This window comes from Ylistrum balloti, unplaced genomic scaffold (assembly GCF_031769215.1).
Source record: "Ylistrum balloti isolate Yb309-2 unplaced genomic scaffold, AGI_CSIRO_Ybal_v1 Utg370288, whole genome shotgun sequence".
Lineage (NCBI taxonomy): Eukaryota > Metazoa > Mollusca > Bivalvia > Pectinida > Pectinidae > Ylistrum > Ylistrum balloti.
The window spans coordinates 407,628-535,003 of record NW_026782219.1 but is presented as its reverse complement, the minus strand read 5'-3'; the positions used below and the strand labels follow the sequence as shown (position 1 = coordinate 535,003).

At 34.4% G+C, this 127,376-nt stretch overlaps 8 protein-coding genes across 10 annotated transcripts in view; 5 read left to right on the top strand and 3 right to left on the bottom strand.

Moving 5' to 3' along the window:
- Positions 1 to 2,494, top strand: part of LOC132552941 (carbohydrate sulfotransferase 11-like) — a 4,040-nt gene extending 1,546 nt beyond the window's left edge. The window contains exon 2 of the mRNA XM_060217140.1: positions 2,282 to 2,494. Within this exon, the coding sequence (XP_060073123.1) occupies positions 2,282 to 2,494 (213 nt within the window). The remainder of the gene's footprint in view (positions 1 to 2,281) is intronic.
- A 4,868-nt stretch (positions 2,495 to 7,362) lies between these two features.
- LOC132552940 (uncharacterized) lies at positions 7,363 to 8,814 on the top strand. The gene has a single exon (XM_060217139.1). The coding sequence runs from the start codon at positions 7,363 to 7,365 to the stop codon at positions 8,812 to 8,814; it is 1,452 nt and encodes a 483-aa protein (XP_060073122.1).
- Positions 8,815 to 12,860: 4,046 nt separating this feature from the next.
- LOC132552939 (acetylcholine receptor subunit beta-type lev-1-like) lies at positions 12,861 to 14,102 on the bottom strand. The gene has a single exon (XM_060217138.1). It carries the CDS (start codon positions 14,100 to 14,102, stop codon positions 12,861 to 12,863), a length of 1,242 nt encoding a protein of 413 aa, XP_060073121.1.
- Positions 14,103 to 17,531: 3,429 nt separating this feature from the next.
- Positions 17,532 to 30,785, bottom strand: LOC132552915 (uncharacterized). 2 transcript variants are annotated; one of them, XM_060217114.1, is made up of 9 exons: positions 30,703 to 30,785; positions 27,436 to 27,756; positions 25,860 to 25,920; positions 25,377 to 25,422; positions 23,920 to 23,942; positions 23,314 to 23,382; positions 22,750 to 22,879; positions 22,038 to 22,208; positions 17,532 to 18,804 (listed from the first exon to the last, which is right to left on the bottom strand). In XM_060217114.1, the coding sequence occupies exons 2-9, from the start codon at positions 27,744 to 27,746 to the stop codon at positions 17,597 to 17,599; spliced, it is 2,019 nt and encodes a 672-aa protein (XP_060073097.1). In that variant the 5' UTR covers positions 27,747 to 27,756; positions 30,703 to 30,785; the 3' UTR covers positions 17,532 to 17,596. The 2 variants fall into 2 exon arrangements, with proteins under 2 accessions (XP_060073097.1, XP_060073098.1); XM_060217115.1 differs by having other exon boundaries at positions 27,436 to 27,752; positions 30,703 to 30,771.
- Positions 30,786 to 30,970: 185 nt separating this feature from the next.
- Positions 30,971 to 51,133, top strand: LOC132552954 (glycogen synthase kinase-3 beta-like). Of its 2 annotated transcripts, none has more exons than XM_060217154.1 (9): positions 30,971 to 31,340; positions 36,340 to 36,530; positions 36,961 to 37,044; positions 41,311 to 41,421; positions 42,492 to 42,622; positions 42,991 to 43,097; positions 43,596 to 43,789; positions 46,045 to 46,231; positions 46,709 to 51,133. In XM_060217154.1, exons 1-9 carry the CDS (start codon positions 31,253 to 31,255, stop codon positions 46,864 to 46,866), a joined length of 1,251 nt encoding a protein of 416 aa, XP_060073137.1. In that variant the 5' UTR covers positions 30,971 to 31,252; the 3' UTR covers positions 46,867 to 51,133. The 2 variants fall into 2 exon arrangements, with proteins under 2 accessions (XP_060073137.1, XP_060073136.1); XM_060217153.1 differs by having other exon boundaries at positions 43,596 to 43,798.
- Positions 51,134 to 53,107: 1,974 nt separating this feature from the next.
- Positions 53,108 to 62,037, bottom strand: LOC132552909 (leucine-rich repeat-containing protein 58-like). Its single transcript, XM_060217109.1, has 3 exons — positions 61,462 to 62,037; positions 57,454 to 57,857; positions 53,108 to 56,660 (listed from the first exon to the last, which is right to left on the bottom strand). The coding sequence occupies exons 1-3, from the start codon at positions 61,929 to 61,931 to the stop codon at positions 56,467 to 56,469; spliced, it is 1,068 nt and encodes a 355-aa protein (XP_060073092.1). The 5' UTR covers positions 61,932 to 62,037; the 3' UTR covers positions 53,108 to 56,466.
- Positions 62,038 to 62,440: 403 nt separating this feature from the next.
- LOC132552924 (peroxisomal biogenesis factor 19-like) lies at positions 62,441 to 70,813 on the top strand. Its single transcript, XM_060217125.1, has 8 exons — positions 62,441 to 62,588; positions 65,783 to 65,868; positions 66,499 to 66,667; positions 67,328 to 67,413; positions 68,266 to 68,418; positions 69,257 to 69,433; positions 69,716 to 69,760; positions 70,078 to 70,813. Exons 1-8 carry the CDS (start codon positions 62,441 to 62,443, stop codon positions 70,153 to 70,155), a joined length of 942 nt encoding a protein of 313 aa, XP_060073108.1. The 3' UTR covers positions 70,156 to 70,813.
- A 38,567-nt stretch (positions 70,814 to 109,380) lies between these two features.
- On the top strand, positions 109,381 to 111,753 carry LOC132552938 (uncharacterized). Its single transcript, XM_060217137.1, has 4 exons — positions 109,381 to 109,780; positions 109,817 to 109,879; positions 110,519 to 110,599; positions 110,825 to 111,753. The coding sequence occupies exons 1-4, from the start codon at positions 109,381 to 109,383 to the stop codon at positions 111,751 to 111,753; spliced, it is 1,473 nt and encodes a 490-aa protein (XP_060073120.1).
- Positions 111,754 to 127,376: the final 15,623 nt, after the last annotated feature.

Here is a 127,376-nt window from a genome sequence, read left to right as displayed (position 1 = left end):
TCATCAATGTATTTAAGAATGGGGATCGTGTTTGTTTTGAGCATGTGCTGAAAATAAGATAATGAGTTTTGGTTTTAAACTCAAAACAAGCTTTCTATCCCCTAAGTATTTTTTTGTGACTACGCCTACACTCAGGTGAATATACCGGTGCGTAAAAAAATCCGCTAAAACGCACGTAAGAGTAATAAACAGATAGAAAAGTCTAGAATGTGGTATTACGTGGGATATCCCTGTCTGATCTGCGAGAAAATGAAATATCATCCCGTCAAAATCACAGTATACTTGTCCCGTGCAGGATAATCACATTTCCATTTATGGTTCTTTATCGTTTGTCATTTATAAGGAGTTGTCTACTCTTGTTTATCCTATGATTCACTTTATCGTTCAATTGAAGCATTCTATTGAGGTCAACAAAATTACATCAAAAACATTTAACGAGGTCAAAGTCAAATTTCATAAAATGTTAGCTTATGAGGTATTACCGAGTGGAATTGTGGTTGGGTTCAAAAGGTCAACTACCAAGGTCACTGTTACTAAAAATAGACTTTTATCAACATATTTTGGTTTTCAGATGATAATTTGTGATAGGGTTGAACGATTGTATTGAAACTTGATTCAATCTGATACTATTAGAAAATACGCCAGTAGTAAACTGACCAATGTTCAAGGTCAGTGTGTCTAAAGGTCAAGGTCAAATTTCACATTTTGTTTAGTTTAAAGTTTAAACATATTTTATTGACAAAGAAAAGTCAATTTTGTAATGTGTATACTGACATTGTAACTAGAATGGCTAAATTTACCCTAAAGGTCAGACAATAACCCGGTCCTAGTTTTTAGTTTTGGTTTGTTTTCCAGATAATCACTTAAATGAACTAGAGATGACAAACTTGATTCAAACTTCATACAGTATTAAGCACAAGGGAGTGCATATAAAGTTTTTTGTCGCGTTATTTTAATTAAAAGCACACGGATTTAAAAGATATATCTATTATTATAGTGAAGTGATATTAAGAGTATAGAATTAATTAAGGTTCAAACATTTCGTGCATATTTTAAGTATTTAGGAACATCAGAGAGTTAATTGTTTTAAAAATTCACATATTTGTAATTTGGTCGTGTGGTGATTTTTCAACGGGGGGCATGTTATATGGTATTGCCTTGTTTGTCCGTCCGTTCTCCGTAAACGTTTAAGTGTCCGGATATCTCCTCTCCCAGTTTTCAACCGACATTTTTGTACTTGATAATAAAATCGTAGAACAAAAAAGCACCATATTATGTCTTTATCTAAGGAGTGTATAATATGGATTTGTGAAATAATGTACAAATGGACAGGCTTTCTTTGTCAAGGATTCGCGATATCTTTTCAGTAGAGCACCGGATTTCGGAACTCTGGTGAAGATCGCGTATGTGTGTGGTTGGAAACTAGAGTGAAATGGAGAAATTTAGAGAAGTTTGTGTGTTATATTCCTGTCATAACATGATATATGAAATACTACTCACCTATTTACAATTCCTGTTGGTCTTTTAAGATATTGAATCGTTTCTCCACTTTGTAGAACCAATTTATGATGGAATCCCTAGTCGTATGGTTGTACGATCAGCAACTTGTCTTTACATGTGTACTCTATATACAGGTATAACAGGCATATGTTCGTGATTTACTGAAACCAAAAGGAATTTGAATACATTGTCCGTTTAATTCTGGCCAAAACACACACCTATCATACGTAATAAACAGTTTTCAATTGAGCGGAGAGGTGTCATTCACTGCCATGCCTCGTAGAGTGCGATATTCATTTTGTTGAATGTTATTGTTTTTATTGTAATTTTCAAATTGTTCTTTTTTTCACTTTTGTAAATCATCCAATGACTGGAAATAACAATTTTGAAAAGTGGAAATGTTTAGCAAATGTCATATAATTAAACGGGAATTTACCTGTTCTCAAGGGATGATATATCAAAATTGGCTGTTATGTGCCTTCTGCCTTCGGAAATGTCATGATAAAACTGTTTTTCGGTGAATACGATGATTTATCAACACTAGAAATTACATTCCACGGAGTCTTCGGCAGTGTCGTATGTTAAAACAGTTATTAACTTGCTTTGCGGTGAATATGGTGTTTTATCAACACTCGAAAATTGTGTTATCCGTGGCCGAAGCCCCCGTGAAACATTAAGTTGATAAATCGTCATATTTAAATGAAAACAGTTCTATATACCTTTGTGACATTCAATTCAGCTGTATATATCTTCAAATATATATTTCTTTTTATTTTCACAGCTCAAGGAAACGCTTCAAGCACAGGACTTGGTGACAAACATTATGAGATTGATCAAACCTAGACAAATTTCAAAATCGCAGAGTTCGATGCAGAAAAAACGTATATTAGCAGAAGCATACGGCAAGATCAAACCAGAAACATTAGCCAGGATACAAAGAGTGTATGCCCAGGATTTTCATCTCTTTGGTTACGATACCGGCGTCCCTGTATAAAAAAAAACATATCAAGATGTCAACAGATTAAAATGTTATTAGTTAAGAAAAATATTTTTTAAAAAGTTGAGAACTGATATTAGTAATTTAAAAAATTGTCAATATCTGACTAGTTAATTCTATGAAGTTTGTATAGTAGCTGTAGATAAGACTACCACAAATCGAACAAACGGATCAAATAACACGATGTTTTGTCATAAGGTGTATTTGCTGTATTTTTGCTAGGTTTTATACTCCCGTCAAAAATTTGGATGGCACATATTATGGTATGGCGTTATCCGTCCGAACGTCCAACCGACCGTCCGTCGTAAACATTTATTTGTTCAGAGATCTCATATCGGTCTTTTTCAGACAAGAAAGTATGTAGATGCACCAATTCCAAGGATACATAATCCACTAAAGAACATATTACATGTAATCTTTAAAAGCAGATTAATAAATCAGTTTCCCAATTTTTTATTCTCGGAATTTATCTCCATGCTTCCAAGAGTATTCATAGCAATCCACGTTAAGATCCATATATAAAACAGTACAGAAGTATGGAAGCGCATTTAGGACACCATAGAACATATCTGAATAGTTTGTCCCAAATGAACTTCCGTAGATGTATTTTACATGTACATGCAAACTAGAAGTCCTACTCCGTTCTCCAAAGAGGGTTATTTTAGACTGTTACGGGAAATTTATAAATCTGTTAAAGTATTTTTATATTTAAATTTTGCAATTTTTGAAGTACGTGTTACTACATTTAGTATATTTTAGTAAATATTTTTTGTGTAATGACTTAAGTTAATAATTTTTTTTTCCCTAAAGGTATATCATAATGTTATTTTTTAAAATCTATTTCATTTCTGATTTTATAAAAGTATACAATGTGTGGATGTAGATGAGTGACACTATCAGATGTGCATTCGGTATGTTTATTTATATTGCGAAGTGAATAGATTTTTGCATTCAAGGTACGTTGAACTTTCCTTTTAAGTCCCGGCTCTCGGTTTACCCTATCTCAAACCTTTCCCTACCCCTTCTTAATAATTACATTGAGATGTTTCAGTCATGACCGCTTTTTACTTAAACTGCTTGGCACTAAAACACGCTAACTAGAACTGGATTTCAGGAACGTGTTGTACCTCAAGAATCGTGATCGTTACATACGAGTTAAGCTAGCAAACACTATGTACTCATTATAGAATTGGAAGGTCTTCTTTTATATTGATCTTTCATTCACTTCCTTCGTCTTTCTCTTTATTTTTCCCTCCATGTGTTTTTCTGGGTTTTTTTTATATTTAAGTGTATATAAAGACTGATTGACGCTTTTTACGTTGTTGTGTGTTTATTTATGAAAAGGTTGCAATAGTTTGATGCAGTTTGTATCCAGTTCTCTTGATCAATCATGGAAGCAAAATGTAAAATTTGTTTTAAACAAAACACGACATTGAAAAATATACATTATGATATATTTGAATGGACATTGTATATACATATATATATATATAAACAAACAAAAAAACAACAACGTTAATTTCATTACAGGTAACGAAAATAACTTAAATGGATGATAATGCTTACCTCAATCTAGAAATGTTAACTAAAATATGTACACTGTACCGTGATGATATATAGATATTTTTACGGATTGTATCAAAATACAAACAACAAAGAAACACATTTGAAAAAAATCACTTTCTCTGATTAGCTTCCTAAGAAACACCAACCGGCATTAGGAGGGACCCAGATTTAATAGTTTAAAACTATTTGACGATGTTTCAAAATTTCAGATATATGGAAATTAAGACATTTATTGAATTATGGGCCCAGCGCGACTCTCAATCTAGCTTTTGACTTTTATTTAGAATTTTCCTCAGTCGCCTTTAGCCTTCGAAGGTAGTGTCCTTAGCGTCACTTAAAGGACAAAACAGCTGTGCGATGCAGCTTAATTCATCGGCTCTACTGTATATATCTTTAGATCTGTATTAAAATCTCGCTTCCTGTATCTATAGGTCGACAGAGCGAAGGAGCGAGATCACGACGGTGAGGAGGCGAGGGAACGAGAACCGATGGCGAGATAGCGAAATCACGAAAGCGAGGGAACGAGGCTAGTCCCGATCACTCCATGTTGTGGTTTCTCTCTCTCTCTCTCTCTCTCTCTCTCTCTCTCTCTCTCTCTCTCTCTCTCTCTCTCTCTCTCTCTCTCTCTCTCTCTCTCTCTCTCTCTCTCTCTCTCTCTCTCTCTCTCTCTCAACTCTCGCTGTCACCCAATAGCTCCAGGATACAAAAAAATTTTTCCTTTTTTACTTTTTTTTACACTCAAATGCCATGTAAAGCCTGTCGTGAATAGTGTCATAGTTCTGAATATGTTAAACATAGATATAACATATATGACGTTATGATGTTTTTTGTGAACTCATCCAATCTTGTTGGAGATTTTCATTCCAAGCAATGGCAGGATTAAAAGCAGATGGCATTTGCAAGGTCTCAAGTATATATCAGAACATGGAAAATAATTATGTTCTGTTAAAAAACACATAATGACATTATCAATTCATAATTCGCAAATCTGGAGCAAATGTGGTTACTTTTATTTAACGTTTAATATCAAACATGTGTATGGATTCTCAACACTAGGGTATATCCTTACGCCCAGATCAATGTTACCTGGTCAAATACATAGACAAATGATACCGACTAAATTTAACACGGGTAGAAATTGAAATATTAAAATTTAAATGATGACCCGCTTGTCTTATTAATCAATCACTGATGTAATTAAAAAACAAAATAAAAATCGCAAGTAAAGACAAATTAATTACAAACCATTTTTTTCTTCGCAAGATGAAACGTAGAACCTCCAACTTACAAGTCCTCATTTTGCTTGTTTTTTTAAAAGGCTGTACATTATTGTTAATGTGATCAATTTTTCTTTGTCTATTTTAAATATTTGAAGCATTAAAGACTTGATACAGGAAACAACACCACCGAAAAACAAAGCTTTACATTTTTTTTCAAAGTATAATCAGCGGTTCGAGAGGGGATACCGTCAATGTTTTGTTCAGTAAAACTGGGTTTTGTAGACACTCCTGCTATTTTTAACTTCAATGGGAACATAAACCACGCCCTCGTTACATAAACATGAAAGTTTACTCATAAATGTAGATTTGTAATTATGTGGGCTCCCGGATATACACACTATGGATGAATCACCCGTAAAATCTATTTTGCGAGTCAGCAGTTCATGTTAAGATTTTAATATTTTATAAATATATAAATAGATTGAAGGGTATAGATACTTCAATACATTATCAACAGCTAAGACGTAGTGGCATTATAAGTCGAACTTCGTTATTTCGAAGTCGGTAGGACCGTTGGAAAACTTCGAGTTATACGAGTGAAAAGTTTGGCCGGGATTGACGAAATATTTCGAATTAAACGGGGACTTCGAGTTATGCGAATTCGACATAACGAGTTTCAACTGTATATATGCTGTGCATGATGGAGACCTTGTTGTGCCATAAGAGACAAGACATGTATATTGGTCAGTGCTTGGTTTGTAAAATTATACAAACAATAGTTTTCTTTCCGTACCAAAGCCTAGATGTATAATTGAGAAATGTTTCTCGACTTGGTATTTGTCGTTGGACGGAAATTCGTGGCAGTAGATGATTATTTCCTTAAAACTTTTGTGAAACTGAAGTCAAAGGATGGATAATATATAGAAAGTCTTTTTAACATTTAAACATAATATTGATATAGTATTATACTGGGGTTTTTGGTTCAGTGTAAATCAGTGCTGCTACCATGGGAGTTGAGTATATCCACAGATGGCATTGGTACCTGGCTATACAAGAGAGCATCTCAGTGATCATGATGAAGATGATGATAAATGATGATGATGATGATGATGATGATGATAAATGATGATGATGATGATGATGATGATGATGATGATGATGATGATAAATGATGATGATGATGATGATGATGATGATGATGATGATGATGATGATGATGATGATGATGATGATGATGATGATAAATGATGATGATGATGATGATGATGAAATGATGATGATGATGATGATGATGATGATGATGATGAAAATGATGATGATGATGATGATGATGATGATGATGGTGATGATTGTGATGGTGATGATGATGATGATGATGTTGATGATGATGATGATGATGATGATTACATGTCACTGTCAACATGTTTGCATTTAATATTAATTTAATTATGATATTAAGATTTTTTTCTGAAAGCTACATCCTTGCTTTACGCACATGGTTTGAGTTTAACGAGTATTATCCAGTGTAGAATCCAAATAAGTAGTCATATTTGATTTTTGTGTTATTTATTTATTGAGTAAGGGAGTTCAGAGAAAGGTTGGTGAATCTGTTCATTTCCATATTTTGGTATTGATATCGGTCAATTTTGATTTCCCTTAGTCTTCTACATCGAACAATTTACGTGATATCCTACAAGAAAACAATCCGGAAGGTACCGTTTAATTCCTTATTGTGTAGATATTGTACATCGTACATACAGTTTAATTCATAATTTGTCGATATTTCACAAGCGTACATACTTATTAACCTTTGTTTAACACTTAGATATTCACCTATCTACGATAACGTATTTTTTAGTTAAGATAAACAACAGATCTGTATACAGACACTACAGAGAACATGTCAAGTGTAGCGCCATATCATCGGCGAGGGACTTTGGAGTTTGATGACGTCACATAGACCAACACAAATCCACGTGGATCTAGACGCCTATAGATGATGAAGGATGGCAGGTTGACAGTGCACGGGTAGTTTTTAACAGATTGACTCTAAGACAAAAACAAGTTTAATACCGCGTCATGGCTTTTGCTCCTACAGAGGAAGATTGTGAAAGTATTCCGCTGAAAATTCAATGTAGCCTCCACGATGAATTTAGCACAATTGCTGCGTGCGAGACTTGTGATGACAGACTCGTTTGTATTCAATGTATCAATTCCTCATGTTTCAAACATACTCTATGCAATTTAGACGAAATCGCCGAACGTCGGAGACAAAATATCTCTTGTCTTTTAAAGGACGCTGAGTCGATTGCAGTTCCAACATTGGAAGTAAGTTTAAACCAGGTGAAGAGAAAGCGGGCCTTACTTTTGGCACAATGTGACGACGTCTCTCAAAGAATTCGGACACATGCAAATGAACTGAAGGAAATTATTGATACTATCTGTGAAAAACGTTTGGATGAGTGTGCTGAATTTCAAAAAAGAAAGGATGAAATTATGAAAGTATATGAGGAGAGGATCTCAAAAGATCATGACGAATTACTTAATTCGATTTCCAAAGTGAGGGACCTCATCTCCTCTCGTAAATCTATAGCCATGTTACAAAACGAAGAAGCGATTTCTGCTCTTTCCCAACCTAAATCAACCACATGCGTTCCGGTGGTGGCTGCTATCTGGTTTGTGCCGGAGGAAGTAAACATGTCTGAGATGTACCAGCTCTTTGGCACAATGCAACGTTCGGTTACGATATGCGAATTCGAACACATATCCCATGAAGTGAGAAGTATATGTCTGGTTGGCGATCAAGCTTGGATTAGTTGCGAGGGCGGCAATGAACTGTATCTAACAAACAAAACGGAAAATTCTGTTCGCAGTATCAATGTACGCAATTACTTCATGAATCAAATAATGGATATCTGCGCCGGAGCAGACGACAGTATTTGGGTGGCGTGTCGTGACGGAGTTGTGTCACAGATAATGTCACATGAAGTCAAAGTTGATCGATTTTTCATCGGAGTGCACGCGACGGTCTACAGTTTGTTTGTGTTTAAGGACGGAGACATTGCCGTAGGCTTGGTCGAGGGCGTCTTCCGTATGAAAGGAAAGCTGGTACGCTACAGCCAGAAAGGGGAAGTTCTTGATCGTGCAGTTCATGATAGTGATGGAAACCTTCTATTTTCTATCCCCAGTAAAGTTCGAGGATGTGACAAATCACGCGAAATAGCAGTCATCAGTTTGGACAACAAGGGAGACCACTCCGTTGTGATTTTGGACGCCGATATGAAATTTAAACTTAACTTCAAAGGTAAAAAACCATTTCATCCCTCAGACGTCAGCTTTGATTCAGGACAAAACATTTTAATTTCTGACCGTGCTAATATGTCAATTATGATGCTTGATTCACACGGTGGAATATGCCGTAACATAGTTTCTGCCTCGCTTGTTCCCTCCGCCATTTGTATACAAGGAAATGGAGATCTTTGGACGGGTTTCGAGAATGGCATGGTTCGGGTTTACAAATATGCGCCCTAAGTCGAACTATATATCACAACATTTTTTTTGTAAATGACTGAACAGAATGCTTTCAGTATTTGAAAATTGCAAAGGAACTGTTCGGTTCAAGTGAAAATTTATGTGAAAAAATGTTTAGATTTATTACAGCCGATTAAAAAAAGAAAACAAACAAACAAACAAAAAAGAAAAAAAAGAAAGAAACGATCTGATATCAAAATAGAAACTGAGTGAACGGAATAGATTCTCATCAATATGATAAATTCACGATTGACAAATGATAAATTCTCGATTGACAAGCATTTCTGTTTACGATAACTACATATACTTTTATGAACACGGGTTTTTGCTGCATGGTATAGATGAACGATAAACTGCAACAATGTAACCAGATTTTATTCATTTTTTTTCATCGGGTATAACCTATTTGGATTTATAAAATTTAATAGTATATCGTCATGTCACAAAACCTTTATTATTTTTCAAAGTATTTTACTGTAATAATCAATTTTAACGGTTGATTTATTTTCGTTGATTTTCCGGATAGTATCAATCCACGAATTTATAAGACCACGAAATGTTAAAATGATTATAAGCAGATTATCATGAAATTAAGTGTCCACAAAAAATACCAAAAACAAAACACGAAAATTGAGCACCGCAAAAATATATGATTTTACAGCCAAAATGGATAAACCAACAAAAATTTACGGACACAATAACTAACCATAATTCCATCTATTTTCAAAATGATTACACGATGACAAAATATTGATAAAAGAAAGATTTACACGCAGAGATTTTCGAAAAATTACAGACCATGTGTTCCAGGTGCCTATATGTCTTCTGTTTCCTCGATGACACAAGTCAAATCGTATATCTAGGTCAACTTTTTTATGTCCTGATTCCAATTTGATCAATACCAACGAAATAACGTAAATTATATGATGCATCAGACAAATCATATATTTTTTTTTCTTAAAATCCAGTGTTGTATGGTTTTTTCCTTCAGCTGCGCCGGTATCAGTTCTGTTAATCGTTATATTGTGACCAAGACTGCAGATACTTTGGGTCGGTAAAGCAGGCATGTTCATGTCCGGAAATGGCAAGTTCGGTTGGTTAGACTGTCATTATGTCAGTGGAATCATTGATACCAATTCATTGATGGTATAAAGATAAGCAACATATATTATCATATGCAGATATATTCTATGTTAACAACAGTTGATTGTGTCGATTTCTGCCTGAAGGCACGGTCATACCTGTTTTATTTATCTGTTTATATTTTGAGGTTAAGGTGGGCGGAGGAGAAATGTTTATTTTTGGATATTTTGCAAGAGTGAAATAAATTTAAACTGATAGAGTTAACCTACGACAAAAGTACGTATGATTTGCTCAAGCTTTTGGTAAAACCGCCAGAAAGTTTAAACCATCAAAATAAACAAAAATTGATGAAATGCCTCGGTGTTTTGAATGTTTAAACAATGTCTTACAATCCATGATGTAAAGAAAATTAGAAAAATTTACTATAAACCAAACTAGCATTATCATATCCATTTCTAGAATAAACTTTTCTGGCAAATTAAAGATTTTTTTTCCTTTTCAAAATGACGTCATAATTGCACCGACAGCGTATCCATTTGACTTTCCTATGTATAAAACCACGACGGGAAGGCATTTTTTTCGGACGAAAGTATTTGGAAATTAAGAGGTCCGTGCTTACCTCTACACAAAGTTTACACGTCCATTTACAGGAACCTGTAACCTGCATTTGTTCGAAATTTGACAGCATCAGTAAAAGTTGAATACACGCACTACAACAACTGATTAAACCGTGCGAAACCAGAACAACGGGGGAGGGGTGGCATGAAATGATATAAAGAAAGTCAAATATGTAAGTATATTTTTTATAGAAAAACAAATTTTAAATTAAACACAGAATTAAATTCAATAGATACGTAGAATTGCACAGTGTAGTAGATTATGAAAGAATTTCCATCCACAATGTTTGAGGACGGATTTATTAAAATAATGACGTATACACCGATTAACACATGCTGTCTTAAGGTACTTAACAGCGGGTAGGAGCATTTGTTTATTGAAAAAGGAAAATACTTTTACTTTTATTTGTGTTTTGGTTAAGCCGTTGAGTGTAATAAACAATATTAGCATACATTAAATTAATTTTTTTAATCGTTATTATCAAAAATACGGTCCGTCGGAATAAACTATGACACACAGTTGTTTTATATTTAACTATGATCTACCTGTTAAACAATTACACTTTGTCACAAACATATTACAGATAAATCATGTAAGACATCAGATAATATAGACATCTTCACGTATAATGTAGACCTGTTCTTTTGTGTACACCCTCTGATAAATGGAGTTTCAAGTTTTAGATGATGTTTGGTTTAGGTTTCAAATTACCTGAAGTGCTATCGACGTTTATTGTAAATTGGGTATGGCTTGTGCAAATATAGATAAATAGATTTTGATGTCAACGTGAGATATGTGTAAATGAACAGGATTCCATGAAGTATTAACTAGTATATTGTTACATTTATAGTAGCCATAAATGCCATTACAAGACAGTCCAGGGCTTGTATATACATTTTCTACCTATATTGCTGTCTTTTACCAATTATAACTGGTTTTGAAATAAAACAGATCATTTACTAACCGATCGAATGATTTTGAATACACCAGCAGTTTAAGTATCGATAGTGTAATCAGTGGAACAGAAGCGAACCATAGCCATTTCTGTGCACATAATATGCTGACGTCATAATGTTTTATAATTTAAATACGCAATAATCTGGATAGATTATAACAATGGAGTGAGACTGAAGTGCAAATGATTTAATATATGTAAAAAGTTATAATCTTTCTTCAACTTCTTGCATCTGGATAATAATTTTCTTTATCAGTGCTAATAAGAGAATTTATAGAACAGTGTTTTTAGTTTTAATGCTTTCATCCCGCTAGATAAAATGCCAATGCTTTCATCTCGCTTGATAAAATTTCATTTTTTTCATCAAGAATTATATAGGAACAATGAGAAAAACATCAAACGTCAACACAATCATAATTCAAACTCAAATTCAATAAAACTAGGGCAAAATATGAACAATAGAAAGATTTACACGGAGACGTTTGAAAAAGTACAAGGAGAAAAAGACCAGGTGCTCCGAACGAGTAAGCGTCTGCAGCTTCATCGCCGACAGCCGACCTGATCAGTCTACGTGAATAATGTCTCAAATGAGAACTAAGTATACAACCAAAACGGTTATATTTAATCACGGACTACAGAATTAAGAACAAGATTAAAAATTACTTAAAAATGTAAACCTATTTATCGAAAGTAATTTTTTTTCAACCCTTATGCTGATATAAAGGCTTATCTGAATACAGTCAGGTATAACCTGAAGCCCACAACTACATCATGTATTATTTCAGTAGCTTTTATTACACAACATCCGCCCCTGCAGTACTTTCAGTACTTTGATTACGACGACAGCTTTGCTTATCGGTAAACCTTGTAATATTTATCTCAGCCATTGAAATACTTAGTGACTTTGAAATTTGGTTCTAAATAAATACTCTTATATAAAATAGCGTTTCATTTTTAGTTTTATAAAATGTTTTATGTGATATTTTGTTTTCGATCCCCGGCGTAGACACAATGCTCCTTTCCTGTTAACCAGGTAATCAGTTCACCAGAGGCTTAGGGTTCGATCCCCGGCGTAGACACAATGCTCCTTTCCTGTTAACCAGGTGATCAGTTCACCAGAGGCTTAGGGTTCGATCCCCAGCAGACACACTGCTCCTTTCCTGTTAACCAGGTAATCAGTTCACCAGAGGCTTAGGGTTCGTTCCGCGGCAAACATACTACTCCTTTCCAGTTACAGTATAAAACGTATTACTATAGATAAAATATTACAACAGCTATCATACCAATGTGAGTTTGATGTAAAGATACCAAGAAAACAATCAAAGAGTGAAAATGTGCACGTTTCATCCACTGTAAGGGATTCACTCAGTATGACCAACCGTTCTAACTGTCAAGAAGATATAGATGCCCAAAAAGCCGTGTTGTATATTACTGACGTCATCAGAAAGAACACACAACAGACATTATCGAAGGCGTTCCCGACACGTTGCCAAGTAACCACATCACCAGATAGGGCAGTGCTGGCCTCTTCATCGGTCTCCACCCCGTCGCGGCTTTCTGATTCCGGATACACGTTGCAGGTGGTCGGTTTTGCGCAGCCGCAAGCTAAACGTGTCAGCCCAGACATCCATTTCGGTACAGGATCTTTCTGGGGTCGTAAGTAAAACCGGAGTCCAAATATCGTACACAGCATTATCAAAAGACTTTGTCCAATATGAGCGACTAGTAAGTAGCAGAGAAGAGCCATATTAGGCGTGGATGTCTGGGGGAGGACATTGGCGATTGTGGACAAGAAAACTGCAAAAGCTAGTAACACGGTAATAGAAAAGCCGACACGTTCTCCCGATTGCGGCGGGAGGATGAACACCATCATGTTGATAAAGCCCACGAAAATTGTGGGCAGGATAAAATTTATCATGCAAAACAGCGGTTTTCGTTTAAAAACCGCGTCGATTTTGAAGCCTAACTTTGGTGATAAATGGGCAAATTGCGACGCTTCGACTAGATCCCATGTTGGACTCTCTTCATATTCATTCTTGTCGACTTGCTGGCTTGTCACGACCAGTTGGATCTGTTCTCCTGAGTATCCCCAAGGCATGAAGTTCAAACTGCAGGTTTGTACGTCGTTGGGATAAAACCTCACGTCGGCGTTACAAGACGAGGAAAGTTTCAATGGAAGAAACCAGTTCACTTCTCCAGTATACAGTACCGTGACAGGCATATCGCTGTTACCGATTAAATCAATGTTGTTGTAACTGTTTGACAGCACAAATGGTGGTGTCCAAATTTCCTTCTGTTTGAAATTTGTAGTGGTCAAATTGTTGTAGTTTTTTGGAACCCATATTAACCGTTCGTCATACCATGAAACACTTATGATTCCAGTTACAGTCAGCACGCTTTCCAACTCGTCAAATGTTTGGATATTTTTTAAACCAAAACCGACGTTGATATTCAGAATTTGTGTACTGTAGTGTCGCCCTGGGTTAACGCTGGGATTGTAACCATCGAGAAGGACAGCATTCAGTGCTGTCTTGTACGTAGAGTTACCGCCCCTGACTCCACTAACTGCCCAGTTTACAACTGTTATCACAAATAACACCAGCCCACCACAAGAATTTCTGAGATATTCCATCTTGTCCACAAATTACCAACTTATTTCAGTCTTATTCGGACGTACAGATAATTGTGTGATACAAGCGCAGCCACGTGGTCCGTCTATAATACATGATGTTGATAAGTATTGATGCAGACCACTTTATCGTTCAATATGGCTCCTTGGATACATCGAATCTGCATTGATGCAGATTTAATTACGGTTCAAAATGAAAAATATTCTATTGATTTTGGTTTGGTTCTATTGAATATGACAATGCCAGTACATTGAAATTTGTAAAATGTTTGAACAGAAAATACTGAGTTGAGTAACAAATCAGACTAAGAGAGAAAAGAGAGACCTGTGATCATGTATTGTTGATTAACAACAAACAACCTCAAGTGCCATTAACCTATGGGAAAATATGAACAGAAGAAAAGAATAATGCGGAGATTCCTGAAAAATTACAAGGAGAAACAGAGCATGCATTGTGGAAGGGTAGGAGTCTTCGGCTTCACCAACGATACTTTCGAAAGATTCGATATTCGAAAATAATGAATTGAATCTACATTTAAATATCGACAGTTCTTAAGACCACCCCCTTGTTCGTCTCCTAGGTTTCTAAACCTCCAGGTTTTTAGCAGCACTGACGACGAGTCCTAGAAAGACGAAATAGCTGTATGGTGCGATTCAATTAATTATCTGACAATCCGGTTCTTTTGTAGTTAATTATTCTGTGTTATTCGTACTATCATTTTCTGTCATACGTGCTCTCGCACAGTTATAACATTGTTTTGATTGGTAACACTGATATGCCTGTAAAGATTGTCTATAATGAAGACTTGTCGTGTGACGTGAACTCTTGACGCCGACTTTTCCTCACGGTCCCGCCAACTCTGAACTAACGAGGATGACTGTATATTGCGCATATCTACTCATGTACCTCCTGCAAGATCTCAATATCAAACAATTTATGATTTATGAAGAAAAATTCTATTTGGCAGGGAACTTATCCTATAATTATTACAGATGTTGACTATATATATATAGTCTGATTTATCACATTCTACAGTGAAATGTCTTTAACTCTTTAAAAATTTATCTTATTTTTGATAGTTCTAATTTTTTTCAATGAATGTCCTCGATTTCGTTTAGAAATGGATTTTGACAATATTTCGCCATTTTGTAAACTAATATCCATATTTTTTTCTCATGATATTAATTTAATTTTTCATTGTTTATTTCACGAGTACAACACGAAATACATATTTATCATCCTTGAGGATTTTTTTTAAGGAAATACAAGAGTGCCGAGTTGAGATATATAAGTCAGTATCTCAATGTAAAACTAAGATGTATGCTTGATAATGTACGAAAATATAACCCTCAGGAATTTAATGTTTACGAAACAAGATAATAAAGTTCCAGATATTGGATTACACCAGTTGTATGAAAGTTTTAAAACCAAATCCAGGAAACAGTGATAAACATCCTCGATACTCCCGAGGTTATGGAACATGTAATGTTAAAATTGAAGGCACAAACAAAGTAATTCGATTGGTTCCGGGAGGAACAAATTTGACAAATTACAGACTAATACACTCTTTTTGAAGATCATGTTACAGCATTCTGGTAGCATTTTGACCTTCCAGAGTTACTGCCCTTTGTTTCACTCTGTCAGTACTGATCGTATAGTGATGAGCTTGACAGGCGATGAGGGACGAAATTAACTAGTAGTATAACAGAAGAAAGTGGTGATATAAGGTAGGATGGAATTGAAACCAATACAACTGAAGATGGAAATAATTATTCAATCGGTAAATTCAACAGAGGTAAGGCTTATTAATCTTGATAGAATCTTAAATGACTTCTTATTTGGATGAAAAAATCCATGTTCTTATGTTGACTAAACTATTTAATCATATTTAATTAATCTGGTTTCTTGTCCGATGTGACTATTGAAAGAGAGAAATTGTCAGCTCAGAGCAGCATAATCTGTTTTATTTCATTTATTTATTTTTGTCTCTGAATCGTGAGAATGATGTGGAGATTTTCAAAGGGAAATGAAAAAATATGACTGAGTTTTAGCATGCGTAAAAAATCCACTTGAAGTGGACATGTATCTGAATCATCTCAGAGATGTGAAACACCATCGTAGTCCACACAAGACCTAAGATTATACAACTTACCTAGAATGATAAGTCAGAGTTCATATGTTATTGCTTGGTCAGAAATTGATCATGTATGGAACCTAGACAAATAATAAAAGGGAGGTAATTCTTCCAGACTGCATCTCATCCTGTGTCATCAAAGGAGATTTAAGATAATGATTCTCTAGAATTGCATTTGGCAATATGACTAAATAATCCCTTTAAGGACGTTGATGATATTACCAGCAAAGTTTAGACAGTGATTTATTTGCCCTGTTATCAACCAAAAGAATGCTGTTTCCTCTAGCTCAAACAAGTATTGTTTTCCCAAAATGCAGCAAAATCCAAAAATATTTCCCAAATCTTTTTAGAAAAAAATTCCTACTGTTCTTTCCTTATTTATGAAGCCACACGTGACTGTAAAATCAAGGGAGAACAATCAGTCTTCACCTCACACCTTTCACCATACAACTGTCATTCACAGATACATGTACCCAAACAAAGTGCATGTGCACCCAAGTCATATTCTGCAAAGAAAGATTTTTCATTGGTTCAAATTTTCACCAAATAGCCTGAAGTTCAAAAGATGCATTGATTGCGAAAGTTATTAAAAAGTACTATAGTTGTCTCCAAAAATTTCATTTTCAAGGCATCTAGACTTTGTGATTTTATTGACTTTGAAATCATACATTTTCATTGAGTTTCAGGTTTGTATTTTTTCACTATTTCATACACACTTGATTTCGTGGTTAAAAGCTCAATAAATCTACTTCAAACAAATTTTGACTTTTTCATGGACAAAGGACTTAATGGATATGGATTGAGAGTACTCACAAAATCACTGAAAATTAAATTGATATCACAGTATTCCTTGCAAACTGCAACGCCTCTCCTCCCACCCCCACAAAAAAAACTCCAAAAAAAACCCCTAAAAATAGTAACATTTTCAGTTATTACCTGTTTAATCTACAGCTTAAACCTTCATGTGTACTCAAAAGCACTAGTCAAAGAATTTCTACTAAGGAGAACATATTTTTATGTTAATTTACATATAAACACATATGTACATAATTGTAAGTTTCAATAGATATAGATGTATTCTCAATCGTGGAATGAACTTTTGGGTACAAATTACTGTAAACGTATTTAATTTGCCGTATTCAAATTCTAGCCCACTTTCACTTTAGTAGCATTTAGTACAATGATATATTCATGTATCCATAATGATTGCTATATATATATATTTTGTGCTAAAATAATATCACCACTAAAATATGAACATTTACAGTATATAAATTTACATAACTTCAAAACCAAATGGAACAAGCATTGTTTTATTTCATTTCACTGCAAATTTATTTCTGATTCAGATCCCTGTGGAACCTATGATTGAGACTTCTGTGACGCAGCGTTAGGAAGTAGAACATGCTGTTTAGACACTGGAATGACAGCGGCCATTCTGTGAATACTAACCGAAGTCACTCCATCATTTTTTCTCTTATTAAACATAGGACTATGTTTCTTTGGGATGATGGCAGGAATCTGTTTCTTTAATGTTACTGTTTGGACTGGCAAAGATATAGATTTATTATGGAGAGGAAGAAGACTCACTGGAACACAGAAAGGGTTCAAAGTATAAAGTGAAGGTTTTTTTGGAATCTCTGATGGGTCCTCAGGAGCTTTTTCTTGTCTTTCTGGATAAACTTTTTTCGACCCTACAAGTCTACCTGGCCTCCTCCAGTGCCACTTATCCTTAGTTTGGGAGGAATCACCTTCATCCTCTGTCTTTATCATGCCCTTTGGTGGCCGGCCAACCAGTCTGCGTTTTTTTCCAGTTGAGTGTGACTGGTCTTTAGGTGCTTGAGGTCCATTCTCATGGGCTGACGAAGACTGACTCCCTTCAGATGCTGTGCTGTTCTGTCCTTCACTGCTGGTCGACCTCCCTGTCTGTTTTGAGTTGGTGATCTTACCACCAGTGTCTACAGTAACAACCTGTAAATCTGGCTGAGGACACAAGTTTATGTTGTTAACATCACCTCGTTGGCGTTTGACCGGTGGACAATCCTCCTCCTGTATCAAAGCCCTATCATCTTTCTGTTGTATATTCTCGACGATTCTTCTCTTTCCCTGAAGCTTTCCCATATCAATGCTCTTGTTTCCTTCATCTGTTTTGTCAACAGTGACATACATATTTCTATCAACTGTAATGTCATTCTCAGTTCTTAAGCTTGATAATTCAAATCTATTTTGTTTATGTTGTGTTTTGGGTAGTCCTTCCTGTTGATGAACTACAGATGAAGGGTTGTCTGACTTTTCAGTGTTCTGTGATGTTCCTGCAGTTTCACATACTACCAGGCTTTTTCTAGAATTAACTACAGCTGAGGATTCAGAGGAAATAGTAGCTGGTTTATTACTTGTGGTGGTTTTCTCTGGCAGCTTACTGGTGTTAGTTTTTTTACTGGCTTCTGTTCTTGTATTGGCTGGAAGCTGACTGGAAGAAGAAGGCACGTTTCCTGGACTGGTCTCTGTATTTACATCTCTCCCTACTTTATTGATATTACTGCTTGATTGGCCTTCAAAATCAGTAAAATCTGGAAGTCAAAAGTTCAACCATAATTCAAGTGTAAGTTAAACATTAGACTTGTTAGTCATTCAAATAATCAACAACAACAAGCAAAATCCTGAGAGGGATCATATAAAAGTGAATACAACTTTCTAACCTTTCTTCTGATTCTATGTTTATATTTTGAATTTCGAAAAAAAAAATCTATTTCAATACTTTTGTAAAATATCAACCAAGGGAGAGGACACTAGGTGTGTAAAATATCACCCAAGAAAGAGGACACCAGGTGTGTAAAGTATCTACCAAGGGAGATGACTCAAGGTTTGTAAAATACCTAACATAGGAGAGGACTCCAGGTTTGTAAAATATCTACCAAGGGAGAGGACTCCAGGTTTGTAAAATATCTACCCAGGGGAAGGACTCAAGGTTTGTAAAATATCTACCCAGAGGAAGGACTCAGGGTTTGTATAATATCTACCTAGGGGAAGGACACTTGGTTTGTAAAATATCTACCCAGGGGAAGGACTCCAGGTTTGTAAAATAACTCAGGGTTTTCCATAAGAGCCGGTTGCCGGCCAATTTGACCGGCTACTTTGATCATTTGGCCGCCTACACCAATCCAGATCCGTAATAATGTTCCGTACACGACTACACGTACATGGTAGGCCAGCTTCCTACTTTCACTACACAGCCTACTACTAACAAAATTATGGAAAACCCTGATAACTACCCAGGGAGAGGACTCGAAATTTGTAAAATATCTACTGAGGAGGAGGACTCTAGGTTTGTAAAATATCGACGGATGGAGAGGACTCAAGGTTTGTAAAATATCTACTGAGGAAGAGGACTCGAAATTTGTAAAATATCTACTGAGGAAGAGGACTCCAGGTTTGTAAAATATCGACGGATGGAGAGGACTCAAGGTTTGTAAAGTATCTACCAAGGGAGAGGACTCCATCTTTGTAAAATATCTACCCAGGGGAAGGACTCTAGTTTGTATAATATCTACCCAGGGAGAGGACTCCATGTTTGTAAAATATCGACGGAGGGAGAGGACTCCAAGTTTGTAAAATATCGACTGAGGGAGAGGACTCCAGGTTTGTAAAATAACTAACAAGGGAGAGGACTTGAAATTTGTTAAATATCTACTGAGGGAGAGGACTCCAGGTTTGTAAAATATAGACTGAGGGAGAGGACTTCATGTTTGTAAAATACCTAACAAGGGAGAGGACTCCAGGTTTGTAAAATATCTACCCAGGGAGAGAGCTCTAGGTTAAAATATCTACCCTATTTATATGATGTTTTGAAGAAATTTTGCTAGGGTACTTCCTTGAGGATAACTCTGGAAGTCTTTGGCAGATTTCAAATTAATTTTGCATGGATTAACATCACAAATTAATGATTTCAAATGAATTCTGACTTGGTGACATCTTTCCCAGATTTTTAGGACCCAAAAATAAATATTTCAGGTGGTTTCTTGATCTTGGAAAAACTGGCTGGTTTGGGTAAAAATTAGGAAAAAAATTGAAGCACAGAGAATTTTTTTTTAATCATGAGAAGTATCCTCAAAAACTTCAACTTTCTAAAAACGTTAAATACTAGAAGACGGTCAATTTTAGAACATTTTCTTTGTTTGCTTGTTAAATCATATGAAAACTCATTATTTTCACACTTCATTTTTTTCTTATTATCATAGTATCATACCCTTGCTTTGTAATGAAAAATAAGCATTTGGAAGTAGTGCAGCAACATACTGGTTTTTACTTTTAATCTAGTTTCTAAAATCAAACCTATCAAAAAATCATCACCACAAAAAGTTTAATGCTGGGACAAATGCCCCTAGTAGGACACTCAACCTGGTCACATGATACTGACAAATGACCTAGTAGGTCATCCAACCTGGTCACATGATACTGACAAATGCCCCTAGTAGGACACTCAACCTGGTCACATGATACTGACAAATGCCCCTAGTAGGACACTCAACCTGGTCACATGATACTGACAAATGCCCCTAGTAGGACACTCAACCTGGTCACATGATACTGACAAATGACCTAGTAGGTCATCCAACCTGGTCACATGATACTGACAAATGACCTAGTAGGTCATCCAACCTGGTCACATGATACTGACAAAGACCGCCAGTAGGACACTCAACCTGGTCACATGATACTGACACAAGCAAACTGGTTGTTCTAATTGTTTAACATTAAGCATGAATCATGCAATGTACACTGAAGTTTATGTCCTAACTGTTGTTATCAACAATAAGCAGAAAGACAGACCATTGTACAACCAACTTCATGAAACATTGCTAGTTAAATTCAAATGAGAATTTTGAAAATGACCTAGATCATCAAAAGTCAGTGTCAGAAAACATCTTCATTTAAGTATTTACAGATCAAGAAGAGCCTAGAGAGCCTATTTGAGTGTTTACCAATAGAAAGAGCCTTGTAGACTGTTTGAATGTTTACCATTAGAGTGAGCCTTGTGGACTGTTTGAATGTTTACCATTAGAGTGAGCCTTGTGGACTGTTTGAGTGTTTACCATTAGAGGGAGCCTTGTGAGTCTGTTTGAGTGTTTACCAATAGAGGGAGCCTGTGGACTGTTTGAGTGTTTACCAATAGAGGGAGCCTTGTGAGTCTGTTTGAGTGTTTACCAATAGAGAGAGCCTTGTGAGTCTATTTGAGTGTTTACCAATAGAGGGAGCCTGTGGACTGTTTGAGTGTTTAACAATAGAGGGAGCCTTGTGAGTCTATTTGAGTGTTTACCAATAGAGGGAGCCTTGTAGACTGTTTAAATGTTTACCAAAAGAGGGCGCCTGTGGACTGTTTGAGTGTTTAACAATAGAGGGAGCCTTGTGGACTGTCTGAGTGTTTACCAATAGAGGGAGCCTTGTGAGCCTGTTAGCTAACTGACCATCAGAGAGAGCCTTGTGAGTCTGTTTAAGTGTTTACCATTAGAGAGAGCCTTGCGAGCCTGTTTGAGTATTTGTGAATAGAGGGAGCCTTGCAAGCCTATTAGCTAATTGACAATTAGAGGGAGCCTTGTGAGTCTTTTTGAGTGTTTGCCAATAGAGGGAGCTTTGTGAGCTTGTTTGCAAATTGACCATTAGAGCACCCTAGCAGTCTATTTAAGTGCTTACCATTAGAGAGAGCCTTGTGAGTCTGTTTGAGTGTTTGCCAATAGAGGGAGCTTTGTGAGCTTGTTTGCAAATTGACCATTAGAGCACCCCATAACTCTGTTTAAGTGCTTACCATTAGAGAGAGCCTTGCGAGCCTGTTTGATGAATGGCAAGCTGTTTGATGTGTCCACTTTTCCAGAAAGAAGCTTGTATTTCCATTTCATCACCTGTCGCTGTCTAGATGTCTCAGACACAGCAATTTTGTTCACCACACCATGAAGAAGGTCAAGCACGACCGCACTCTCTATAACAAAACACCAATGACCATAAATATTAGAAATGTGTCAAACCCAGCTGATAAAGCATGAAATTCAGCCTTTACACCCTGTATATATATAGATCAATACATGTACTGATTTTAGCTGATTTTATGAAGTACTGATGTACTTTTATACAGACTTCACAAATCTTACTGGATGGAATGATAACTAGATGTATAGACTGATGGAGCTATTTCAGTATCACAACCAAAATCTTCAAGAAGGACATACATGACAAAGTATCTTTAGATTAGGGCCAGTAGTACAACTTACATAGCGTCCCCAACAAGGGCAATTCTTGTTCCTCCAGAGCCAGGTTTATATAAAACAGCTTGCCTTACAGCTCAAACAGGGGCAGTTCTTGTCCCTCCAGGACCAGGTTTATATAAAACAACTTGCCTAGCGGCTCCAACAAGGGCAATTCTTGTCCCTCCAGAACCAGGTTTATATAAAACAGCTTGCCTTACGGCCCCACCAGGGGCAATTCTTGTCCCTCCAGGACCAGGTTTGTGTAAAACAACTTACCTAGTGGCCCCAACAAGGGCAGTTCTTTTCCCTCCAGGACCAGGGCCAAGTATCTATAAATAGCCTTGTAGTCAGGTACCCTCTTAGCAGGCTTGGGATGATCCTCAAAGCTGCTAATTATTGACATAGCCTAAAAATTTAATTGTTATTAATTATTTATTGAAAACATATTTATTATTCAATAATCTATTCAAAATAAACCCCATTCTTGAAAATTATCATTATCATTTCTTCTAATTTCATCTCCAGTTACCTTCTTTACAACAATATCTGATACTGTTGCCATGTTATATAGATATACAGACATAATCAACCAAAACAGAGTCATGTTAAAATGGTTTGCTACTGACTATTTGAATGGAATCAAAATGCTCAAATTGAGAGTTTCAGTCCCATTCAGCTACAAATTGAAATACACACCCTTTGTAAACTGTCAGTGTAGGTTACTTAACATTTGAATGAACTCAAAATGCTCAAATTGAGAGTTTTAGCGCCATTCGGCTACATGTTAAAACATGCTAAACTGAATTCGAAGAGAGATTATTGACAACAATAAACACACACCCTCTGTAAACTGTCAGTGTAGTCTTTCTTCTCCGTTCTCACCAGATCTCGTCCCATGTTGATCCAATCCTGAAGTGTTAATCATTAAACAACCTTACAGGACAGTAATGCCAACTCACTTCACTTTGCCAGTCCAATCTTATTTTTGCAATATCATGACCTGATGAAATTGTTAAAAACTCTAGATCACCTGATGTTTATTTAAATTTGATCAGTGTTCAAGAATTTGAAAATTAATCTGTGGATAAAAAAGTACATGTTCAAACAAAACACTGGACATTTTCTAAATACATACAAGTTTGATAACTATACATAAAAAGTCATTATAAGGTCTTTTTCCTTGATTTCACTTAAAAAGTGGTTGCCTTTGATTCTGTAGAGCTATGAACATATATTAGATAACCAGAGGTTAACAACACTGGCAGGATGACTTTTCACTTTATGCACATTTCTTTAAAACATAATTTTCTTGTGTACCGTTTTATTGAAAAAAATCTCATATTATCTTGATGTTAACAGCATTGAAATTACAATGAAGGCTTGCAATGAATCATCTGAATCTAATTTCTCTCAAACATATCAGGGGAGGTAACTGGTAGTACTCACCACAATAGGCATTGGATTGTCACCTAAAAATAACAATTAAATATGTCACTGATAACTTCAATGTAAATCTTTTAAGCCGGTACAGGCAAGTTTGAGATGCTTATACAAAAAGACTTTTCAAAAGCAATTTCATGTATCAATGGCACTTTTTCACAAATATCGTACTTAAAAATTTAAAATTAAGAACAGTGATATTATTCATTTCATATGGGAAATTAAGAAAAGGAAATGCTTATACAAAGTACAAAATGGGAAAAAAGAGTCTACAAAATTAAATTAAAGAAAAAAAAAGGTCCATAAAGATATTTTCAAAATTATCATTCAGGTTTTGCTGACCAATGTAGTTATAAAAGTAATATTATATACAAGTATAAACAAAACATTTACTTGTGTAAAAATGGACAAGAAATGACAAATCTCAATTTCAAAAATACGAACATATTTCTTCTTGATAATATAGTTATCATAAAATATTATCAAATAAGAAATTATTTTAGTGATCTAGCTATGGTCCTGAACCCCCTACACCACCAAATTACTGGAGGAACCAGTGAAATGTTTAGAAACAGATGGTCTGACAAACACAGAACAACTTTGACTGAATTTTTATCATATATCATATAAGATGGTAATAACAGGGTTTTCCATAATTTTGTTAGCAGTAGGCTGTGTAGTGAAAGTAGGAGGCTGGCCTGCCGTGTACGTGTAGTCGTGTATGGAACATTATTACGGAACTGGATTGATGTAGGTGGCCAAATGATCAAAGTAGCCGGTCAAATTTTCCGACAACCGGCTCTTATGGAAAACCCAGAATAATGTTGGTTTTGATCATTCTGGTAGTTTGTCTGAGCTGTGTACAGCTGAGAGTTCTCTTAGATGGTTTTAGAGACATTTCTATATCTCTTAAATGTTTGACTAGAACCAGTGGTAACAGCAAATAAAAGATTGAATAGCATAGAGACAAAAGGTCATAGGACGTGGGGCTGCATTGATGGGGCATCTTAGGCGATAAATACTGAATATATTAAATTGCTTATAATGATTGTTTCATTGTGATTTCTAAAATTTCTGAAAGACAATTTGGAATTTAGAAAGAACAGCTTAAATAAGGAAGGACTGCTTGGAGATGAATCATCTGTAATTGAGAAGGACCACTTAGAATTTGGAACTGAGAAGGATCACTTGAAAAATGTGACGGACCAACTGAAATTGAGACAAAACAATTGAAATCAAGAACAACGACTTGAAATCAAGAAGGATCACTTTTAAGTGAGAGGACCACCTGGAACTAAGAAAAGCCATCAAAAAAAAAAAAAAAAAATAACAATAAGTTTCTTCTGGTATTGCTTTCCTCCTTATTATTAAAAATGTCAAATTGTTGGTATTGAGCACAATTATGTTTATTAGAACAGAGTTATCTCCCTTATCAAATCAACACCATATATAAGGATACTCACTTTTCCATTGGATAGATTTGTGAATCTTGTTCAAGTAATCTTTTATCTGAAAAATATCAATATTAATACCACAAATGTCTCTGGTTATATCTTCTGTGTTAATAACAATCTGACATCTATTTCCATAATTTGTTTAAAATTATTACAACAAAGAAAATACTATTAACAGAATTTTACATACTAGGTAATTCAATCATAAATTTGATGACACTATGGAAAAAATAAAGAGTGATTTACAAACAGACTCCAGAAACCAGAGATCCATAAGGCCTGTATCGCTCAAATGGTTAAGTTTGCTAAAAATGATTATTGAGCCCCATACCCTATACTTGTAATTTTATCATAACTTACCTGTAATTTCATCATATCTTACTTGTAATGTTATCAAATCTTACCTGTAATTTCATTATGTCTCACTTGTAATTTTATCATATCTAACTTTCAATTTTATCAAATCTTACCTCTTACTTCATCCTGTCTTACCTGTAATTTTGTCTTGGTAGAAACTTCTGCATGTATCAGGTCAACAGCTGAAGGTGGATATCTGTCAATGTATTTAAAATTCTTTACAAGTGAAAACAATCATGGCGAGTATATACACAAGTTGTATAAACTAAGGTGAGTACCTATACAAGTTGTATAGACTAAGGCGAGTATCTATACAAGTTGTATAGACTAAGACGAGTACCTATACAAGTTGTATAAACTAAGGCGAGTACCTATACAAGTTGTATAAACTAAGGCGAGTACCTAAGTTGTATACACTAAGGTGAGTACCTATACAAGTTGTATGAACTAAGGCGAGTATCTATACAAGTTGTATAAACTATGGTGAGTACCTATACAAGTTGCATAAACTGAGGCGAGTACCTTTACAAGTTGTATAAACTAAGGCGAGTACCTATAGAAGTTGTATAAACTAAGGCGAGTACCTATACAAGTTGCATAAACTAAGGCGAGTATCTATACAAGTTGTATAAACTAAGGCGAGTACCTATAGAAGTTGTATAAACTAAGGCGAGTACCTATACAAGTTGCATAAACTAAGGCGAGTACCTATACAAGTTGCATAAACTAAGGCGAGTACCTATACAAGTTGTATAAACTAAGGTGAGTACCTATACAAGTTGTAAAAAACTAAGGCAGCTATGCATAAATCTATGATGAAAATATGTAAATATAGATGTGCTTCTACACAAGTTATATTAAATAAGATGCTTTCAAAATTAAGAACAATCAAGACAAAGGTTTGAAGCTCTAGCTCTGATGATTGAAAATGTTCAGGTTATCTGTGGAGCTACATCCTTCCACTAAATTACTTTTAATTAACCTGATGAAAACTTAAACGTAGATTCAAATCTATTTTCTCCTATTTTCTTTTATAAATTGATATATGTAAATGTTCCCCAAGTCACAAATACAGATCAAAGGTGGAACAAAAAAAAATGTGCTCTGATTTTCAGGTGCAAGACTCAAAATTATTTAATTGTGAGCTCAAGAAATTATACACTGAAAATCGTGGTCCACAGATGCAACAATTGGCCAGGTTGCGGGATGAGTGCAATGTGATGTGGTATTTATAAGACAGTTAAGGGTGTTTCATTTGTTGAGTATGTAGAATATTTGTTATATGAGGCAAAGGCTGCCATCTTGGATTTTCCATGCCAGACTGTTGAAAATGACTAAGTTCAAAAGCCCGGAAAATCCAGAAAAATGTCCAGAATCACACCATAATAAAAGATGCACATCTTCAACATATATATCAACATCCTACAAAGTTTCAAGCTTCTACAACAAAAACTTTAGGAGTTAACTCTACAAAACTGGTACCCCTTTTCCCAGCCCGCCCAGCTGCCCGCCCACCATTCACCATGCTATAACCTGGATTTGCACAATGTGCAACCCGGCCAATAAAACTGTACAGATGTAGTAAACAAGACATGGGGGGAAATAATATTGAGAATTATATATTTATTTTTGACGAGGAAAATTTTTTCACTCTAGAAAATGCGTTTGTGATTTTTAGCATTAAAGCTCAAATTTAGATCTCAGAACCTACTTTTTAAGGGCTCCAAGTAACTGTTGTTTTTCTTTATAAGTCCAATTGAAATTTGCCCAATTGAACTGTTGTTTTTGTTTCCTTTCCCTGGCTGGACGAGCAGTCAGTTGAACTCTTGACTGTTCTCTGCCACTGTACTTGCCACCGGTTAAAGAGAGTGGTATTTCTTCATGCACATCATCTTCATTTTCATCATCATCTGTCAGGAGTTCATCTTCATCAGTCATATCTTCCTCATCACCATCATCTTTTACATCAAGAGAAGTGAGATTGATGTCAACAACAACTTTGTGTCCTATGTTACCTGCCATGTCTGTCTTTCTGAAAAAGAGGAGATATAAATATTTCCATGATCCAGCAAGGTAAGGGTGGACCTGGGTACAGACCCAGCAAGGTAAGGGTAGACCTGGGTATAGACCCAGCAAGGTAAGGGTAGACTTGGGTACAGACGCAGCAAGGCAAGGGTGGACCTGGGTACAGACCCAGCAAGGTAAGGGTAGACCTGGGTATAGACTCAGCAAGGCAAGGATAGACCTGGATACAGACTCAGCAAGGCAAGGGTGGACCTGGGAACAGACTTAGCAAGGCCTGGGTAGGCCTGGGTACAGACCCTGCAAGGCAAGGGTGGACCTGGGTACAGACCCAGTAAGGTAAGGGTGTACCTGGGTACAGACCCAGCAAGGTAAAGGTAGACCTGGGTACAGACCCAGCGAGGTAAGGGTAGACCTGGGTACAGACCCAGCGAGGTAAGGGTAGACCTGGGTACAGACCCAGCGAGGTAAGGGTGTACCTGGGTACAGACCCAGCGAGGTAAGGGTGGACCTGGGTACAGACCCAGCAAGGTAAGGGCAGACCTGGGTACAGACCCACCAAGGTAAGGGTGGACCTGGGTACAGACCCACCAAGGTAAGGGTGTACCTGGGTACAGACCCAGCAAGGTAAGGGTAGACCTGGGTACAGACCCAGCAAGGTAAGGGTAGACCTGGGTACAGACCCAGCAAGGTAAGGGTGTACCTGGGTACAGACCCAGCAAGGTAAGGGTGGACCTGGGTACAGACCCAGCAAGGTAAGGGTAGACCTGGGTACAGACCCAGCAAGGTAAGGGTAGACCTGGGTACAGACCCAGCAAGGTAAGGGTGGACCTGGGTACAGACCCACAAAGGTAAGAGTGGACCTGGGTACAGACCCACAAAGGTAAGGGTAGACCTGGGTACAGACCCAGCAAGGTAAGGGTAGACCTGGGTACAGTCCCAGCAAGGTAAGGGTAGACCTGGGTGCAGACACTGCAAGGTAAGGGTAGACTTGGGTACAGACACTGCAAGGTAAGGGTAGACCTGGGTGCAGACAATGTAAGGTAAGGGTAGACCTGGGTACAGACCCAGCAAGGTAAGGGTAGACCTGGGTACAGACACTGCAAGGTAAGGGTAGACCTGGGTGAAGACACAGCAAGATAAGGGTAGACCTGGGTACAGACCCAGCAAGGTAAGGGTAGACCTGGGTACAGACCCACCAAGTTAAGGGTAGACCTGGGTACAGACACAGCAAGGTATGAGTAGACCTGGGTACAGACCCAGCAAGGTAAAGGGAAACCCTGGTACAGACCCTTATACAAAACCTGAATGGTAATTCTATAAAGGGAATCCCCGCTATTGACCAAGCAAGAAAAAACTAGTACAGACTAAGCATACAGGGCTTTTTCTGGGGTTCAGTGGGCCAAATATGGCCCTATTCTCAATTACCACACTTTATTTCATAATATGGTCAAATTCGAAACATTTACTCAAAATTTCATCCTAACTGATATTTTTTTTCACAAAAAGATAAAAAGGAAAAATGCTGTGGCAAGGTAGGGGCAGATCCTGTTACAGACCACAATGTGAAACTTTATCGAAGATCCTAGTACAGACCAAAAATAGAAGGTTTAATGTGAGACACCTTGTGGACAAGATGAAAAGACTAGTTTAATCCTTTGTTGTACATCAATCGAACCTCGAGGTTGCATAACGGTATGTTGTAACAACTTTGAAGTTCAGTGTTGCTCCATTATAATATTCAAAAGAGTTTATTGTCCTGTGATTGATAGGTTAATAACACTGTCACTCAGCAGACTGTGTAGTTCTTTACCTTAGCTAGTAGAGCCAAAGGCTATCACACAAAGACACCAAAAGATTCCTTCAGGTCAGGGTCTTTAGAGTCTCCAGTTGAAATTTAGGAACTAGAGAAAAAAATTGGGTATGAGGGGAAAGGGAACTGGTCACTATTGTTCGGACATATGATGAGATGGATTATCACATTAGAGACCCAGGTTTCATTCCTGTCTGGGTGCTTTGCAGGAATGTGTTATTATCCACCCTCGGATATGCTGTTGCGAAGATTTTGTCATCTGTGAGACATCTATGAAACATTCTTAAATCTGACACTATAATAAAGTTTTTTTCTCTAGAACTCACTCTAGACAAATCAAATTACACTTTGCTTGAGTTTTCAGTTTTGCCATTGCATGATCCTGGGGTGCATGCAGTAAGTGATAGCGAGTGTAACCCCTAGAGTATCGAGGATGTCTGTGACAGTGCATGCTTTCCTTCACCAATAAAATGTTCAATTCGCTGACCCAGATTATCTAAGCAATCAGACATGGCTGCTACGGATACCCAGGGACCACCAGGACAAAAATCTTCAAATGGCCAGTTTTAAGGCAAGGGTGTAACTGATAGGCAGAACTGAATGAAATACTCTGTGGTGACTAGATACAAGACATACCTGTATTACCATGCCCACAATTAACTAGAAATCTTAGAATTAAGCTAGCCTACATAATCAAGATCTACACCAGTCATATTGACATAACAGTAAAAATAAGACAAAATAAACTTTTATCATTATTTTCCAATTTCTTCAATACCAAGTCTGGTTTTTGTCTCATCAACAACTTATTAATGAAGCTAATTGTCAGAGCCCATCATAGATGTTTTATTGATGATTTTAATCAACAGGAACTTATTTCTAATTCAAATCATAGGCATAAATTCAGCATGAACATTGAAAATACACGGGGAAAAAATCAGAATTGTTTCATCATTGAGCGTATAAGGTTTGAGAGTTGAGTTAAGTCTACTTTTATTTTCTCAGAGAATCAAAACTAATTTTCAACAAGGCTAATACAGTTTTTCATACCATATACATATACTGTCCTGTACATTACATTGTCAGAACAGTTCCTTTAGAGTTGTCATAAAAAATAACAACGGAGCATGCGATTGTTCCTACCAAATATGTAGACTGCACTTCAAAGAGAACGATACCATCTTCAAGCAAAATTCCAGCTTTTAATTTGTAGCCGCATATTCGGTCTATAAATTTAGCACCTTTTGTTTACGTCATAGATTTTGTGGGTTTGCGGAAACAGCCGAACAACGTACGGGTTATTCCGACATGTCATTTAACGCTTTTGATTGGTCCTGCTCGCCACCGCACATTCACGAATAAGTCTCGGAGATAGCTCATCCGTCACAGCAGATCAGCCATTGGAAACCAAATTTGCATACCATTGTATGGTTACACGGGAGAAATAGTGAATAGATGTGAAGGATTTCAACATCACACTGTTATTCATGTCTTTGGAGGACTTAGGACACCCTCCTTCACTATTATTTGGACCTATGATCGCTCTGAACCCTTATCAACGCTGATTCTGCGACAGGTTTCTTGACATTTTGTCCGACGGAATTTTACGAGAGCGCCATTGGGAGATGTAATATTGTGGCCTTGGAACTGAATAAATGTACTCTCTCTTGATGACTTAAGAATACATATAATTATGAGTGGTCGTCCGAGGACAACTTCCATAACCGATGCTGGAAAAAGTGGTGCTCATGCCTCATTTGGAGGGGTGAAAACAGGGTTCAGTAAGTGGTCAATTCTACATCAGTAGCATATAAATGGGTCACGGAAACAAGATGGCGACCGCCTGTTGTCGAGAATGGTTGTACAAATTACCCTTATTTTACCTGTTTCTTCCTCACAGATGGAACTCGTTTACCCAAAATATTATGAAATGTATTAATATTCACACTTAGGCCCGTATGTCTGTTTACTACCTCTGGCAAATCTCTATTTGAATGACATTGACAATGTGTACATGGTAACCAGTACTTATCATATTTATCATAATTATTCAAGAAGTCAAATTTTGGGTATCTCCCTTGATAAAACATAACAAGATTACTTGTACGTATTTAACTGTCTTACGATTAAGATAATTTCAATATAATTCAAACTGAATCTTGTAGATATTTCATCGACATTCCAAACCTCGAATCCCCAGACATTTTACATGTTAGAAAACGTTTAACTGTCACATGAAAAAATGTGAGTTAAACTAGAGTAATATACAACTTGAGCTTGTCAAATGGATTTAGATACAGACGATGTAAGTTTTTAAAAATGTTATTTGATGCCTTTAAGTACCTATTAATGTCTTTCCAGGACAGGTATTATATGGAATTGATTATAACTTGGGGATTTAGACACATTTCCTTTACAGACCTTGAAATGTCACTACCATATACAAATTCATACAAAATACTTTCAAATAAATTGGTTACAAGTTTTCCATCTGCTTGACGCATGCTATCTCTTGGCATTGCCAATTCAAAAATGAAACATCAGGGTTTTTATAACTAAAGATGCCCTTATCACGTGTGGAGATGTAGAGGGCATGTGTGATTAGAGTTTCATATTGTTAAAAACACTATTTCACTCAGCTGATTGTGTACTTCTGTACCTCAGCTGATAGAACCAAAGACTATCACACAAAAACATCAAAAGATATCTTTCAGGTCATGGTATTTAGAGTCTCCAGTTGAGATTTAGGAACCTGAGAAAAAATGGGTACGAGGGGAAAGGGAACTGGTCATTGTTCTTCGGCTATATGATGGCATGGATTATCACATTAGAGATCCAGGTTTCATTGCTGTCTGGACACTTGACAGGAATATGTTTTTATCCATCCTTAGATATGCTGACAAGAAGATTTTGTCATCTGGGAGACATCTATGAAACATTTTTAAATCTAAAACTTTGTTCATGTTTTTTTGTCATTTTGAACTCTCACTGTTAGCTTTAAATAGAACTGAATTTACATGACTACAAACTAGAGCTATACATTCGAATGTAAAGTATTATGAGTTAATGAATCCAAAGCCTTTTCTATTGGACATCATGAAGTGACATCCAAATCCAACTTGATTTTTAACCCTCGACCATAAATCATTTAAATGCGATTGATACAGGTACAGTAATTAATACATATGTTATCCATCCAGAGTAATCAGTCCTGCTAAATTCATTTTTGAAACATATCTTGGCACGCATGAAGGTTGTCGTTATATCAGTTTTGCGTAAATTCTGTGCATCAGACAGTATTTCTGTATGACTTGCATGTGCTTTCTGTTGCTAATGTAATCAACATGCTGTAGAAATATGTAGAATGATGAAAGATAACGCCATTACCCATTAGATCTTCATGTAAATCTCATTGGATTTCTCCATTCAAGTTTCTGGAAGGTTAGGCTTGTTACTAACAACTAATGCAATTTATCAATTTTGTCTTTAGAACTTGAGCAAAATACCTAGATTTCAATGAAATTTGAAATTGAAGGAAGTCTAACCCAAAGAAGGCATTCATAGTTCATTTTAGAAAATTTTGTAATGCCACTCCTTAACAAATCATTTGTAACATTATTTTAAAAAAAACACCAAAAAACTGAAATATTCCAAGGGGATCTTGCTATTTAAGTATCTCGCTGACAGTCTGGCCTGTAGAATCGTGATCGGCTCCCTACACCCCAACCATGTCTTAGAATTGACACTAATTAGGTATTAGGCAGCAGGTTCAATGCACTGCAGTACACATACTAAAGCTTTAATTTAAGTTCCTAAAGCAGCCTAGACCTGTCCTGTTTGATTTATTTCCCAGCCTTTTGCATTTGTGACCTACAAAATTGTAGCTATGAATCATTCTTTGGGACTACTGCTGAGGCTGTAAAACATGAATTTATACCTATTAAATGTACCAATAGGTATTTATCGTACTTAAATTGAAACACTGCAGCAAGAGAAAATAGTGACATTATTGTGAGTTTGAATGATTGAATATAAAATCTTTGACATAATATCAGAATGAAAATTTTGAACAAGACACAGAATGTAAATAAATAGATATGGCATCAATGTAGATCTGGTAAATTATTAATATTACAGTAGCTTGTTTGATTTCATGATTATTATAAGTTTGTTTTCATAATAGTAATAATTAGCATCAGATTCAATTATGAAATAAGTTGTTATTGTCATCAGTAAAATTCCCCAATTGAGATGTAAGTGTACTTTGTCATTGTAGTGATTGTTTTGATATCATTTTAAATGAAATTGTATCACACTCACATGTGACAAGGAATGAGTTTTAAGAACCTATGCATGCTACACTAAGACATCCTAAATTAAATGGGGTGGAAAGCATATATCATGCATAACTTTCCTGCTTTTCAAAATGTTTGTAAATTACTAGCCACAGTACATAAATTTTCTTATTTTCTCCATCTAAATATAAGGTTACTAAAAAAAACCAGTGTTGTTACCAGTAGTCATGGCTTATTGCCTCTAATTAAAATTGTGCTGCATTGCTTTAAATTTATTGTAATTTTCAAGGAAAAATTTATAAAATCATGATCACCCTACAGGCTCCGATATTTTAAATTTTTATTTTAAAAACAAGCAGAAAATTGGCAATAGCTATATCACAACCAGTCTACCATTAATCAAACGTAATTTTGGAATGCACCTGATCATTAATTATCAAATGAAATGGTGTCCTTTTAATATGATAACAGGGCTATCTTTTTGCTCTGTGTATCTATTCAGCTGATTTTCTTCAGCGAAGACCCGCATGTCTTCTTTCCTCAGAGAATCAGAAAGGTTATTGACTGAATCCTTTTGTCTTAATACTCTTAATTGAATGTTCACCAAATTAGGATTGTATGTAAATTATGTCTGTGAAGCAAAGTTAACATAAGACAATTGGCTATCACAATAAGATGAATAACAATTAGTCAATTACCTGGGGAGGAAGCTAGGACCGTAAGGATACTACACAATATGCATACAAGTAGCTCGAAATGCTTTCAAATGGCGATGTGAGTAGACTTTTTAATCAATGTTTTGTGTTCTTGTGCTTTGGACTCAGACAGTCTTGACAGCAGATCACCAGCCCTGTGATCACACGACCAGAAAATTACATTTCCTTTGCATTGCAAAGATCTGATCAACTTCTCTGAGGCACAAAAGTTGTTCTGGTGACTTTAGAGTTTCTACTTCAGTTTTGCTGCACTGGACATTATTTGGTCCTTTCATGTAGAGCTGTGTTGCACTGCCATTTATCTGTCAGTAGTGTTCTTTCTACAACCTGTGTCAGTCGGAGTCTGTTTTAAATTGTTAATCTTTTAAAAAAACTGGGAAGATGTTTTTTTTATTATTATTATTAGTGAAATAAAACATTATAGCAAGAATTATCAAAAATGCCTGTGTACACCAGTAATTTTTGTAGGGTTGTTTTTAAGGAAGTCCAAAACATCCCAAAATTATGATGAATCCCACTACTTATAGACATGGTGGCAAAGGGTTCTCAAAAGTTTGGTTGAGCCCACAGGAAAATCATAGCCCAGGACTCCAAATTAAGTCCCAAAAAATCACTGTACACAATGTCGTGTGTCACTATGTCCATAACATCACCTTTAGGGTCAGATACTGATGTATAGAAATTAAAAAAAAAAAAAACAAATTGTAACAATTTCTGAAGGAAAAACTATTATTGTAATCATCTTTTTTTCATCAGTAATTTTGAATAAAATACCACAGCTTATTTCCTAGATATAAAGACCAAAGACAAGTCCTCGTAAAATCCTTAGACAATTTTTTTAAAGCGATTTCTTAAAATTTTGTTTATAACTTTACTGTCTGGTGTCAATAGATCTAGATTTTTGCATGTAAACAAAAGTAGATTTGTAGACAAATTTACTACACCTGCCATTTCCCTACATTGTCAAAAAGAGTGGGTTTTTTTTTCAAAAATGAAGATAAAATATTTCCCTAGTTTCTCAGAAAATCCTGCTACATCTTCCCAATTAATGAAGGCACAAGCTGCGCTTGTAAAAATGAAGTGGAAAAAAACTGAATACCTGTGTTGTATAATGGTTGATGTTTCACTAAGACTCCTACCTTTACCTGCTAGCTCTACAAGGGGATAAATTTTTAATTTCATAATAAAGTAACTGATACCAGCACATGAAACAAGATACTGGCGCTAGCAGTGATGAGATGGTCTTTGCTACTTGATTGGAGTTTTATTGATTGTCTGCACATTGTTACAGTGTTTAAGTATTTGAACATTGAGATCTCTATGTACTTCAGATTGCAGTTGCAAATTAATAAACGTTAAAGTTTAAACTAATAAAGGTTACATTTTAGATAAGATTGGGGGCAATTTCCTTATAAATATTCTTATGACAGGAATGGTATAAGTTAAGGTAATCCTTATTGTACATATAAGTTTTAGTACCCGTAGCACGATTGTATGACACAAATTTATGCACAACAGCGCATGCATCAAGGTCGACGTTTATTTAGGAATTCAAAGTTTGCATCAGTTTTATGACAGTCTTTTGCAATTGGCGTCAATTAAGATTTCCCAAGTAGATAAATATTCAAGAGTTAGTTTACACATGCTATATCTTACAATTCCTTTTAATTTGTGTTGTTTACTAAAGGTATATATATGTATATATCTGCTCTAGTATCAAATTTGAAAGCAAATATTCAATTTTAAGCAGTTTTAATTCAATTTTGCAGGCAAAGATGGAAACAAAATAACGACCGTTGTTGCTACGGCGGGCACCGGACCCGACCGTCCCCAGGAAGTCTCCTACACAGATGCCAAGGTAATTGGTAATGGCTCATTTGGAGTTGTGTACCAGGCCAAACTAGTCGAGTCATCAGAACATGTCGCCATTAAAAAGGTTCTTCAGGACCGGCGCTTTAAGGTAAGTTGTGTAAACTTTCAGATTTTAAAATCAGTGTTTATCACCATTAGGGATGGCCCATGCATCCTAACTGCAGTTAACATCACCAGACAAGTTATATCTTGATTATCGTAATTGGGTAAAATATTTTTGTCTGGCCAATATTTCCAAATTTAAATGGATCTTTCCATCTTGTGTTATAAAGAAACATATTTCACTCTTTATTAATATACCATGTTGCCTTGTACCTGGTGTTTAAACATTTAGTGTGAAAAATGTTTGATACTGAAATGAATTCCAGTTAATATAATTTCGAGTTGAAAAATCTTGAACACAATGTACACAAAACAATGCAGGGTTATGTTGTGATTGCAAACAATTGCTTCTATGCAAAGCAAGACCTTAGTTAGAATGTCCGTTTCATTGATTTCAATTTTTTTTATGTTTTCAGAATCGAGAATTGCAGATAATGAGAAAGCTTGAGCACCAGAATATAGTCCTGTTAAAATTTTTCTTTTATTCATCAGGTGATAAGGTAAGTAGAAACTATTATTGTTCCAAGGTATGATACATATTAGTGTAGCAGCTATATACAGTATCATATCACTATAATTTCTTGTGTATTGTATAGATATGTGCTGTTTATCAGTATCGTGATATTCAAAAAGTACATAAATTTTCAGTCAGTTTTTATCAAACTGTAAAAAAAAAAATTGACTTATATTTTCTAAACGTTCAGTAAGGATGTGGTCAGCTGTGCAAATCTATCCAGAAAATATTAGAAATTATATCAAAAGAAAAAGTCCCTGATTCAGTGCTCCCTAAGTCCCTGGTTCAGTGCTCCCTCGGTCCCTGATTCAGTGCTCCCTCGGTCCCTGGTTCAGTGCTCCCTCGGTCCCTGGTTCAGTGCTCCCTCAGTCCCTGGTTCAGTGCTCCCCCGGTCCCTTGTTCAGTGCTCCCTCGGTCCCTGGTTCAATGCTCCTTCAGTCCCTGGTTCAGTGCTCCTTCAGTCCCTAGTTCAATGCTCCCTACCCATGCCAATGGCAGCTGACTGGCCTCCCTTATATTGTTCACTAAGATAGCTACCAGTTAATACAAGGAAACATCACATTAAAAAACTGTAGACAAGCAAATGTTGAAATAAACAAGTAATTTCAATGTTGTATAGGAAGCCAATCCCTCAACAGTAAGAAGTAATATGTTATCCCCTTAAACTATCCCAGGATGGATAGGGCAGATTTTTCCAGGTTTAATCTCTTTCAAGTGATCTTGAGGACTGTAGACAAAAAGAAATCCTTTGTTTAATAGCATTTGTCACTCTTAAGTAAAGGTCCTTTTAGCACTTATGATGCTTTTTCAGGTGATTTTATTCAAATAATTAGCTGTAAGTGCCTCAATTAGTAAGGCACATAAAATGAAGTTAGCTTAAGATGTGGCCTTATTTGTATCTCAAGACCCCTACTAATGTTGAGAGACTAGAGACCATTAAATGGTAGCATTTTGTACATATATTGTTCACAGTGTATGTCTCAGGAGAGGAAATCCCCTTCATGCTCTTCCTAGATATTGATTTTCTGTGTCCGACTCGTACTGTGTTCTTGGCCACTTCAAGATGATTTAAGACATCATGTTCTGTTCACTGTCTTTCTAAACTCAACTCAGGATATCAACTTTTTTTCTCTCCCTTTTTCTGAGAACAGAAACTTAAATTAGATTTATGAAATTATAGGTTGTAAATTATGCTTGCTTTGTGTTTGAAATTGAAAAAAGAAAAAAAGAAATAAAAAAATCTTTGTGGAACATTTACCGATGCTTAGATTCCTGGTTCACAATGTTGGAACTCCTTAGCTCTGTCGATTGATGTTATTCTGTCTTAGTACAAGAATTAGATTGGATTAACAGGGAATTGTTAAATTCCCTTGTGAATTGTTTGTAGATGGGAAGTCCAGAGATGTTGGTACAAAAACACTTTGATGATAACATCAGAGAATAGTCCCCTTGGTATATTTTATTTACCCCCGGTGGAATTGTTGGGGGGGGGGGGGTGGTGATATAACAGATAACAGTTCTATTCGATACTGTCGGAGAACAGTCCCTTCATTTAATAATCAATACTATCAGACTACTGCCCTTTGGGTTAACAATCAATACTCTTTGGAAACTGACACTTTTATCAGGTGTTTTTTAGCAATTGGAGAACTGCATAATCATTTTAAAGTTGAGATATCACCAAAGAGTTATGTTCCAAACTTAGCAAGAAATTCATCAACTAAAACCGATACCCCATTAGGTATTAACATACAGTGTACAGTGACTTGGCAACTGCCTGTATAAGAAAACTATCAGAGAACAGTTCCTTTGGTTAACAGTGGATACTATCAGAGAGCAGTCGCTTTGGTTAACAGTGGATACTATCAGAGAACAGTTCCTTTGGTTAACAGTGGATACTATCAGAGAACAGTTCCTTTGGTTAACAGTGGATACTATCAGAGAGCAGTCGCTTTGGTTAACAGTGGATACTATCAGAGAACAGTTCCTTTGGTTAACAGTGGATACTATCAGAGAACAGTCTCTTTGGTTAAGAATGGATACTATCAGAGAACAGTTCCTTTTGTTAACAATGGATACTATCAGAGAACAGTTCCTTTGGTTAACCATGGATACTATCAGAGAACAGTCCCTTTGGTTAACACTGAATGCTATCAGAGAACAGTTCCTTTGGTTAACCATGGATACTATCAGAGAACAGTCCCTTTGGTTAACACTGAATGCTATCAGAGAACAGTTCCTTTGGTTAACCATGGATACTATCAGAGAACAGTCCCTTTGGTTAACAATGAATGCTATCAGAGAACAGTTCCTTTGGTTAACAATGGATACTATCAGAGAACAGTTCCTTTGTTAACAATGGATACTATCAGAGAACAGTTCCTTTGGTTAACAGTGGATACTATCAGAGAACAGTTCCTTTGGTTAACAGTGGATACTATCAGAGAACAGTTCCTTTGGTTAACAGTGGATACTATCAGAGAACAGTTCCTTTGGTTAACCATGGATACTATCAGAGAACATTCCTTTGGTTAACAATGAATGCTATCAGAGAACAGTTCCTTTTGTTAACCAAGGATACTATCAGAGAACAGTTCCTTTGTTAACAATGGATACTATCAGAGAACAGTTCCTTTGTTAACAATGGATACTATCAGAGAACAGTTCCTTTGTTAACAATGGATACTATCAGAGAACAGTTCCTTTGGTTAACAGTGGATACTATCAGAGAACAGTTCCTTTGGTTAACAGTGGATACTATCAGAGAACAGTCCCTTTGGTTAACAATGAATGCTATCAGAGAACAGTTCCTTTGGTTAACAATGGATACTATCAGAGAACAGTTCCTTTGATTAACAATGGGTGCTATCAGAGAACAGTTCCTTTGTTAACAATGGATACTATCAGAGAACAGTTCCTTTGTTAACAATGGATACTATCAGAGAACAGTTCCTTTGTTAACAATGGATACTATCAGAGAACAGTTCCTTTGTTAACAATGGATACTATCAGAGAACAGTTCCTTTGTTAACAATGGATACTATCAGAGAACAGTTCCTTTGTTAGCAATGGATACTATTAGAGAACAGTTCCTTTGTTAACAATGGATGCTATCAGATAACAGTTCCTTTGTTAACAATGAATGCTATCAGAGAACAGTTCCTTTGGTTAACAGTGGATACTATCAGAGAACAGTTCCTTTGGTTAACAGTAGATACTATCAGAGAACAGTCTCTTTGGTTAAGAATGGATACTATCAGAGAACAGTTCCTTTTGTTAACAATGGATACTATCAGAGAACAGTTCCTTTTGTTAACAATGAATGCTATCAGAGAATAGTTCCTTTTGTTAACAATGGATACTATCAGAGAACAGTTCCTTTTGTTAACAATGGATATGCTAACAATGGATCAGAGAACAGTTTTGGTTAACCTGAATTTGTTAACAATGGATAACAATGGTTAACAATGAATGCTATCAGAGAACAGTTCCTTTGTTAACAATGGATACTATCAGAGAACAGTTCCTTTGTTAACAATGGATACTATCAGAGAACAGTTCCTTTGATTAACAATGGGTGCTATCAGAGAACAGTTCCTTTTGTTAACCATGGATACTATCAGAAAACAGTTCCTTTTGTTAACCATGGATACTATCAGAGAACAGTTCCTTTGTTAACAATGGATACTATCAGAGAACAGTTCCTTTGTTAACAATGGATACTATCAGAGAACAGTTCCTTTGATTAACAATGGGTGCTATCAGAGAACAGTTCCTTTTGTTAACCATGGATACTATCAGAGAACAGTTCCTTTGGTTAAGCATGGATACTATTAGAGAACAGTTCCTTTGGTTAACCATGGATACTATCAGAGAACAGTTCCTTTTGTTAACCATGGATACTATCAGAGAACAGTTCCTTTGGTTAACAGTGGATACTATCAGAGAACAGTTCCTTTGGTTAACAGTGGATACTATCAGAGAACAGTTCCTTTTGTTAACCATGGATGCTATCAGAGAACAGTCGCTTTGGTTAACCATGGATGCTATCAGAGAACAGTCGCTTTGGTTAATCATGGATACTATCAGAGAACAGTTCATTTGGTTCAGTCATAACTTAGAAAAAGACTTGAGTGCATGTTTTGCAGCAGTATTGTGATGGCACCATCACATTGTGAAGTAACCTTGTGTCATGATTTCAAACATCAAAATGTGTTCATAATTTTTCATATTACATGTTTTCATTTTTCAGAAAGATGAAGTGTATTTGAATCTAGTGCTGGAGTATGTCCCTGAGACAGTGTATAGAGTAGCCAGACATTACAGTAAAAGCAAGCAAACCATACCCATTATATATATCAAGGTGAGTTTGTACAGAGAGAGACGTCACACACAAACCATACCCATTATATATATCAAGGTGTGTTTGTACAGAGAGAGACGTCATACACAAACTGTACCCATTATATATGTCAAGGTGAGTTTGTATAGAGACAGACATCACACAAAAACTATACACAATTTTCAATATTTTAGCAGTGCTCCAGATAGCCTGCGTGAATGCGTTTTCACGCACAATATTTCTAATTTCACGCTAGGAAAAAAATTAGATTTGCGTCATTAACCCGTGCGAAATCCGGACTCTGCGTCAATGTCCGGCTCCAATATTACGTAGTTAGAAAACTCAATAATCTAAGTCAAACAGACACTTATCAAGTAAACGAAACTCGTAACAAGCGCTTTCTTGATCGTGATTATAAACCAGTCGCATAGCAAATATGGCGCGGTCAAAAATGTTTACAAATTCAGTGTTACCCTAATATGGAAAAACCCATACACTTGATGAAGGCAGGGGTGAAAAAACCCCTCAATTTATAAAGGTAGGAGTGAAAACCCCACATGTCAAAAAGTTATCTGGAGCACTGTTTTAGTATGTAATCTTACTGCTAGTTACACTTCCAGTAAAATGTTGGGTGACATTTATTAATGAAGTAATCCAGCTTTTGTCAAAGATTTTGAAAATGGTTTCGGAGACATCTTGTCAGGTAACTACAAAGATTGTACTCTAAATTTTGTCCAATTCTAAAAGCTGTAACATTTTGGTTACTGTGAATGTAATCAATTTGGTGCAGTAGAATTTTTGACACATGAATACTTACTGATAGATTAGGGCATCCATGATAATTGCAATATGAATTAAGATATAATAAAATTGAAATTAGCACTATCAAATTTTAGTGCAGAATGATCACAGCAAATAATTACATTGCTTCTGATATATGCACGTTTATAGTATTCTTTCCAATTTTCTAGGACAATCTAAACACTTTCCGAAGATGATAGGTGCCATCTGTATCTGAGATTTGGTGTATTGTGTTAGGGACTGTAATTCTGTGATAATTATTAACAGCTTGACTTGTGGTTTTGTTACAGCTATACATGTACCAGTTATTTAGAAGCCTTGCTTACATCCATAGTCAAGGAGTCTGTCATCGTGATATCAAGCCACAAAACCTTCTACTTGACCCAGAGTCTGGTATTCTTAAACTCTGTGATTTTGGGAGGTAAGTACAGCAGAGTTTGTCCCATGTGACTTTTTATAATAACTATAATCCCTTGACTAGAATTGACCAACTCTAGAAATAATATCAAATGTGACTATTTCTTCAAAATTTAATGTTGGAAGATCTGAAATTTTGTAATTTCCCATTATTTAATTATTCTCTTGTCCTCCTTTCCACCATGATTTTGATTTTGCTTATTTATTCTTTAACAGATAGAAGTGTAGATCTATAATTTGATATGTAGTTGTATAATGATAATATGCTCAATGATAGGATCGAGTTCTGATTTTGGTATTTCTATTTCTCCCAATATGTATAGGTTGGTATTGTTTATCCAGTGTATAATATAAGACTACATTGTATTTCAGTGCTAAAGTTTTAGTTCGCGGGGAGCCCAATGTTTCTTACATATGTTCACGGTATTACCGTGCACCAGAGTTGATATTTGGTGCAACTGACTATACTTGTCAGATAGGTATGTAGAACTTTACTGGTTTGTTAACACCGGCATCTTTAAATAGATTTTTCTTTTCTTAATATCTTTTTCATACACACATAGATACAGCCTTTTTTTAACGTTTACATATTTTCTTCAAATCATCCAGTCACATTTTCATTGACAAAGTTTTAAAAATTCTAGGTTGAATTTGAATCCTCCGAAACAGGTAGCTTAAGCATATTTTTGTTTTAACACATTTAATCATTTACAGATTTAAGACAAAATGGAGTACACAAATGTCTGTATTTTATGAAGTAGAATTAAACTATATTTTCTTGAGTACCATAGTTATTTACCAACAAGCACTCTGGACATATTACATGATAAAAAAGGTAATTACATTTTTACAAAATAAAACGACAAAATGTATATTTTTGAATAATTCATTATTTTATTTATTAATAGTCTGTTGTTCGCTTGATAGATAACTGGAAATTGGATCTGTTACATCTTGTTACTTCTCTTGATTTGTAGATGTGTGGTCAGCTGGTTGTGTATTGGCTGAGCTGTTGCTAGGACAACCAATTTTCCCTGGCGACAGTGGTGTGGACCAGCTGGTTGAAATCATTAAAGTCCTTGGCACACCCACACGGGAACAGATTCGTGAGATGAACCCTAATTACACAGAGTTTAAATTCCCCCAAATCAGAGCGCATCCCTGGTCAAAGGTACTTACCGTGAGTTTTAAACATCAATGTATAGTCGACCTGGGCATTTCACAGTCCACATGTTCACCGGCTATGGTATGGTACAATGGGACACTGCTGTGCATCAGTTTTATGTTTAGTAAAAAGAAAATAATTCACATGGATTTTTTTTTTTTTTTTTTTAGAAATCATTCACAATGGAAAAATAATTTTAATAAAATTGTCAGGTCCTAGTTGATTCAGAAAAGAAAATGGAAAATGTGAAAATTTTAAGGAGAGGAGATTCTAAATATTCTGTTGCTAGATGACTTTAAAAAGTTTCGAAGCCAGCTACCACTCTGAAATGATTAGTTTTCGGGATTATAGAAAATGAACTTGTCGTGCTAGAGAAATACTGTTGCCACCATTGAGACGTTGTCAGACCTAACTGTGTTTGTGAATACGTTTTGTGATGGACATGCATGGTGAAAGACAGGTCAGCCGTACTAGAAATAGATTTTGTAGTGTTACGTTTTATTCCTAGTTTTTACCTGACAGTTTTACTCCCCTTCAATGATGCGAGACAAGTAAGGAGTGAAGTGAAATTTAGTTCATAGATAAAAGAAACTTTGGGTATTTGATAAAAATTTGAAATATTTAACTAACAAGAGAAGAACAAAACATTTAGACATTTGAATCGGTGATTGTCACTAATGTGATATATTATTTGCTTTGATAATGAAACCTATTTCCTCTTTTCCTACATAGAATGTACTTTCTATTATTTTTTGCTTAATAATAGTCAGCTGACTAAAACTTGATTTTCAATTTATTATTAATTACCTCAGTTTAATTCTCAAAGGTGCAGAAAATTCATTTATATGTCTATGGAATATTAACATTGTTTGAGTTGATTACATTCTGAAAATTTCAATCTCGAAATTAAAACATTTTGTTTAAAGCTGTTACAACTTCCACTACATTTTCTGTACTTTTGGGAACATTTAACCTTTATTATAATTTTTTTTGTACTCCTTGTTTGTTGTCAATTCATTAATTGTTGATGAAAAATTTCTTTTAAAGGAAAACTTGAAAAATAATCAAGCTATCAATATGAAATTATTCAATTTTTACCAGAACATTTCTACTTGATTAAAGTTGTAGGAAGTGAAGTTTCTCATTAATTGTCTTTATCATAATTGGTATAGAAATTGAACATTAAGCTGTCAGCACATGGCATTACATACATCAACTTTGAGAGCAGACATGTGATTTCATTTCGTTGTCATGATTTCTGTAAATTTCATCTGCTTACAAAATATTCTGAAAGTAACTATGCTTGAATTTTTAAACCATTATAGCCTTTACCCATCTTCTCATCTAGAATCCAATCTTCATCCCATTTACTCTTCCCTGATGTGTGAAATTACTTTGTAGTGAATTTCTTCTTAATCCACAATTTTCCCTTTTGCAGTGAATGTTCCTGTTAATATAAAGATAGAGATAAATTTTCACTCTTTTTCCTGGCATTATATATATTAAAGTTGAACACCAGTATCTTATCAATGAATTATCACTGAAAACAATATATGTATTTGGATGTATGTCAAAATCATTTTCAATATAGCTCAATATAAAATTATGGTAATAATGGCCATTGTTTGAAGAAAGTGTCCATTTAAAAGTATATTAAGAATTAAGTAAATTTTTGGGAAGTTTTTAGAAATTTTCACCACTTTCGTAAGAAAGGGAACTGATGCTTACAAATATGAAGAGGAGACTGTACTCAAAAATTTAATATAAAGTTTTCACGATATTACCAATTTGTAATAATTCTCATTTAAACAGATTACTTGAAAATCAGGTGATGGTGTGTTGCCTTCAGCATTGTCAGTCATGTGAATTTCATGTAAATGTCTTCTGACTATTTTCTAAATCACTTTGTGTCTACAAAGGAACATTATCTTGCTTAACATGTAACTGCTGTTTTCTATATCATCATTCAGTTATGTTTATCATGCTGTCAAAACAAGTTGGTACTTTGGAAATTTGTGATGAAGTTGTCAGCAACGTTTCATCAGTTGATGAGAAATAAAAGATAACATGAAATGACGTTACCACACCAGTGGTCTTTTGTCTTTAAATTCTTTTGGAAGTTACGTTCTCACAGATTCTCTCAAACAAAGTAGTTGACAACTAAAACATGAAAGGAAGGTAGTGATTCCAGTAGATGTTGTCTGTGTTTTCGTCGACCTATTGAGATGGTTTTGACTCCTGCCTTCTTTTCTCTATACTAGGTGTTTCGGCCACGCACTCCCGCCGAGGCCATACAGTTGGTCAGTCGACTCCTGGAGTATACACCTGGCTCCCGGATCAGCCCCCTTGAAGCATGTGCACATACATTCTTTGATGAGCTACGAAAATCTTCAACACGACTTCCCAGTGGCAAGGAACTGCCACCTTTATTCAACTTTACTCAGCAAGGTAGACGGACTTGATGAAGACAATAAAAAACTTAGATAAAGGGTTTTACATGAGTTCTGTATACATGAGGTTATGGAGAAACTCCTGGTGGTTTATTTTATTTAAATTCCGGCAAGATTAATTGGGGAAAAAAAAAATCATAAAAAGTTTAAAATAGAAATTGATGTTAGATTCTGTTTATCATATCACTTGATTTAAGCAAAAAAATTGTGAGAATAGAATTTTGCTAGCCTGATAAACAATCCTTAGTATGACATGACATAAAAACAGACAATGTATTCTCTACTGATTTAATTTTCTTTCTTCATTTCTCTATTCTTTATTTTTCTACATTTTCATTCCATTCTAAACAAAAGAAAAATAAAGATCTCGCAAAAATGAAAATTTACAGGTTTTGTGAAAATCAACAAATATTCAACACTGTGATGTACATTCACTTCTAAATTTCAAATAAGAACTGTTTTCTGTTTATTTCAGAAATACAAATTCAACCGGCACTGAATACTGTTCTCATACCTCCACATTATCGCGGCACAAACGCGACAACCGGGGGAGGGACCCCGGAGACTGGTGTGGCAAATCCTGGAGGGGATGCCACTGATACTCAGGGGGCCGCAGCTGCCGGCAACGCGTAACTAACGCTCTCCACATAGACAAAGGGGCGTAATTTTATTGAAGTGTTCGTCTCACAGGGAGTCAAGTTTGTGTTATGACACCGAAACTTTAACCATGGTCAGATATTACTATAAGAATCTACAGTAACGATCAGATACAGGAGTGACCGTTAAGATGGTGGAACAGGAGCAGCTGTGAAGATGGGAGTGACTGCTGTGATGTGCAGAAAGTTAGCAAGGATCACAAGAAGGCAACATCATTCTGGATTTTACAGCTGTACAAACTCTCTTAGAGGAAAGACCATCTCTCATTACAACAGACAAAATAGTTTAGCACACTTCAAAAACAACAAGAGATGACAGACACGTGTTGAGATAAGATGCATGATATCACTAATGTTTGACAAACCTTGGTACAATGAAACCATTTTACATTTTAATACCAAAAGAACACTTAGTAACCTATTATAATGGTTTATAAATTGTAGTTTGAATTCAAGTGAAACCCTGACTGACATATCTTGATAGACTGACGAGGCAATGACTGATGAATTGTAGTGTGTAGATGAAGTTTGATGACATTAGGAGGGAAAGGACTCCAGCTGCCATGCCACTTTAATCTACAGGCTACGAAAGTAGAAAAGATGTAATGTATCGGGTTTAGTGATTATAATCACTCTGTAGGGATGACAGCATGTTGTCAGTGTATGTCATTAATTTGATTTGACTATCAAGACTATTTACATGTCATTAAGAGATGTTATGACAAGTCTGCTGTAAAAGTAGTGTCTGCTGTCTGTTTGAACGAATAGCTTCTGAGGATGCTGGTCCCAAATGATGATAAGAAATCGTTTTAATTTTGGAATTCCTTGCAGGAATGATATAGCTCGTTGAAAAGTCATTTACTGGAAGAGAAAACTACCTGTGATGAAGGCACATTCTCTGTGAGATCTTCGCTCCGAGGACATAATTTAACTGTGCATGTTAGTATGAGAGGGTCGAGAGAGTGAGAAAATACGAAATTCTTAAAATAGCTATGAATGTAATAGTACTGATGTGTTGGAATGATTGGAAAACATATTCCGATGCGATTTTAAATTATGAATGTATTTTTTTTATGTCTGTTGTGGCAGACTTTGGTGATCTATGGGGTGACCATTGATTGGTTTTTAGTCGGTTCATGCTTTAATAAATCTTTATGTCTGATGAAAATATTTATAAAAGTAGACTGATACAGTGGAGAAGGAAGAGAGAAATTTTGCTCCATGAAGATTTAGTCTGTATTTATATAGTAGTAGTCATTTCAAGGTAGAGTTCTGAATTGTTTCCTTTTCATGCTCAATAATTTGAAAATGAAGAGTTGTACATTTTATGCGCATGGTGTAAAATCTTGTAAAATTGTACTCTCACCTGTTTTATTGGATACATTTTATGGAAACAAGTTACAAGTATTTCTTTTACGAAATTTTATTCAATTAAACTCAGTATATCTTTTATCTGAAGTAAACCAAGACAAGTATATAGGACGATGCTGATCTTATTTTCAAGAAATTTCAAGATGTTATTTGTCTGAAAAGGAGATGAAATCACAGAGGAAAAGCAAACATTGTTATCTGCTATGTATAGTAAATTTCTACATAGAGCTGATTACAACAAAATTGATAACGAGAACAAAACACCATATTCAGGTAGAGGTACATCAAACCAATATTTTTCAAATTTTATAAAGTTACCTAAAATGTGAAGATACATACTTAATATTGCCAGTATAGTGGGAAATCAGACAAGGTCAGGAGTGTCCTGATTTTTTTGTTGGAAAGTTCCTTTTCTTTAAATAGATGTACATGTATAGATTTTACCAAGAGGAGATAACTGTCTTTGGTTATTATTGTAATCAATTTTCATTGCTCCACTTCTACTCTGTATGAATTGATCTAGTGCCAACTCAAATTTGACGACATTCTGATTTTTCTAGACACCATTAAAATTGTTTTTCTTTTTGTATATTCTTTAAATATCTATGTGTTCAGAGAGTCAGGGGTATACGAAATTTATTGCCGTTCTTTGTAACATGAAATATACACAAGATATTTTACATTTGAGAAAAAATGACAAATTTTGTAGACATACAAATGGTGGGAGAAGAGTTATTCGTGCATGTGACAAGAGATTGTATTTGTTGAATATTATTTCCAGCTTTACAGCTGTTGAATATTCATTAATCAGTTTCAAGTGATTTCAATATTACATTGTAAAGAGAAATACATTGTTTTATTAATTGACATAGAAACTGAATAGCCGAAAATTTGAAACAGATTTTCAAAACTCTACCAAATTGAAATTATCAGCTTTTATTTGAATATTGTATGGATAATTGAAATGATTTTATTTTTGGTAAATTTTAATGAGGCATTGTTATTTTCATTTTCTTTATTTTTTTTAATTGAATTTTCAATTTCTATTTTATGACAGTTGTAACATGTTATCTTTCAAAAGACGACCATTCCAGACACAGACTAAACGTGAACAAACATCATTGTGTACATTTTAACTCTGTAGCAACTGCCAATGTTACTGGTGTCTGTGTATGGTTCTGTGCTATAAAATCACACCATCTTCAAGTGTAATGAGCGAGGGAGATTTTCCAAAGTTAATGATTTGCATGAAGAATTCAGTCAAAACCAATTGAATGTGTTTATGTTACACTTCATAAAGCATTCACTCTGTCACAAGTGTGATAGTTTTTGTATGTGTGACAATTTATGCTTTTTAACAGTGTCCGATTGGTGAAGGGGGGTGGCGTGATGGTACCGTGATCCTCGTTATACCATGTCACAATGTGACAATTAGTCATACTAACAGATCATGTGATTCAGTGATTGTGTATGTGTCTGTAGCAATGTAGAGCGATAGTAGTCATGTCACTTTCAATTACATGTGGTTTGTTTTATAAACAAGTGAATGTGTTTTATTTTTTGCGACAAACAGAATGTGGCATTACATCATATTGCTGAATGAATTTTTTAAGGGATGGATGAATATCGCTGGAATCTTGACCAGGTTTCATCATCGATGTGTGTAAAATTTACATAAAAGAGGTTTATTTTGAGTGTATGTGATGCATTGATGACGGTCAGATTGTCGTTAATTGGTCACTGTACATACCTTTGCCATACGATGTGCTCCTTATGTCATGACCTCTGCTTTTGTAATGATAGTCCAGCTCATACAAAGGACAAATGATCTGAAGCGCATTTTTGGGTACAGAAAATGATAAAACATCGGAAGCTTATTTTTCGGTGCAGAAAAATCTTCATCCTTCTGATTTTTCCGATTACCGGTAGACATCCACAAATTTAAAAAAAGGGAAAAATTTTTCGAAAGCAAGTTTGTAAGCATTATCAGAGGCTTATCCTTTTAAATACCATGTACCAGGATATGTTTGTTAAACAGTTTCATTTTTGAATGAATCTGACATGTTTTATTGATTGTAAGTTATTGGAGCTAGAAGTACTGTACACTAGAAAATCGGTGATTGAAAGAACAAAATGATCTGCACTTAATATAAGGTGTTCTGCTAGTGATTTTGTTTTAATGAAATGTGTAATTTACTAAACTATAGACAAGTGCTCACAAATATCATTTTCAAGCATACTGTTTACATGACTGATAGCAGAAACCCCAATTCCAGCATTGTGTAAAATATGCAGTTGTACCCAGTTACATTGTGGTAATGTTAAATGGTTCATGTCTTTTGATCCCAACGTTTAAGTCTCGTGTGCATTTTCCCTCTATGAAAGAAGTAGTAATTTTGAAATCACTATAGCTATCTCAAATACCAGTATATAAGAATGGAACTTGACAAAGGCACATGAAAGTGATGTAGTCTCACAGGTCATAGAGCTAAATGTTTGTAAACAGTCCGATTTTTTACTTATAAGCCATTCATTCACTTGTAAAGAATGGCTATTTCGTGCATTACGAAACTTGTGATTTTTTAACATGGTTATATTACGATATACTGAGTGAATTAATCACTTTTTATTATTATTTTTTTTATTTTTTTTTTTCATTGCATTGAAAAAGATAACAAAACCAATTCAACATGAGTGGGAACCACCATGTTTTATGATACCTTGGCACACCCAACACTCAGTATTGAGCTGGTCCCAATCCAAGGAAAGGACAGTCCAATGTTTGAATGTGGGGTGGAAGGGAGAACATGGCCATGATGCATATATGTCGTCATAATTCTACAGTTGTAAATAAAAGAAGAAAAACATTAAAATAGTTTTACTTGTTTTCTTTTGTGAAGTATAGTGTGCCATGAACATTGTGATTTGTGTCTGTTCAACTTAAGTTTATAAGGGAGAAGAAATTTCAAAGATTGAAGGACATGGCAGAATTTTCTAGAACACTAGAGACAAAGTTTCAGGGTGACCTATAGTAATATCCCTTTTGTCATTTGCTTATTAGGGAGAAGAAATTTCAAAGATTGAAGGACATGGCAGAATTTTGTAGATCACCCGAGACAAAGTCTTAGCATGAGCTATTACAATCCCCTTTTGTCCGGCATGGTGTGGCGTAGCTATAAGTAACCTGTGTCATTTGGCTGGACTTCTAGGAATAACTATGGATGAAGAGTTCATGAAGGAAAATTACAATTGTGAGCATTAATTTTTTTAATTCAAACGTGGTAAGAAGCCTTAATATGGGATGCCAGTTAACGTTATGCACAATTTACTTTTGCATTAAATGTACAATGTAGTGATAGTTTCTTATTGCAATCCTCCTTTGTCTGGCGTCGTGCTTTGTAAACATTTCATATTTTAAACTTCTTATGAAATATTCCTGAACTGATTTCAATGAAATTTCACTTTCCATAGCTTAAGGCGCACCAAAATTGTAACTTATATGGTCTCCAATCCCAAGGTGCCGGAGGGGCGGGGCCAGAAAGCGCCAAATTGATTTAAACTTCAAAAGTCTTCTCAAATCCCAGGTATGTTAGAATCAATTACTCTTCATGGATGGAACATCCTTCAGATGCTTTACCAAACTTGTAAATTTCATGACCCTTTGGTTTCACATTTCCCTCTGAAGAGGGGGTAAAACTTACAATAGTTTATATAGGAAAATCACATTTGTGAGCATAATTTGATTTTTTTTTTCCAGAAATAGTTTAAACTTTATAAGAATTTGTTTTTTGTTTGTATAAGCATACTGTTTGATGAGATGCACATGTTGACCTTGACTGACCCCCAGGGGCAGTTGGGCATGCCCAAAAGTGGGTCAAATTGACTGAAATTTCAAAGATACCGTTAGTGGATTGAAGATTTTTAAAAAGGAAAATTCAAATCTTGAGTGAAATTTTTTTACATTCAAACTTGGTTAGAAGCCTTAGCATGGAACAGCAGTTATGCACAGTTTACATTTGCATTACATGTATAGTGTACTTAACATTTTCTTGGCCTATAGGCCTTAGCAGTCATCTGACTACAAAAACTTTCAGCAGGGAGGTTATTTTTTCTACATTGAATGAAATCTTACTAAGAAGCTGTTTTCCATGATGTAGATGGAAGTTTTGATGAGGAGTAGATAAATGTAACAAGTGCTACCTGTTTTTTGACAGTAAAGTCGGAAATCGATCCAACAGGTGAAACTCGAGAAGTTTGAAATAGGTGTTGCACAGGAAAACCATGATTATGCAATCATGTTACAAAATGGCCTTCCAGACTGCTGTATCTAAGTTTTGAAAAGGTCGAAAAATAACACTTTGTTGGCTACCTTTCCATAACATTCCCATAAATTTTTAGTTCAATGGCCCCAGTGGAACCAGAGAAGTTTAAAATATGTTTTTTCAAGATGGCGGCCATTCTGGACTTCAGACATATCTGAAAGATAACAACGCTTGGTCAGGACCATCTCTGTATCATTTCATGCACGTTTGAGCTCAATCCCACTGGTGGAAGTTGAGAAAAAGTTTAAAATGTCAAAAGTTTGCACACAGCACACGAAGGAAGAAGCAAACTGGTTATATGTCATCATGACCCTTTGGGTCAGATGACCTAAAAATCATTTCTATGCCATGTTACAAGAAGCACTGTATTTCAGATGACTGTAAAGGCCCTTGGGGCCTCTTATAATGAACAAAAACTAAATCATGAGGGAATGACAGACAGAGGAATAACTACCTGTCTCACCAATGGCTGGCGGAGACTTGTATTATTAAACAGACATTAAAAATAGAACAAAACTATTTTTAAAAAGCTGATTAAAAATTTAATGTTTTCAGTCAAATACATTCAATAACAATTATGTGGTATACATTTGTGTAAATTTACAACTTTATACCACAAGTACATACAAACATGTACTTAATGTACAATGCCCTTCTGGTTATACCCACCATTACAGAACAAGTACGCTAAAAATATCACTTTCAAAACTAATGAAAGAAATTGAAGTTTTCTTCCTCTTTTGGCCTGTTAAAGCTGTATGCTACCTGTCTCATTTCCTAAAGACTTCAACTCAAACAAGCAAAAAATGGAACTCTTTTGTGTCAATAATAATTGATAATTATTGGATGACACAGCACACAGGTTGACAAATTGTAACTTACCCTTGGTGGCAGTATTGAAAGTAATGCTGTTTTGAATAAAAGTTAAGTAAAACTACAATACATAAAAATCAGATTGATTCACCAAGTCACTAGATGTTTATCCTCAATACCCCAGAGGTTACCATCACTTTCCCAGTATCAAGGATGCAATATATTTTACAACACTTGCAAATCTAATGTAATATCCTTAATAAAATCTTTATTTTACTTTTTCTTTTGGTAAAAAATTTTATCAATGGGTATATTTTTGTAAACACTATACCTTTCTACTATTGTTTCTTAACTGCCATTTTCAATACTATTCATGTTAATGACCCAAAGTCATTTTCATTTTACATATATGGATAACTATTACACAGGACAATTAACATCAACATACTTTACATAATCCCAAATGTGTAAATTTCAGTGTTTATAATACAATAAATGTCTTCCATCACTTCACTAGCCCTAAATCAGACAAGTATTTATAACAAGTGGTCAGCTGATCTAATCACTACGGTTTCAAATATTCATTATAAATATTTGTCTTAGTTACATGTTATCTTGAGCAAAGTAAAACATAGAAAATTCAGTATTTTTAGAAGTTTATAATACAATAAATGTCTTCCATCACTTCACTAGCCCTAAATCAGACAAGTATTTATAACAAGAAATCAGCTGATCTTATCACTACGGTTTTAAATATTCATTATAAATATTTGTCTTAGTTACATGTTATGAGCAAAGTAAAACATAGAAAATTCAGTATTTCTAGAAAAGTAATCCAAACAAAATATTCCGGTTTCACTTGACAATTATAAATGATGACTAGTTAACAGGGGAGCTAGAGGTGGAGGAGGCACTTACAGTATACATGTATGGGCATTAGGTCTGATTCAATTACAAGTCAAAGGAAAAAACCATTGAGGTGGTCATCGCCCCATCCTTCGCTTTTTCCTACAAGTATGGAAACACTTGTGAAACAACTTAAAAGGCAACAATTTATAAAGATTTTGTTTTTTCATCATTTGATAAAATTGGAATTCTGATTGGACCAATAGGAACCAAACATTTATTTACATCTTTATATACACTAATCAAAAACCAGATGTTTATCTTGATCAACACCTCACATTACACAAATGTCAGAAGAAGTTGGGACTGTTTCATAATTAAGGGTAGGTTTGGCCAACAGTTTTCATATCACAGTATATTTAGCAATATTCAAAGGAATAATGCTATATATTACGATACATTGTGTTTCAATACATTTTATATCTGAAAGATTTTCGTAGCAAATGTTTACTGTATCTAAAAGAGCTATATCTTAATTTCATGCACTGATGTACTGCAAACTAGATCATTTTGAATTATGTAACACCACACAGGTTTAAGAAAACATCAAACAAGTTGAAACAGGGTTTGAATTAAGACTTCTCTACAAAATCATTGGTAAAATCCCTCAAACAGTTGTAGAAATTAGCTGCAATATACTGTGATATTGAAAATTGTAGTATCATATTGCAATATATCATCACTAGGCAAATATGAGAATATATTGACTAATGTGATATTATTACCCATCCATATTCACAATAGTTCATCATATATTGTTATTACAACTGATTCAATTATCCTTACCTGTATATAGTTATCTCCCTTTAAAGATGAATTTCAACTTCAGAATAACAAACACCAAACATATCATTATCACTAAGATATTAAAAAAAAACAAAAAAAAAAAAAAAAACAGGGATTTTGTATTGATGAATCTATCCAAAAATCAACAAAGAGCAAAGACTGATGAGGTTATAACAAAAGTCAAGATATGAAAATGATTAAAGTAACACCATCAACATATGTCCAGCACCTTATCCAAACATTTCTCTGAAAAAGCACAAAAAATTAGACTGCTTTCTTCAGAGTCATAATAACAAAACATAACAATATACAAGAGAATGCCTTAAGAAAAGCAGGCTCCAGTTGTTCAAAGCTTGGTTGAGGTGAACCAGTATGTGTTAAGTGAAAATTTTCCACCATGAATTAAACAAAATTAGTACTTTACAATTTCACAGCTGAAGGCTTGATATCCTGAGTGATAATTTTGCTTTAAAAGTCTGTCTTTTTTCAGTGTTGATAATTTAACTTATTTTCAAATTTGCTTACCATAACTTAATTCTAACCAAGCTTTGAACAACTGTGGCCTAATAACTAAAACATGAAAAGCACTTAGCACCTAATTCTAACACCACTTTAATCATCCATAGTAGATTCATGTTCAGAGTTGCCAAACAATGCTGTTACAGATAACTGAAAATGCCTGCATTTCGAATCTTAGAGAACAATAATGTTGGTCAATTACATCCCTGATATTCCAGAGGTTATGATAGGTGACTTATGATCTTTGGAAATAAGAGAACCATACTGAACAACCCTGGCTCACGAGAATGCTTAAAGGCGGTAGGCATTTATTAATTTTTACAACAGGTTTTACATTGTTATCCAAAGAAATCATGACTTTACTGTCTTTGTTTAAAAAAAACTTGTAAAAATTCAGAGTCAGTAATTTTGGCAATAAAAAAAAATGTCTTCACCCAAAAAGAAAAGACATACATGTATATATATTTTTTTTTTCATCAGTTGCCATACAATTGAAATGGTCAGTCTATACAGACGGTAATTCAGTCTACAAGTGAACTGGTATGCAAAAAAGTTTTCACTGTGATAAATCCGACATTTCTTTTTACCATCACAATAAATGTGGTGTACACAAAGTAAAACATGTATGTTGTGAATGATATTAACCCTTAACTTTAATGTACTATTAAAGTTAATATTCATAATAAAAACGAAAAATTTATAAAAAGTCGGTCCAATATCATCTTGACTGAAGATAAAAACGTTCAATATGAAGAGAAGATGTCAAGGTCGTCATACCAACTGTATCTTTGCACAACAAATAATGAAGTTTTAACAAATAAAATAATGTACATTATTTACAGGTAAATCTGTCAGCTGTTTCAGCCGAGGAGAACCCGACGCAGCCTTGCACGAGCTGCGTCCTCATCGTCCGTATCAGATTCACTGTTGTTGGGATACATAGCAGGTCCATCACAACATCTTGGAGAACACAGATACTGCAGTAAAGGAAGGCGGTATTTACCACAGAAGTCCACGAACTTTACGTGTTCTACACAGGAAGAGAAGTACACACCTGTCAAAAACAACATGAAATGCTGAACAATCTAAATAAAACAAAACGAACAATTAATCACCTCCTGCAGTTTGATTTCTGTGTAAATTCTACTTCAAGTTTCTATTTTTGTTTTTTTTTTTTGTTTTTTTTTTTTTGTTTTTTTTTTCGTCAAAAGCTACTTCACAACATGTTTCAAATTTGACAGTTTGACGAAAATGCAAACAAAGTAGGTATGTTTTCTAACAAACATTTCGAAAAGATATTAAAGATTTATGAAGAGTATCGCTAGGTCTGAAATACTTTAATGTTTTCACTAATACAAGGTTATGGAAAGAGAAAATTTGATATTACAAGGAAATGCTGATGAAATCTAAAGGAAGAGTTGTTGGACAATCCCTCAAATCTTGATTCATACGTTAAATCATTAATTATACATAATAGACGGGTGCTAAATTTTTTTGTCTCAGTCTGATCTAGCTGCTACCTTAACACAGTAATTTGTTGTCTTACCCAATTATATACATGTATATCTTAATCAACTACATTTGTACATTCACATTAAAAAGAAATTAAAATGCACCAACATTTTGCCCCAAGTTACGTCATAACTGATATGACATCATATCTGTTTTTCTTCCTGATGTATTAAATGAAAACAGAAGTAAAACCTTCAACTAGAAAATTTTATGCAATTTCAACAAAATTATTTACCTGGTACACAAATAGAATTAATCACCTGTATATGATGGAGATTGATTTATTTAACACACACAGGTAACAAATTCTTATTAGAAATGTTATTGTACCATACCTTTACACCGAGTGTTGACACACCTGCGTGCTGACTGTAGATATTTGATGAGATCATGAGGAAGATCACCTTCACTATACTGAATTTTTTCAATCTTTACCACCCGGCCTGACAATTCGATCAGGGATGGTGGAGAATCTTCCATGTCCTGTACAAACTTTACCACCAAGGGATTGTTTCGCAGACTCAGCTCTACCAAGTTCAAAGACACAATTTCCTGAGGCAGTGTGGAGAGGTTGTTGTTATGGAGACTTAGAGACTGAAGGCGACCTAGATTGATCATGGTCGGTGGAAGACTTTGCAGCTGATTATCACACAGTGTTAAGGAGGTAAGACTACATAGGTCTCCCACCTCAGCCGGTATATCTGTTAGCTTGTTCCCTCCTAGGTACAACACTTCCAATCTGTAACACACAAACCATACAAATGTAACAACAGTATTCTATTGGACAATGCTAATAAGGTAGTTATTTTTGGTGTACTTCTTTAGATCTTTGTTTAATAATTGTAAATACTGTTCTTAGCACAAACATAACCTGAATTTAAACAAATAAAACACCTGAATCCTGATTCTTCCATATTGAACAACAAACTAATGACTATATTTAACACCAGAAACAAAAAATCACTCAATCTCAAAGTAGAGAGTTGATTGATGTGATACAGATGTAATTTTTAGATAGATATAATAATGTAGTTCTTCAGCTGATAATAAGTCATATGTCTGGATATAAGCCCAGGCATATGTTCCATATATCTACTTCTCTTTAGTACAATCAGCAACCTACAAAATTGCATGTTTTTCAATGCTTGGTGATATGCCTACCTCCCACAGTTACTGTATAACCATTCATTTTTGTAAATGTTAATTTCATGAAATTTGTGGTTTCTTTTAATCCACAAATTGACACCCATGATATGATTGAACATATGAAACTTTAATGATAACGTACAAGCTGATTTAACATTGTGATCAAGATTTATCAATGAATTCAAGTGCCAAGGCAAATGAACATTCTCGTAAAATCTTGAAATTTGAGCTCGATGAAAATAAATGATTTTACCGTATTGACTTTTAATCAAGTTAATGAAAGACTTCAATCCAGGTTTGCATATTTAACAAGATAGTTATAGTATGTATTCAAAAGGGACAATTTTATGATTGATTAAGACTGATATAAGGCCGTGGCTGTAGTTATGCAATGCTAAATTACAGCTCTGATCAAGCCAATGGTAAATCTGCAGCTAAATTGTGTTATTTCTAGGCATATACAGGGTTTTCCATAATTTTGTTAGTAGTAGGCTGTGTAGTGAAAGTAGGAGGCTGGCCTGCCGTGTACGTGTAGTCGTGTACGGAACATTATTACGGAACTGGACTGGTGTAGGCGGCCAAATGATCAAAGTAGATGGTCAAATTCGCCGGCGACCGGCTCTTATGGAAAACCCTGCATATGTGTAACGTATAGGTTTTTGAGTACAATATATACAAAAATCCAATAACACACACATGTTACTATCCAGAAATCTGATAAAAAATTTTCACAAATCTGGTGACAGGTTGTCAACATTTAAAAATCAACTTAATATGTACAATGGTCTAGGGAGTATGATATATCTCTATTGATAACCTATAAATATTGCCACATCAGCATCTGCCATACTGAAGTTGTATCTATTTTTTCCTACAATAAGTACTCTCAACTCCAATATAAAAGTTCTAACCCACAGTTAGAGGGTGGGCTTATTACAAGACAATCAACAACTGATATAAATATGTTGATATCAAAACACTGGATGTAGTGTACAACACTGTGTTGCTTTAAGTATCAGTTGATTAATCATATTCATGTAATCTAATTAACAAGAGTTCCTCGGAACTGTGTCGCCTGAATAAATTGTCACGGTCACCCAGAAATCGAACAGGATGTCAAAACTAATCTGTACCGTTCCAACAAGAAGCCATATACCAAATTTCATTTCAATAACTTAAAGGATAACCTAAAAAAGTCCGGATAACAATATTCCCAGAGAATTTTCTAAGTTCAAAGGGGCATTACTCTGCCAAGAAGGGCCACAGACAGCCGAAAATCGAACTTAATCTGTACCCTTCAAACATGAAGCCATATACTAAATTTCATTTTGATAACTCAAAGCATAACCGAAAAAAGTCCAGAAAACTTTTGTACGGACGCTGCTGATGCGTGACGACGGACAATTCAACTTTAACAGTAATCAGTTTACTCGGATGGTTTTGATTCTGATTCTGGAGTTTAGAGGGACAATATGTATTTCATTTTAATCCTTTAGATCAGTTATTTAACTTCTTAAATTACCATTAAACGTCACGGAATGCCCTGAAATTAGAATTAAATTTCAATTTGCAGGGGTATTTATTATATAATATATATAACTACACGATATTAGTCATGGTTAATCAAATATAATTTGTAACTGGTTATCGGTAAAATCAGAAAGGCTTTTAGATGTATTTAATCAATTACATAATTGATTTACTGTGACTTCAATATTCTGAGAAACACAATCCTCTGTTGCAGTGACTTTTTTCTAAGTATAATCTGAATTACCTCACTTACCTAGAATTTGAATGAATGAATGTTATTGGCAATTGGCTTTTTTATTATGCATGATATAAATTAAGTTTTTTCTAAAACACAGAAAAATATTAAGGTAATGATGATCGATTATGAAAAATTACAACAGATCATCACATCATCACATTAGATGAGGTAAACGAATAGATAATTCCTTATATCTGATTATCATCTCCTCAGTACAGGATACAGGTATTTATATGCTGCTATATTTCTTGAAAGTTATAATTTATGTGATCTGTTCAAATAACATCAATTTAGCCTCTGAAACTTCCCAGGAAATGAAGATAATTTCAGCATCTACTCCAAATTTGTGGTTAAATTGTACTTCTAGTTACTTTTGGAACCCAAACCTGGGACCTTCAAACTCAAAATTGACACTTTAACTCATTTCTTCAACATTATTGACAATTTTCATAAAGATGTAATACAAATTTATTTGAATTTTTGAACCACAATAATTTTGAAATCCTTAAGGGAGTATTAAATCTTAGCTTAGATGCCCTAAAAAACAGTGTGCTTATCATCATAACAACTTGTATAGTAAACATACTTAAGGTCAAGGTCAAATAAAATCTGCCAGTGTCAACACTGACCTCTGTGATGTCAAACAACCAGTAAAAACTGGTTAACTATATGTAATGGTAGTCAATTAATATTACACTAAAACATTTTTTTACTTTTTCAGGTGAAAACTTGGGAGGTCCAGGGTACTAAATGAAAAGACACCCATCATCTCTCTATGTCATCCCTTGTATCTTTCTGAAAGACAAATGTTTTTTAAAACAAGTGATCTCTTCCCCGAAATCACAGAACATATATGTAACCCTGGTAAAATACTCTCCGCAAAATACCACTCGGCTTGAGAGAACTTCACTTTAGCTCCATTGGTTGAGCGTCAGACTAGTACGCCAGGGGGTGGAGGCATTGAAATAAATAATGACCTCTGTTACATATATGTGAACATGTAATCCTAGAGGCCATCGGAACATATATACAAAACATGTCTTTTCGGACTATCAGTTGTGATAGAACACCTGTTATAAGGATCATTTGTAATGAGAGAACACCTGTCTATAGGGACCAACCGAGGACCCGTTGTTAAGATCAATCAGTCTTCATAATCACCTGTATAATTGGATCATCAGTCATGACAGAACACCTGTCGAATGAAACCATCAGTCATCATAGATCACCTGTCTATAGGGACCATCAGTCTTCGTAATCACCTGTCTAAACGGACCATCACTCATGACAGAACACTTGTCTATAGGGACCATCAATCTTCATAATTATCTGCCTAATGGGACCATCGGTAATGAAAGAACACAATGAGGGACCAACAATATTGGGTATAATAAAACATAAATAAAAATGACCTATTATGTTCCTTTACCTTGTAAGATTTTTAATGCTATTTGGCACATCCGTAATACTGTTTCCTCCTAAATGAAGATTCCGCAGACGAAATAGTTCTGTAAACTGAAGAGGAAATTCCTTCATTTCGTTCCCACTGCAGTTCAACACTTCTAGACTAGAGATTCGACCAAAGTCTTTTGGAATGTTTCCTGATTTTATGCGGTTGTTTTTGGCAATAAATGTCCTGAGGTGTCGCAATTGTACTATCTCATCACTCAAGTAACTAAGATTATTGTTACTCAAATCCAGGGTGATCAGATTAGAAAACTGTTTAATAGTTCGAGGTAAGATGTTGATTTCATTCTGGTTAAGTCTCAATGCTCTTATATCTTTAGCTTTCTCAAATAGAAAATCTGGTAACGACGTCAGATTTCCGTACGACAGATCTTCAGCATTCTCATTATTGAACTCGCCATCTGATGACGAGTCCGTGTATGGACTTGCCATTTTCTTTCTCCCTGTGACACTGGTTTAGAAATCATGAAAAAATATCATGTTCATTCTTCTTCTGTACACACCTCCCACCGAACACACGTGTGGGGAAGCAAACGAATTCCTACATGACAGCATCTCCCAAAGCAATACTCTCTAATATTTATCCATTATGTAATACTTGAAGGAAAACATCCGAGACTACCTGAACGTAATGTCAAGGACATCTACATATTATACACTAGCTAGATGGGAAAACCTGAGAAAACCGAATGGATGAACAACGTGCTGAGTTCGTGCTTTCCTCCCTACGTTCCGTTTTTTCACATTACTTATTTTTTTTTATAAAATTGATTTGAATGCTATTTATTTCTTCCAGACAACTAAACAAAAAAAGTCGACCAAAATTTGTATAGAATTAACCAACTTAACGATTTCAATGGCGAATTCAGTGGCGAGAATATATTCTGTATGCTTCAAGCGACTTATTTATAGAGTTATAAGCGACAACTCATGAAGGCGTGATGGCTGAACAAACTCCTACGACGAATGTTGAAGTTAATGAATCTGTGAAGAAGACAATTGAGAATGGAGGAGATGTACTCAAAAATACAGACGCGAAAGCAGCAGATGGAAATGGAGTAGATAAAGAGTTAGACGACCTCTTAGACAGTAAGTGTTGTCGTATTATGATCTCGTGTAGTTCATCTTATCGGCCTTTGGCCCCAGTCGTATTCCTAACCTGTAACTTATTTATTTACTGCTTTGAAACATAACCCTTGTCTCTGATCCAGAGCACACCGTTTCTACGTCTTATTTCAATATGACGAGTTATCTTACTGGTAAGCGTAGGTAGCGCTCGCTATTTATTTTCATGCAGGTTGTACGAAAGTATTCCAGCGTAAGCAGACGAATAAATATACTCAAGGGATAAAGAAACGCATGGTAAACTTTGAATATGATTCTAGGCAAGACGTCGAGTATAATATTCAATATCATTAAGTCAGAACAAAATACAAAATCAACGTTTTGTATCTGAGAAGTGATTTAGGAGTAATTGAAGGGAATTGAAAGAGAACTCTGAAATCGAAATGGACTGATTGTGGGAGCTGGCTAGTAAATACCAGGTATATCCCCCATTTGCTCTCTCCACAGCACTGATTCTCCTGGGCACGGAGTTCATGAATGAGTTTATCCTCCCCATTGGGAGGTTGTTCCATTTTTCCAAGAGGACTGCTTTCAGTTGGGCAAGAGTAACAGGGGAGACTGGCACTGTCCAACCTGTGTATCCAGCTGGTGCAACAAGTACTCAATAGGGAACACGTCAGGCCATATGGCAGCAAGTTTAGTGGATGGATATTATTGTAAGTGAGAAAGTTGTGACAGTTCCTCGCTACATGGGACTGAGCTGGAATGTGAGGTTGTTTTGATGTAATAATGGGACAACATGGTGTCGGAGGATCTCATCTCAATACCTAGTGGCAGTTAAATTACCTGCTATCACAACCAGAGGTTATTCAACTCTATGTGAGATTCCTCCCCACAACATAACCAATCTACCCCAAATACCTATCCATCCCTAATATGCAGCAGTCAACAAAATTTTCTCCGCAACGCCGGAATACATAATAATAAAAATTAAAAGAAATGAATGAAAAAAATTAGAGATAAATATATAATCTTTAGAATACAAGAAAATCTTTTCCAGGTTAGGGTAAATACTCCATTCACTGCACTGGGTTCTTCATTATGTTTATTTTCAGGAAATGAGAGATGAACGCATTGAATTGTTGAAACATTCAACAACACTAACTAGAAATTATGGAAAAAACAGCAGTTTCAATTCATTATAATTAAACATTAACTTAGAGGTTACTCAACCAGTGCTCAAACACTGTTTTGTGTTTTAATCTGAATGATTTCAATGATTGTTGTGTAAACATCGAAGAGATATGTTATGAATGTTTTCAGCTGTATGAACAACAATCTGATAAAACTGTAGTGGAACTGGAATGCCGTGATTATTGGCAACCAGGTAGCACAACCAGTAGAATGTAGAGTTTGGAGGGTCCCAGGTTCAAACCCCATAGGGTTGTGCATTTTTTTCTGCTTCTGTTACAACCTAGTACCTATGACTAAGCCTCATTTCAAGTAGATAAATGCTTCAAAAGAGAACACCTGCTCCTGGGTTGTAAATACACATGTAAATGTGTCTTCAGGGGAAAGCTTTGGAAAAAGGAAGGAGAAATGTAGGGGAACTGACCTGGCTACCAGGTGGCTCTATGGGCAGTGTTATGATTCATATTTCATAGGCACATATTTTATTGGTATTTTGATTAATTTCCGGATATTTTTATATCCCGACCATGAAGTTAAGCACCGCCGGGTAGGTATTTGACATACAGTCAAAGACCATTGAAGCGGTTAGACGTGTCAGATTTACAGGCTGAGAACCAGACATTGTTTGCGCCAGAAACTACTCAGAAACAGGATGTCTGGTTTATACGTTGGGGGTATGACCTTCGTTGGAACGGGCTTACCATGTTGTGGATAAAACAACCAGCATACGTCATGAGAGACTATATTGGTTCCACGGTACAGTGAGGATCTCGCCGGACTGCCTACCACAATGCACCCAACACATGCAGGAGTCAAGAGATCTTGGGGCCTGAGGGCTGGGGCCTCAGTATCCTGTGTTGACTTTCCATCATCTGATGAAGCAGTTATGACAATTCTAAATGATGTCGTTGGTGACGATCCTGAGCAGGGCAGCGATATATAACTTGATACTATGACATCATAAACATCATTACGTCGTGTTGAAGTGTTGAACTCTTACTACACATGCGGGGTGAAGCACATAGGTAGCCATGAAAACGATGACGACAATGATTACACGATAGATGAACTTTTCTGTCTGTGTTCTTACTCGACAGCCGGGCATAATGAACTCTAGTAATAGTATTTTCTTTAAATTCGCATTGTAAATATTCATTTGTGTGAGAAATTTCATCAGGAGGAGTGTAAATGTGTGTGTGGTCAAGAGAAGGGTACAGGAAAATGTATATTGGTGTAAATAAATTGTAAATATTGTACGTGATTTTCTCCCTTGTTTGTATAGGTAGCGTCACCGTTCTCCCACACTACAGGCAGAGTGTCCATCTAGAGTTCAGAGGATCCCAGGTTCAAACCCTGGTCTGTCTGTGCATTTTCTACTTCTGTTACAAATGTCAGAATAATTCAGATTGGATCCCCAATGACCTTTGCCCCAGATTTTTTCTAAATTAAGCAAACTTGATTCTTACTGGCTTGGTCATGGTATTAATGGAAAAGGAACAACTTGATAATGAGTAGTTTGTGTGTAGGGAAAAGTCAGGGAAAAGTGTGCAGATTTATAGATAGTCATTGTATATGTAACACACCAGTGAATATAAAAAATTTCTGATAACCAATCCAAAAAATAACAATTTTATATTCAGATATTATTTCTCAAAAGAAAAAAGGACTTATTTTTGGCTCACCTGCTGAAAGGCCTGATGAGCTTATGTCATAACACAGGCAGCAGTCATCTGTCATTTTTTAGAACAAATTGCTACTACCAGTAGCCATGAACAGCTGAGTGGATTTTAAACAAATTTGGTGAGAAGCATTCTTAGGTGAAAGGGAATCAATTTTGTATTTTTGTATTTTGTATGTCCATACCATCCCATTCTAAATCAATGGAGAACTAACCTCTCAACAGATTTGGATCGGTTTATAAGTTAACCCATTGTATCACATCAAGTTCTACACCTGATCAGATTGTGGTTTACCTAGGTATTCATGTCTGATAAGAATATAGATGCATGTAATTTATTATTTTATAGGTGCACTAGAGGACTTTGAAAAACCAGTTCCTGTAGAAAAGCCAACAGTAGTGATGGGAAAGAGTGGAGGTGTAACACCCAGTGGGGTAGGTTTCAGGATCAAGATGGAGGCTAGAACAAGAAATAGTGTCATAATGTATTTTAACAATCAAATTTTTTGAGGTAGAATAAAAATTTTCCAAATGTAGAAACAGTTCAGACAGCAAAGGAAGTATTTCATGATAAATAAAAGGCTCTTGTACAAGGTGTTGAAAATATTATATGTAAAACTAATATTGAACAGTTTTTAAATTTTCTGTTGTGGGTAAAATGTTTAACCATGAATGTAATAACATATTCAAAAGTATAATGACCCGAGTCCTGTGTTCTGAGACTTAGCAATTATCTACCAATTAGTTTCAGGCAGGTATGGGTGGCATCATAAACTGCAGTTACCAGATATACCTCAGTCCACAATCTGCCTAGCTGTTTTCTTGCAGGTTCCCCTGGTCCGACCATTTCAGCCACTAACATGTAAATGACTGAATTATCATGAAGAAGTTATTAGATAATTTCTATACGTGTATATTTATAAGTAAATGACCTAGCATTGCAGACATACCCTGACACCCTAATACACAATAAGGTATTTGCTTGAATGGCAGTGTCATTTATATCAACTATAAAATGCATGCAAGTCTGTTCATTGTTTAAATGATGATTATTATATGTCCTAGGAAGCTAAATCCTCTGAGGAAAAGACTGATCCGATGTCTGAACTGTTCGCTGAGGAATTCTCGGATGAGATGGCAAAGCAGTTTGAGGATGCTATGAAGAACATCATGGGCAATGAACCAGGCTTGATGCAGCAGATAGAAAAATTAGCAGAGTCTGCCAACAGTGCAGGTGACTAAGTTATAAAAGTCCATGTTTGGCAATAAACCAACCTTTGTGTATCCTTTTCCCTGCAACACTTAATACTTAATTGTCATGCAATCAGTTCACTGACTGACCTTGTAATGTGTTAGCCATCTGGGCTTGCTACTTTTCATAATAACTGTCAAAAGTATTATGACATTAAGTCTTAGTTTTCATCGTTTTTTTTCTCTTTGTTTTCAAAGTGAGTTTATGGCTTCAAATGAAATCTGTTTCTCAACCTTTTGTCCAATGACATGTTTAAATTGCAAATTTTGTGTCAAGATAAAGTTACGAAGAAAAAGAGGAATCCAGTATTTCCTTATATTTTATGTGGAAACAATTTAGAATTAATTATTCCATTTTGACTTCATTTTATCAAGATCAGAATTAACTTTCAGTAGAATTTTGATTTTATGCATAACCTTTCTACTAAAATAATTTTTTTCATGTTAACAACATGCTATGTTTGCAAATGACAATTGAATCAAAATAAAATTATTCTTTAATTTTCTTTTTGAGATGTGGAGATTTATTTTTGGTGGTTATGTAATAGCTAATTAAAAAGCCACACCCTGGAGTCTGATATGATCTATCCATGTAGAACCAAATATTGACATATTTTCTCACTTGTGGGCATTCATATTGCAGGAGACTCAGCTGAGGCACAAAAAGAATTTGCAAACACACTGTCACAAACACTGTCTAGTCTGGCCCAGAACTCGGAGGGTTTAGGGGTAAGTTTCAGAAAGCGGTAAATGTAATTTCACATTAGGTTACTGTTTAATTTCATAGGTCTCCCAAATTTGGCATCCAAAGACATTTTTTTCTACTTTCTACTTATTACATGTTTGAATGGATGTTTATTTCACGAAGCAAAAACAGTAACATCTAACAAAGGATAATGCTTTAGAAGTAAAAAATCTACTCAACCTCAGGATTTCAAAATGAATGCTCTTGTCAATTTCTTCTGTGAAAATTACCTATATGATATATGTAGATATTTTTTTGGAATGGTGCTCCATGAAAAAAACAGACATCCTGTGGTGTGATAGATATTTTACTGGAATAACCCTTAACAAAACCTGGAGTCCTTTGATGGGATAGATGTTTGACTGAAATAGCCCTAAACAACACCTGGAGTCCTGGGGTGGAATAGATGTTTGACTGAAATAGCCCTAAACAACACCTGGAGTCCTGGGGTGGGATAGATGTTTTACTGTAACAGCTATAAACAAACCCTAGAGTCCTGGGGTGGGATAGATGTTTTACTGGAATAGCCTTAAACAAACCCTGGAGTCCTGGGGTGGGATAGATGTTTTACTGGAATAGCCCTAAACAAACCCTGGAGTCCTGGGGTGAGATAGATGTTTTACTGTAACAGCTATAAACAAACCCTAGAGTCCTGTGGTGCAATAGATGTTTTACTGGAATAGCCTTAAAGAAAACCTAAAGCCTTGGGATGAGATTAATTTTCTGCTGGAACAGCTGTAAACAAAACCTGGAGTCTTGCTATGAGATAGAAGTTTTCGTGTAGCATCAATCTATGTAGACGAAATCTATAAGTATGACAAATCTGTGTGTTGTAGGATGAAATGTCAGAAGAGGAACTGATGAAAGCTTTCACTAGTATGGGACTGGAAGAAGGACAAGACGGGTTCATGCCGATGATGCAAGGCATGATGAAAAACTTACTGTCAAAAGATGTTCTTTATCCGTCCCTCAAAGAAATGTCACAGAAAGTAGGTTTAATATCCTTGATGAGGAGGTTCTATCCCTGAAACAAATATCACTGGTAGAAGGTATATTTTTTCATAGATGATGCTGACCCGTTCCACCTTAGAAAGTTATTAAGTATAGTAATATGATCAAGGATTTTCTGAGGCTTTCCTGGAAAGAAGTGTTCCAGAAAGTCATAACATTTTTTAACGAGAGTCTCTCCCTCAAACATTTGTTCTAGAAAGCAGATATATCTTTCTCACTGCGAATGTCTTTTATCTGTCCCTTAAAGAATTGGCTTGAATGTGACATTCTCACGGAAATTTTCATTTCTCTGTCCATCAAAGAAATACTTGTATCACAGAGTGTAGGTTCAACTTTCTTGTTGAAGATGTTCTATATTCATCCCTCAAAAAATTTCTCAAAAAATAAAACTATTGAATCTTTTAGCAGAAAGTAGGAATAAGACTTCCTAAGTCCCTGAAATAAACATGACAGGAAGTAAGTGTAACACTGACATCACAACAGGTCATATCAAGTAAAATTCTTTAAACAGGAGATGTATATAAAAAATTGCTGGAGAATAATTAGGTAGGCCTGTGTAATAAACAGGTAAACCAGCTTCTCTTTTATCCAAAATTCTCTCCATTCTGACAAAATAATTACCAGAAGTCCCAACAGCTAAAATCCTGCCTTACTTTTCAATTTTTCAAATTCTTGATATATCAGTTTTTTTATGGTCCTTTGAACTTCAAAACATCAAAGTTTGAGTTTAAACTGTAAAATTTGGACAATCAAACCAAAGTTTTACTGTATTCTGTGGCAATTAATGGATATATTCTGGTTTGTTTTTGACTTCAGTATCCGAAATGGTTAGAGGAAAACCAAGAAAAAACAGAAAAAACACAGCTAGACAAATACCAGAGTCAACTAGCTATCATACAGGACATATGTGAGGAGTTTGAAAAAGAGAAAGATTCAGAAACGGAGGAAGTGAAAAAGCTGAGATTTGAGAGGATCGTAGATAAAATGCAAAAGGTAATTGTGTTTGTGAATTCTGAGGATGTAAAGACTGCTTTGGTCACAAGGTCAAGAAGTTCTGTCTCAAGGTAATCTCTGTGGTCAGGTAGACATTGGATTGAAAAGATACTGAATGATCGATGAAGCCAACATTTCAATATATCGTTATCTTATTGATCAAGATCTAGATGTTATGTTGTTGTATTTTGATATCATGATGAAATCAGGATCATGTTTTAGCATAACCGTAACGACTCGTGTGGAATTTCTGTAATGTCTTCAACACTTTTCTTTTGATAGATGCAAGAATTGGGTCAGCCTCCGAAAGACATAGTTGGTGACATGGTAAGATGTTCTAACACAGAAATACAAATATCTGACCAATCAGAACATCAGTTTTTAATGTGTTTCTTACGCATTCTGTCAAGGTTCATAGAACTATTCTTAAAATCATAGACCAAGTAATGATTAAACAATGGTGGGCACCAAGATCCCTTTTATATATCTAACTTGTTGTTCATAATATTTATTTCTTAAATCTTAAGCATTCATTTTCAAGACCAATTGTTTAAGAAATATTCTAATGCATAGTTTAGAGTGTTTTGGGTATAAATTGATGTTGTATTCGTAAAGTATTCACTGTAGTAGTTTTTCGGTTACAGGCACCAGGGCTTGATTTTGACGAGAATGGAATGCCTAAGTTACCTGGAACACAGGATGGACAATGTGCAGTCATGTGATGTGTTAAGTTATTTGGTTGTCATGGTAATAACCATGTTTGTCTGTGATATAACATAGTTAATTTGGTTGGATGACCTTTAGCTACAACAACAGAAATATCCGAGATGGCCTGTCGTTGTAGAATCCATTGAATCACTGGATTCATGGCCATTTGACATCAGAAGCTGGATTCCTTAGATTGTTAGGCCAGAAGAATGTCATTTGTGGTTGTGTTCACTCTGTTTTGTAAACAGTCACATTTAATATTGGAAGTTCAGGGCCATTTTCCCCCTTTTATGCATGTTTATTACCTCCCTTTATCAATTTAATCTTTACAGTTATCTTTCTAAAGTACATGAGAGAAACAAGGCCGATGAATCTGATTGATTTTCAGATTAGATATGTTCTAAATTTTAAAAATACCACTTGAGTGAATCACACCCGATCTCTTCCTCCTGGAAATCAATTTGTTTTAGTATTAATTATTATTACTCCTCCTCATATGCAGTAAATTGATGATTTTTTCAGGATAAATGTGGAAAACGAAATTTCAATTACAATATGTTTAGAGAAACAAATGAATTTATTTGCTGAAGAGAGAAATTCACATTCTTAAAATTCAATTGATGTCACGCATGAAGTTGTAGTGGCTATAGAAGATAGGGAGGATTCCACCTACAGCTGTATCAAGTTCCGTATAGGAAGGATTAAACGTACAGCTGTTTTGAGTTCCTTATAGGAAGGATTCCACGTACAGCTGTATCGAGTTCCTTATAGGAAGGATTCCACCTACAGCTGTATCGAGTTCCTTATAGGAAGGATTCCACCTACAGCTGTATTGAGTTCCTTATAGGAAGAATTCCACGTACAGCTGTATTGAGTTCCTTATAGGAAGAATTCCACCTACAGCTGTATTGAGTTCCTTATAGGTAGGATTCCACCTACAGCTGTATTGAGTTCCTTATAGGAAGGATTCCACCTACAGCTGATGTAGAGTTCCTTATAGGAAGTATTCCACCTACAGCTGTATGGAGTTCCTTATAGGGATGATTCCACGTACATCTGTATTGGGTTCCTTATAGGTAGGATTCCACCTACAGCTGTATTGAGTTCCTTATAGGTAGGATTCCACCTACAGCTGTATTGAGTTCCTTATAGGAATGATTCCACCTACAGCTGTATTGAGTTCCTTATAGGAAGGATTCCACCTACAGCTGATGTAGAGTTCCTTAAAGGAAGGATTCCACCTACAGCTGTATTGAGTTCCTTATAGGAATGATTCCACCTACAGCTGTATTGAGTTCCTTATAGGAAGGATTCCACCTACAGCTGATGTAGAGTTCCTTAAAGGAAGGATTCCACCTACAGCTGTATTGAGTTCCTTATAGGGAGGATTCCACCTACAGCTGTATTGAGTTCCTTATAGGAAGGATTCCACCTACAACAGCTGTATTGAGTTCCTTATAGGAAGGATTCCACCTACAGCTGATGTAGAGTTCCTTATAAGAAGGATTCCACCTACAGCTGTATTGAGTTCCTTATAGGGAGGATTCCACCTACAGCTGTATTGAGTTACTTATTGAAGGATTCCACCTACAGCTGTATTGAGTTCCTTATAGGAAGAATTCCACGTACAGCTGTATTGAGTTCCTTATAGGAAGAATTCCACCTACAGCTGTATTGAGTTCCTTATAGGTAGGATTCCACCTACAGCTGTATTGAGTTCCTTATAGGAAGGATTCCACCTACAGCTGATGTAGAGTTCCTTATAAGAAGGATTCCACCTACAGCTGTATTGAGTTCCTTATAGGGAGGATTCCACCTACAGCTGTATTGAGTTACTTATTGAAGGATTCCACCTACAGCTGTATTGAGTTCCTTATAGGAAGGATTCCACATACAGCTAATGTAGAGTTCCTTATAAGGAGGATTCCACCTACAGCTGTATCAAGTTCCTTATAGGGAGGATTGGACTACAGCTGGTATTGAGTTCTTTATAGGAAGGATTCCACCTACAGCTGATGTAGAGTTCCTTATAGGAAGGATTCCACCTACAGCTGATGTAGAGTTCCTTATAGGAAGGATTCCACCTACAGCTGGTATTGAGTTCTTTATAGGAAGGATTTTACTTATAGACAATATTTAGTTCCTTATAGGCAGGACTCCACCTACAGCTGATGTAGAGTTCCTTATAGGCCGGACTCCACCCACACCTGCCTTCCTTATAGGAATGGTTTTGAAACCTGTATTGACATATTAAAGGTTTTTAAAGGACCATCGGAATTGACCATATATGCCTTAAAGTGCTGGCAAAATGGTTTCTCCACATGTACAAACCAGATCTAAGTAAAAAGATTGTTCTTTCTGATTAAGGCATAGTATTATAGGGAATTTAGTGGTCCAGCATTGATTTCTCATCATCTCCTTTGTCCTCCTCCAGTTCATTCCAGTCGTTAAATTTATAACTTCAATTTGTATATAATATGTATGCAGGATCTCAAACCAAGTCATATTCAATTTTGTATCAAACAAGATTTGAGAGATAATGAAAGTCTTGCAGAGTGGAAGTATGTTTGAGGTTTTGTTTTAATATGTACATCGCTCTGTAAAATACTGCCACAAAATAAGAAACTTTAATATTCAGGCACCTGCAGTTAATATACTGACACCTGCATCTAATATTCAGACACCTGCATCTAATATTGACACACCAGCAGTTAATATTCACACACCTACAACCATGTTTTAGATTCACCTGCATATTCACTACATCTATCTCTGAATTTGAAGTGTGCCCCCCTCCCCAGCCAAACCCCCCCCCCTCCCTATTACACATGAAAATACTTATAAAGAGCTAAATCTCTTTAATTTTCCCATTTAAACCAGTATGATTTGGTTGGCAATCATAAGAACTATGAATTACAAAGCTGACAGTGCAGTTTATTGTGTCTTTGTATGCCAGAAGTCAATATTTCACATACCAGTATCTTATTTTTCTTCTTAGGATTTGTTTCAATATTTATCATTTACATCAAAATGAGAGCTGAAGTTTCATATGTAAGCTCCATAATATCTATCATGTTAAATAGTCAAAAAGTTAGAATCTCGACTCATACAAGGTAATAATAGTTTGTACAATGAAAAATTATTTTTTATTTATTTTAATTCAGAGGGAAAAATTTGAATTTGAGCTATAAAAGTTTTTAACAAATATTACAATTTCCAATATTTTTTTTTCAAATTTAATAATTTCTTATTTATTAGTATTGTTTTTAATTCAGAGGGAAAAATTTGAATTTGAGCTACAAAAGTTTTTAACAAATATTACAATTTCCAATATTTTTTTTTCAAATTTAATAATTTCTTATTTATTAGTATTGTTTTTAATTCAGAGGGAAAAATTTGAATTTGAGCTACAAAAGTTTTTAACAATTATTACAATTTTCAACATTTTTTTTTCAAATTGTGTTTAGATAGTTTAAATTACCGTTATTGAGCAATGCAAAATCTGCATAATTTCTTCTCTCATTCTGTATTGTACATGTCTGCCAGGTGAAATTGATCATGATAGCCACTTAAAACCATTATGGCTTTAAAGTCTCTTAAGGAGAAGAAAACTGATCATAGGTAGTCCTAGATAGATATTTAATGAGATGTAGATGTTAAGGAGCTGTTGTATATGTATCAATGCTGGTGTAAGAAATGTTATCAGACAGAACTTTTTTGTAAAACTGTAGAATCATACATTTTTGTGAGGCTAAATTTTTGCGTTTTGTTTTTTTAATACCATTTCACAGACATTTTATTTCGAAGATCAATATAAATCGTTAAATCTACATTGAATTATTTTAATAGTTCACGGATGTATGAAATTGTGGATTAAGAGAACACATGTACCTGTAAATCCATGAAAATAAATCTCTCGCCAAAATGTTTGATTTTACAGTAATATGAGACAATAATGGAGACAACAGTGCTTGTTTATATCAATCGGTCCAAAGAATCAGTTTTCAGGAAACTGCTTAGGTATTTGGTTTTGTTGTAGCTCTGTATCTTCTGTGAAGAATATGGCTAGGATGATAACTGATACCAGTTACTGTAAATCATTCATTTTAGTGGAAGTGTTATTTTCATGGATTTGTGGGTAATATGTCTATGAACTGTTGAAATCAGTATGAAACATATCGAGCTGTAATTGTCAATGAAATCAGGTGTCCACAAAAAAGTAATTTTTGGAAAATTTAACACTGCAAAAATATGATTTTATAGAATATGTGGGACACAAACCTGGATATATTAATCAGAGGAAAATGTACTTAGACATTGTATTAATCAGTGTACAAATTTTGAAAACATCAGAATCAGGATGAAAAATAAAAATAAGAATTGTACTTTAATTGTAATTCGTATTTAATTAACATATCTGTATTATGATAAACTTGTATATATGTTTGTTATTTTTTTTTTTTTTTTTTTTTGCAATACCAATTAACAGTTGAAAGGAGAATCCATTTAAAAATGTCTGACAAAAACATTAGGATATGATGTGTTAAGTAGATTTATTGTAAACGTTAATTAATTATTATTCATTCTTTGTGATTCCAGTTATAATAATGACAAAAGATATAAATGAAGTTTTTTTTTATTTTCATGACAATATCTGTTTTAGTTCCTAATCAATCAATAAAAGTGCCATACTTAAGGCAGTGCAAATAAGTCAAATCTGAGGAAATTGTTAAACTTCAATAATGGTTAATTATTTGCATATATTGAGCCATTTTATACATTTGCAATTAAATATGTGATGGAAATTGTAGAATTGGATCTCAATGCTAGATTGTTCAAATTAATTAGAAATCAAATACTCATGTTGTATATTAAATAGAAATATGTGTGATTTTCGTCAATGATAAAATCATTGCTCAAGTGTGTATGAAATCATGTAACCTATAGATTCTTAAGCATTTATGGACAATGATTGTGTTCAAATGTGTGTAAATGGATTTTATTTGAGTTACCTCCCTTCAAGTATAAAAATCTTAATTGTGAAAGAAATTGTGTGTTGTGTAAATGTCTATGTTGGAATGATTTGTTGAGTAAAAAGTTGGAAGTTCATTCAATGATCAGCAGAAGCATTAGCATATTTTACAAGAGACTGATGTCACTGATATGAATATAGATTATTTTTGTTCTATTAAGGAGGTGGTTGACTGAAGAGTTCCACACTTAAAACTTCTTTTTTGAATAGTAAACAGTAATTGAAACTTTTTTCAATATCATATTTGACCTTATAAATGCACCTGCCTTTCCAATCACAACTTACATACCTCTTTAAATGGTTGAGTTTAATAAAAAAAAAAATGCTAGAAGTCATTGCTACCCAGATAATTAAGTACATTGTACATAGTAGTATGACTTAAGTTTACGAATTTATTCCTGCTTCAAAGCTTTTCTGCTTACCGAAGATTTCTTAGCGTGATTTTTTCCGCTGATTAATTTATCAAAGAATGCTGATCTTGCGATTATATACGCACATCCTGCATTTATTAGGTCAAATATGGTAATGAATGTAAATTCCTAGAAATGTTGATTTTTATCAAAAAAATTGATATATTTACATGATTGGATTAGAAATATCAGAAATCTTGATGATAATGAAATGATTGCAGGAATGAATGTCCAGCAACACTGATCAGGTTGGTGGGGTTAATTTTTACTGTAGATAAGAAATGTCAAGAAACACTGATCAGGTTGATGAAGTTTGATTTTACTGTTGGTCAGAAATGTCAAGAAACGCTGATCTTGGTGATGAAGTTTGATTTTACTGTTGGTCAGAAATGTCAAGAAACGCTGATCAGGATGATGAAGTTTGATTTTACTGTTGGTCAGAAATGTCAAGAAACACTGATCAGGATGATGAAGTTTGATTTTACTGTTGGTCAGAAATGTCCAGAAACACTGATCTTGATGATGAAGTTTGATTTTACTGTTGGTCAGAAATGTCAAGAAACACTGATCTTGATGATGAAGTTTGATTTTACTGTTGGTCAGAAATGTCCAGAAACGCTGATCTTGATGATGAAGTTTGATTTTACTGTTGGTCAGAAATGTCCAGAAACGCTGATCAGGATGATGAAGTTTGATTTTACTGTTGGTCAGAAATGTCCAGAAACGCTGATCAGGATGATGAAGTTTGATTTTACTGTTGGTCAGAAATGTCCAGAAACACTGATCTTGATGATGAAGTTTGATTTTACTGTTGGTCAGAAATGTCCAGAAACGCTGATCAGGATGATGAAGTTTGATTTTACTGTTGGTCAGAAATGTCAAGAAACACTGATCAGGATGATGAAGTTTGATTTTACTGTTGGTCAGAAATGTCCAGAAACACTGATCTTGATGATGAAGTTTGATTTTACTGTTGGTCAGAAATGTCAAGAAACACTGATCTTGATGATGAAGTTTGATTTTACTGTTGGTCAGAAATGTCCAGAAACGCTGATCTTGATGATGAAGTTTGATTTTACTGTTGGTCAGAAATGTCCAGAAACGCTGATCAGGATGATGAAGTTTGATTTTACTGTTGGTCAGAAATGTCCAGAAACGCTGATCAGGATGATGAAGTTTGATTTTACTGTTGGTCAGAAATGTCCAGAAACACTGATCTTGATGATGAAGTTTGATTTTACTGTTGGTCAGAAATGTCCAGAAACACTGATCTTGGTGATGAAGTTTGATTTTACTGTTGGTCAGAAATGTCAAGAAACACTGATCAGGATGATGAAGTTTGATTTTACTGTTGGTCAGAAATGTCCAGAAACGCTGATCAGGATGATGAAGTTTGATTTTACTGTTGGTCAGAAATGTCAAGAAACACTGATCTTGGTGATGAAGTTTGATTTTACTGTTGGTCAGAAATGTCAAGAAACACTGATCAGGATGATGAAGTTTGATTTTACTGTTGGTCAGAAATGTCCAGAAACACTGATCTTGATGATGAAGTTTGATTTTACTGTTGGTCAGAAATGTCCAGAAACACTGGTCAATACTATTAATGGAAAAAAATTGCATTTTTTCGATGAATGTTTTGGTTTGCTTTGAATTGTTGAATGACAAGCATGTTTTTTTTTATATCAATAGAGTTGGTAAAGGTCTATGTTGTTGAGGCGTTAGATTTATCCAGATTGATATATCTGGACAGGTGCTAGAATGGTTCCTGTGTATGAGAATATATGGACATACTTTTTGTGTGGAAAAAATGAGATGTTTTATATGTATGTTTTCCCTATGGCTATGAAACAAGCATTTGTTTTATTTCTATAATTATGACTGAAAGACACTTCGGGTAAATATTTAAAGTAAAGAAGACTTTTAGAGTGAAAAATAATGACATTTTGTATCAATTCTGGGTTTGCATTTATTTTAATATTGTGATAAAGTTAAAAAAAAAAAAGAAAAAAAAATGAAAAAATGACTTCATTTAAAACTGAGGATTTTCATGTGCATTATATTTTAGATAAATGTTAATGATTTCTTGTTTAAAACGTTTCAAATATTTTGGGTTTTTTTTAAGATTCATGCAAGAAAGTTTGGTTCATATTAAAGTGATAGTTTGATTATATGTATATAACTTATTTAACCCATGTGCTGTACAAAATATTTCTAGTCTGGTACCTGGAATACAGGTTAAGGTTCAATGACCAGATTATACATAGAAAAACAAACATCTGACATAACATTATTTAATCTGTGTAATTTTTTATTAAATTTCTTTTTCAACTTTTAATATGAAAAAAATATGATTGAAAGTATTGTCTGTATGAGGGAAAAAACAATGCATGTGAGACAGGTGTTTGCCAAAATATGAAAATCTATATAAGACAACAAATTAAAACTAACACACCATTTTATACAGCTAGCTTTTGTTTTGTATGTAAATTACATGATCAAAAAGCATTTGAAATATATAAACAAAGAAATGTTGTCAGCAGTATGTACAGGTTGGCAGACATATTGCTATTTTTGAAAAAGATACAAAAACATAATCAATGTTGGGGTATGTGACACCAGCTTGGCGGTGTTACTTGTGAAAATTATAAAGCAGCTGTTGTAATCGAACCGATGATAACGTAAACAAACAACAACAAAAATATTTTTCACATCCGATTTTTTCATTCTAGATACTTAAAGAACTTTGGAAAAACAAAAAAGGCGTATCATATTTACATCAATAAAGTCATAATTCAAACTAGAAATCAATGAAACTTGAGTAAAATATAAACAAATAAACGATTTTATGTGTTGATCACAAAAAATAGCAAGAAAATAGGACCAGGTGTTCCGGAAGGGAAAGCGTCTCATCTGGTGCCAAAAGCGTAACAATCGTCAGATGGTGAACAATTCATATTTGTCCTACATTCGTGGTCCCACTGGTTCCTAGTTGTGCCCTTCTGATGTTAGGACTGATCACAAAAACAAAATGGCCGATAGATGGCCAATTAACCTGAATTTGACCGTGAAATAATATTTTCGCTATTCTCTTTAGAGACATTTATAAATTTTAAATCATCAAAGCAAAAACAGAAAAGAAAGGAGATCAAACAGCTGTAGGCGCCAATATCCCTACTGGATCTATTGTTTTCTGTGTTGACAGGGACAATCTTCAAATGGATCAAAGTCACTAAAATTTTAGCCCTTAAAAAGAAAAATGAATTGTGAAAACCAACGTCCGTTTGATGACTCCTTTAAAAACACCCCTTTTTAGTGTGGTTTTGTTAAAAAAAATTTTAATTGCTACTAATTGGTTAAAAAATGTAAACATGTAAGATTAAGGAGACTTACTAAATTTGTTTGGAGTTGTCTCCCTTAGACAACATTGCAGGAAGATGACAAGACATGAATAACACTCATGAAGAACGTATGAAATTAATAATTTTCAAAAAATGTTTCTTTTTCAACATAAATGCTATACTTTTCCAAAAAGGCTTGGATATTATTATTTTGAAACGTATATACATTTACAGATGATTTGCCGTTCTTCTAATTACTAGAAATGATGTTGAAATCATGAAGGATTTTGCACTGACCGATCCTAACCTGAACTGGTTTTCAGTATCCTAGATAAAGCATTCTTAGTGTTGACATATGATATCGCCGTGACGTCACACCATATCAATTATTTACAAGGTCAGATATAAATATAGCAACTTATGTTACATTCAAGCATTGTCTATAATCAGATTATTGTTTGTGCTAAGTACCGCTTGGTCAGCTTAAGCAATAATTAACATACATTTTTGTTGTCTTTTACCAGAAATATCTTTATATCACAATCACGTTTGAAAGCCGACAATATGAACATCACTTAAAAAAAAGACAGAAGAAAAAACGGGACAAAAACAAACAAAAAATAAAACAATATCAAACTTGCATATATTTGTTTGTGTATTCAATACCAACTTATAAATATGACAACATTTTGTACCCTCTGGCCTTGATACCTTGCCAGTTTAAGATAATGGATAATTAATACCTTGGTATGTGTGAGTATTTATAGAAAACATACTAACCTTATGATATAGACAATAGCCTACAACGTTGTCTATATTTACACGAGAAATTAGTAAATATTCCAAAGCACACAAATAACAAAACAAAACACGGAATACATCGGGCATTCCAAAACAATGTAAAAAGATTGTAAAAAGTACTATACAGTTTTCCGATGTAGAAATTAGGTGTTTTTAATTAACCCAATAAACAATAGCAGTGTAATGATAATTATATCAACACGGAATTGGAATGACGAAATGATTCCCCGTTTTTACCAATCTTATAATTGGAACAACTGGTGACACCGATATCAGCTGCATATTGGAAAAATGCGTGATTCCCCTCAGTTTTCGCTGTGTTCCCCAATGCTCTATTCCAATTGAGCGGGGGAAAAAAAACCAAAATCGGTGCCAACGATAGATATGAAAATTGGAAGAATAGTTATATTCCCCTAATAAACCAATGATCTTTGTCAATTTTATGATCTATTTTATTAATAAACAGTCTCAACCGTGCAAAACGAAAATCGCAAAAAAATGGCAAAATGCCTACCGTATTTCAGGTACCGAGGTATATGTAGATTTAGTAGCAAATTAAATTTAAATCACGTGATCAAGCAAACATGTGCATATATTAAATAAACAATATAAAAAATGGACAGTTACATAATGAAATTTCTCTAATGTCATTTTATGACTATTTTCTTAATTTATGAGGAATATAAAGTTTTCTTGACCTCAGAAAAGACGATTTGGTTTAACATCTGTTGAGGGGTACCTGGTACTAAATTATACACCATCGCTCCTATTATGCACGGTTAGGTGTCAGTACTGTGTTTTTATAATCCAATAAAACACACATTCCATAAAAATGCTAGGAATGCGTTTCTTTACATTCCAATATAGCGTGATGACATCATCGTTACAGATAGGAATTAAACATCAAAGGGAGACACGTACGTAAACTACACAGGTATACACTGTTGTCTGTTACACGAAGATACAGAAATTATCCTCGAAAAATTTATATAAAGAGTGTATTTCCTGTGAAGATTAACATATTAAAACCACAGTACATCAAAAAGTAAGGCCCATCTTTAGCATCACAATAACTCAAACTTATGAAGTGGTTAGATTGATAGAACACACATGTTTAATAAAACTTTAACTTGATAAGATCAAAGCGAAATCCATCTGTAAAGATGTATATATTAGCAGAGTAGAATTCATTCATGTGACGTAAACTTATAATTGATGTGTCAAAACCAGAAAATGAGAAAAAAAAATCAGCATTAATTATACATTACTGATGTTTACTTCGCAATCAGAAGGAATAATTTTTATAAAAAAGGAATTTTTCCAGACCAATGAGTTCATGTATCAGACGACAAAAAATGGTGCAAGAGACACTAAGTTAATAGCACATTTTAATACAAATTTAGAATTAGATACAGTAGAGCCAAACTTTGAATCAAACTGCATCACACAGCTGTTCTGTCCTTGTAGGACTCGTCAGTGATGCTAAGATAGGATGATAGATTAAACTGCATCATACAGCTGCTCTGTCCTTGTAGGACTCGTCAGTGATACTAAGATAGGATAATAGATTAAACTGCATTATACAGCTGTTCTGTCTTTGTAGGACTCGTCAGTGATACTGCATCATACAGCTGTTCTGTCCTTGTAGGACTCGTCAGTGATACTAAGATAGGACAATAGATTAAACTGCATTATACAGCTGCTCTGTCCTTGTAGGACTCGTCAGTGATGCTAAGATAGGACAATAGATTAAACTGCATTATACAGCTGCTCTGTCCTTGTAGGACTCGTCAGTGATGCTAAGATAGGATAATATATTAAACTGCATCATACAGCTGCTCTGTCTTTGTAGGACTCGTCAGTGATACTAAGATAGGATAATAGATTAAACTGCATTATACAGCTGTTCTGTCTTTGTAGGACTCGTCAGTGATACTGCATCATACAGCTGTTCTGTCCTTGTAGGACTCGTCAGTGATACTAAGATAGGACAATAGATTAAACTGCATTATACAGCTGCTCTGTCCTTGTAGGACATGCTAAGATAGGACATAGATTAAACTGCATTATACAGCTGCTCTGTCCTTGTAGGACTCGTCAGTGATGCTACTAGGATAATATATTAAACTGCATCATACAGCTGATTGTCTTTGTAGGACTCTGCATAATAGATATACATATACAGCTGCTTTGTCTTTGTAGGACTCGTCAGTGATGCTAAGATAGGACAATAAGGATACTTAAGAATATGGGCGTGGAACTAATACATATTTCAACGTTATGTTAGGGTATAAATCTACATATGTGACAATAGAGGGTATAAACTGCATTGTTAGGGCATAAATCTACATATGTGATATGTTAGCTGCTCTGTCCGTTATGTAGGATATAAATCTACATATGTGATGTTATGTTAGGGTATATATATCTACATATGTGACGTTATACAGCTAAATCTACATATGTGACGTTATGTTAGGATAAATCAGTGACGTTATGTTAGGGTATAAATCTATTATGTTAGGGTATAAATCTACATATGTGTCGTTATGTTATATAAATCTACATATGTGTTATGTTAGGGTATAAATCTACATATGTGACGTTATGTTAGGGTATAAATCTACATATGTGACGTTATGTTAGGGCATAAATCTACATATGTGACGTTATGTTAGAATATAAATCTACATATGTGTCGTTATGTTAGGGTATAAATCTACATATGTGACGTTATGTTAGGGCATAAATCTACATATGTGACGTTATGTGAGGGTATAAATCTACATATGTGACGTTATGTTAGAATAGAAATCTACATATGTGTCGTTATGTTAGGGTATAAATCTACATATGTGACGTTATGTTAGGGTATAAATCTACATATGTGACGTTATGTTAGGGTATAAATCTACATATGTGACGTTATGTTAGAGTATAAATCTACACATGTGACGTTATGTTAGGGTATAAATCTACATATGTGACGTTATGTTAGGGTATAAATCTACATATGTGACGTTATGTTAGAGTATAAATCTACACATGTGACGTTATGTTAGTATATAAATCTACATATGTAACGTTATGTTAGGGTATAAATCTACATATGTGACGTTATGTTAGGGTATAAATCTACATATGTGACGTTATGTTAGGATATAAATCTACATATGTGACGTTATGTTAGGGTATAAATCTACATATGTGACGTTAGGTAAGGATATAAATCTACATATGTGACGTTATGTTAGGGTACAAATCTACATATGTGACGTTATATTAGGGTACAAATCTACATATGTGACGTTATGTTAGGGTATAAATCTACATATGTGACGTTATGCTAGGATATAAATCTACATATGTGACGTTATGTTAGGGTATAAATCTACATATGTGACGTTGTGCTGGGATATAAATCTACATATGTGACGTTATGTTAGGGTATAAATCTACATATGTGACGTTATGTTAGGGTATAAATCTACATATGTGACGTTAGGTAAGGATATAAATCTACATATGTGACGTTATGTTAGGATATAAATCTACATATGTGACGTTGTGTTAGGATAAAAATCTACATATGTGACGTTATGTTATGGTATTAATCTACATATGTGACGTTATGTTAGGGTATAAATCTACATATGTGTATGTGTCGTTATGTTTATGTTATATAAATCTACATATGTTAGGGTATAAATCTACATATGTGACGTTATGTTAGGGTATAAATCTACATATGTGACGTTGTGTTAGGATAAAAATCTACATATGTGACGTTATGTTAGGGTATAAATCTACATATGTGACGTTATGTTAGGATATAAATCTACATATGTGACGTTAGGTAAGGATATAAATCTACATATGTGACGTTAGGTAAGGATATAAATCTACATATGTGACGTTATGTTAGGGTGTCGTTATGTTAGGGTATAAATCTACATATGTGACGTTATGTTAGGTATAAATCTACATATGTGACGTTATGTTAGGGTATAAATCTACATATGTGTCGTTATGTTAGGATATAAATCTACATATGTGTCGTTATGTTAGGGTATAAATCTACATATGTGACGTTATGTTAGGGTATAAATCTACATATGTGACGTTATGTTAGGGTATAAATCTACATATGTGACGTTATGTTAGAATATAAATCTACACATGTGACGTTATGTTAGGGTATAAATCTACATATGTGACGTTATGTTAGGATAAAAATCTACATATGTGACGTTATGTTAGGGTATAAATCTACATATGTGTCGTTATGTCAGGGTATAAATCTACATATGTGTCGTTATGTTACATAAATCTGTGACGTTATGTTAGGGTATAAATCTACATATGTGACGTTGTGTTAGGGTATAAATCTACATATGTGACGTTATGTTGGGGTATAAATCTACATGTGTGACGTTATGTTAGGGTATAAATCTACATATGTGACGTTATGTTAGGGTATAAATCTACATATGTGACGTTGTGTTAGGGTATAAATCTACATATGTGACGTTGTGTTAGGGTATAAATCTACATATGTGACGTAATGCTAGGATATAAATCTACATATGTGTCGTTATGTCAGGGTATAAATCTAAATATGTGTCGTTATGTAAGGATATAAATCTACATATGACACGTTATGATGGGAAATAAATCTATATACGTGTCGTTACACTAGTATGTAAAATAAACCAGGTCACTAATCGGGGATTTGACCAAAATATCAATTTACATAATTGGCATTTATTGTCAAATATCATTATGAGACATTTTATTAATATCAGTGAGTTCTCGATCTCCATTTTCAGTTTTTTAATGAGTTTAAAATGCTCCTGAAATTTGTCTTTGTAGAAATATGCCTACTGCAGAATCAACTGTATATTTTCGTGGGTTCAGTTCCCGTGGTTAAAGAAAGAGAAAAAAAAACCCGTTATTTTGTAGACACTTGATTTTGTGGTAATCACTGACTGATTAAACTGCTTAGTATACTGAATTTAACATTTCGGGGATAATGAGTAACCACGAAATCAACGAGAATAAATCCACCGCGAATATTAATAATTTGACTGTTGCTAGAATTATTTTTATCAACATTTTGGAAAGTGAAAATCATAAATGATTACCAGCTCGGATTTTATTAAGCAAGTTAAGTTACTGGTTTTTAAGATAAATTATTATTGTTGAAATTCTATGGGCTACAAGTATCTTCTATACAGATTGGCAAACATTCAGTTAATATAGACAACACTACACATTGTCGGCCTAGTCACGTGTCACAATACATCAAAATTAACATTAGTAGGTCAATGTCTGTGGTCAGCTTAAGGAAACAAAATATTATTAAAATTACCTTTCTAACTTATTCAAATGTAGATAAATATTAACAAGAGAATACTGTTTTACATTTCAACAGAAATTTTGAATAACCGTGACATTATTTATAATAATTAAATAATTTTAACATTTTCTCTAATTTGTCATCCGATATGTCATATTTCGTTTCTTTCATTAACAACTTTTATGGTAATATGTTTATATATATATCTTATTTATTTATGTTTTGTATATTTTAGATATATTTTTCTAGACATATTCTCTGTCTTTATCTTCTCGATCAGGCCAGGTTTATTTTCTTACAATTAACGTACTCAAATTTCTCGTGTTTACAAAATTAATCAAGCTGACGGAAAATTGCCATTGTTTTCCGTGTGTGTTTTGCTCGACATATCCTATTTCTGTGTCTCTTTATACTTCGTGTTACTGATGTAACAGATAATAAGTTTATATTTAACTCAAGGAAGACCCTATTTTCAAAATGAATGCACTGACCCGTGACTACTCACGCACTGAATGACTACTTGAATGGTGTAGGTTTGTATGCACGGTAATTAGCTAATTAATATCAGGCATTGAATTAGGAGTATCATTCATGTGGAATCATTTACGTCATAACTTATTTTCCAATTTGTCAAAGGGGGCATAACTCTGTCCATGTGGTTACCTGACTGAGTTGGGATTGTTCTGACGTCACAACTTACGGCTAGTCACTCACGTAGAACTACAATTATCACGATTTGACCACTAGGACTATAATTCTATAGAGGCTATCTCTTCTCGTTATCCATAACATGGTACAGTTTGGTCCGATGAAACAATACAAGTTTTTTTTTCTCCTCAACTTTAAATAAATTTGAGGCTAATTAGTATATACAACTGTCGGTCATCCGTCAAACCGATTTGATTAATTTGAACAAAAATATAATTTATGTAATAATTTTGATATTGTTTCAATAAATGCATGATTATTACCATGGTAGGTTCTGTCTACTGTCCTCACAACTGTACAGGGTGTATTATGTTACTGACAGTACTATTGATAAAACACTCACGTAATTAATTCACAGGATTATTATAGAACTAAAAAATATTTAATCTCTCCCGATATCAGAAAATAAATCAATTCTGTGACAAACTTCTATTATGGCTGCATCATAAATCATTTTTATACTTGTCTGTTGTATAATATAGTTAATCTGGCTTTTCTATATATCGAGTATGTTATTGCCATGCCAACCGGGTATATTTCTAACCTGTGACTGATATATCGACGTAATATTGTGCCAAGTAAGTCAGACCGATTACATCTATTTTAAATATATATCTTTATAAGTTATATATATTCAGTCGATGTACTTTGTTTTAACCGGTCAGGGGCACAACAAAAATGTCAGGTTGCAGTTATAGACATTTAGACAAAGTCAGTTATCATCACCTGTCACGATAACTGACCATGTTTAAGCTGACAAAGGACCATAGCCGATATATCTCTCTCATCCGAGATTTCGCAAATATGACGACAAAATGGACAAAAATTCAAATATGTGAATGAAATATCCGTTTTATTCTCCATACCATCTTATTTGTGGTGTGTTTTTTTCAATAGTGAATGTGAAAAAAAAAATAAAACGTCACTTCCGGTACTGTGTGTAACCAAGGTAAACAAACCTTAACTCTGAACTGATAATTTGAACTCAAATAATGAGAAATTATGACAATTTAAATTTCAAAATTTAGATATGAGGAAAATACCTAAATTTATACACTCATTAGCAACTTTTTGTGTTGAAATTTCAAATTGATACACCATGTATCTTGCGCAGTTGTATGATATATCGTCATTAGACAAACACGAGAATGAGGCTGCTGTTTTCGCCTGTGTGCCCTTCCCAGCGGTCTAAGTGCAGCAAAGAACATCAAGTACCATGTTGATGACGTTGATAAGTCACGTGTCTGAGGACAGAACCCTCTTCCTTACGCACAAACGCTGAACTCCTACGTCATGCATGAAACAGGGTCAAGGAAGAGACCAGGGAGAAAAAAAGTTTTCGGGAAAGATAACGATTCCATATCTAGTTTCCTCACCTCATGGGGATATCAAGTGGTATTCTTACGCGTTTCCTGTAGGTTGTGTCAATACATCGAGATCCAGCCTCGTTTTTTTTTTTTTTTTTTACAGATATCAATTCTAAATTCTAAAAAAAAAACAGTGCAACTTTTGTTTGTCACCACAATAAACAAACGGTTTCTAAATTTTCAAGCTGACGAGAACAAGTACATATAGGGAATCGTTTTACATAGATAGTCATAATTTTGTAAAAATATATATAACTATTCTTTATTTCACGTTCAGGTTATTTTTTTATTTATATGAACACAATGCATGGTTCCAGCGTTTAGTTAATGTGATCAACCTCAGTGTCATTACCACTAAACGATATTGTTACATGAGGTAAGATTCCGTTTTCGGTCGTTGGCTTATTTTCAAATGCTGTAATCCATTAAAGTGTAAAGAATGTTGATCTGTACAACCTAATGCGGTATCTATTCGTAAATAACAATACTATTTTAAACCACCTACGTGTTTTCACAGCATCCTTGATTTAAGTTTTAACAATTGTGATTTCTTAAACCTCTCATTTGTGTCAATAACCGCATAATGTTGACACAAGTATCTATACCAATAGCAATATATAAAGGTCGTTAACCCTTCCAAAATCAATTGTTAAATCAACGATTGTAGCGTGTTGTTAATCCTCCTGTCTATTGTTACTATATAAATACGATGGCTGTTTAGTTTTGTATGAGATGTTGGCACTCCTAAGTGACCCACTGATGGTGGTGATCGCCACTGTCGGTCATATATTATTCTAACAAATTTCGGACGTGTCAAACTGGCTCGACTGGTTCATCTGGTGTCTTCAAACGAAAGACCAGGTGAAGCGTGAAATTTGTACAGAAAATCTGTTCACTTCTTTATGTTAATAAGTCCATGCTAGTTTCGAGATTGCAGGTGGTAGACACTACTGGGGATGGACATAAAGTTCCCAAAGTTTGTCGTAACCTGTATGCTACGTTATAATTCATTCGAATAGTGGCACGGTTCAAAACATACGCATATTCTCGATTTTGTTACAAAATTAGCAAATTTATGAAAATTGCGAAATTTATTTAATCATAGAACCAGTGTACCTCCCCATGTAGATTTTGACATTTCTTTCTATCACTTTCAATTTTTCTCCTGTCACCTCCTAGACTCTAAAATTTAGGCCTAAGCATCACTGACGAGTCCTAGAAGGACGAAACAGCTGTATGATGTAATATCACTGACGAGTCCTAGAATGACGAAGCAGCTGTATGATGTAGCATCACTGACGAGTCCTAGAATGACGAAGCAGCTGTATGATGTAGCATCACTGGCGAGTCCTAGAATGACGAACAGCTGTATGATGTAGCATCACTGACGAGTCCTAGTAGGACGAAACAGCTGTATGACGTAACATCAGAGACGAGTCCTAGTAGGACGAAACAGCTGTATGATGTAACATCAGAGACGAGTCCTAGAAGGACGAAACAGCTGTATGATGTAACATCACTGACGAGTCCTAGATGGACAAAGCAGCTGTATGATGTAGCATCACTGACGAGTCCTAGTAGGACGAAACAGCTGTATGATGTAGCATCACTGGCGAGTCCTAAAGGGACGAAACAGCTGTATGATGTAGCATTACTGACGAGTCCTAGAAGGACGAAACAGCTGTATGATGTAGCATCACTGACGAGTCCTAGAAAGATGAAACAGCTGTATGATGTAGCATCGCTGACGAGTCCTAGAAGGACGAAACAGCTGTATGATGTAGCATCGCGGACGAGTCCTAGAATGACGAAACAGCTGCATGATGTAGCATCACTGACGAATCCTAGAGGGACGAAACAGCTTTATGATGTATCATCACTGACGAGTCCTAGAAGGACGAAACAGCTGTATGATGTAATATCATTGACGAGTCCTAGAAGGACGAAACAGCTGCATGATGTAGCATCACTGACGAATCCTAGTAGGACGAAACAGCTGTATGTTGTATCATCACTGACGAGTCCTAGAAGGACGAAACAGCTGTATGATGTAGTTAGATTCATTGTTTAGCTCTACTGTATCTGAGTGTAAATTGTATTAAAAGGTGTTATTCACTAGCGTGTATTTATACAATTTGTGTTATGACTACACTGCCGATTTCATTCAGGAGTTTTGAAATTTTCGCATGTTCATAGTTCCAACCTGAACAAATATTAATATAAGTGTGTGTATAGTTAATGTCTGGAAAGAAAGAAATACCATCCAATACTGTAAAACCATTAATTTTCGTGGGAAATATATTTTCGTTGATTTTGTGGGTAACCTACAACTTCAAACGACCAAGAACTGTTAAATTGATTTATATAGCTTTACTTATCCACGAAATCAAATTTCCACAAAATACTGTTTTTAACCCCCCCCCCCCAACCCCCCCCCCCCCCCCCCCCACCAAAAAAAAAGAAAAGAAAACTGTCCCCAACAACCCCTCTCACCAACTTTCCTTAAAAAATACACACACTCGCAAGATGACATTACTTTCGACCTGTTCCGATTTTTCCTCCGTCACTTGTTAGAAGGACGAAACAGTTCAATGATGCAGTTTATTTTACACCTTGCCGCTGCTGTGTTGAATTCTAAATTTGTAAAGGAAAACGCTTTTTCTATAGTATGTCTTTTGTATCTACAGACAGTCATTGATGAGTTATAGCGTCCGACAAATATCCTTAACTTCTACACCAACAGATCACAACATCCGCTTATCGCCAACAAGGAATAATCATTAGATATCGATTACATAATATTTGTTGACAAAATTAAAAAAAAACAAAACTTTTTGGTCGCACCCTTGTTATACCGGATGTATGATTGCTATTCAATCGATTGTAATAGGGTACAAAGCAGTCTATTCAATGTGTCTATGGGGACGATATTTGTGTTTACATGTTAGCAATAATGCAAGCAGTTCAAGGTTTTGTCCCTACAGTTAAACACACACACACACACAGAAAAACCAACTCCAGTTTGAATTGAAGTTTCAAAAACATCGCTAAATAAAGGGCTGGATATAACATCTGTTTACGCTTTTGAAATGTGTAAACAATGAAAATTGCGTTTGTGTTGATTTTCTGTGTCGATGTTTCTATTTGTGATGTAGTTTATCATATGTAGGACGAGGTAGCGGATGGGCGTCGACGGGGTTTGCTGTCACGTGACCTAGAAATCATAACATCACCATTGTTTCATTTAAGGATATTCTATAACGGGGTTAGTCACTATTCACTGTCTAGAACAAATTAATGATGAAACCATTCTTTTTTAAATTTTCTACAGTGTATGACGTAATGTCTCATCCGATCTCTCAATGAAGAATTACCTGTGTGAAACCCCTGAAAGTAGATACGCGCTGAAATTCCAAGTGTCAGTTGTACATCTGACATTTTCAGTCACGTGGAACAGAACAGCGAACAGGTGTAATATCAGTTACATTTTTCTGTAATTATTAGCCTTTTTTTTATAACATTTCCCTTGATTTTCAAGGAAAACTCCACGGAAATTTTACTCTCACGTGAATATGACTTGTTTGCTTTCATATTATCTCTAAACACAAATTTGATATTTCTGAAAATGTATATTCATAAATCATGCAATGGATTTTATGTATTTAACGAGAACATCAGTAATTGGCTCTATTGAAGATTAGGGCTCTTTTTAAACACTGGACGCAATGAAAAAGAACGAAAAATCAAACAAAGAGAAACAAAAATTAAACAACACCCTCTCCAAAAACAAACCAAAACAAACAAGAGAGGAAGAGAAAAAAACATTGTTCCCGTGATAAATGAAGTTGTTTACTGTTATTCACAAAAGTCACCTGTTTTACAATATTTCAAATGCATTCTGCAATAACATAGTCTCCGGATAGTGGTTAAAATGATCAACCTACCGGAATGCAATCATACGAGAAACAGTTCACAAGTGGCCAAATCCATGCTTTTTTGTTAAGTCATTGTAAACAACACCCCAGATAAATTAATGTATTCATATGTTTCTGATAATGAGGAGTGGCACAACATTTCGACTTAGAGAAGGTAACAATAGGCGCTCTATAGGACCAGTTTATTTTGATATGGAAACAGACCACAGCTTATATTTTAAAAAAAAAAATAAGTAAAAAACATAAACAAACAAAAGAAAAAAATAATGAATAAAACAAACACGTCACAAATTACGGTTTTAACTTTGAGTCCGCTTTAACGGACTTCGTAACAGTCACGATTAGTGATCGTTTTTTACATTATTGTTAATTATGTATCGATAATTCTTTGAAATTGCGCTAATTTCGTGATCATCACACCTCTTCTGATATAAAAAAAATGCCCCTCACAGACACAACTTAAATAATAAACAAAGCACTCCCAATCCCTAATACAGCGGACAAGCATCGTTCGATACAAAACAAATATTATAGGTCAAAATGTGGAATACAAAATGTGAAATGTCACGTGGTACAGATACTGATTTGCTATATATGGCAGGAAGATAAATGACATAGCATTGTAAATAGCTTGTTAACGCTAGTCTGCTGTTAATCAAGAAAACATAGGATTGTAAGGTCAAGAGACTATTTTGTTTCATTTAATAGTTGGTCATTTAATTTTATCCTGTTCTTGTTTCTGACCTTTTTAACACACACATATATACAGGTATATTAGCTACTTTTAAAGTTCCATGTTCTTTGATTACAGGTGATCAAGAGTTTATTAGGTATATATACATATACAGATATGTTTACACGAAATTTAGACCAAAGCTTGTTTGAATATTGTCGTATCCTTTAATAAAGAATATTCTATCTTTTAATTAACAATATTTCAGCTAGGCTAAAGTTTGTGGTGTATCATGCTACGAATAGAAAGGCCTTCCGTTTACAGAATTAAATGTTTGTAGTTCCTTTAAAAAAAAAAAAAAAACAGCATTGTTAACATGGTTTCAAGTTCCACAATTGTATTACATTCCGGAACTGTAACCATCAACAGTATATATGACAAGTGTTGTATAAAAACCAATTCGACATATTTTCACAGATTAGTCAACCATAACAAATACATTTAGTGAAAACAGAATTTATCGAAATGTATCCCTTTTTATCATGCAACGGACTTTTTCTGAATACACCTGCCACATATATTTTAGCTGTATTCGGCAGTTAAGGAAAACAGCATGTGCGTTAATTCGATAGAATTTCTGAAATTACTCAAAAAAATTCGTAAAGCAATAAAAAATAGAATTGAAATAATCGATTTTATATGTTGTAATGAGCTAGGTTTTTAACGGCGATACATAAACTCGCTGTTATATTCGTTAAAGTTTGGAATTATATTTCTGTTTTCTCATTAAGACAAACCTCGGGGGTCATCTTCAAACAGGAGAGGTTAAGACATTCATAAATACTACTGAACGATGTACATATGTTCATACCGAATCTCCGTCCAAAATTTACTGTGGTAGTGAAGAACAAGCTTTATATTTACTCCTTCATCGTCTTCAAAGATGATATATTTTGCTGCTAAGTTGCATTTTTATTAAGTTTTTTTTTTATTTATTTATCTATTTATTTTTTACTCATTGTTTTCTCTCTCTTGAAAATTGTATGTAGTTCGGCTCATTTCTCATACTGCTTGGTTTGATAAGCTAATGATTCTCAGTGGTCTTTTTAATTGCAGAAAACACTTACTCTTTCGGAACGCGTGACCTCATCCTTTGTACACTTTTTCAGTAGTCTCTATGTAAATCATTTTGTTCATATTTTGCCTTAGTTTCAGTGAACTAAAGTCTGTATTTCTTTGTTGTTTTTGTTCTTTTTTCTAAAAACCATGATATGTTTTACTGAAGCGTTGCATTTGAACTTAAGCTTATTTTATTTGGTCTGGTTTTGTCCTTAATGTTCTGAAAAAATGTATAGTATAATTGACTACTCACCGGGCCTAGTGTATCTCTCAAACAGTATATCTGGTAATTTTTTTCTTTGTCTTTCAAAATGACTTGAAAAATATTTTAAGGAAATAAAATTTCGCGATTTTGATGTGAAAGGATATCTTATACACCCATATCCCATTATTTCAAAGTTTGATTTTACGATCACGTTGATTTACCGCGAAATAACGAAAATATCATCTACACGTAAATAACCGCCTATATGATATAGTGACTTTCAATCTACTTGTAATTAAAGAAGACAATGAAATAGTCAGGATGTTTTAAACTTTATTCATCGATGCCGTACACTGATTTATATGCATACTGACTGGTGTTAGTTAGCGTGCTTCGCTAAAACTTCTATTTGAACTTAATATCGTTTTCTCTGTCTCTACAGATTCACTAGCCGAAAAAACCACAACGGTCCGTGTTGTTTCCTGTTGTCTCCAAATTTATCACAAGATAAGATCGTTTTATTGAACATGATACAGACTGTGATATCAAACGATTTAACTTTAATTTGTCAGATTGTTGTTCGACGCCCGCTCAGCCGTCGTTAAGATGTACATGGCGATGTTTGGCGCGCGACAGTCGCGCGCGAACAATGCAATAGTACAGGGGCTTGACGTTCTCCCCGACATTTGTCTAGAAGCCGGTTAGGGTGATAGTGCGGAACGCCTCCATGGTACTCTAGTTTAACATGATATCATTCAACATCATAAACACAAGATGAAAAGAACTGTGTTGGCGAAAACCAGCTCGTCAGGAAAAAAGTTTGGATGATGAAAGTTGGACAAAACAGCAACGATTTCAGATCTGGTTTTGCATCAAGCTATATAAATTTCCTCCAAACTTGTGGAATTCATTTTAAATAAATAATGCTAGTATAACAAGATTTCAGATTGAAGACGTAGTGAGAGTAATTCTTATTATCTATATATAAAAAAATATGAAAACATGATTTAAGTATGAATGATATATTGTATATATACTTAGTTTGATAATGATAAAAAGATGAATTGAAAATAAAAACGGTGTATGCTTACATCTTCGTCGTCAAGATGAGTTATAATTCGTTACAAAAAGTCAACATTTCTTTCGTAATAAGAAACAAAAATAACATAATTAAGATAAAAAGATAAAAAAAAAATACAAAAACATAAAATCCAATAGATATCGATAAAGTGTTGATATACATGGTGATTTATCGTCAACGCAAATATACATTTATCAATATCCTGAATTAAAAGATAAAAATTCACAAAAGAGGACGAAACCGTTACACATTCATAAGTCACTGAAATAAAAGTAAACGTTTGTTTGTGACAAGATCAATATTTACAGTCGTTTGTTGATGAAGAGATAAATATTTACACCCGTTTGTTTGTGGAATGATGTGTAGTTACACTCGTTTGTTGGTGAAATGATGTGTAGTTACACTCGTTTGTTGGTGAAAAGAAAAATATTTACAGTCGTTTGTTGATGAAGAGATAAATATTTCCAGTCGTTTGTTGATGAAGAGATAAATATTTCCAGTCGTTTGTTGATGAAGAGATGAATATTTACACCCGTTTGTTTGTGGAATGATGTGTAGTTACACTCGTTTGTTGGTGAAATGATGTGTAGTTACACTCGTTTGTTGGTGAAAAGAAAAATATTTACAGTCGTTTGTTGATGAAGAGATAAATATTTCCAGTCGTTTGTTGATGAAGAGATAAATATTTCCAGTCGTTTGTTGATGAAGAGATGAATATTTCCAGTCGTTTGTTGATGAAGAGATAAATATTTACAGTCGTTTGTTGATGAAGAGATAAATACTTACAGCCGTTTGTTTGTTAAAAAAAATGTATTTACACTCGTTTGTTGTGACAAGATCAAAATTTACAGTCGTTTGTTTGTGAAAAGATATCTATTTACAATGTGATAAACAAAGATACATATTCAGTTTGTATTGAGAAAGATAGGTAAACTACTAAGTAAGTAAAACAATATCAGAAAATTCGTTTCACCTGTTCATGTCTCTCGCTGCAAATTTGTCAATGTTATTAACGTAGACACGAAAAAAGTTCACTGTTAGAGGAGATAAGCGTTTTTTATGTACTGAAAATCGTATGATATGTTTTTATTTGTTGCCTTCTCTTAATGATACCTGGCCTTTCTGGTTCATCGCCTGCCATGTTAATGCCGAATCGTATTGTCATTGAATGACTTTTATACACAAATATAATTATCATAAAAAACATAAAATAGATGTATCATAAAATTTGGAGACTGACTTTTTACCTGTAATTCATACTAATCCCGGAACTGAAGTTATCCATGAATATTTGATACGGACGTGCTGTGTGATTTTTTTTCTGGGTTGATAAATTATTCCTGTGTAATTTGGTCTTTATATACTTGTCTTTCACATGATACCGTCTAGACGTATGCTGCTGTTATATAATACGCTTCTGTCAAACAGGATATCACTTGGGTTTATTTGCACACAATCACAAAGACGTTTTACCATTTCATTTTAAATTAATATGAAAACTTCAAATTTTTATACGCGATACATAAACAGGGTACTAATGGCAAGGTATATACTAAATGTTATTTCTATCATCGACATCCGCCTTAGAAAGCTTTTAGTTCTATTTAATGTCACGTTTACAAAAAGAAGAACCCAGGTGCTGACAATAAAACCATCAAACAATCTACGAAGGCTCTAGTACAGATAAGTGAGACCAAAACACTTCTTGTGTCGTTTTTTATCTTATTTTTCACTTTATTTTAATTCGTTTTGCAAAATCATTTTTATTGTAAACATCTCCAAAATTTTACTGATTTCCATTTAAAATTTGACTTCTGCAGCATTAGTGTAAATGTATTTTTTCTTGAGAACCTTTTTGTCTATCTTGTTATCTGTAAAGAAGAGGAATGGTGATCGTACTAGATGAATTTATCTAAAGAATATTTACTTTGAATATTAATGTTTGGCCTGTAGCTGATAAGAGGATAGGTTATCAAGTGCGTATCAACAAACTAGCTGTTCTGAGCTATAAACAAATAGTATCAATAACAGCCTTATATGGAATATTTCATCATGATATTGTTTCAAATATCCTTCTTATTGTTTTGGTATTCTCCCAGGTTTGTTTACATTTAATCATATTATTAATTAAGTGCTGTGTGAAATTTATTATGTCTTTTGGCTCGCTTCCATGTCAAGTTTTCAATACGGGGTATTGCTATATATTCAGTATTAAAACTATGCTGCATCCCTCCTTTGTTGTAACTATGTATATAGCATAATTTTGATTATGACATTGGAGTAGTTATCATCGGAAGTATTTCAATCACATGTCTATTGCTCATAAAAATATTTCCCAGAAAAATGGTTGCTTTTTTATCTTAAAATGATTATGCAAATATCATATATTCTTGCATCAGGAATGACCTTGCTAAAATTGATACGTTTTATCATATGAAATCATCAGGTTGCTTAAGTGGAACTCTGCACTGATACTTTGGTTAAAACTGTTTTAAATACCAAAACCTGTGCCAGAGAGCTATGTTAGTGCAAGCGCTCATGTCACACAACTGAAGTTATTCTAAATACTTTATATATTCTTGAAACATTAATGACTTTGCTAATATGAGTACGTTGCAGCATATCTAAATATTAGGCTGTTTAGTTCAATTATGAACAGGTATTCCCGCTAACACGCCTAAAAATAACACAAACCTTTACCAGGAAACAATGATGACGTACGTATTGTTATAAAGCTATTTAAGTCTTTCGAAGAAATAGATTCTTTTGTTTCTGTACCAAATATTTAGTAAGTGACAAAAATCTGGCAGACTTTTATTTCTGTACTAAATACGAAGTCAGTGACAAAACTCTGGCAGACTTTGTTACTGTACTGAATACTAATTCATTGACAAAACTCTAGTAGACTTTGTTACTGTACTGAATACTAGTGCAGTGACAAAACTAGCAGACTTTGTTTCTGTTTTGAATACTACTTCAGTGACAAAACTCTGGCAGACTTTATTTCTGTTTTGAATACTAATTCAGTGACAAAACTCTGGCAGACTTAATGTCTTATCCTTTTGTATTTTATTTTTGCAGTCTAACAATGAGTCTTCACAATCGTATATCAGATATCAAACTATTGTTATATCAGAGTGTTTATTCCGATTGTACATTTTGATTATATACCGCCTACTCATAATGTGATGTATGCATATCTATCCATTTGTCGTTACAGAGATATCAGGCAGTTTTAATTGATCAAGACTTATTACAAATATGTTATTCCATAGCATGACAGGAAAAGTATCACGCACTGTACTATATCAAATATATATGTCATTATTACTGTTTACATTTTATTATGCTATATCTGTCATATTCATTTATAGTCCATTCTGAAGGCAAACATAATCATTTTGAGAAGTCTTTGCATAATTTATTCAAATAAGTAAACAGACTAAATAGATAAAACACAAACAAGTTATCAGCTGGGTATGTTTTACGGAAAAAAATCTTCATGAATGTAACGTTAAATGTATTGGATAAAGTTCTACTTTTGTACTTTTATTACTAGAGTGGAAATTATGACAAATTTAAAGTATGACAGTGTACATAGTGCTTCGGTGCAATGACAGTGCTGTTTTAATTGATATGTAAATAGATAACGAGGTCATTCCATACACATTTATGCAGCATCATATCTCACGGTCGCCCACAACGTGTGTCCATTGGTCCCCTCGTCCTTAAAAAAGCAGGTCTGCATTGCCATTGGCGCTCCTTCTGTTTATTAAACAGAGTACTACAATACAGTAACACGTCATCGGACAATAAGTTTTAATCTATTGTTCAAATACACTACTTCAGCTATTTTATACAAGGTGTTTTTCAATTCAAATACATATATTGACGTTTTTATGAAATTATCCATTATATGAAAATAACGAAATTTATTGAATAACAGAGCTAGTGACCCCTTTTAGATTTTAACATTCACTCTCCGATCAATTGTGGTGTTTCTTAGTCGCCTCCCAGCTGTATGATGTTGTTTAGTTTGTTGCTTCGTTTTACTATATCTAACTCTAAATTTGTACTAAAAGTTGCTATCAATTTTGTCTGTTGTACATTTTTACGTATACCACAAGCGATCAATGAGTAAATTTTAACAAAGATCTGTTATGTAAACAACAGGTTGTTAATATTATTTGTGATATTACAAACCACGTGCAATATGTTAAATAAAAACAAGTAATAATTCATATATTTTTAATGTTGTATAAGGTAGCTGTACGTATAATTTGTTTTATGGTGCTTTTATCATTGTCACTACAGTGCAGGGATACTATCCAATTACACGCCTCGTTGTCACCCATCCCCTGCTGAAATACCGTGTGTCACTGTAAGACCGTAAGTCGGCGACCTACCTCATACACCAGTGTTGTAGCAAAAATACACTACCGTAACGCAGTATCTTGTTTCACCTAACATGTCCACGATACATTAACTGCTCGTAACTGCAATGTAATAATGTGTATTTTTTCTTTATTTTAATGCATATCGTAGATGTATATAGGGGAAAAATCGGGATAGAATGAAGTCAGACTAATGCATTAAATTTTCTCAAAATTTCACTTAAATTCTTGTCTAGACCATGGCTGCCAGTATCGTATTTTCGTTTTATTGTCTAAGTCAGAAAGCAGAACCGAAAACATTTTGTATTAAATTATCTATATAATGTTTATAACAGGATGCAAGTCTTCAGTTTAAGTTCCTATGCTAATATCAAATATCTTACTTGGCCGATAGAAATGTAAATGAAGAAAGTGATTAGATAAAAAAAAACAGAAAAAAATGTCAAAAGTAATGGGGAAAAAAAGGAATGAAAAAAACATCTGTTTCCTAAATGCCTATCAAAACATCATGATCTGACAATGAGATTATTGAGTTTGGAGATCGTGTCTGTAGCTTTGTCAAACAGTGGTCGCTATCTAACACTGGGATGTTAAGGTACTCAACTGCATAAAATTGTTCAAAAGACGTATGACCATTTATCATAAAACGCTATGTTATATTGCGATACTGCCTACAATATACCGCTTGGCTAAAGACTAGTAAGCCAGAGGTCCCGGGTTCGATTCTTTGTGGAGGCAATAATATTGATAATAATTTGTGACATATACAGCATAGAAATAAAGTAGATTACACTTTAATGTACATTTCAATGAATATATATTTTTTGGTAATCTGTACAGATCTCATTTGTTTATTGAATTAAAATCGACACCCAGGTATCACTGTGCCAGTGATAACGATCAGTTAGTTTTTTGAAAATGGCGGTTATCTGATAAACCTGTAGATGATGAATTATGTGTGTTAATCTATTACCGTATCATGTCACGAAAGCCAATCACGCTCCGGTTAAATCAAAGTTAATGTAAATATTATGCATGTTACTATCAATAGTTCCAATGATACCAAATATAGATCTATAATGGAAGCAATTTTACTCTCTATTCACTATCTACGTCATAGATGTTAATTTCACAATAAACCACTAATATGACAAGTTGCTATCATAAGTAATATGTACACATTGACAATTTATTTAAATAACTCGATCTGTTGTTTGTTGGTATAGAAATATCTATTTATCAAGACTTGACTAAAGGGAAAACCACGGCTTACTTCCTTTAAAAGATCTGGTCTTTGACTCTACTGTCAGGCTAATAATCTGCGGATGTGTGCCTATGAATATCGTATTATTTGATGACCTTGGAGCAACGCCACGCCCAAACGCCTCTTATCTACTATCTAAAACGTCATTGTTTTGGGGGAAAACCAGGTGTCCTAATCCATTATACATTAAGCATTGTTAGACTAGCGCGAACATTAAAAAAAAAAAAACCAGGCAAATATTTAAACAATAGGAAAGATTTCATACCAATGCCAATTAATAATTCATACAAAGTAATGAACAAGTATCATTAAAAGAATAATAATATTCGCTGAACAAAAAAAAGAGAATGTTTTTAAACTGTAATTAATTTGGTTTCTTCCTGTAAAGCTTGCGTTAATCTAAAGATGATAACCCATCTGTCCTTATGTACGAAAAGACTATAGTACGGATTTAATTGAATATAAATCAAGATATCTTCTTCCAAACCTTTTGAGTAATGATGACATTTGACATTCGAGAAATGAAAATAAAACCACAACTTCATGTTTTATCATTAAATGGACCTGGTTCTTGTTCTTGTTGATTGCGTTAGAAACCCGCTTTAATATTTACATAATAACGACACACTAATCGCATAAAACGTGCGTTTAACCTTTTCGTCAGTGAGCCTATCAAACTGGTAATCTTGTATGACAGACGATGAACAAGGTTACTGGAATCACTCAATATTTAAATTGATGGAATTGAGTTATTTGGTCTTTATACAGGGATACCAAGGAACAGACATACGCAAATCAAATCTAGCCCGAGCAGGTACAACCACGAAATTTCAGCACCACGAAATTTAACAATTATACAGTACGTCATATATTGTGCATCATTTGTTGTAACAACTCCCTTTAAATCAAGATTAAAGAAAATGATAAAATGAGGGCAAAGTTTATCATTGAAAAAAATCAAGGGGATCAAGACCAGATGCTCCGGGGTAGTGATCGTCCTCTTCTTCATCGACAAACTATGCCATATAAATTTAAGTCGATCCAGGTATGGCCATTTAATTCAAAACAACGAACGCTATGAATGCTATCTATCAATATTGAACAGGGTACTTCAATTATTGCTAATTATCAAAACGGCGGAGGTATAAAAAATTAAAATTTAAATTAAACCACACCCCTTAAAACAAACATAAAAATGTGTGTGTGGGGGGGACTTTTCTAATTCTTGTATATAGTTGATAGTAAATTCAATTTAAGTCAGGTACACTATTATATTGAAGATGAGAACTTGATGGCCGTTATAGATACCGTGTTTCTGCGGTACCTATAGTTGAATTAAAATGAATTAAATTTGTTCTAGGATGTTTACACGTTTTGTTTCTCGTTGTTTTAATGTAAACAAGGAAGCCACTCTTTGATTACTATAAAAACATCTTCTCTAGAAACGCCTATTCAATTTTCGTCACGATTAGAATAACACAGGAATTCCATTCAGGATACCATTATCATTATACAAATAAAGACTATATATAAATAACCCTGGTATCAACAATTTGCACCTGTCAGGTATGCAATATATGTAAATAGCAAATGTTATCTACCTATGGACAATGTGAACTCACGTTGTTTAAACATTATTAAATCCGAAAGGAAAATCATTGTCTCTTAACTACAGGGACGCTTTTGTTTTGGAAACATGCATAATAGTAGATACAGATTAAAAAGTAAGTTGGAAGTGATACACAAGAGAATATAATCCGTCAAACAAAAATTTTAAATTAGGTATAGTATATTCAATATAACAATACACTCATGTGTTTTGCTAAAGGGGCGGAGTGCATATAGGAAAATGCGAATATAATGTTAATCCAAACTCAAATTCAATCAAATCAGAACAAAACATTAACAAAAGTTTCAAACAGAGACTCTTCAAAAATTACAAGAAAAGATAAGTTGTTTCGGAATAAGCAAAACACTGTTGTCAGCACTGTTGGTACTTTTTGTGGTTAATATCCAATGATATGTATTCATCAGTTTAAGAAGTTTATCTAATTATGGGACTGTTGCACTAATAGCTCCTCTAGATTCTGACTTTTCTTTTGATCACCTTTGATTTTCCTTAGTCACCGCCTAGGCCTCAAATTTCAGGCCCTTAGCATCACTGACGAGTCCTAGAAGGACGAAACAGCTATGTGATGTAGCATAACTGACGAGTCCTAGAAGGACGAAACAGCTGTATGATGTAGTATCACTGACGAATCCTAGAAGGACGAAACAGCTGTATGATGTAGCATCACTGACAAGTCCTAGAAGGACGAAACAGCTGTATGATGTAGCATCACTGACAAGTCCTAGAAGGACGAAACAGCTGTATGATGTAGCATCACTGACAAGTCCTAGAAGGATGAAACAGCTGTATGATGTAGCATCACTGACAAGTCCTAGAAGGACGAAACAGCTGTATGATGTAGCATCACTGGCGAGTCCTAGAAGGACGAAACAGCTGTATGATGTAGCATCACTGACAAGTCCTAGAAGGACGAAACAGCTGTATGATGTAGCATCACTGACGAGTCCTAGAAGAATGAAACAGCTGTATGATATAGCATCACTGACGAGTCCTAGAAGGACGAAACAGCTGTATGATGTAGCATCACTGACAAGTCCTAGAAGGACGACACAGCTGTATGATGTAGCATCACTGACGAGTCCTAGAAGGACGACACAGCTATATGATGTGGCATCACTGACGAGTCCTAGAAGGACGACACAGCTGTATGATGTAGCATCACTGACGAGTCCTAGAAGGACGAAACAGCTGTATGATGTAACATCACTGACGAGTCCTAGAAGGACGAAACAGCTGTATGATGTAGTTTAATTCATTGTTTTCATTGTTAAGCTCTACTGTATCTCAATCTAAATTATGAAATGGTGCTATTCACTTGTCCTTTATACAATCTCGGGATAATTTTAAAACAAACCATAATGTTCCTAGATCTGGATATTGAGATTCATTTCGACCAGTGTTAATTTTCCGGAGTTGCCTACAAGTCAACACTTTAGGCCCTTATCACCAGTGATGAGTCCTAGAAGAACGAAACATCTGTATTATGCTGTGTAAATTGATTAAGTTGTTAACGCGACTGATCTAATTCTGAATTTGTAGAGAAAGTTGCTATTCTCTTGTTTGTTTGTTTTTTTGTACAATATAATTGCTAAATGAGGCAAAATATAGTGAGCATTATGAATCATTAAACACGTTAGTTTCTATTTTGTTTTCGATATTACTCATTCAAAGTACTCATATAAGGCATTTGGATAGTCCCTGTGTAACACCCGAAAGAAAATTATCCTTGATGTATCAAATGAGGTCAGTTTCGATATAAAACATCACTATCCTGGTCTAATCGACTTAAGATACAGACGTGACTGCAGATAAGTGTAACCATGCTATTTATAAATATTATCTTCAACATAGCGTACGTCATCTAGAGAGTTTATTAATTCACAGTTGAAGATAAGAATGAATCCGGTTGCGTGCATTTAAAACTAATATTGATTTAATGTCGTTAGGAAATCACAATAGGTTATCGGTTTTGAAAGAGTATGCATTAAAGAGATTGAGTATTAAAATCTAAATACGTCATTGCAGTTATAAGACATCAACCAAATGTATACAAATAAATGTGAAAAGTGATATCTTAACAGCCACGTGACCTTACGGCGTTCAGAGACTAAATTGAAGTTTCCAGATAACATTTCAGATATATTTAATTAATTTAAAATCTGATAGAAGTTATTATGATTCATTTTTAAAAGCACCAAAACATGAACTATGTATTTAATTTGATCTTTTCCTTGGCCGAAGATAAATTCTTCAAAATCAACATTTAAAAAATATGATACCATTTGATAAGCACAACTGAGTCAAGCTTTTTTTATATGAAGGTCTTTATGTTGTAAAATATGTTCAGTACAAAACTTCAGTGTTAAATAAATGAGTACAATTTGAACTTTTACACTTAGTCTGGAGCCCAAATACTTAAATGTTATGGGGGTCTTTACTCAGTATCTGTTAGTAGATATTTCTTACAAGAGAGGACTTTCCATCTACGATGAATGCATTCACAGAAACAATGAAGTTACTACGGAATTCATGTATACATATTGATAATATCAAAGAAAAGAAGGTCTCCGTATTTTGTCCTTGTTTAATAGTGTTTCGTGTCTTTTAACGACTTTAAATTGCAGTTTACTCTATATTCCCGGTGTTAGTACACAAATTCTATAAAGAATGTCTCATTTTGTGAAGTCAAGTTTTTTCGTCCTACTTGTTCGGCGAAGAACGTCATCGGAACACAGCTGATGTCACGTGATACTCTTATCGTTGATAGTAAGGCCACTAAAAGGTTATTTCATCGTTCAACGTGATGAGAGTAGATAAGAATAACAAAGGTTAAGGTCGAAGGGCTTGCAAATGAGATATCAGCATCACGTTTTTTGTTTCATTATTGTTGTTATAGAGCACGAAAGGAATAATTTGGACTGCTTTCCAGCACTGGTCACTACAAAATGACCTAAACCAATTTCGGTTACACCCAATACAAGCCAGTCGTCTGTGAATTATCTCATTGGCTTCTTAGAAAGCCAGAAGTTTGGGTGTTAGACAGCTTGTATCCTTTTAACATTGACTTTATATTTTAAAACAATGGAAATGCAGTTTTTCTGAGGTGATTTTTGTCGGGTTTTCGGTTAAACATCCGCAAAAGGACATTGCTGACAAATCAAAAATGATCTATGAGTTAACAACAGAGTTTCAATGCTAACTCAAACTTGACTAAACTGGGACAAATATGAACAAAATAAAGAACTTCACGGAGATTCCTGAAAAAATACCACGGAGATAAAACTAGGTGTTCCGAAACAATAAGCGTCTTCTACATCGTACGCGCAAGTAAGCAATGGTATATGTCCAAATGAGAACAAGGTAATCAAACGCGGCATGCTAGCGAGAGTTGAACACGCCCCAGTTTATGTTGCACGAAGAAATAGAGTCTCTCCTAATGATGTCATTGTGACCTCCCCATAACCTTCATTAACCTCATATCTCGAAAAAAAATGTTGTGAGTTATTCTTTCATATGTATCCATCTTCAACAACATTCAGGATGTCAGATATAAGTTCATAAATATCGAACCAATTGCGATATGTAAACAAAAATAATGGGGTAGCAGGAATGTCGCAAAACAGAAATGAAATGTTCAAATTAGTGAAACTGAAATCATCACGCTTATTATACAGCTTGATGGAAATCTGTCACAGTTGTTGTAGTAAATTATCGAGGTAAGCGGTTGATATATCAATAGAGAATGGGAATTTGATTCTATATATTGGCAACAAATCATTTATATATCATGATGTATTTCTTGAAGTTTTAGTTTCTGTTTCCTTGAGCTGACTCATTTTCAACGAATCGATTAAATATAAACACTAACAGTGACTAGACGTTCGTAATACAAATTGATACTTACATACTTATAAATGTACATATGATAAGTTATGAACGACACTATAAAATGACTTTTCTTCAATCTTTGACTTCAAAATATGTACATATGGTTTATTTCCAGCTATATGTTTGTAATGTGAATTCTAAAATTTGACTTTCGGTTTCAATGATTCACTGGACGTCATTATTCTAAATATATATCTTTATGCACTTATAATGTATTTATCAAAGATTTGGATACAACGTCGTTAGCATCTAATTAACAACGTAATGAATTATATTAAACACTAAATTACGTATATAAGAGACACATTAAATACTAAACTACCCAAATGATTTTAGGTAGTAAATGATATTGACTTAAAACTAACAATCATAATCGAGTACAATGTCTTTAAAATATATTCTTTTTTACAGTATAAGAAGACCTCAACTGCAACAGCTTTTCATTCAAAATAGAAAAAATATAAGATTTTATCTTTTTTCCAGATGTTTAACTGCCAATACTGTCAAAATAACACCAAAACGAAAATCAATAAATGGATAGATAAATCAAGCACCTTGGAGTCAATTATGTAAATAATCTATAACACCGATCAGAGGCAAAACTGAAATATATTCCCATATAGTTTTAGCTCAATAAACTATGAACTCCCTGTCCACAAGCCATTACATTATTATTACCAGCAGATAGGTCAGCAGTACCAAGATAAGGGTTCGGCATCCTTTTAACTGTAAATAAACTGTTAAATAGACAGTTATTAGTCAGTTTGGTTTAGAGATTGTTAGGAGTACACAGGTGAGAATTTCACAGGTAAGTTCATGTTAGATAATGTTTATGGGTTTATTATCGATGTAAGCATTGATGCATGTAGGTAGGTATAATTTGTTGTGCCTATGGTATACATGAGTGTGTACCTGTACAGGTATATACACCTTTGTATATACACCTACAAGACTGTTTTGCTGCTATACAGGTAAGAAATCTTTTATGTGATATTGTGACAATGTCCGCGAGACCGTGGGTTGTATTATATCTGACTCATCTGATAGGTAAACAGCCACATTTGGTTGTATATACGCCGGGGTGACACACATCTCGATTCATTCATAGAATGTAAACGCAACTACACACATGCTAGGAGTTTTAACTGTGATTCCTATCAAGGTAAGTACATTTGTATATTTTGACATTAGTTTATTTTATTTGTTATGTAATATATAACTTAGCATTATTTGGTTTATTATAACTAATATAACTATTACATATAAATGTTCTATATTGCATAATTTTTTTCATATATTTTTTTAAAAATAACATATTCACACATTATCGTGTAGAAATAAACAATTTAAATGCCCCTGTAAAATGCATTTCAATAAACAGATTTTTGGCAAATCAATCAAAGCGTTATCGTTACTGAACAACTAATGCATTACACAAACCGGAAGAGAGACAATTATGTTAAAAGACTTTATTTATGAAACTGAAGTTATCCAACTATGTAAATATGTTTGTGTTTGCTAAACTATCTTTAATTCCTGAAAATGTTATCACTATGTTTGAACCATATTTGATTACTACGAATGTATACAATTTTGGATTCGATGATTAAGAAAATATGTGATTCTGTCAGAAAAAAATACTTCAAAATATTGAACACCCTGTCAGTCATGTTTGGATGTAGTAGGTATATGATAGCCGTAATGTTTGTTTTGATATGTTAATTGACCGATGCACGCAGTGGTAAATGTTTTCATATTAACAATTGCTTGTGACAAGACTATTCAAACACCTGGATGTTAGTTTAGTTACATCTATGTCTCTTCTGTACCATTTGTATTAAAGGTACTATTCACATGTGTGTCTTCTGTACAAATGTTTTAACATTAACATCTTGCTAACCATGCGTTTATTTCTTTATTTTATGTTTTCACTATCAAGAGCAGTTATATATTTTTTGTTGTTGTTGGTTTGAGGAAATATAGGATAGAATAACAGTCACGAAGGATAGAGCTGTAAATTTGATATTTCTATCTGGTAGCGATGTCGCTATACAAAACTGAACTGGTACATGTGTACTACAAGGTAATTCAGACGAAATTTTTACACAAAGGGTTATGATGCTTACTGTATCTAGATTTATGTAAAATATCTCAGTAGTTCGTGTCTGTATAGTAAACAGAGTTTATAACCTACTTAACTTCCCAAGGTTTCAGCATTTTCCATCTCTTGCATTATTGCCGAATCCTAAAAAGGTGAATTAATTGTAAGATGCAGTTTAATTCGTCACTAAGCTTTAAACTGTAATTGATATTTAAAGGTGTGTTTTCTTTACCTTTGTGTCTTTAAAGCAATCCTTTACAGTGACTAAAATCATAAAAAATGTAAACATAGACGTACACTTTGGCTAGGTCTAACTGGTTGGCTTCACAAGTATCCGTCTAAATGAGCACTGACATCATTGAATAGAACTTATCAATAGACATTTCGACGGATATTAAACATAATATAGGTCAAACTATCCAGTAATGTACTTAGGGGATATTCTTAGGTGTTTTATAAAAAAAAATAGGCAAAACTGTTTAGAACAAAGGTACTTCTCAATGTCAGCCAAATCCTGAATGATCTCTATCACATCAGGCCTTGTGACATCTGTTGCACTGGCTAAACTTTAGTAAATCTATTCTGGTGATCTGTTAAGCTAAAATAAGAATAAATTCTTTTTCCAAATGTCTAACGGTCATTGATTTTTTATATATACACACATATAATCAGATTTCACATTAATTTGCAGCCTGATTCCATTACATCGCCATTTATTGTACCTTTGTTTTGTTTTTTATACTAATATCAAATCGATAACAACTGAAAATCTGGGCCAACGTCGGTCAGTTAATCCTGGTTAAACCTAAGTGATATGGAACTATAGGTATTCTGGGTTATAATACGAACTGGTCCCTTATCAGTACATTTGACATGTATCGAGTGTTTAAGAGGGGACTTTGACGCACGAGATTCTTTGCGCGCGCACAAATCCTAGATACGAAAATGTATAGGACTGTCAGATTCATATTTCATTGAATCTAGAAAGTTAAAAGATGGGTATTAATGTAACTAAACTGGCTTTATTCTCAGACTTTACAAAATGTGTTATCTTTTCATTCAAATTTCAGATTCTGATATCGGTTTTGTTTTACTAAATAATCTGTGTAGTAGATTTATTTGATAAAAGTACTTAGTATGCAAAAATCATTTCAAATCAGCCATACATTACACATGTTGCCTGACTGCAAATTAGCACCACACAGCAACCATAGAACATAACTTTAGTAAACTTTAATAACAATTGCCCAGCATGATAGTTTACAGCACGTTATCTATACATCTGTGTACAACATGTAAAGTTCATGATTCATTTGCATACAAAAGCGTTGGTGACATACTGGTTATCATAATATTACTTTTTCTGACTAGGTAGGGAATTTCGAACTTGGTATTTCCCAAACGTTACCCGGACATAAATATTTTTCAAGCTCTCATTGTATTGAATGACGTCAGCCGGGGAACTGTGACAACAGTATATGGGGTATAAGTTCTCTTGTCACATAGCGCGCTGCTCATTCCGAATGAGACTTACAACATTGAATGCTTCTTGCAACATACAAGTACCACTGATTACTTGAAATTGTTGGATATTTTCATGACATTTATTTATTACAACTTAATTGTCTTTTGCATGCAACTGTTATCTGTAAGTTGAATTAACTTCTTTTAATTTATCAAAATTCATTACATTTCTGTTACTTTTCAATTTTTACTAGATGTTATATTTCTTCAATACTACGTCATCTTAACCTTCATTGAATTGTATGAATAATCATAAAGCACAATAACTCCATTTAACAACTAATTGTTTTTTCCAAAATTATCTTGTTTTTCATTTTTTTAAATTTTTTATTCTTTTTGTTCTATCTGTCATCTCGTTTTGTTTGACTGAACCGTCATCGTAATTTTTAATTTTTTACAGTTTGAAAATGTACGGCGACCGACAACACACTCCATCTCCCGATATCTTCGGATTATCTGATAGCCCGGCCAGCTTTATATCCTCGACAACTGACCAGTCCAGTTTGGCCGACTTTGACCAGGATATAATGTTATTTCTGGACACGACAAACGACCAAGCAGTGCCGGACGTTGAAAATATTGAGCCATCGTTTGTTGAATCGATCTACTCAAGAATTGATTCGGAAAAATGTGAAGAATCAAGAACATTTACAAATCTTACGAACTTTACACAAGTTTGCACTATGTTGGGAGACTGTCAAGTTCAAGATCAGATACAATGCCACAAGTTCCCGCCAAGTTACGAAGAACACGTGTCGCGGTCTGGATTTCCCAGTGCCTTTTCCCCAGACGCGAGTATTGTCTACAGTGGAGATGTTGATGGATTTTCGCCTTCATCTGAAGATCATCATCGTCTTTCAGATATCATCTGTATCTTAGAGAAAGACCCTTGTTCCCCAAGTAAAGGTAGGTCGAATTTATATTTGAAAATTTTGAGGAAATATCGGACTATGTTAGTGCATTTTTTGTTATTGCACTATTTCACACATTGCAAATAGGTGTCTAGGTACACCGTTGTTCATATAACCATTATATTTTCATTGTTATCCACAATTATTTAATCATTTGCGTGGGTTCGTTCATCAAAGTCATTAAGCATGCAAACACGTGTGATTATATGTCTTTACTGAATAGCGGTGTCTAATCAAGCATAAATTGAACACTTTTGGGGTGAAAACCACTCGACCATGAAAAGGTCGGCTGGTACGTTGTGTAGGCCTATATATACCCAGTGATCAAGGAGTGTGCACAAGTCATAAACACTATACTTTCAAAATGTAATAAATGGGTTGGTCGTCTCATTGTCAGTGATGGATTCAGGTGAAATATGTAAGATACATTTTTAAACTATGAATATTTATGTACAATTTCAATTCCATTTGTATCTTGTCAGAACTAAGTATTGGATTTCGATGTTAAAATACTGTTACTAAACATTATTCTTTCGACAATCTGATGTCTTTTGTGTAAAATCATAGTTACATTAATATAAACACTTTCTTATTCAGTACAATATTCTATTGTGGATAATATTGTCCTTTGCAGTTCCTCCTCGAGTGTCTCCAAGAGCAACTCCAGAACTGTCCAGGGAAGATCATTTGAAACGTATCACTTCTCTCCTCGTTGGTATGTACATCAAATTTGTATTGTATAATTTTTATATAAACCATACCAAGAAATCATATAGTTTATAGACTTATAAAGATACAATAAAGATACCAGTTAATACAGATGTTTGTAAGTTATAGATTTAATATGAAGCGTACGCCATGGTATCATTTCAACATTGCATATTTTAAGCCACATTTGGGACAAAACAATATAATGTACATTAATATTAATACATTGTAGGTGGAGGTCAAATTAAACTATGGCAGTTCCTGTTGGAAATTCTAACTGAGAGTGGCCACGAAGAATGCATCAAATGGGAAAGTGGCGGAACAAGTGGAGAGTTCCGAATGATTGACCCGGAAACAGTAGCTAGAAAATGGGGTCAACGCAAAAACAAACCCACAATGAACTATGATAATATGAGTAGAGCACTTCGGTACTACTATGACAAAATGATTCTGACAAAGGTGGCGGGGAAAAGGCACACGTACAGGTTCAATTTCAATGCAATCATCCAATCCATGCAGAGTTCTTCCTCATCCTCAAACACACAGGCGGAACAGTTACAGAACTCCTTGTACAACGGTTCCGCTTCTGTTCCCAATCATCACTACCAGCCGAACCATCAGCAGGCGTTCCAAAGTAACGCATACACCACCGTCACCTCACATAACATGAACAATCGTGGTAATGTACAGAAAGCGAACAACATCCAAAGTGTTTCGAATGTACAAAACCTTCAATCGACTGGAATACAATCTATGCCGGACATCCTAACGAACTCTACTCCTAACGACAGAATTCCAACTACTTGTTATGATTTTGACGTAAAACCTTCCTTCAGCAGCTGTCGTTACGCCGATGTAAACAGAAGTTCGCCGCCTAGTCAGAAAGATGTAAAACCTCTCACATCTTGTCAATTTGCTCAAAATAACATATCTTCTTCCGGTATCTACACGTCACAAACCGCCAATAGTGCGAGTCTTCCAACTCGTACCTCTTCTGCTTCCGGTTATACCATCGGGTACTCAGCAGGCCGTGCGCAAACTCGAAACAATCAAAGTCACCAAAACCAAAACGGGCCTTCCATTTATCGATCGCAGCCGATGCCCATCCAGCGTTATTCACCATATCATTATAGTTCACACAGAACAAACAACTCATGGTGATATTTCAATGAACTATCCAATCAGCGAACAACATGAAATGTTGATGACTTTGAATAAAAAGCCAATTCAGAGAACTGATAGACTTGAACATTCGGCTGGCTAGCCGCTGCTTTTGGTATTGCTTTATTTTGTGAAGATTTTTTTTATAATTGAGAGAGAGAGAGAGAGAGAGAGAGAGAGAGAGAGAGGGAGAGAGAGAGAGAGAGGGAGAGAGGGAGAGAGAGAAAGGAAAGAGATTAGTGAAATATTGAGTAAAAAGGAGGACAAATGGGAAAATATAAATTGATGGCGGCACTTTTAAGTGCATTTTCTGATGATTTGTCAACTCGAGAAAAAAATCAAATGTACATTGATTCACTTCTATCGTTTTTATACCTGTTGTACAGTTAAATATAGATAAAGAATCGAGGCACTGCCCCTCTTCGGTAAGATATTGAATATCTGGTAAAACCGAATCCTTTTCATTTGCAATAATATATCTGCTTTTTTGTATACAAACCTACCTCAGTATGCAGGCATATTGAGTTTCCGCGCAGGTCGCGAACTACGATTGAGTTTCTCTTTTTTAACAGAGTATATTTTATAGATGTCTTTTTTCATTGCAGAAATCCATTAATTGATTTGCATTTTTGTCTCAAATTTCACCATCTTTTAATGACGAGGTATCGTTAAACTTAATGGAGTTTTAGGCTTAAAGTACATTACATTTAGTATCTTTAAAGATATTGTTTTGATTGCCTGATCTATGCTTTATGTAAGATCAATAAAAACATCAACACTGTAATCTTTTATGCTCGCATAATCATGCTACAACATATATATATCAATTTTCGTAAATAATGAACACTTAGTTGATTTTTAAGTGAAATCGAAAATTGATTGCCAAACAAATGACATGTAAATTAAAGAAGATGTAAGTGTAAAAATATATTTTTTAACAAAACGACATCTTAACTACAGCATACTAATACATATCTATTAACATTTATTTTTACACTAAAATTTAAATATTTATTTGTTTCTGAATTCATATCATAATTCAGGCGTTTAAAACATATGTTTCCAATTAGGAAATTATTACATAATTGTAGGCAAATGATTTTATAACAGGAACTGACTGAAAGTTAGAGCTTGTGATTGTGATTACTTTTCATGATAATCAACAGAATGGCCAGTGTCATATTACAATAAATGGCAAAAGTCGAAACACACAGGAATGTAAATAAGTAGGCTGTTAAAGAGAAAGACAAGCCAACAAAAATCATAAATGATACATTTTGGATTATTCAGTGCTTTAAAAGCGTTGTGCTAATAGTTCTTCATATTCAAATATGTTTTTAATTTATTCATGGACATGTAAATTACTTTGTTGCATTGATCCAAATGGTTGCCATATATGCAATGTTGAAGTTTATCTTTGTAATAAAAATACAAGAAATAGATCACAGTGTTTTATGTCGTGTGTAACTAAAAACCAACTTTTGACAATACAGAGAAAAAACAGACAGACAGACAGACAATAGCATTTTTAACGGACTTGCATCTTGTGGGTTACATATGTTATTATAAATCTAAGGTGTTCCAAGGTTTTTTGAAGGACGGTTGGATTGATAATTACATTTGATGTTTTTGTGATATAAGCGGCAGTAAGTGTCAACGTATTTTAATAGAAAGTCTTTTTTCTGAAGTTTCGATAGATTGAATAAAGGTTACTAACCTTTGAGCTTTGTTTCTATGCCCTTCAGGTTTTGACTACATCTTACTTACGACAACTCATTACTGGATTATACATTACGTACACATTAATGATCATATCGTTCTATCAAAGGTTATGACATTTAAACTATCATAATTTATGTATTTTTAAGTAGTTCAATAATAGCTTTCATTGAAAATTTCCCATGGCCATCTGATGAAACTACATGAAGCCATAACAAACTTTAATTGAAGGTAGAAGCATACATTAGAAGAAATTCCGAAAAGTGAACAAAATGGAGTTTAGAAATTCCTTTGAAATGAAACGTTTAAATGCCTAAGTAATTGCGCGAATGCTGATCAATCTATCTTAAGTTTGCGATCTCGATGTTAAATATACCGTTTGTTGATATCTGTGTTAGTCACCCAGATCAGGATTGGTTGTAAAGATATTCGGGATTAGTCAGTGACCACACAAAATCCTATTAAATGCCTTGTGTTTTCCCATGCATTGCAGTTGAAAGGCTACCTTCTCTAAAAAAACACTCATCTGTCTTTTTAATACCAAACGAAAAACATAGTCACGAAAAACCAACTAATTATCCCTAATGTAACAATCATGTATTGTGCCTTGGCAGGTTTGAAAACTTTCATCGTAATTCAGTTCCTTTGAATAAGTAAACATCATGCATCATTTGTTGCTGTCTTAACGTTATTCTATATTCTCAAACAGACTAAATTGTATTGAAACAAAAATTCCCGAAACAAACTAAAAGCTGCAAAATAACCACAAATAAATATTTATTTCCCAATGTTTAAGGTATTTTAGAAGCGACAAAATATAAGAAAGAGCAATAACTGATAGAAAAAAGACGATATCAGTTTAATGTAACAAATATCTTTTACTTTGCTGGCATGATCATCGTTTAATTTAATTTTTGATTTCATGCTGCAATCGTTGATAGAGTAGCTATGGGTAGTCTCCTTATCTAGAAATATAGACAATATTGAAACATTTTCCTACATTAGAAAAAAATGCTAAAACAATGATTCCTCAAAGACTTGTATACATCAGTTAGTTAATTATAGACTAATATACCAATTAATTTGCAGTAATCTATTTGTAGTGTGATAGATTTTAATAAGTCGTGATCGTCTTTATTGTTACCCCCCCCACCCCCCACCCCTCCACCTTTCATTAGATATGGATGAACATTACAAACCTTTAAATCATTTGTCATCGAGATGGAATTTACCTCAGACATCACATCACCTTATTGCAAGTATTTTTCCATAGGAAAGTATTGTATATATTATAGAAAAAAAATGAAATATGTTCTATTTTTCTGTCAAGGACACTTGGATTCCCCATTGGGTTTTTATTTGTGGGATTCCGTGTCTTTTCCCTTCGGTGCCTCAGAGTCATCGGTTCCGGTATTGTAGTGCTAATGTTGTCATATTGTGTTTACCACTTGCATTTTTGCATTATACAGTTACACTGCTGCACAATTTCTCAGTATATGATTTACACTTCTCAGTAATTTCACTGCATTTAATCATCGAAGATTTTAACGCGAAGGTAATATATTATTTTAAACGGCATTGCTTTTAAATAAGAAAGAAGCACACTATAGATAGTGTGTTTTTCACCTACATGCTAGCTTTATCAAGGAATCGAATTCATGAATGAAAATTCTCAACCTTTTTCATCTATAACAGAACAAGTAGCGAACTTCCTACAAATTAACATTAAACTGTTTTTTTTTCCGTTTTTATCACGTTCATGCGTGGATATGCACGTCCCCTTGTAGTTGGATAGTACTTGACATTTTTAACCTACAAGCCCGTGTCATTCGCTTTGTTCTAAAAGTCCAGAAGGAAAAAAGTGTCTGCTGTCTTGGTTTTTCCATAGTCTGAGTCATGTTTGCTTATGATAGAATAACCTCTCATAGTATCGCTTACTACATATTATGTACCTCAGGCAATGGAGCCTCGTTTTGATAAGATGATCAGGGTCATACCGTACACTTTGACTCATCTATCAGATATACTAACGATGCCTTATATATCAGTATTCACATGTCGACTTATCCTCGCAGGTGCTGGCGTGTTCAGACATTTTATCTGATTATCCTAGGTACATTGTTTCAATTACGGAAATATATTTTTCACGATGTTACCAGTACTTTCATTCATACATTTTGACAGGTGTATATAAGTAAAAAACTCATTTTTTGTACTCAATTTTGGATCTTTTGTTATCAAAAAAGGAAGATAAGGTACAGGATAATATACATATATATATCATACCACCCATAGTGAACGCTCGCGTATTTACGTATCCTATTTACAACGTGGTAAAACATGTTGCGAACTCATCTGAATATAGAATTATATAAAGACCTTGCTAAGTTTTTCAATATATTGATGAATCTTCTACATTAGCTGGGTATCTCGATCTTTTTCCTACAGAGACCCCAACATGGACAGCTTTCCATCATTATCATTCCATCATCCTTATTTTGAATTTTCCATTTCTGGAAATCAATATCCCTGCATCGCCAAACCATGGTTTTTATTTGTCACAATTGATTCAGCATTCAAGTGTCTGCTCCCATTGTCGCGATTTTCGTGTTAGAAGTCGTCAACTAACTGAGAAACTCGTAACACATGGGTTCAAAAGATGCAGGTTGATGAAAATAATGAGGACGTTTTAAGATCGCCAAAGTGGTCTCATTGAGAAATATTCTATCTCTTTGTTTGACATGAAGCTGGACTGATATGATGCTTGTCAGTTTACCTGTTGGTTCCGTTGTTGTATACCTTGTTCTCATTGAAGAACGTGACATTACTTACTTGGACTGACCAGGGTTTACATGGCGGATGTCGTCGACGTAGCAGAAGACGCTTACTCTTCCGGAACACTTGGTCTTATTATCTGTGTACTTTTTCAGGAGTCTCCGTGTAAGTCTTTCTTTTGGTCTATATTCCTGTTTAGAGAAATACCAAACATAAAAGTTCATGCCAGAAATGGAAAATTCAATACAGCCTATTATAATATGATAGTGAGAACATTTTAACAAGACGTCTTCATACAGATTAACTGAACACAAAATATAATACAACAATACAAAAGAGCACTACTTTTTTATAACGATTACTTAAAACAGCTCCATGAATTGATCATAATGATGATAAACTCGATGCGTGATTAAGAACAACAAGATACACCTGTTGTGTAACGTTAACCAGCACAACAAAACTGAAAGTAATGATCTTGATGTTTATCAGATTAATTTCATGTCTGGTCATGCCCTCGATACAGACCCGAGAGCGAAGACAAATATGATATTTCCTGTACTCAACCACAAAAGAACTCGTAATTCTGGTGAACTGTGTTTAAAAATATAAAGATATTAAAATTTCCATTCAAGGAGGAGAGGAATTCATAATTTTGTTGTGCAAAATATCATATTTTTGTGTGTAGTTTTGCCAATTCATCATAAGAAAAAATTCAAGAAAATACTAACTTGTAAATACACGAATTCGGACATATTTTGCACGTTTATAATTGAAGGATTTAAGATGATTTTAATGATATGATTTAAATAATGAAATCTTCAACGCCGGTTTACAATGTATATGATACATATATATTTATTCCGGTGGTCAATGAAAACGTTTGCATCAACAGCTGCAGAGTTTTCCATTGACAACTTTGTTAAAACAAAATACACCGCACCTGTTAGGCAAACAGGATCTTTTTCAAAACAAAAAACAAAAAAGTATAAAACACCATTACAAAATAATGCAAAAACATATTCACTCGGCTACATTATTACAAATGTCAAATGTTCATACATTTGTTGTATAATTCGACAAAAAATGAATGAGAATGTGATGAAAACATTTCTCTTTAGACAAATAATATGTTTTATCTTTTAACATTGACTTCGAAATGCAAAAATGAGTGTTAGAATCACACATACAAAAAAAGAAGAGAAAAAAAAGAAATATGAGAGATGATAATATTGATATAGTAAAGCGATATTGTTACAAATAGATATATGATTATCTTAATGTTTCTTTTTGTCTTAATAACGTGTTTGAAATCTAAATGTATTGTTTGCGATGCATTAAGTGTATAATTCTTCATACAGAGAAGTAATTAAGAATATTTGATGTTAGCACTCAAGGGCATACAATCACCTCAGCAACCCTGGAACATGTCATGGCAAAATTGAAGGTGTCATGTTCGACACTTTGTGGGCAGAACGAAAAGACTGGTAGAATCCTTTGATGTACATCAAACGTATTTCGAGATCGCATAACAATATTTTGAAATGGCTTTGAAGTTGGGTGTCGCTCCTTTATAATCTTCAAATGCGGAACGTATCAGGGTGCGACTGGTCTTTTTTTCCTCCTGGAATCAATTAGATAACTTTTCTTGTGCTTTTAATTTCACCATGACTTGTTCAAGGGGTGCAGAGAGTGGAAGTGATTGTAACCCCTGCAGTAACGAAGATGTGATGTTATGTGATCAACCTGTTTATATTTGTTAGAATTCCTACCTTATTTGTTATATTTGAATGCTTTTTTTGTATTTTCCGTGATTTACTGGTAATATACGACATTAGATTCGCTATGCCATTTATGTCACCTTAAGTTGTACGCTATTTACGTTTTGAGAGTTGTACCAAAACCAAAAAATTGGACAAATCATGAATCAAACTGCACCATGCAGCTGTTTCGTCCTCTTAGGACTCGTCAGTGAGGAGAAGGATAAAATAAGCATACGTTTAAAGCGGCTATTACCTTAGATTTCAACATCGGGAAATGGAGAATTCGGCTTATGAATAATAAGATATATCCATAATAAAGCGATAAACGCGCTTACAACGTCAAATTTGTTGTTTTTGTACATATTTTCGGTGGTGGAACATTGTTTATCTTGACTATTGTTAATAAACATGTTCACGCCGCTCGGTTTATTACGAAGAAAGTCGAGTTGGTCACATGGCTTGTCACGTGACGAAGTCGTTTACTTCCGCCGCAAAGAAAAAATGGATTACAAGGAAAGTAAACAAACGCACGTCTTATGTATGACACTTGCTTTGGCGCCTTTCTGCTATTCCCTGTGTGCATTAAGTGATTCTATAGTGTTATGATATTAATCTTAGTAATTCGTTTTGTTTTAGGCTTGTCGTACGAGAATTATCTATGTCAATCCCGGGCGCTAAACAAGTGGGGCCCCAAAGGGGGTAATTACAATCGGAAAAGAAAACAACTCATTATGCAGAAATGCAAAAGAATTGATAATTTGTCTGTACACCTAAATAGATATCGTTTTCCATTTAAAATGTGTCTATGTGTTTATTATGAAGGTTATGTTTATCACCACGGTCGTTATTCTCACAGTTACACCAGTACCGTCATATTTTTTAAACTTAGAACGAACAACCGTAATTGGGCCCCACCTTGCAGTCATCAACAAACACATGTTGTCGACCAGTCAAGCAGCAGCTTCGCAAATTCCGAATCCGTATTCAGTCCCAGATCCTCCTTTATCTTTCGCCATCTATCGATCTCCTGTCTGATATAAATTCTTGTCTGTCCTCTTTTCTGGTCTGATTCCTTCCTCTTATGCTTTCTGTCACTTTCTGTAAGGTAACGTTTAGGTCCTCGTCGCCTTTTGGTATTTGCGTCCGCCATATTGCTTCTTTTCTAGGCTTATACGCATGCGCAACATCAAGATTACGAGCGGTAATGTATGAATTAGATCAGGACCGCAATGTTTACATTCTTAATTTTTTATACATCAATAAAAAATTGTTTCAGTGACTTTTAATTTCAGTAATTTACAGAAAGTCTTAGTTTTGTAACAGACTATTGGAAAATAGAACGATTTATATCGTTTTCTCGTAGTGTTTTTAACGTTATATTCACTTTAAGGATTAATGCTCTCAAACAGTAACACTGACACATTAGATGCACAGTTATCATCAGCGTGTGTTCTATCAGTAACGTATAAGTGAGATATTATGTAACGTCGATGGAATGTTTCACACGACCTATGTGGTACGACAGAAGTCTATATTTAAATTGTGTAGCATATATAAAAAAACACATTTTTTCTAATCTTGAATACACTTACAGATATATATCACTTCATATTTGTGTACAAGAGACAGACGAATTTAAAAATGCTTTTCTAGGGAAATTTTTAATTTTTGTTTTTCCAATGTAGTTTCCTAATGTACTTAATATGACTAAAGCTATTGTAATAGAAGATTCTATTTTTAGACTTCTGATCTGACAGCTACTTATATACTTTATATACACATATGACGAGTTTCAATATCACTTCTCAAAAAACAATACAAGCATAGATAGTGCATAAATAACTGCAAAATGTTCTCCCCAAATCTGAGTGAGCACCTTTAAAGATTAGATATAGATGTACTCACCCTATCCAATAGTTTACGACCATGAGAAATATTAAGATTAATTTAATTAAGTTGTTAAAATCATATTAAACTTATTTCTTCTGTATAATTACAAAAATTTATAGTTTTACGTTTAATAGCTACATTTTAGCATGTGCTCTTTTCTCCTCTGTTGCTCTTCTCAAACTACGGCGTTGTTGTGATGTAATGAATTTTGAGTTATATAATGGCTGTTATACAGGTTAAACATGCAAAAATCGCAATGAATGTTATTCCATATCATTCAAGCGTTTCTAAATTAAATCAGGACTGCTGAATTTATACAAACATTTATTACATAGCCAGCGTCTCTTAAAATTAGATTAAGGATAATGCGAGAAAACCGATCCACAATTAAAAACATTATGTGACGAAATGTGGAGTGTTTCCTGATAAAAACATAAATAAACAAATTATCAGATACGTATGTAGATTTGAAGCGTTTTATTTGTATTGGATAAAGGCTTTATGCTATGTGATAATTGATTGATTGATTGATTGATCGATTAGTGAATAGTTCAGAATAGACTTATTAAGTTCTTGACGTTCTTCTGAAATTATCAGATGTACCAAATTATGAATTGAATTAGATAATATGCCTATTTCACCCCATTCCCCCAAATCCTTTCTAGATTCTGGCATTTTGCCATTAGTTTTGTATTTTCGTCAGTCACCTGAACGTTTACATTATTTAGGCCCTTATCACTTGCGATTCCTACAATGACGTGTAATCTGTATGATGCAGATTATAGTTTGTGTCTTTTTCTTCTAAATGTACGTTGTATCCACTTTTTTCTTTTGTGCCATTTGTTCAATGTTTTATATTCAATAGAGTGTTGGATATAACAACATTTCAAAAATCATTAAATGCATGTATAAGATGATAATAGATATGAATGCGTTTGATACTTGTCAGCTGTCAGACCTTTTTCTACTTTTTTAATGATTTATTGGAACATTTTCGTGGTGGCAGACAATCAATTCACATATAGCGTGGGTTTGATAACTAAAGACAAAACTATCAAAATAGATGGTAAAATCGATACATACCACATCCAAGTGCAACAAAATCTTTTAAAAATGGTTGAAAATAAAATGTACAAAATGACAGTTTTATTACAAAAAACAAATGAGGCCTTTAATTTAAGTACATCAGTACTGAAGGAAATCACACAGAAGAATCGAGTATTAGAAATCCGATAAAGGACAAGGTAGTTTTATGGTAGAAATTGAATAATAGTTGCATACTGTAGAAACTTTAATTTTTGTGGGTTTTTAATTTTCGTGAACAGATCAGCATTGACATGAATCATAGTACTAGTGGATTTCGTGACCTAAATGTATCCATGAAAATAAGTGCCGACGAAAATTCATGTTTTTATAAAATCCAAAAATTTCAGCAAAAGGAAAAAAAAAAGGAAAGTTTTTACATTAGAAAAGAAATACAGAATGCTACAAATGCAGAGGAAAAAATAATGTTTTAATAACTGTTCAGTAACAAGTATATTTCTCTCTATAGACTGGGTGAACAAAGGAAACCATTTTAACTTCAGTAAATCCTATATTAATCTTATTAAACACGTCCTCCTTCAGATCATATCAAATGGAAAAGTGAGATAATAGTAGCGTTTGCACTATTTTCTTACCTTAACACAAATCACTCAAAAGATCCAGTCTTCAGTAGATAAACCAAAACCCAGCAAACTCCCACCAAACGTATGTAATACTTTTTTTTATATAAAAACAGTGATTTAAAAACTCCATAACGTTGGGGAAAAGGAATGTTACTGTCCCGAAATGGCAAATTCATAAAATGGGGATCATATTAAAAACACTTGACATACTGCCCCTTAAGGTAACCGTCGACATCCTACAAATTATTCCTAGTCCTCTACTCCAGCCCTAACCCTAACTTTAACATTAAATCTGAAATAAAAATGATAATTGATTGCAACTCCTGTACTTTTAATAGTTAGAGGTAATACGTCCAAAAATGAGTCTATCAATAGTATTAATAATTAGTTTTCAGAAATGTGCAAGTTCATTCAGTTTAAATATCTGATAAGTATATTGTGTTCCATATATGTATTTTTTACAAACTGAGTTCTAGTTCTAGACACATAATTCCTGTGGTTAAATAACTGTATAGGTAAGTAAGGTAAGGAAAAGGTAATGATCTAGAAATAAATTCATATTTATTTCAAATATTTAGTACTGGTCTGTGAAAAGTTTGACACAATATGCACTTGTTGACCTCTGACTGTCCTTGACGTTCTTGGCGCGTGGCTTGCCTTATGAGTACTGATTTGTATATTAATAACCCCCATCATCCGAATCAGTGAGGCGAGCTTATTCTCACAACACCTTTTAAGTTTTCTTTTATTGAAAATGCAATAAGGTCTATCTGACTTCGTCTAAATGATATCATAAATTTTCTGATTGAATGGTCTAAAATCCAGCCTTGTATAAACATTTGTGAATATATGTTGTTTTGTTTGTTAACTTCTGTCGTAAAATATAAGTAAATATATATATATTTAGCGTATCGGATGAATAAATGAATAATTCATATACGCGTCTCTTTCGAATAGACAAGTAAGACATAGACACTGATATGTTATTTTGAAAAATGCAATGTGCAGAATTTGTTTCGTATCCCGAATGATCAAACGCAGTAACCTCTGGTTTACCCGGCTTTGCGCAGTATGTATAGTCCCAAATATCGTGTACCCAAAACACCCCACAACCTGACCGCGAGTCTAGCGTCCGCAAACAATGTCTCACACGGCAAAGCTACAGAAACCACAATTATTCCTACGTGAAACGCCACGAAATATATAATTTGGCGCCAAATTAAAATCAATTACTAAATTGTGTCATTGAATAGTGTATTCAACATAGCATAACACGAATAGCGTCATGTCACCATGGCAACAAATTTGTGGTATATATTGTTTTTATTTTTGTTTGTTTTTATGCGTCTTCCTGCGAATGATATTGTTCGTTTTCGTCAGGTAAAGATGGTTTCTCCACATTAACACGGAACAAACAGCAATATGAAATTAGCAATAAACAATTCTCACTCCCAAACGGGATATCATTCTATTCTTGGGTGATTTAAATAAAGAATATGTTATAAATTAAAAAAAAAAAACATTATTCTAAATACCAGTGTAGAATCTTTAACGATAGATTTCCCGTCTATTTACAGACACATAGGCATGTGGCAAAACTTGAAAAAGAACCTTATTCAGTCTTGAAAAAAATGCTTTTAAGGAAACTTAGTGCCAATAACTTCAAAGAAAAGTATTAGAATATTAAATTAGCAAGTGGTACACTACAGCTGATTTTAACAGGTGTTAAGTCATTACAGAATTAAGCACAGCACGTAATGGTATATCTCTGACTGAGGAGGCATTTGGATGCCATTTCACTATCGGCTATTTTGGGTTCTCAATTTCAATGAAGTGATTGATTCTATTCTATTTATCCGTACATCTCTTGTAGACTACACTGTAAAGCCTACCGCAGCGTTAAAGCATTGACTACAGTGATAAATACGTTAACTATGTAGTCAATTTCAAGCGGTGCGTTCGATTCACATTCCAGAGATATGGTGGCGAGTTCGATCAGAAGACTTCTATTGTCACTCTTTAATTACCCAACATATATGGTTTCGGTCATCACTGGTAGTAAATTACACTCTACATGTTGTGGTAACCCCCTCCCGTTCTTCTCGCGTCCAGATAGTCAGTTAGGACATCAACAAAGCATTGTTAGCTTTATAGAGGAGTTTATAAGTTTTGCAAATTAATCCTATTTTCTGAAAATATGTATTATAAAATGTATGCAGATAAATAATTTCACGTGATTTTTATACTGATTAAATTTTATTTGTTAACGAACACTGTTAAAAAAAGCCATCCCTTTTTTTATCATTTAAGATACATCATTCTCTAACTTCCCTGAGAGGAATGTCCGGGACGTGGATTAGATGTTCACCTTGTGGTATTTAATCTGTACGCGATGTAAACAAGATGCTTTATTTGGTATTTAAACCCAATCACCCTGAGGTTAAAAAATAAGATGAAAAATATCTATATTACATGTTTTCACTACACTAAGTTACCTTTAGTTGTTATGTGTTGGAATCGTATTGAAGTACCAGTCTACCTTAGTATAAAGGATACATCAGGGGGTATTTTGATGTTGTTTTTATCATGTCTGGGATATACATGTTGGCTATCAAAACAAATGTGTCATCGTAATGTGTGTAGTTTTTGACATTTAAAATGTAGCTTCATAAATTATGGGACAAGTCATCCCAGCGTGAGTATCCAACCGCGTGCATATATAAACTTTATGATCCCCAGCCACTTTATATTTCAATATTACGCAAATAAAATATGTACTTATAAATTTATTTTGGAAAATGTATTCATGTCTTGTTTATACATCAAATCGACTAAATGCGATTTAAAACACAAAAGTTTTTTTTTTGTGATATAATTATTATTCTCATCTTGCTAAAGTTACCATTTGTAAAAATGCTAACATCTTTTCATGATAATTCCTTTTCAACAACAAAACATTATCGATATAGTCGTTAAAAGTCAAAACTTAATAAACGTGTGCAACATGTAAGCACTGTTAAATGTTTCTCATGGAGACACACGAAAATGTATTGGTTGAAAACTACCTGATGTCTCATCAACAAAGCTCATCCTGTAGACCTTAGCCAATGGAAATAACCAATGCAATGTGCGGTGATAGAATCAGGGTTAAACAATCAATTTACAACGTTTTACTAAGTTCCTGTTCTCAAGTAATGTGTGACCAGAATTCCCCGTTGATGCTCCTGACTTTTCCTTAAAAATAAAACTAGTAAAATACTGACATGTCAACAGATTTTTAAAGTCAAATATCTATATATATATATATATATATATATATACCTAAAAGATTAAGCAATAGACAATATATTGTGAAGGATAAATGTTTTTTCTTCATCGATGACATCCGCCATATTGATCTATGTCAAGCCGTGTAAGTAATATAACGTTCCCAAGTGAGAACAAGGGTAACAATAGTGAAACGACCAAGCATACCTGGTTATCGACAGTTGAAACAGTCAAACTTCTTATCAGACAAGGAAATATAAAGCATCGAGTTGCCCAATGAGATCATTGTAAAACCCATCCCATATTCTTCAAGGACCAGTACGTGTCGAAGCTTTGCTTTTACGAGTGTATATGCCAGATGGCGGACGTTGGGTCAAACGAATATAATGTACCTTACATTAAATCATCATTGAAAGCTGTTTTTCTCGGTGGTGTCCTTTGTATAAACTTTTGTGTAAATTTGCCAATTCGCGGATTCGAAGTTACGAATTAAACAAGGAGACAAGCATTGTTATTCAATAGCGTTATTTCCCAGGAGTTACTCACATTTTCGTATGTTAATCAAATATAATTAAATTTGAATATGTGTTCTTATATCATAAAGGACTGTTACGATAATATAAGAGCAGGTACAGACAGTTGGAATCCCTGTAAAGTATGTAATGGCGAACTAGGACTACATTGAAAAGTAAAGTAAATACATTGGAGACAGTATTGTCAGGTCCATAATGACACTTATTCGCTGGCGATAGGATAAGCTAATCTTGAATTTTGGTAAGACATGAATTATATTAGTCATACCATATATATATATGTGTGTGTGTGTGTGTGTGTGTGTGTGTGTGTGAGGGTGTGTGTGAGGGTGTGTATGTGTGTGTGTACGACTTACCTTTCGTTATTGGGAGCCTTATTTACCATAGTAAAAGAAAGGGATGATTCACGTTTTCTAATTACAAATATCCTGTTTTATTCTGTGTTCATTCTGGGGTAGTCTTACTGAGAAGTAATGAACTCCGTTCGATAATTTTATTTCTGCATAAGATATAAACCTACGCATAGTGAACTCCAGTTTTCTGTTAAAGAGCGGAGAATTTTATTTCAAGATTTACCATATAAACACCGACCACAGGTCATTCTTGTACAATGACATACGTTAGTGCAGAAAGTGACTGTTCGATGTATCATATTGTGTCTTTATCTTCAAACTACACGCACCTGCATTTCAACCAGCACCTGCATATTTTCCTACCCACATGCAGTAAGACAAAAACATTATCAGCTGATATCACCACTATCTCTGCGTGGTCGATATCACGTTTTAGATGGCGTGTAAGACTCTTTATAGCGTTAGTCAGTTCAGCTCAGATTCAAATTCTACGCGAAAAGTCAACATTGAACTCACGTGATGATGGTATGGAACTCTTTGTTTATTTGTCCTTTCCCATTATATTGTTGACTTACTACGATTTACAACTGTAATGACGCGAAGGAGTGGCCTGTACAGTTCATTCATGAAAAATAGTAAAATATAGTAAACAACTCCTTATATGGAATTTTGAAAACCGCATGTGATATGCATCAACAATTTCATTGGTTGTTTACTCCCACATGACTGTATTGTTGGTGATTATATAGGTCACTGTTGGGTTGGCTGAGTACGTTTAGAGTGTGGTCTTACCTATAGAATATATACACACGCTGTCTTAAACATATCGCTTAAAGTCTAACAAAGTATGCTTCGTTACAAACAAAAGCATTCCTATATGAAATAAACACAGATGAAAAGAAATTGACGTAAATTTCATTAACAGTTATGTTTCAAGTGTATAATTTCGAATCCGAAATATGAAATCCGTATTCAGAAAAAATTAATTTTTCGATATACATAACAGTAAGTCTTAAGCTAACTGGGCATGTTTCCCTCAATCAATAGAGTGGGTAGGTGTGACATTTCTTTCATATGGAGAGCCGTCGTAAGATGTTCAGGTTAAACATCATAGATATGCTACCATACAGACTACAAAGGAAATGTCACCTGCTCTAGGATTTCAGGCGCTTAAATTTTAATCCAATACACACTACTGGCTTCATGTCTATTTTGTGCTCAATACCATTTATCTATGTTTTCTTATACCGTTTGTAAGAAAATTGATACTGTGTTTGTTTTGTGCCTTCGAGTCAAATATGAATATCCTCAGCAAAAGTGAATATATTTCTATATTTATAATTATCAAATATTCCTATTATTTTACTTAAAGATGCTGAAAAACAACAAAGAAAATAAATACCAACAATCTTAATTCAGACTCAAAGTCTATTAATCTGGGGCAATGTTGGAACTGAAGAAAAAACATTACACAGATACACCAGAAGAAGAAGAAGATAACAAGACAAGGTATTCCGGCAGGGTAAGCGTTTTCTGCTGTCGTCGACCGTCATGTAAATCCCAGTCACTTCAAGTAAGTAATGTCGCGTTCCCAAAATGTGAACAAAGTGAAGAGCAACGAGAACACCAGGCATACTAAAGAGCAACAAACATAGC

Excerpts from the sequence above, each read along its gene's own strand:
- LOC132552940 (XM_060217139.1), top strand. The coding sequence starts at position 7,363 with ATGGCTTTTGCTCCTACAGAGGAAGATTGTGAAAGTATTCCGCTGAAA.
- LOC132552939 (XM_060217138.1), bottom strand. The coding sequence starts at position 14,102 with ATGGAATATCTCAGAAATTCTTGTGGTGGGCTGGTGTTATTTGTGATA.
- LOC132552915 (XM_060217114.1), bottom strand. The coding sequence starts at position 27,746 with ATGGCAGGTAACATAGGACACAAAGTTGTTGTTGACATCAATCTCACT. Across the intron at positions 23,943-25,376 it reads CAAATCTATCCAATGGAAAA|GTGACAATCCAATGCCTATT; the intron begins GTGAGTATCCTT and ends TGTTATTTTTAG. Across the intron at positions 18,805-22,037 it reads TCGCAAGGCTCTCTCTAATG|ATTTTACTGATTTTGAAGGC; the intron begins GTAAGCACTTAA and ends TTTGACTTCCAG.
- LOC132552954 (XM_060217153.1), top strand. The coding sequence starts at position 31,253 with ATGAGTGGTCGTCCGAGGACAACTTCCATAACCGATGCTGGAAAAAGT. Across the intron at positions 31,341-36,339 it reads AGGGGTGAAAACAGGGTTCA|GCAAAGATGGAAACAAAATA; the intron begins GTAAGTGGTCAA and ends TCAATTTTGCAG. Across the intron at positions 41,422-42,491 it reads TACCCATTATATATATCAAG|CTATACATGTACCAGTTATT; the intron begins GTGAGTTTGTAC and ends GTTTTGTTACAG.
- LOC132552909 (XM_060217109.1), bottom strand. The coding sequence starts at position 61,931 with ATGGCAAGTCCATACACGGACTCGTCATCAGATGGCGAGTTCAATAAT. Across the intron at positions 57,858-61,461 it reads AGCATTAAAAATCTTACAAG|ATTGGAAGTGTTGTACCTAG; the intron begins GTAAAGGAACAT and ends TGTGTGTTACAG. Across the intron at positions 56,661-57,453 it reads TGTCAACACTCGGTGTAAAG|GTGTGTACTTCTCTTCCTGT; the intron begins GTATGGTACAAT and ends TGTTTTTGACAG.
- LOC132552924 (XM_060217125.1), top strand. The coding sequence starts at position 62,441 with ATGGCTGAACAAACTCCTACGACGAATGTTGAAGTTAATGAATCTGTG. Across the intron at positions 66,668-67,327 it reads AGAGTCTGCCAACAGTGCAG|GAGACTCAGCTGAGGCACAA; the intron begins GTGACTAAGTTA and ends TTCATATTGCAG. Across the intron at positions 67,414-68,265 it reads AGAACTCGGAGGGTTTAGGG|GATGAAATGTCAGAAGAGGA; the intron begins GTAAGTTTCAGA and ends TGTGTGTTGTAG.
- LOC132552938 (XM_060217137.1), top strand. The coding sequence starts at position 109,381 with ATGTACGGCGACCGACAACACACTCCATCTCCCGATATCTTCGGATTA. Across the intron at positions 109,880-110,518 it reads CCCTTGTTCCCCAAGTAAAG|TTCCTCCTCGAGTGTCTCCA; the intron begins GTAGGTCGAATT and ends TGTCCTTTGCAG. Across the intron at positions 110,600-110,824 it reads TATCACTTCTCTCCTCGTTG|GTGGAGGTCAAATTAAACTA; the intron begins GTATGTACATCA and ends AATACATTGTAG.